The sequence below is a fragment of the Prionailurus bengalensis genome, chromosome X (assembly GCF_016509475.1).
Source record: "Prionailurus bengalensis isolate Pbe53 chromosome X, Fcat_Pben_1.1_paternal_pri, whole genome shotgun sequence".
Taxonomy (NCBI): Eukaryota; Metazoa; Chordata; class Mammalia; order Carnivora; family Felidae; genus Prionailurus; species Prionailurus bengalensis.
The window spans coordinates 100182051-100326229 of NC_057361.1; positions in this window are offsets into that span (position 1 = coordinate 100182051).

Here is a 144179-nt window from a genome sequence, read left to right on the forward strand (position 1 = left end):
TGAAATCGAGTCAGATGCTCAACCAACTGAGCCACCCAGGCGCCTCCATCAATTTCTTTTATGTTTAGTATTTCTGTGTTCTACCTATGAAAATGTGTTCACCAAAGGTAATGAAGACATTTACCTGTGCATATTTCTAAAAGCTTTACAGTTTTAGCTTTCATGCTTAGATCTATTATACATCAATTAAATTTTTGTGTATATTGGGATGTAGAAGTCAATGTTTATTTTCTTTCAATGTTAATAATTTCTAAAAAATGTTTATGCAGTTATAATTAAAATACAGTGTTAACATTAGTTTCAGGTGTACAATATGATTCAACACTTCTCTACATTATTCAGTGCTCATCTCTGTAAAATGCACCCTTGATCTCCACCTATGATCCATCTTTTTTTTTCTTTGTTTGTTTTGTTTAGTAGTTTTTTTTCTAAGAGAAGTTTTAGATTTACAGCAAAATTGAGCAGGAAGTACTACCTGTTCACCTGACCACTGCCTCCTCCACTACTATAACACTCCAAATTCTGTGTCCAGTGTCAGGTAGAGAGCAAGCTTCTTTCTCCCCCACAATTTAATAGATTTTATTTTTCTCAAGCAGGTTTAGATTCATAGCAAAATTGGGTGGAAAGAACCCCTGCCCCCTCATATCACCAACTCCTCCATTATCAGAAACAGACTACACCAGGGTGGCACATTTGTTACAATTGATGAACTTACATTGATAAATCATTATTACCCAAGGTACATAGTTTACATTAGGTTTCATTCTTGGTGTTGTATATTTTATGAGTTTTGACAGATTTATAATGACACAAATCCACCATTTTATTTTATTTATTTTTTAAAGTTCAGTTTATTTATTTTTTAAAGTACAGTTGGGAAGGGATAGAGACAGGGAGAGAGAGAATCCCAAGCAGGCTCTGCACTGTCAGTGCAGAGCCCAATGCGGGGCTTGAGCTCACAAACCATGAGATCACAACCTGACCTGAGATCAAGAGTCAGACGCTGAACCGACTGAACCACCCAGGTGCCCCCAAATCCACCATTTTCATATGCTGAGTGGTTTTACTTTGCCAAAAATCCTCTGTATAATCATCCTTCCCTCTTTCCTTAACTGGAAACCACTGATCTTTCAGTAGAAAGTGTTCAAAGTTTTGTCTTTTTTAGGATGTCATATATAGTTGAAATCATAGTGTATGTAGCCTTTTCAGATAAGCTTCTTTCACTTAGTAATATGCATTTAAGGTTCCTCCATGTTTTTTCATAGCATGATAACTAATTGATTTTTAGTGTCGAATAATATTCCATTGTCCGGATGCACCACATTTATTTGTTCACCTACTGAAGGACATCTTAGTTGCTTCTACATTTTGTCAATTACCGATAAAGCTGCTATAAACATCTGTATGTAATGTTTTGTGTGGACCTAATTTTTCTACTCTTTTGGGCAAACATCAAGGAATGCATTTGATGGATCATATGGTAAGAGTATGTTTAGTTTTGTAGGACTGCAAAGTATGTTACTATGTGGGCATTCCATTTTGCATTGCTATCAATAGTGAATGAGAATTAATGTTGCTCTTCATCTTTGCCAACATTTGGTGTTGTCAACGTTCCAGACATTGGCCATTCTAATAGGTGTGTAGTGGAATCTCAGTGTTTTAATCTGTAATTCCCTGATGGCATATCATGTTGAGCATCTGTTCGTGTGCTTGTTTGCCAACTGTATATTTTCTTTGGTGGAATGTCTGCACAGTGTTTGGCTAGTTTTTTTTTTTTTAACGTTTATTTATTTTTGAGACAGAGAGAGACAGAGCATGAATGGGGGAGGGTCAGAGAGAGGGAGACACAGAATCTGAAACAGGCTCCGGGCTCTGAGCTGTCAGCACAGAGCCTGATGAGGGGCTTGAACTCACGGACCTCGAGATCATGACCCGAGCCGAAGTCGGCCGCTTAACCGACCAAGCCACCCAGGCGCCCCTGGCTAGTTTTTTAATCAGATTGTTTTCTCATTGTTGAGTTTTAGGAGTTTCTGGAATATTCTGGATAACAGTTCATTGTCAGATATGTATTTTGCAAATATTTTCTCCTAGTCTATGGCTTGTTTCCTCATTCACTTGACATTGACTTTCACAGAGCAGAAGTTTTTAATGTTGCTGAAGTCTAGCTTCTCCCTTCTTTCTTTCATGGATTGTGCCTTCGGTGTTATTCAATATCTATCACCACAGTCAAAGTCGTCTAGATTTCTCCTATGATGTACACATTTTATAATTTTTTATTTTGCATTTAGTTCTGTGATGCAGTTTGAATTAAATTTTGTGAACGGTGTAATGTTTGTGTCTAGATTCTTTTTGTGGGGATGTTGGCTATGAATGTCCAGTTGTTCCAGTACTATTGGATGAAGGGTTCATATTAAAAACACAATTGTCCTGTAATTCTTAGATGTTGAAAAGCCTTTCTTTTCCCTAATTGAATTGTTTTGGTGCCTTTTTGAAAATCAATTTACCATATATTGTATGGGTCTGTTTCTGGACTTTTTATTCTATCTATTGATTTGTCTATTGTTCCGATAACCACATGACTTAAGAATTGTATCTTTAAATACAGTAAGTCCTTACTGTTTTTTAATTACATTTTTTTAAGTTTTTAAAATTTATTTTGAAAGAGACAGAGACAGAATGAGCAAGGGTGGGACAGAGAGAGAGAGAGAGAGAGAGAGAGAGAGAATGAATATCTCAAGCAGGCTCCATGCTGCCAGCTCAAACCCATGAATTGTGAGATTATGACCTGAGCTAAAACCAGGAGTTGCATAACTGACTGAGCCACCCAGGTGCCCCTAAATAGAGTAGATGATGTAAGTCTTCTGCCTGTGGTCTGTAGAATTGATATTTTGAAGTTTTACAGTCCATGAACATAATAGATCTCTCAATCTCCTTATGTTTTCTTTAATTTTTGCCATCAATATATTTTAATTTTCAGTATAGAGACTTTACACAACTTTTCTCAAATTTGTTCTTCAATATTATTATGCTGATGTTATTTATAAACAATATAAGTTTTCTTTCCCAATTTGCTTTCTCCTAGAATAAAATACAATTGATTGTTCTTTACTGACCTATTAAATTAATAATTTAATTGATAATATTTTAACTCCCATCTCATTGCATTCATTAGGACCTCTAGGGCAATGATGAAATAGAAATGAGAGTGAAATCTTTATCTGATTTTTAGTTTAGGGACCAAATGGCCATTATTTCACCATTACATATGATTTTCTTTTGGATGCTATTTATCGAATCATATCACATATTTACTTCTGTTCCTAATTTGCCAAGAGGTTTTTATCAAAATTATGTGCTGGATATTATCAAATGCTTTCTTTACATTTCCTAAAATGGTTGATTGTTATTTTTTTAACCTTTCTTCTGTTAATGTGGTAAGTAAAGTTCTAAAATCAATCTTAAAAAAGATCTTCTATACTTGGAATAAACTTGCCATGGTCCATTTTACACGATATAGGATTCAGTTTGTAACTTTTTGTTTAAAGTTTTGCACTTATGTTCTTGAATGATATTGGCATATAATCATGTTTCATAATTTTTGGTTTTGGTCAGGTATTGGTGCTGAAAGTATGGTGATTTCATTAGGTAATTGAGCTTTTCTCTCTTTTTATTGTTATTATTTTTTAACTTCTTAGTTTATTAATCCTCTGATGAAAAATCTGCACAGTCTCTGCAGAAAAAGTCACTACAGAATCTTTACTCTTCCTTTTGTCCAATCTCCAGCTTACTTTTTATTGGCACCAACATGGGCTTTCACAGTCCCCCTGACTTTCTTTATTCTGCTCTTGTGTTCCTTTCTCTGTTTTCTTGAGCTCTTTTTCTTTTCATACAGGCCGTGTCTTGGAAAGTCTATGTTTGGGTTCATTTTTCTTTGCATCATCCATGGAATCATAAATCATGGCAAAACCAGTTGTCTTCCCACCACCAAAATGGGTTCTGATTCAAATACAAAGATGATATCTGGTGTGGTCTTCTACATTTTGGTTAGTTTTTCCCTGAATATTCTGTTTTAGGTACTGTTGCCTTTCTGAGGTGAAGAACATCAATGACCATCTGTTTCTGGTGATGTAGTCGGTTGGTCTTGAACTTTCTGATCTGGATAGTTAGTGTGTTATTCGTGATGGTGGCCAACTTTCAAGCAGTGAGGGAGGAATAGAGCTCCCTCTTTTTATTTTTATTTTTTTTTATTTTTTTTTATGAAATTTATTGACAAATTGGTTTCCATACAACACCCAGTGCTCATCCCAAAAGGTGCCCTCCTCAATACCCATCACCCACCCTCTCCTCCCTCCCACCCCCCATCAACCCTCAGTTTGTTCTCAGTTTTTAACAGTCTCTTATGCTTTGGCTCTCTCCCATTCTAACCTCTTTTTTTTTTTTTTCCTTCCCCTCCCCCATGGGTTCCTGTTAAGTTTCTCAGGATCCATATAAGAGTGAAACCATATGGTATCTGTCTTTCTCTGTATGGCTTATTTCACTTAGCATCACACTCTCCAGTTCCATCCACGTTGCTACAAAAGGCCATATTTCATTTTTTCTCATTGCCACGTAATATTCCATTGTGTATATAAACCACAATTTCTTTATCCATTCATCAGTTGATGGACATTTAGGCTCTTTCCATAATTTGGCTATTGTTGAGAGTGCTGCTATGAACATTGGGGTACAAGTGGCCCTATGCATCAGTACTCCTGTATCCCTTGGATAAATTCCTAGCAGTGCTATTGCTGGGTCATAGGGTAGGTCTATTTTTAATTTTCTGAGGAACCTCCACACTGCTTTCCAGAGCGGCTGCACCAATTTGCATTCCCACCAACAGTGCAAGAGGGTTCCCGTTTCTCCACATCCTCTCCAGCATCTATAGTCTCCTGATTTGTTCATTTTGGCCACTCTGACTGGCGTGAGGTGATACCTGAGTGTGGTTTTGATTTGTATTTCCCTGATGAGGAGCGACGCTGAACATCTTTTCATGTGCCTGTTGGCCATCCGGATGTCTTCTTTAGAGAAGTGTCTATTCATGTTTTCTGCCCATTTCTTCACTGGGTTATTTGTTTTTCAGGTGTGGAGTTTGGTGAGCTCTTTATAGATTTTGGATACTAGCCCTTTGTCCGATATGTCATTTGCGAATATCTTTTCCCATTCCATTGGTTGCCTTTTAGTTTTGTTGGTTGTTTCCTTTGCTGTGCAGAAGCTTTTTATCTTCATAAAGTCCCAGTAATTCACTTTTTCTTTTAATTCCCTTGCCTTTGGGGATGTGTCGAGTAAGAGATTGCTACGGCTGAGGTCAGAGAGGTCTTTTCCTGCTTTCTCCTCTAAGGTTTTGATGGTTTCCTGTCTCACATTCAGGTCCTTTATCCATTTTGAGTTTATTTTTGTGAATGGTGTGAGAAAGTGGTCTAGTTTCAACCTTCTGCATGTTGCTGTCCAGTTCTCCCAGCACCATTTGTTAAAGAGGCTGTCTTTTTTCCATTGGATGTTCTTTCCTGCTTTGTCAAAGATGAGTTGGCCATACGTTTGTGGGTCTAGTTCTGGGGTTTCTATTCTATTCCATTGGTCTATGTGTCTGTTTTTGTGCCAATACCATGCTGTCTTGATGATGACAGCTTTGTAGTAGAGGCTAAAGTCTGGGATTGTGATGCCTCCTGCTTTGGTCTTCTTCTTCAAAATTCCTTTGGCTATTCGGGGCCTTTTGTGGTTCCATATGAATTTTAGGATTGCTTGTTCTAGTTTCGAGAAGAATGCTGGTGCAATTTTGATTGGGATTGCATTGAATGTGTAGATAGCTTTGGGTAGTATTGACATTTTGACAATATTTATTTTTCCAATCCATGAGCAGGGAATGTCTTTCCATTTCTTTAAATCTTCTTCAATTTCCTTCAGAAGCTTTCTATAGTTTTCAGCATACAGATCCTTTACATCTTTGGTTAGATTTATTCCTAGGTATTTTATGCTTCTTGGTGCAATTGTGAATGGGATCAGTTTCTTTATTTGTCTTTCTGTTGCTTCATTGTTAGTGTATAAGAATGCAACTGATTTCTGTACATTGATTTTGTATCCTGCAACTTTGCTGAATTCCTGTATCAGTTCTAGCAGACTTTTGGTGGAGTCTATCGGATTTTCCATGTATAATATCATGTCATCTGCAAAAAGCGAAAGCTTGACTTCATCTTTGCCAATTTGGATGCCTTTGATTTCCTTTTGTTGTCTGATTGCTGATGCTAGAACTTCCAGCACTATGTTAAACAGCAGCGGTGAGAGTGGGCATCCTTGTCGTGTTCCTGATCTCAGGGAAAAAGCTCTCAGTTTTTCCCCGTTGAGGATGATGTTAGCTGTGGGCTTTTCATAAATGGCTTTTATGATCTTTAAGTATGTTCCTTCTATCCCAACTTTCTCAAGGGTTTTTATTAAGAAAGGGTGCTGGATTTTGTCAAAGGCCTTTTCTGCATCGATTGACAGGATCATATGGTTCTTCTCTTTTTTTTTGTTAATGTGATGTATCACGTTGATTGATTTGCGAATGTTGAACCAGCCCTGCATCCCAGGAATGAATCCCACTTGATCATGGTGAATAATTCTTTTTATATGCCGTTGAATTCGATTTGCTAGTATCTTATTGAGAATTTTTGCATCCATATTCATCAGGGATATTGGCCTGTAGTTCTCTTTTTTTACTGGGTCTCTGTCTGGTTTAGGAATCAAAGTAATACTGGCTTCATAGAATGAGTCTGGAAGTTTTCCTTCCCTTTCTATTTCTTGGAATAGCTTGAGAAGGATAGGTATTATCTCTGCTTTAAACGTCTGGTAGAACTCCCCTGGGAAGCCATCTGGTCCTGGACTCTTATTTGTTGGGAGATTTTTGATAACCGATTCAATTTCTTCACTGGTTATGGGTCTGTTCAAGCTTTCTATTTCCTCCTGATTGAGTTTTGGAAGAGTGTGGGTGTTCAGGAATTTGTCCATTTCTTCCAGGTTGTCCAATTTGTTGGCATATAATTTTTCATAGTATTCCCTGATAATTGTTTGTATCTCTGAGGGATTGGTTGTAATAATTCCATTTTCATTCATGATTTTATCTATTTGGGTCATCTCCCTTTTCTTTTTGAGAAGCCTGGCTAGAGGTTTGTCAATTTTGTTTATTTTTTCAAAAAACCAACTCTTGGTTTCGTTGATCTGCTCTACAGTTTTTTTAGATTCTATATTGTTTATTTCTGCTCTGATCTTTATTATTTCTCTTCTTCTGCTGGGTTTAGGCTGCCTTTGCTGTTCTGCTTCTAGTTCCTTTAGGTGTGCTGTTAGATTTTGTATTTGGGATTTTTCTTGTTTCTTGAGATAGGCCTGGATTGCAATGTATTTTCCTCTCAGGACTGCCTTTGCTGCATCCCAAAGCGTTTGGATTGTTGTATTTTCATTTTCGTTTGTTTCCATATATTTTTTAATTTCTTCTCTAATTGCCTGGTTGACCCACTCATTCGTTAGTAGGGTGTTCTTTAACCTCCATGCTTTTGGAGGTTTTCCAGACTTTTTTCTGTGGTTGATTTCAAGCTTCATAGCATTGTGGTCTGAAAGTAAGCATGGTATAATTTCAATTCTTGTAAACTTATGAAGGGCTGTTTTGTGACCCAGTATATGATCTATCTTGGAGAATGTTCCATGTGCACTCGAGAAGAAAGTATATTCTGTTGCTTTGGGATGCAGAGTTCTAAATATATCTGTCAAGTCCATCTGATCCAATGTCTCATTCAGGGCCCTTGTTTCTTTATTGACCGTGTGTCTAGATGATCTATCCATTTCTGTAAGTGGGGTGTTAAAGTCCCCTGCAATTACCACATTCTTATCAATAAGGTTGCTTATGTTTATGAGTAATTGTTTTGTATATTTGGGGGCTCCGGTATTCGGTGCATAGACATTTATAATTGTTAGCTCTTCCTGATGGATAGACCCTGTAACTATTATATAATGTCCTTCTTCATCTCTTGTTACAGCCTTTAATTTAAAGTCTAGTTTGTCTGATATAAGTATGGCTACTCCAGCTTTCTTTTGGCTTCCAGTCGCATGATAAATAGTTCTCCATCCCCTCACTCTCAATCTAAAGGTGTCCTCAGGTCTAAAATGAGTCTCTTGTAGACAGCAAATAGATGGGTCTTGTTTTTTTATCCATTCTGATACCCTATGTCTTTTGGTTGGAGCATTTAATCCATTTACATTCAGTGTTATTATAGAAAGATACGGGTTTAGAGTCATTGTGATGTCTGTATGTTTTATGCTTGTAGTGATGTCTCTGGGACTTTGTCTCACAGGGTCCCCCTTAGGATCTCTTGTAGGGCTGGTTTAGTGGTGACAAATTCCTTCAGTTTTTGTTTGTTTGGGAAGACCTTTATCTCTCCTTCTATTCTAAATGACAGACTTGCTGGATAAAGGATTCTCGGCTGCATATTTTTTCTGTCTAGCACCCTGAAAATCTCGTGCCAATTCTTTCTGGCCTGCCAAGTTTCAAAAGAGAGATCAGTCACGAGTCTTATAGGTCTCCCTTTATATGTGAGGGCACGTTTACCCCTTGCTGCTTTCAGAATTTTCTCTTTATCCTTGTATTTTGCCAGTTTCACTATGATATGTCGTGCAGAAGATCGATTCAAGTTACGTCTGAAGGGAGTTCTCTGTGCCTCTTGGATTTCAATGCCTTTTTCCTTCCCCAGTTCAGGGAAGTTCTCAGCTATGATTTCTTCAAGTACCCCTTCAGCACCTTTCCCTCTCTCTTCCTCCTCTGGGATACCAATTATGCGTATATTATTTCTTTTTAGTGTATCACTTAGTTCTCTAATTTTCCCCTCATACTCCTGGATTTTTTTATCTCTCTTTTTCTCAGCTTCCTCTTTTTCCATAACTTTATCTTCTAGTTCACCTATTCTCTCCTCTGCCTCTTCAAACCCAGCCGTGGTGGTTTCCATTTTGTTATGCATTTCGTTTAAAGCATTTTTCAGCTCCTCGTGACTGTTCCTTAGTCCCTTGATCTCTGTAGCAAGAGATTCTCTGCTGTCCTCTATACTGTTTTCAAGCCCAGCGATTAATTTTATGACTATTATTCTAAATTCACTTTCTGTTATATTATTTAAATCCTTTTTGATCAGCTCATTAGCTGTTGTTATTTCCTGGAGATTCTTCTGAGGGGAATTCTTCCGCTTGGTCATTTTGGATAGTCCCTGGCATGGTGAGGACCTGCAGGGCACTTCCCCTGTGCTGTGGTGTATACCTGGAGTTGGTGGGCGGGGCCGCAGTCAGACCCTGATGTCTGTCCCCAGCCCACCGCTGGGGCCACAGTCAGACTGGTGTGTGCCTTCTCTTCCCCTCTCCTAGGGGCGGGATTCACTGTGGGGTGGTGTGGCTCGTCTGGGCTACTTGCACCCTGCCAGGCTTGTGATGCTGGGGATCTGGCGTATTAGCTGGGGTGGGTAGGCAAGGTGCACGGGGGCAGGAGGGGCAGGCTTAGATCGTTTCTCCTTAGGTGATCCACTTCAGGAGGGGCCCTGTGGCAGCGGGAGGGAGTCAGATCCACTGCCGGAGGTTTGGCTCCGCCGAAGCGCAGAGTTGGGTGTTTGCTCGGAGCGAGCAAGTTCCCTGGCAGGAACTGGTTCTCTTTGGGATTTTGGCTGGGGGATGGGCCGGGGAGATGGCGCTGGCAAGCGCCTTTGTTCCCCACCAAACTGAGCTCTGTCGTCAGGGGGCTCAGCAGCTCTCCCTCCCTTTGTCCTCCAGCCTTCCCGCTTTCCGAGCAGAGCTGTTAACTTATGACCTCCCAGACGCTAAGTCGCGCTTGTTGTGGGAACACAGTCCGTCAGGCCCCTCCGCTTTTGCAAGCCCGACTCGGGGGCTCTGCTTGGCCGGTGAGCTGCCCCTCCGCCCCGGCTCCCTCCCGCCAGTCCGTGGAGTGCGCACCGCCTCGCCGCCCTTCCTACCCTCTTCCGTGGGCCTCTCGTCTGCGTTTGGCTCCGGCAACTCCGTTCTGCTAATCCTCTGGCGGTTTTCTGGGTTATTTAGGCAGGTGTAGATGGAATCTAAGTGATCAGCAGGACGTGCGGTGAGCCCAGCGTCCTCCTAAGCCGCCATCTTCGAGCTCCCTCTTTTTAAATGTAAACTGTGTAAGAGTTAAAGATTGCTGATATGATATATTTATGAATCCTTAAATGTTTGGTAAAATTCTCCAGGAAAGGTTCCGGAGCCTGGAGGTTTCTTGGTGGGGACATAATTACAAATTCAATTCCTTTAATAGATTTTTTAAATCTTTTTTATTTTGAGAAAGAGAGTGTGAGGGGGGGGATGAGAGGCAGAGGGAGAGAGAGAGAATCTTAAGGAGGCTGAATGCCCAGGGTGGGGTGGGGGTCTGGATTCCATGACCATGAGATCATGACCTCATCCAAAGTCAAGAGTCAGATGTTTAATCGACTGCGCCACCCAGGCACCCTTCCTTTTATAGTTTAAAGTTAGGTAAAAATCTGTCTATTTTGCAGGTTAGGAACAATTTTTCCTCCATACTTCTAGATTATTTGGCGTGTGTAATAATTAAATTGATGTAAGACAGGTTTAATGGGAGAAATACAAATTTAGTTTTGTATATATGGGAGCTTCATAAAAATATGATGTCTCATGACAATCAGTTACAGCCTTATATGCCATCCTGAGTTAAGCAATGGGAAAGGGGCTCTTTGCTCCAAAGAGTAGGAGGGCAATTCACAGGAGCATAAAAAGAGCGTATGTTTAGTGATTAGATGTTTGTCTTGACATACAGATAGACATTCATATCAAAGTTATCTCTGGTAATAGCTCTCTTTCTGGGGGGCAAAGACCATATCTAAATTCTTTTAGGTCGTTAAGGGAGAGGTAAAAGTTTTTGAGTGTACGTGGTCTTGATTGCTCTCAGCCCCAAATAATCCACATGCTAAAGTGGCATATTTCAGATTCATGTATTTTGCTTCCCTTCAATTTTAACTAAATTTTCTTTTTGTTTAATATTTTCATGACTTTTTTTAAAACTTCTTGAGAGAAATGACTAGATCAGATCACCTTTTTTTAAAGCTCCAAATAGTAGATATTTTAGGCTTGTGACCAATACAGTCTTTTTCACAATTACTCATCTCTTCTATTGTATTTCAAAGGCACCCATAGGCAATACTTAAGTGAGATTGACTGTATTTTCCTAAGAATGTTAACAAAAACAGGTGACTGGCCTGTGGGCCATTGTTTGTTAGCTCTTTACCTCCATCATTGATTTTTCAGCCTTTTTTCCCTAAGTTATGCATTTAAGATTATGAATTTTTCTCTAAACCTCAACTTTTAATATAGCTTATTTTCATTATTATGTAGTTCAAAATATTAAAGATTTCACTGAGATTTCTTTTTTGCCCCATGGTTATTTTGAACTGTATAGCTTAGTTTCAATACATGTAAGGGTTTTTAAAGTTACATTTTGTTGTTTTCTAGATTAATTCCACTGTGGGCAGAGAGCATGTTCTATGTAATTTAAAGCTTAATGGTCATTTTTGGTATAATTTTGTAAAATTCCACATAACTCTTTAGTTCATTGTGCTGTTTATATGTACTAATTAGGTGTAATTTGTTAACAATTTTATTTATAATGTCTCTATTTTATTTGTTTTCTTATTTATCAGTAAGCGAGATAATTGTGTTCAAAATTTCCCACTATGGATGTGAATTTGTCCATTTTCATTCTGTGTGTGTGTGTGTGGTTTTATATTTTTCCCCCAATTTTATTGATATATAATAGAATACAGCATTTGTATGAGCTTACAGTGTACAGCATAATGACTTGTCTTACATATATTGTGAAATCCACAAGTTTAGTTCACATCCATTATCTCATGTAGATACACAAAAAGAAAAGGAAAAGAAATATTTTTTGTGACCTGGAACTTTTCATGTTTACTCTTTTAATGTACCATTCAGCAGTGTTAACTATAGCCATACTGTTATATATTACGTCCCTATTATTTATTTCTCTTCTAACAGGAAATCTGTGCCTTTTGACCACCTTTTTTTCCATTTTCAATACTGTGAAATTTTCCTTCCATATTTTGAAGCTATGCTAATGGTTCCTATGAGTTTAGAACTGTGTTATCTTCTTAATGGATTGACTCCTTTATTGTAATGAAGCATCCCTCTCTATCTTTGGCGTTAGTTCTTTTCTTTAAGTTTACTCCCCTGAGTTTTACATAGTATTATAGTAGACTAGCTGTGTCAGCTTCCTTTTGTTTTAAGTGTGCATGGCATATCTTTTTCATCTTTCTACTTTCAACTTTCTGTTTTCTTCTATTTAAGATGTGTTTCCTTTAAGAAGCATATATATTTGTATTTAGTTTGACAATTGTTTAGCTGGAATATCTTGTTTGTTTAGATTCTCTATAATCAGTACATATATTTTCATTTAAATCTATATTCCTCAACCCATCCAATGTCTTCCATCCATTTTAAGTTCTTGTCTTCTTTCTTATCTTGCCTTCTTTTGGATTTACTATCCATTTTGTATTTTTTATTTTTTCCATTTTCTTTTGCATGCTCACTATATACTTTTTAATTATTTTGTTAATGGCTACCCTAGATATTACAGCATCTATCCATGGTTTCTTCTGACCTTCAAATACAATAACTCCATTTATTATTTTCCAACTTGTGTGCTGTTTGAATTGTGTGTTTTAAATTCAGAAATATGTATATTTTTAATTTTAATGTTTATTTATTTTTGAGAGACAGAGCATGAGCATGAGCACGGGAGGGGCAGAGAGAGAGGGAGTCATAGAATCTGAAGCAGGCTCCAGGCTCTGAGCTGTCAACACAGAGCCCCATGTGGGGCTTGAACTCACAAACTGTGAGATCATGGCCTGAGCCAAAATCGGATGCTTAACTGACTGAGCCACCCAGGTGCTCCTAAATTCAGAAATATTTTAAACTCAATCAGATATTATTATCATTGTTGTTGTTTACAGTCAATAGTCCTCTGGATTTACCCCAAAATTTCTGCTTTCCCATCTCCTCCTTTCTTCCTTTATTTCTGTGTTTGTATCTGGGATTATTTTCCTTCTTCCTGAAGAGCATCCTTTTAGTATTTCCCTCAGTGTAAGTCTGGGTGGTGAAAAACCAATTTTGGTTTGGGTTTATAATTATTTTCTTTTGGCATTTTGAGATTACTGTTTGCTTTTCTCTAGATTTTGTTGTCTTTGTTGAGGTAAGCAGCAAATATGATTATTAACATGCTGGACATCATCTATTCTTCTTCTTTTTTTATTTCTTGAGATAAAACTTTTTAAACCATTTTAATATATACAATTTCATAGTTTTTAGTATTCTGATTTCCTCTAAGGCTTTTTTCATCAGTTTTACTATGAGTGGTTTTAATTATTATATTTCCTGTTTCAAATTCATAGGGCATTTTGAATCATTTATTTGATGTCTTTCTCTAGTTTCAGAATGTGTTCAGTCATATCTCCTCTATTCTTTATTTTCTCTTCCCCTCTTGAGACTTACTTTATTTTTTTCCCACTCTTTTGTCTCTTCATGGTTCTTTTTGCCTATTTTTTAATGACCTATTTTATAGTTTACTGAATTTCTTTTCATATATATTGTCATTTACTATTAAATTCATCATATGAATTTGTAATTATGGTTGCTGTATTTTTAGTTTTAGAAATTTTATTTTTTATGCTTTCTAGTTTTCTCCACACATTCTTGGCATTTTTCTTTTATTTCATTGAATATATTCACCATGCTTATTAAAAAGATCTGTGTCTGATATCTCCATTAATTTTATTTTCTGATATTTCTTTTTATTTTCTCTATCATTTTTTAATATTTTTTCCTCATCTGTGTACTGTTCTTTGATTTAGTGATGGATATTGTACATAAAAAACTGTAGAAGGAGTGCCTGGGTGGCTCAGTTGGTTAAGCGTCCGACTTCAGCTCGCTCAGGTTATGATCTCATGGCTTGTAGGTTGGAGCCCTGTGTCAGGCTCTATGCTGACAGTTCAGAGCCTGGAGCCTGCTTCAGATTCTGTGTCTCCCTTGCTCTCTGCCCCTCCCCCACTCACACTCTGTCTGTCTGTCTCTCTCTCTCTTAGAAATAAATAAACATTTAAAAAATTAATTAAAAATAGACATTAAAAAACTATAGAAAGCATTTGAGCCCTGAAATGACAGTATCTTCCTTAGGCACCCCTCCTCCCACCCCACTCTTTTTAGCTAACAGATGGCTATCGGAACTCACAGTCCTGGATCATCTTAATCCAATTTCAGTGACTAGTAGGCATACATTCTGAGTGATTTGGTCTATTTATAAATTCATCCCTTATTCCTAGGATTTAAACCTTTGTGGCCCCAACGTAAAGCTTTTATCAGCATGCACTCCCTCCTCCACAGTAGTCTCTGGACTTTAGTTTTTGTCCCACAACCTCTTCAGATTTTCAAGTGTATTATTTAGTTTTCAGCTTCTAAGCTGTGTGTTCCAGAATGAAAGGTCCAGGTCACCTGTCTTGTTTTTCTTCTCCTTTTATATCTTTATTCTACAAGTTTTAACCACCTTGTTAATTCTCCAACTTAGAGATAACTGTTCAAATATTTATGCCAGGTTTCCTGGTTGTTTTGGGGGAAAGATTGTCCTTAATACCTAGTTTACCTTTATATGAAGTAGAAATCTGCTATTTGTTTTTAAAATGTCTTCTTGGCCAAATTAAAAAAAAAAAAACTTAGAAACTTTTATCAGATCTTCAGAGTCTTTTTGTGGAAATTTTGCTTATGCATGAAATTCAGTTTTAATAGCCACTCATTAAGATGATACAAAAGAAATATAGGCTCCTGTCCTTCTGACTAAGGAGCTTTATTTTCAGTTACTAAGTCCTACTTTCCATGGCTTGAAGTAGTTAGTGATTTGTAGTATATTCCTTTTGTTGTTGTTGTTGTTGTTGTTGTTGTTGTTGTTGTTATTACATGGGGCTCAAACTTAGAACCCTGAGATCAAGAATCACATGCTCTACTGACTGAGCCAGCCAGGCACTTCTGTAGAATATTGTTTTTATGCTAGGCTTTGATTGGGTGGATAACCTCCACATAGCAGTTGAGAATTCACATAGAAGTTAAGGGCTGGAGCTAGGGTTTGGTAGATGGAGATCACTAGAGGGAGGGAGAAGGGTATTGCTTGTATGGAACCACATAAGCTAGGGTTTAGTCACCACTGAACCTATTTAATTCATACCATGGTGACTGAATAGTTTATCCCTTAATCCTTCTTTCCCTTGATTTGTTGTTAATACTAATCAGGCTGTGCTGGAAGCTTGGGAATTCATTGGTGCACATTGTAAAACATGTGTTAATTTGATTGCCTGTGATTTCTGTAGCAGACCCAGGAGTGCAGCAAACATACAGGTGATTGTATAAAGTCTGCATAGTCCCCCAGTTGGGTGTTTTACAATCAGCTCTACCTCAAGAGTATCTCAGTTAATCTAGCTGTTTTCTTCTAATACTCAGTTGGAGAATCCTGCGTACTCACTACCCCTTGTGTTAGTACCTGAGTGAGACGACTGTGAGTATAACCCTAAAGCATAAGCCACACTGGTAAAGATTAAGAAGGGCTCACATTGTACCTGCCTATTCAGCATGCTGATTTCACCTGCCTGAAGTGACTGCTTTTTGGAGCTCAGTATTTTTTCTTGTGAATTTGCCAGAGATGCATGAGGCATCTTGGTCAACTCCTCAGGGTCTAGAGCCTGTATCTTTGAGGCTCTCTGTGGCTCTGTATCTCTGGTGGGTGTGAGGAAAGGAGGCAAGGTAGTATAGTGACCATGAACTTAATTTCATAAACTCAGTTGTACAAGATATATTTTATGTGTTTCCTGTAAGTCAAATTTAATCTATTCTGAGCATCCAGTTTATCAGGCTGGTTGGAAATTCAGTCTAAATTATTATTGGTCTTTTTCCTATCACTTTACCCTCCTACGTTGTGTTATGGTCCTGAGAGTCTAGCGCCAAACAGGACATGCAGTAAGGACGTTGATCTTTTGTTTGTACTGATGTACTCCTCATACATACACTGACCTACTCCTCATCCAAGCCTGCATCATCTCTTGAAGGTAAGGTCCACTGTGGCTTCCATGGATTTTTGCTGAGTTTTAGAGCCTCTAGGATTTAGCATCTTTGTAGACCTCTGGGCACATATTTTCCTCTGAGGTCTTTTTTTTTTTTTTAATCATTTTTAAGGTTTATGTTTGAGAGAGAGAGAGTGCAAGCAGCAGAGAGGTCGAGAAAAGGGGAGACACAGAACCAGAAGCAGGCTCCAGGCTCTGAACTGTCAGCACAGAGCCTGACATGGGGCTTGAACTCACTAGCCATGTGATCACGACCTGTGGGGAAGTTGGATGCTTAACCGACTGAGCTACCCAGGCGCCCCTCCTCTGAGGTCTTGATGCCATGACAGGGTGCTTTGAGGGAGAGAGCATCCAAACATGGTTCCCACTTCAGTCTCTTAGAATTTTTTGTTCATTTGTGGAAGCAAAGGTGAACGTGTAACGAAAGTACTCTGAAGTTACCTTGAAACTGTAAACATCTCTTTCTTCCACTGGATGAAAGGGGGCTGTGGGAAGCTGTCAACTCTAAGACACAGAGGTACGGAGACTGGACTTTATAATCATTAGTTGATTTCCTGATTACCTATTGGGTGTCAGATCCTGTGCAATGAATAAAATTTACTTTGTGTTCTCAGGGAGGTGATGTTCCTAGTGGGGGAATAAAGAATATAGTCAAAAAAGGGGTTCTTATTACTAATGACCTCAACTTCCCAGGCAACCATCTTAACTCTTCGCTCTCAAATTGCCTTTTTAAAGTTCCACTGGTAATTATGAGTCAGTCATTCTTTGGGGGTGTTTGGCCTATAACGGTGGGGATGGCTGAATGTGTCTATTTTTGTACTAGGTGCTCTTGGGCTGTGGCCTCAAAGGATGGAACTGTGTGGCTCAGGCAGTTTTCTGAAATCTGTGGCTTTACAAGACTTCCTGCTATAGATAAGGACACTGACTTCTCTTATCTGCTTGTCCCTAGGTGCCTCTTTCTGGCGAGATAGTGAATTTACCTGCAGAGTTGGATTGCTTTTATCCCTGAACTATATACTGCAGACACTTGAGATTAGTGCCAGGAGAGGAGAAAGGGTAATTGTTTCTGGGGAAAAGAATTGTGTAGGTAGTAGTTGTTTAAAAAAAACCTGGGGGCTAGAGTGGTAGTTAGTCAAATATGGCTGCCAGACAGCAGAGAAAGAGCCTTTTAGCATCTTTTTCAATGAGCTCTGTACTGACATGCTTTGTACTCTGACAGTTATTCTAGAGAAGAGTGCTTAAAATGTTACAGCCTTTAAAAAAAATTCCTCACCTGTTTTAGTTGTATATCACGTTTTTGTTGAGTCTTCTGGAATGCTAGGGATATCAGGGTTTTATTAATTCAGTGATACTGCATTGTAAATCAGAAAGTTGGCGTTCTTGGCCCATACCGTTTTAATTTTCTAAGCATCTGAGCAAACTACAACTATTACCTCAGAGATATCTGAATGCTCTTCTTGTTAAGTATACATTTATCCTAAAAAACTTGGTTCTGGAGAGAGCCTTTTATGTGCAATTTTGACTTTATATTTTATAAACCCGTATTGATTTTTTTTCCATCTCCATAGAAGTGGGATTCCTTTCTAGAGCTTTAGGCCCTTTAAGAAATGTGAGTACATCTAAATGGAACTTCTAGAAAGAGCCCTTAAAATTGCCCTAATAATTTAGGGGTATCAGGGTTACAAGCATTCCTTTTCAATTAGGCAGAAGGGAATTAATTAATTGTGAGGAAAAAGCGTGTTAAGCCACATTCTCCCAGCAGGAATGGTTTTTTAAATATCTGTATTCCTGTCACTTGGGATGTACAGTTGACCTTTGAACAATATGAGTTTAAACTGTGTGGGTCCACTTAGATGTGGATTTTTTTTACAGTATTGTAAATGTATATTCTTTATGATTTTAATATTTTTTTCTCTGGCTTACTTTAAGAGTACAGTATATCATTCCTATAACCTACATATATGTATTAACTGTTTGTTGTTAGTAAGACTTCTGTTCAACAATAGGCTGTTAGTAGTTATGCTTTTGAGGAGTCAGAAGTTTTATATGGAATTTTGACCACTTAGGGGCTAGAGCTGCTAAGGCCCCTGTTTTTCAAAGGTCCAACAGTATTTATGTGAGAAATAAGCGCAACAGGCATATTTGGGGAGTAGATATAGTAGGTCCTCTGGTCTCTGAGATTTTTCTCACTGGATGGTCCATCTCCTTAGCTTCTTTGGAGACCCCACATGCTTTCTGTATCCTCACAAAACTTGTTTTTAGTAAGGAATCCAAAGTAGGAATTCATAGTAGAGTGTGAATAACTTAACGACTTAACCTGCCCCTCTCCTAAGTCATTTGCATGTGAAAAAGCTGAAAAAGCCCAAAAGAAAGCCTCTCACAGGAGATTTTCAGTTATCAGTTCTTCAGTGGAAAGGGTATTTATTAACAAGTAATATCTTTCTGTCCCTCCTTCTCCCCCCACCCAATATTCAATCGGGGTTCCCCTAGTCTCTTTTAATCTGATGTCTGATATCCACACTGAGTGGCAGTTGAACTGTGGCTGACCAAGTCTCTAACTTGCTCTGTGACACTGTGTGTTGGGGGCAGTGGGGTGGGGGGAGGCTGGTGGTGTGGTGGAGACTGGCCTTGCAAAACAGAGGAGTAGTGATGAGAGAGGAAGTAAGTTTAGCAAATCACATGGACATCCACTTTGGACCTTTTGGAAACACAGGCCTAGTTTCTACTTCTTATAACAAGAATCTTCTGACTCTTTTGATTAAGTAATGTAAAGTATGTAATTTAGTACATTTGGAGACAGGCCAGTGTGGGCCTCTGTATAATTCTTTTTTTTTTTTAAGTTTATTTATTTTTTTTTTTTGAGGGAAAGAAAGAGCGTGAATACGAGTGGGGGAGGGTCAGGGAGAGAGAGAATCCTGAGCAGGGTCCATGCTGTGCACAGAGACTGACGCAGGGCTCAGACCCACAAACTGCAAAATCATGACCTGAGCTCAAATTAAGAGTATGATGCTTAACCAATTGAGCCACCCAGGTGCCCCTCATTCTGACTTCTTGACTGTATATTCGTGGGATGAATCCTTTACCTTCTGTAGCCTTCAATTCCTCAAATGTAAAATGAGACTCCTGCTTTCCACTGTCCAAAGATGCCACAAAGAACAAATGAAGTAATAGATATAAAAGCATGTTGCAAACCCAAAAGCTATAAAGAGCTATTAAAGCTATATAAAGCTCAGGATAATAGTTTAAGAACATTTAGCTGATATCTTTAACTCCCTTCTCCCTGTTCTTCCCTGATATTACATTGCCTTTCACTTCTTTGTTTGGGAAAGGACACACTAATGTAAAACTGGCGGTATAGTGTGGTTAGACAGAAATAATTGAGTGCCCCTGGGCAGTGACAAAGGGCCCATTGTTTAGGGTGGCCCTGTACTTGCCTTAATGGACTGCTCATCACCTTGAAATTCTTAATTTTTGAATAAAGTGTTCCCACACTTACATTTTGCACTCAGTCTTCTAGATTTTGTAGCTAGCCTTGCTCCAGGGTTGTTATCTGTTCCTTTGTGGAGTTGGAACCAGAAGTTCCTTTATAACCCACTGGGAGGAGGAGTATATGGAAGTTAGCTGAGAGTCTGGCTGGGAAGTTGGCCAGAGTGGGTCTAATGTCGGTAGTTAAGTAGCTACCTAGACGAGCACTGTGGGGTGGCCGGTCTGGATTGAGGACCAAATGTTAAGCCAAACGTTGTGCTAACAAGTGCTATGGTGGAGCCTAACCAGGAGTGAGGACCATTGGGCCTTGACTATACTAAAAGAAAACAGCTTAGAATTCACCAGCAAATGCTAACAGAGTGAACCGTCACCAGGTGGGCAGGCCCATTGCCACACAGACCCAAGGAATGAGGAAGTCAGAGGAGAGTTATAAGTAACTGTGAGTGATTGTGAGTTTCCCTCTCATTTTCTCCTGCTATAAGCTTATGTAATGGTTACATGGGAAAAGTGGAAGTCAGTGAATTGAGTTCATAAAGCAGTTGTCCATCTCCCTCTCTGCATACTCAAACCTGCATCATGGTTTGTTCTTTCTTTGCCACTGAGTGATGTACTGGAAGCTTCTATAGTTCTGGGATAATTAAAAATCCCCTGGTCACATTTGGCCACAAGAATAGTCTCATTTCAGTAATTAAAATGCCGAGTCCTATGTACTAGACAATATTGTGAACTTCATTTTGAAGTTAAAACTCATTCCATCTCTGAGCATGGTCAGTTTCAAACTTATCTGTAGTAGACAAGGAACATATTTTCACCTTCACATCTCCTCATTGTGCTCCTCCTTCTCCCAATTTCTGAGCCACATTTTTGAACTCTTTGGGAAGTGGTGGGTGGAAGGATGATACATAAGGAATGAGAAAAGACTTATCTGAAAGGTTTGACTTTAATGTACCTATTCGGCAGGTGTTTAAACCTTACTCCTGATTTGTTTTTCTCTTACTATATTCTGTTTTGAGTTATTTGGTGATCTCTACTTCTAGATTCCTTAACAAAGTTAATGTTTGACTTCTGGATTCCTATTAAAGAAGTCCCTCCCACTCAACCAACTCCTAATTCTGATTTAAAAAACAAAAACAAAAACAAAAAACCCAAACCAAATAAAACAAAACAAAAAACCCCTTCATTCACTTGTGCTGAGGTCCCATTGCCCTTTTGTAATGGAGTATTTAAGGAAGCTCACTTCTGATCTATGGTAGGTTGAATAATAGTTTCCCAAAGATTTTAGTGTCCCAGTCTTCTGGAACCTGTGAATATGGTACCTTACTTGATAAAAGAGACTTTGCAGATGTGATTAGGGATTTTGAGATGAGGAGATTATCCTGGGTTATCAGGGAGTTCTCTGTATCATTACAAGGGTTCTTATAATAGGGAGGCTAGAGGTCAAAGGGCAGAGAAGGCAATGTAACAGTGGAAGTAGAGATTCAGGTGCTGTGGCCATAGCCAAGGAATGTTCACCCTCTCTAGAAGTACGAATAGACAAGAATGGATTCTCCCTTTAAGCCTTCCAAAGGAACCAGTTTTGCAAACACCTTTTTTAGCCCTGTAAAACTAATTTTAGACTTCTGACTTTGGTTTAGGGCCCTCAGTTTATGGTAATTGTTACAGGAGCAACAGGAAAGAGCTTCATGTCTAAAAGCAATACAATGCAAAGTTAATGTGGACAGATTGTTAGACTATAGGCTAGTGTTAGTGTGCCATCTTCTCTTCACTCTATTCTTAGAGCAGCTAGCCAGCTGCAACCTGTTGCCCTTTAGATTTCCAAGTAGACACTAGCTTCTTGTGACCCCTAATTTGCAGGGGATGCAAAGTAAGCTCTCTGAATGTTCTTCTTGAGGACCCTCTCACTTGAGTTGAGCTAAGAGGAAAACACCAACTCCCTTCTCTTATGGGGAGAAGGAAGAGAAATGTTACTAGAAATCAACGATCTTTCTGAAAGAGATCATTACTTTCCATTTTCCAGTCCATCATCAGCATCAACTCAGTAATGCCAGAGGTGGATATTCTTTGAAATTTTTGCATTGGTTATTCACGAGCCTCAGTTTGGAATATAAGCATACTAGCAAATAGTTTTTTTTTATACTTAATCTTCTGAGGTGTCAGATTAAACCGATCATAAAGCCCAGGTGCCATCTTGGGGATGAGCAGTAGGATGGAGAGCACATTTTAAAGACTGAATTAAGAGTTTAAATTATTAGATTAGACTAAAATGAATAAACTAGATAATTTTTTCTCTTCTATCGAATGATCAACTTTGTGAGAGTTTATGCACACTATCAGATCAATTATGGAATAAATTAATAAGCTGCATTTTCTTTATGCATCTGCATGCAGTGTGACTTGTTTTATCCTACTCTGTGTCTGATTTTTGAGTACCTAATGGTTGGCAATGTTGGCAGTGCTTCCTCAATGTGAGGACTATTGTGGAGTCTATTTAAATTTATGCAATCAGGGGCGCCTGGGTGGCTCAGTCGGTTAAGCGTCCGACTTCAGCTCAGGTCATGATCTCACGGTCCGTGAGTTCGAGCCCCGCATCAGGCTTTGTGCTGACAGCTCAGAGCCTGGAGCCTGTTTCAGATTCTGTGTCTCCCTCTCTCTCTGACCCTCCCCTGTTCATGCTGTCTCTCCCTGTCTCAAAAATAAATAAACGTTAAAAAAATTTTTTTTTAATTTATGCAATCAGTTTCTATAGCAATCACTATGGTAAAGACTTTTACTGAGTGCTAAAAATATGGAACTCTATAGGTAGTACCTGACCTGTGGTGTAGGAAAGAAGACCCATCTATATGTCTAATATTTTTAGTATCTAGGTGGCAATAGTGGGATAAAACACCTTCAAAGAGTATATGTGTAAAGGAAAATGAAGAATTATATCCCCATACTATAGAGAGCCCCATTTTGTAGGACTCTTGGTAATAATCTTCATACCCTGCTTAAGCTCTCTGTCCATACATGCTGTGCCTGCTCACTCTATGTAATATCTCAAGTGAGAAAAAAAGTATAAAAATAAAAACCCAGAAACATCTGTTGGATCTGAAAAAGCATGGTGCTGATTTACATCCAGAACCATCATCAGCTGAGAAATGAATGAACAGGATGGCATGTTTAATGCATAGTGTACAGAATCTTAGGTGTAAGTGTCTCATCTTTGAACAGAATGGCTATTATACCTATTTCTCAGATAGTAATTAATCAAATAAATCTTACACTTAGATCGCAAGTGATTTTAGGAAGCTGACATTATGATTTTGATTCTGGCAGAGTGATTTTTATAAAGTAAGTGACTGCATGGGTTTTATTAGCAATACATGTGATATCCAAAAGGGATAGACTGGGAGTTAAGACACATAGGTTCTAAACCCACCTTTGTTGTGTGTTAGTTATTTGATCTTGAACAATTCACAATGTACCTGGGCCTATTCATTTTCATCCATGAAATGTAGATGATAATCTCTGCCCAGCTCATCTCATTGGGTAATTGTGAGCCTCAAATGAGGAAATACACATGAAAGAGCTTCATGTAATATAAAGTGCTTTTCACATAAGAAGTGTTACTGTGTTAGCTTTAGAATGACTCATGTGTGTGTGTTTATTGAATTCTCTTTACCTCTCATTTTCCCCTCTGAGGAATTCCCATTACTGTCTTAAGGATGGTCTATTTTTAGTGTGCCATCTTGTGTGTGGTCTACTATTTTAGTTTCTCAAGACATTTCCCTTTGTATCTAATGGATTTCCTTTATAGGAATGGATGGTAAGAGTCTGTTCTGCCACCTGAAAGTGTTTCAAAATTTGTCTCTTCTTATGTTGGAACTACTGTATTTACTGATATATATAATTTTTTTTGCATGTTCTTTTTCTCTCTTCCTAGTCTCAATAATTAAATACAAGTTTGTTCTTCTCTATTATTTTATTGTTGGAAGAATGTTAATTGCTAGTATCAATTAAATTCTAAACTTTGAAATGTGCATCAGAACAATTTAAGGGACATAAACTATGTTGATTATAGTAAACCAAGGTGTATTAGTCAGGATAAGCTAGGTTATGCTGCAGGAACAAAGGACTCTGAAATCTTAGTGGTTTCAAACATGAAAGCTTTATTTCCTGGATTCCCATGCTACACATCCATTTCAGGCCTTTGGGGTTTCTGCTCTGTGTTGCCATCACCCTCACTCTGTGACTTTGGGTGATGGAGGTGCAAATATAGGGAACAACGAAGAGACTTCTGAAGGTTCTTACAATGACAGTTGTCTGGTTCAAAATTGGCATGTATCACATCCATTCACAACTCTTTGCACAGAAGTGGTCATTTGGAATCACCGGGAGCCACAAGGAAGGCAGGATGTACAACTACATGCCTGGAAGAGGGAAAAACTAAACATTTTGACAAGTTTAACTAAATTGCTCATGCTTTTTTGAGGCCTCTGTTTTACAACAGAGGAATCATTTATCAGTTTTGCTGTGGATAGTCTTTCTGGTGCCTGGATGATTGTTAATTCACCTCTGAGATCTCATTTATAGAGTTAAATTCCAAGGTAAAGTCAATATAAGCATTCTTTCTGAAGTCTTCCTCTCGTGCCAGTGATGCCCCTTGTCATTATTTGATGGCAGGATGTGGTCATCTCCAACCTCCTATGTTTTCTCCTCTAAATGGTATTAGTCAAAAATGGCACACGACTTAACAGTTGTAAGAAAACAGGATTCTAGTTTGTTCAGAAAATGTAGTGTATATGATCTCTTCGATCCAGGGAAGGATTTTTATTTTCTAACCGATGCTCCTCTTTGATAAACATGAAAATGTCATGTCTTTACTGTTGTTTTAAATTTCCAAGTAAATTAGTGTGACTAAAAACAAATCAAAGAAATTACCAGTTTAGAATTTCTGTTTTTAAAACTACCCACGTACCTCTTTTCCCAGAAGATTTTATGCTCCATGGGATGATTCCTCCTGCTTGCCATCTCTGTAGCATTCTGTCATCACCCCAGTTGAAAATGATTCCTCCTCTAATTATATCATTTGCATTTATATCCATTGTTACAGTGGGGATTGGGGAACTTTTCAGGCTGTGTGTCAGAGCCTACAATGGCCTTGAAGGATGAAAAGGCTTTGGGTGGGGCGCCTGGGTGGCTCATTTGGTTATCTTTAACCTTCTTTAAGCCAACTTAATTGACCACAAAACTTTTTCATGAAACATCAATTAATATTACATACAACACTTTTTCAGAAATGTTGCCCTTGGGGCACCTGGGTGGCTCAGTCCATTAAGCTTCCTACTTCCCAAGGGAACCTGCTTGGGATTCTCTCTCTCCCTTTCTCTCTGTCCCTCCCCTGCTCGCTCTCTCTCTCTCTCTCTCTCTCTCTCTCTCTCTCTGTCTCTGTCTCAAAATAAATAAACATTAAAAAAATAAAAGGCTTTGGGTGGTCAAATTCAGATGGGAAGTGGTTTTTTACTGAATAACACATTATATTATGATTCCTATTACCATTCTGTTTCTGTTTTTAATTTCCTTTATATTCTTTCACAGTACTGTGAACATAGTAGATGCTAGTTCAAACTGGCTTGTTCTGTGAATAAAGAAGTTGACCTACCCTAAACTCCTGTGTGGAAGCTCAGATATTGATAGGCAGGCAACTATAAAATGTATAAATTCCAGCAGAAGCAAGTTTTCAAATATTAAAGCTTTTTCTAACCTTCTCAAGGAATTCTACAAGATTGTAATAGTCTGGATATTGAAAGAGACTTTGGGCAAAGAAGCTAAAACTCACCAGTTGGGTGATTCAGCGACAGAGATTTATAATCTGGGACTGCAGACCCTCCCACTGCTCCCCACAAACACTCAGTTCTTTGTCTCTGGTGTGAGAGATTTGTATTATTCTAATTTAGCCTTTCTGCTTTTGGCCATTATTATCTGGTTTGAAATCCCCACCATTGATCTCAGTTTGCATGTAAAGATCAGGACATTGGTTCTGCAAGACCAGTGTTAAAAATCAGAAATATTTCCTGAGTACATATATCCCTTTTAACTTACCATATATATTTTTTTTACATGTTGTCTTAGATGTCACAAAATGCCTGCTCTGGAATCCTCCAAAGGGAAGCAAGAAGGAGGAATGGGGGCTTCGTAAGAATACTTAGGAAATTCCACCTATCTATGAATTTAGCTCTCCTGACGCCCTTCACCAATTTGGTCTTGGCTCTGATTTTTCCCTTTATTCTGTCTTTGCCATGACCTTTCCTTTCCCTTAGTCCACCTGACTTTTTGCTGTTAGCATAGCTTCTTTCCAGACTGTGGAGCCCTGCTGGTTTGCCTAAGGAATAGCCTTCTTCACCTACTTCACAGTTTGTGATATTTACCGAAAAATATAAAGCCTATCACTATCCCTTTTTGTCTACACCTGCAAGATTTCACTTTGTGTAATTGCCCCAAGTGAATTCCACGTGGCTAGTTGACATGGAACATTTTTGTGTTTTGCTTTTAAGAAATTTATTCTTACCATTATTATTATTTTTTGTTATTCATTTGCAACAATGAGTGCTTTTACAAATCTAATAAATGCTCCAATTAATCTCTTGTAAAGAAAAAGAAATCACACATCTGGTGGTGAAGTGCTTCTAGTTAGCACAGACTTTCCTGCTGTTCCTTTTTCTGCAAAGTGGTCCTGTTATTGCTGTGGGAAATTTCACCGGCTTGTCTTTGGGAAATGCAAAAGGACAATAGCCCTCCTATTCTCCTCAAAGGGCAGTGCCTTCTTGGGGACATGGCCACTTTTCCTTTCTACTTCAGACATAGTCAGCAGCTCTGTGCTGTATAGAATGAGACATATGTATAATTTAAAAACCATTTCCTGCATCGTAATATCGGACTTTACCAGGAAAGCATATTCAAAGCTGATATTCCTGCAGGCCAAATGAACCCAGACCTTTTCTTTCTGCCTCTTCACTCCCTTTGTCAGTTCTCCTGGAGGATCAGGATTTAAAAAATTACATTAGTGTTTAATTTTTTGCAATATGTATTTCCATTCCCTGAATGCAAGGCTCCTCAACCACAGCAGGTCATTACCTGATGATTTTATTTCCCTGGTCGCCCTTTGACATTTAATGATTTCTAGCTTTGCCTTGTATATAAAAACATGAAACTCAGGAAATAGGTGGAAAAAGGCAAGGCCCATCTTCTATTTATGAAGATTTTCTTCCTAGTGTGTTTTCTAGGACTTGGGACATTGCATTCATAACAGTTGTAAGATTCTAATTAGAGTTCCTAAACTGCTCAGGAAGATCCCTACCATATTGAGAAAGTTGTAGGAACATCAGTTTGGAGAGGCTTCTCGTTCTGTAGACTCACAGGTGATCAATATTCAGGACAGACCCTTCTAGATAAATTTTATAGCAAAGATTAATAGTTTAAAGTATCAGAGTTTTGTTTCAATTTTTGTTTATAAATCGTGGTTAAAAAAATCCCAAAGTTCACCTCGTCCAGGAAGCCTTTCTTGATCACTCTAGATCCAATTATTTTCTTGTCTGAACTGTTAGCAGTTAGCTGACACATAGTTACATATTACCTTGTGACAACTATTGTCTCAAATGACTAATTAACTCTGGTGTTATGATTTAAATATTTGTAAATACAGGTATTAATGTATCTCTTAACCCCCACCGTGGGGACAGACTTTGTGTACTTTATTTTGTTTCCTGAATCACTTAATGTCATCCCTTGTAGAACCCTGGTAGATGCTTTTTGAATAAATGAATGTATTAAGTGATACTTCCATTTTGAATTGCCAGTGAACCATAAATTATTACAGACCGATAAGCATATCTTTTTTTAAGACACTTCCAGTGTTAGCTTGGGCATTCACTTCTGTGATTCATTTGAATTCTTTTCCTTGCATAGTAGTGTAACTACTTATTCTCTCTCCCCACCTGTTTGACACTTCCTACACTTTCCTTCTACCTTATTCCATAATTTTGGTTGTTTCTCGCTACTTTGGTCTTTGCCTCTTATTCTCCTTCTTGAATATTCATTCTCCTGGCAAGTTTATCTCCTGTCTGGCTTCAAATACAATCTCATTGTAGTTACTTTCCAATTCTACCTTTCCAGTCCTGTCTTATGGACATTAGTACAGTGTTGTCAAAATGGAGGGGAAGATAATCACTTGGGTATATTTCAATCACCTCAAAATTAATATTTTACTAAAGAAATTCATTATGTTTTCTATCACCCAAACAACCTTCTCTTCCTTCTTTCCTTCTCCATTTTTATTGGTTGTATGTGGTTCTGTCATCCCACAGCTCCTAGGCCTTGGAATCTTCTTTCTCATTCCTTTTTTCTTCAACTTTCATGTGTTATCTGTCCCCAAATCCTGTTGAGTCTCTCCTTGGAATGTATTTGAAGTTACTGCTTTTGTGACCTTAGCAAATGACCTGATTTTGGACTTTATCTAGGTTTAAATAATAGTTTACTTCTAGATTACTGTCTCAGCTTCCTAATTACTTTCCATAGTCCATTTGTTGTTGGGAAAGGTAATGATGGTTATTAGCAGAAATCGCCACTGTTTATTGTATAGTGTGTGATAGGCAGTATACTAATGCACTTCATGTAGATTATCTCATTTGATTCTCCTAACAACCTGATGGAGTATATATTACTATGCACATTTTAGAGATTAAAAATCCTGCGTCTCAGAGAGGTTACATATCTTGTCCACAGCCTCACACGTAATAAGATGAAAAAAATCGGCATTTTAACTTTGAAGGCCATGCACCAATAACAAATACCCTGCATATCAGTGCCAGACCAGTATACCCTTTTCACTGTTCCACTCACCTTTTCAACATGTGGAGATTCCCAATGACTACAAAAACTAAATGAGGACCTTTATCTTGTTCTAAGGCCTCCCATGACCTTGTATCCTGTTCTGAATAATAGTATTTCACCATAGATCCATTCAGTTTAGTGGAGGAAAAATTTTTAATTACAAGGGAAAGGGAATATAAGGAATTAAACAATTATAGTAAACAAATAGGGAGGGAAGTATACAGAAGAACAAAGAAGGCTTAATACATCAAATTGGGTACTTACAACACCCACCCTTCTGGCTGGGGAAGCCTCACAGTGACCAGCCCGGTTGGAGTCCCCATTCAGAGTCCTGGGGCTGAATGTCCTTCCCTCAGGTGAGACTTCCAACTAGCTATTGCCTCCAGGGCAATATATGCACTACCTGTGTGTGATCTCTGGTTAGTCATTAAGTTTGCCAATGTGCAGTCCCGAGCGAGCTGGTTTTTCTGTTTCTCTTACTGTAGCTCACAGTCTCAGGAGCCTGGGCATCTGCTTATTCCTCTTTCCTCCCTGATCCATTCCAGGGGGCCAGCCTGGTCTGGCTCAAGGAGGTGAGGCAGGAACAGAAGGGCCAGTTCTAATCCCAAGGCTAGGTACAGAATATATCCCAACTAAGCCCCCTCCATGTGTATGTGTGGTTTGGGGCAGATATATATGATAAGTCACACAAACAACGTCTATACAAAATATATCCCCACAGCCTTCCAATTTTATTTCTCATGACTCTTGATAGCTACCCCCTGCTTAATCTAGGCTGACTTGACTTGATCATTGTTTTCCACTTCTTTCCCAATATTCACTTCCTCAATGATTTCCTCTAGTTCTGGGACACTGTTTCCTTACCTTCAAATCCTGCCTGTACTTTAAGGTCCAGTTTCTACCCCACTTCTCCATGAAGCCTTCTCAAAATGGTCTAGCATGAGAAGAGATCTTGTTCGCTTTCTTAACTGCTCTGTGAATTAGTTTGTGTTCCATAAGATTTAGCATTCTGTGATGTATTCTTGTGATATTCTGTAGAATGAGATAATTCAAGGGAACATTTTTTTTATTGATGTATAGTTGACATACAATATTGTATTCATTTCAGTTGTACAACTTAATGATTCAGCATTTATATATATTATGAAATGCTCACCACAATAAGTCTAGTTACCATCTGGCACCATACATAGTTATTACAATATTATTGACTATATTTCCTATGGTGTAATTTTCATCCCTGTGACTTGTTTTATAACTGGACATTTGTACCTCTTAACCCCCTTCACCTGTTTGGCCCATTCCCCCAAGGCCCTGTCCTCTGATAACCACCAGTTTGTTCTGTGTATTTATGAGTTTGTTTTTGTTTTGTTTTGTCCATTTGTTTTGCTTTTAGGGAATTTTTCATTTAAAAATATTTTTTATTGAAATCTTTTTATTGGGTTATGGTTGAAACAGAATGTTATGTTAGTTTCAGGTGTACATCATAGTGATTCAACAAGTCTATATGTTACACTGTTCTCACCATAAATATAGCTATCACCTGTTACCATACAACACTATTACAGTACCATTGACTATGTTCCCTGTGCTGTACCTTTCATCCCTGTGACTTATTCATTCCATAACCAGAAGGTTGAATCTGTAACTCCCCTTCACCCATTTTGCCCATCCTCCCAACCTTCCTCCCCTCTGGCAACCCACAGTATGCTGTTTGTATTTTATGGGTCTGTTTCTACTTTTTGGTCATTTATTCATTTGTTTTTTTGTTTGTTTGTTTGTTTCAGTATCCACATATAGGTTTAATCATAGGATATTTGTCTTTCTCTGTCTGACTTATTTCACTCCACATAATACACCCTACCTCCATCCATTGTCACAAATGGCAATAGCTCAACCTTTTTTTGGCTGAGTAATATTCTAGTGTGTGTGTGTGTGTGTGTGTGTGTGTATCTATCACATCTTCTTTAACCAGTCATCTATCAATGGACACTTGGGTTGTTCCTTACCATTCTCTTGAGTCTAGTATTTTGTGCTCGTTTATCAATTTCTATGTCCTTATCCCTACCGAAGTGCTCGCACAACCTGCCCAGAGTCCTTTTTAGGTATTCCCAACTAGAAGTAACCTTGTATTCATCCACCTTCCATAATACCTTTTATTAAACCTCCAGTAGGTCGGTGTAAGGAATTTATCATGTAAAAGTGTATGTGATTGTTTACTTATTGGAGAGGGTTGCATTAGGGCAGTATTGCTTATGAAACAGTATCTGCTTTGTTTGTTGGAATTTTAGAAAGTTAAAAGGGTGGAGTGTGGCTGAGGGAAGAGAAAGATCTCAGTGAGTGGGGAAAGGAATATATTGGGGTGGGTAACTATTCCTACAACCTATTAAAACATAGTATGTAGGTCACCTCCAATTCTGCCAGAATATAAAGTTGGATAGGGCTCCAGTGTCTTCAGGGTTTTCCTGCCTGTGACTTGCAGTATAAGTATTGCCTGAGTGCACTTAAGAAGAACTATCTGGTCATTGAACAAATGATTTCTCAGAAATTCATACCATTTTTCAGATTCATGTACAGACTTTAAATACAAAAGTATTTAAGAGCATGACTGCATTCACATACCAGCTTTTGGTCCATTTTTTCTCATGATCAGTGAACACTATATGTATAATTGGTATCATGGGAAGATCCACAAAATACTGTGATGTTTTATAAGGATCCATTTTAAAGGACCTACAAGTTGATCTCTATCAGAAACTCTTGCAGGGCAAAGATTGTCTCCCACTTTGTTGATGTTTCACAGAACATGATGTAGGGGTGGAAAAATTTCCCTTCTTCTCTTTGAGGTTATTTGGCTCATCTGATAATCAAATTGATATAAGACAGATAACTACAAGAAAAACCAATAAATGCTTAATAACATGTATACCTTCTGTATACCTGGGAGAGATCCAGAAAAACTTAGTAACTCTCTGAAATGGTTGAATCCATCACCTTCAATATCATTTTCAACTAAGGATGGTGGGGAATGTTGGGGGGTAGATGGCCAGTGGAACCAGTTATGGGAGTCTATCAGGCAAAGCACAGCAAAAGAGGATATGGTTGTTATGGAGGTTTAAATCCTTTCCTTTTCCATTGATGAGTTTCTAGAGATTGAATTATCCCTTTCATTCTGGTACAGGGAAGTGAACATTCTTATAAATGAAGATTTTTCTTATAAATGTAAATGTACCTCAGTAAAGGGTAACTTCTATTCAGTTTTTCAGAGCTTCATCTGTGTCTGCTATTTTGTAGAAATAAACAGCTTAAAATAATATGCCACAGAGGCACAACTTCGGGTTGTAAAATTTGATCCCCTTCAATGCTACTGCACTAGTAAAACAGAACTTTGAAACTCTTGAATGAATGATGGAGGGAGGAAGTTGGATGGGGAATTTCATTTTCTCCCCTGTCCTTCGTTTGTCAAATGAGAGTATCAGACTAGGTGATGTCTCAGTTCCTTTCTGGCTATAGCATCTTAGGTTGATGTGTACTTGGACATAATTCAAATGCTTTGCTGGTCCTTGGCACTAGGGAATGTTTGTGAGAAGTCGGCTCTTCTTAGGATGGTTCTTGGCATCTATTTGAACTTGGTGTCTCCATTTCCAGAAGTATTGTTTCTAGTGAGAAGTTAAAGGTACATCATAGATTCATTTGGCCGGTAGTCAGTGACTTGTGGATTTTTCATCTTGGTGCATAAGGCCTTAACCCCTCTCCTGATGCACAGATTCTCATGATTCTAAAGGCTCACTGTCTCTCTGACGATGGGGGTCATTCAGTTAGACAGGAATATAGGAAAATGACTTCTCATGGGTGTGGCTTTGTCTTTTCTGGACACATCAATACCAATTCCACTCCTCACAAAATTGATCATATTTCAAGTGGCTATTCCTCTCTGTCTAAATTTGGTATGGAAGATACTTCTTGTTTATCTGACAATAAGGAGCAGTCTAACTAAGTTATTTCTTTCCTTTTCTTCCTTAGTTTCTAATAATAATTTGTTACAGTCCAGATTCTGTGTCTCATTATCTGTATGATCTTGGGCAAGTACTTTAGTGTTTTGAATCTCAGTTTCCTCTTCAGTAAAAGCAGTTGTACTGTTGAGAGAATTAGAAAGAGTGACATGTTAAAATGCCTGGAGAAGTATCAGGCACACAATATACATTCAGTAAAAGGAGTTATCACAGTTATTCTTGCCTTTTTATTTCTTTCTCATTTTTCATTCACCTTGCCTCTAGTTTCTGTTTTGAGAAATGATCTTTACTAATGTAGTATAGACTTACATGGCAGGTGGCGATAGTGACCTCTCAGCCTGGGCATCCAGTTTCCTCCTAGACTCTCCTCCTGTAATTTGGGATTTCAGGCTTGAAACTGGGGTACTAACTCTGGGTCCTTGATGGCAATAAATGGTGTGGGAAGCAATTAATCCCAGCCCCACTGGTGCTTTTCAGTGGCCTCAGTCCAAGGGATGTGGGCCAGGAATTGGATCTCATGTGGATTGTCCCTGCAGAGTTATTTCTGAATCTTCTAGATTTACAAATCATTTGGTACCCAGCTGTTAGGCTGCGTGATTCACGGTTATGGGTTCCTTGTTTCAAACGCTTGTCAGCAGTTTCTTCCCCATGGTTGCCTTGTGATTCAGTTGTTTTCTGTGTGGTGTGCATCTCCTCACATTCATTTGGACTCTGCCTACCCCAACTTCTGTCATGGAACAAATGAGTCAGTGTCTAATGGTGCCACATTGCCATCCAATTACTTCAAGTTTCCTTGTTGTGGGTGGGCGCCGGAGAAGATAGTGCTGCTGGCTCACAGAGGGGGCTGTCTGCCCTGTTGCTAAACTGCCCCGATAAGTGGGGGGAGAATGGCCACATTTTCCAGAATGAATATTCAGAAAGCATTCAGGATAGACAAGGCCAAGGAAAAGGGCATTCTTGTTCAGTAGGTGGCAGTGTGGTCTGGCTTGATGAAAAACCGCACATTTCCTGCATGTATTTGCAGTGCTTTATCCTGATGTCTTTGACAGCTTCAACTTGAGATTTTATTCTGAGTATTTTAGTACCTTTTGTCAAGTGCTCTTTTTCCCGGCGGAAAAAAAAAAACAGCACTTCATTTCTTTAGAAACTTCTCTTGGTAGTGGGCGGCATGTGTTTGTGGCAAATACTGTGATCCGAACCTTCTGGGCGCTCGGTGGGCTAATTGCTCTTAGTTGGACATTTTGCCAGGTAGAGTCGACTTCTGTTTCCCAGCTGTGGTGGAGAGAGTTCTTTCTTCATGGATGTGGTGGATATTTTGCTGACTTTATCAGTGGGGAGCACTTCTGTAGCCCCTAGATCTGACTGGTTTTTGTGTTGGGGAGGGAAGCTTCTGAGACCCAGCGTGTCTCTCCTGTCTCACTCGTTCAGCTCACTTGGTCTGGTCAAGCTGAGAGTGTGATTCCATGATGTACCCTGGCAAACTGAATATGGCCAAATCCTACATTGTCTGTACCTTGTTTCCCATTGCACAGTCCTTGACCAGGATGTCTTATTTCTCAATAACAGTAGAAATCTTTGAAAAGTTTTGGTTTTTAGTAGGAAGTCTACTCTCCAGCCTGAGCCTTGGCAGGAAGAAGAAAATATGTCTTTAAATTTTTTTTTCAACGTTTGTTTATTTTTGGGACAGAGAGAGACAGAGCATGAACGGGGGAGGGGCAGAGAGAGGGAGACACAGAATCGGAAACAGGCTCCAGGCTCTGAGCCATCAGCCCAGAGCCCGACGCGGGGCTCGAACTCACGGACCGCGAGATCGTGACCTGGCTGAAGTCGGACGCTTAACCGACTGCGCCACCCAGGCGCCCCAGAAACTATGTCTTTTAAAAAAATTTTAACGTTTATTTGTTAAGAAGAAAATATATCTTAACTAGGCCATAAGTAGGTCATCGTTACCTCGATTGGTAGCTTTTTGGCTGGGACTGATAAGCCTAAGGAAGGGCTTGGATATCCTGGTCTCCTAGTTTCAGGAGCTTTTCAGAATTGTAGATACTACATCTTGACACTGAGCTTGAGATCTTGGAGTCTCTGTTTCACTGGCTCTGTTCCTGGTCTTTCGTGCCCAGATGCTTGTCCAGGTGTGCACATGATCTCCAGGAAGCATGTGCAGTCATCTCCAGGATGAGATGGTAGGTGTTGAGCACAAACCCATTTCATGTCAGATAGGAGTAAGAGATTCTAGAAGAATATGCAGTTGAGTCTTGTTATTTCTGATAGTTATGTTCTAATACCTAACTTCAGTGTTCAGAACACTAAATTTGGTTAGATTAGGTTTCTGTGAGCTGATTTGTTAACCAATCAGGATATAAACTTGCATTATATGTGTTTTTTGTTTAAAGACACCTTATTTAATATATATTGCTTATTCATTAATATCAAACTCATAGCTAACAGCACTATATATAACTCAGCCTGAATGAAGCTTATCTAACACACATATTTTCTCTGTAAGGCACATCACTGCCTCTTGTACTTAGAAACATCAGATAGCACTTCAGCACTATGTTGGAAGACCATTTAAAATAGTGAAATTACCAAAAAAAAAACCCACAAAAAGTTAAAACAGTGGCACTAAAAAGACTGAAAGATCAGTTGTTGTTGTTGTTTTACAGTAGGAGAACTGAAAGTTAGAAGGAGAGTATTTACTTGTTCCATTTCAACTGGGAACGTTCATGGGCTGACTCAAATTTTTCTCTGCTATGCACATGTAGGTGTCTGTGAATTACCATGAAAGCACTATGAGTTTTGATCTGGGGGTTACAAATAGATTTTAGGGAGTATGCATTTGTGGAAATCAGGAAGTTTTGAATATTAAGGATCAACTGTCTATGTCTGACCATAGTCCCACAGCATTATGTATAATTTAACTATTAGAATTCTTAGTCTTATCCACATCTCTCCATTTTGGTAAAACACACTCTTGTGAATTGGACAGTGGTCAATTTAATCTGGTCATGCGTGTTGAGTTCCAAGCAACTGACTAGGGTGAGCAAACTTCCTCAAATAGCATTGATCTGTTGGTTTTTCATATGTATTATTTAGCAGTTTATTAGTCAGCAATTCTAGGGCCTTGTTAGTGAGGCTTAAAGATAGAGTTGGAATAGTAAAATTCAAATCACATTCAGAAACTCAATCTATATAAATATACTTTGCATATATAAAAACCCACTTTTTCAAATTTAAAGTCAAAGTTGTAGTTTAAACTCAAAAGGTAAGAATGGTGGCCTGAATCTAAATGGTCAACTTGATTACCTTTAGTAAGTCAGCAAACCTTTCTGTTCTTCTACAGAAGAAGGCAAACAAAAGGCAAACAAAAACACACCACTGTCTTATCTGTTGATCATCAATAATAGAAAATAGTTCCTCTAGGAAGATGTTTGTGACTTTTCAAGACAGCTATGCCCTGCTGGACCATATTTTTTATAAATCTCTTTCTTATTTATTGCTAGTATCTACCACCCTAGAACTTCTGCCTCTATAGCCAAATAGAATATTAGAGTACTATCTCTTCTACATGATTAGCCTTTATACTTCTTAAGGCAGCACTAAAGTCATTCATTTATCTTTCCTTCCATTAATTCACTCATCCACTTATTTAATAAATATTTATTGATAACCTATATTTTAGGCATTGTGGTACAAATTGGGGATATATGGGAGACACACAATCTCTTAGTTCATGGATGTTATATCTACCTGAATCTTTTTATTTTATTTTATTTTATTTTATTTTATTTTATTTTATTTTATTTATCTTTTAGTGTGGAACATGTTTAGCTTCTTGAACTTTTACTACACTGGGCATTGTTTGGAGTTCCCTCACAGCCTTACTTTTCTTCCCCTGGCCATGCCACCACCTTCCCTCTAGGTGTGTGGGTTCCGAATCAGGAGTGCTCTCATCAATGGTTGAGATATCTAGGTTCAAATGGTACGTTTATTTATTACTATGTTATATTGAACCAGGTATTTAACCTCTCTGGTCTTCCATTAACAAATTATGTCAAGCGGGAGTAATAATAGTATTTTCTTGGCTGTTGGGTGGATTAAACAAGATAATGCATATAAAAAGCACTTAGCTCAGTACTTGGCATATAAGAGCCTCATAAAGAATAAAACTTTATTTTATTCATATTTATTAAACAGCCTAAGATGGCATTAGCATTTTTGGCAGATACATTCCACTGTTACTGCCTCCTGAGGTTACAATCACCCTAAACCCTCAAGTCATTTTCTGTCTTCCTGGGAAATTACTCCTGTCTTCCAGAACTATGCTATGATGTCAAACCTCCATCAACCTCTTTGAGACACATTTTGACCAAGTATGTCTGTTTGACTGGCTTGTGTGTCATCTTCCTGAGAGATGGATGTAATTTCAGTGCCAGGATCGATGTCCTTGACTTGACTTTTCTTTATCTCTGGGTTTGCTATGAATATGAAAATGTGGTGTGTGGCTTCCCTTAACTTTAGAATCATTTCTATAGATGAACAGATTATAAATATAACACTTAAAGCAATAGGGTGAAAATGTTGTCCATTCTATTTGTGCCTTGCTTTATTACATTTGGTGAGTCTTTGATGCATAGGCCTTTACAAGATGATTATTCAACCAAATTAATCCCATTTCTTAATGTGGTGCATTTAATGATGGCTTGGCTGCCTTTGCCCATTCCATCATTTTGTTTTAGGACTTTACCTGGACTACTAGTCTTTTTTTTATTTTTTGGATGCACACAGAAACACACGTCTGGTTTTTCCCCTCCCTTCACTGCTGTCTAGAAATGTTGGGCAATAATTCAGAGGGTGAAGACTCGTGAGTGGGAGTGGGGAGAGGAGGAAAGATTTCAGCTATGACTTATATAGATTATACAAATAAATATAACTCTATGGACAGGCTTTATGTTAGTGTTTCTGGGCAAGGCTTAAATCTTAAGACTGGGAAGTAGGGAACTGGGAAGTTAGAAGCTGTCTGAGTGCACTTGTGTGAGCTAAAGCACTGCAGAAGACATAAATGGAGATTAGAAAGCTGACCCAGAAGTAAAGCTTATTTGATTACTTGGGATCTGTCCAGTCTTATTCCTGGTCAAGATGTGCTACTGCCCTGAACTCTGTGCTCTAAAGTGCCCTACACTGGCCCTCCTTTGGCCACTCTTTTCCATGATGAGAGGACTTAGTGCCACCTCCGTGTGCTTCCCTTGGCTTGAGGGAAACTGTGTGGAAGGGAATCGTCTAGTGTTGCTGGATAAAACGCTGCCTGGATTTCTAATAGCTGCATCTGGCAACCCTAATATAATGGGAGTGTGGATTTGTGGGCTGGGATGTCTTCATGCTTGTGAGTGAGGCCCTTCATTCTGTAGGACAGATCCTGGAGTGGGAAGAGGAGCCAGGAGGCCATGGACTTGGCTTCAATGGTCTCTATACTCCTTTATTCTGGTGCAGAACTCCAGGGAGCCTGAGAATTCTAAATTTGAACCTGCCCTGCAATGTTGTTACAAATTCTATTTTTCAAGATAGGAGGAGAGAACGTATTTTATTTAACTATTTTAAAATTGTGATTTCTATTTTTAAAATATATAGACATCTGCTATGTGGGTCTCAATTTGTGCTGTTGTCCCAGGCTCCACATATACTAGTACAGGGCCTTTAATAATGGCAACAGATTACCAAATGAGGTTTAGTCACAGATGCTTTAGACACCAAATTTTGTTTGATCCTTGTAAGAACTCTGTGAGTTTGGCAATGTAAGTGTCCCTGTTGGACAGGTAAGGAAACTGAGGTTCAGTGCATTGAGAGGAGTTCCCCAAGAACACAGAAAGAGTAAATGGCAGAACTAGATTGAAACTCAAACCTTAGTCTATCTCAATGCATATAAGAAGCTTTGGATCCAGACTGCTTGAGTCAAAATAATGCTTCTGCTACTACCTAGCTCTTGGATTTTGTGCGAGTTACTAAGCTTTCAGTTTTAGTGCCTATGTTTCTTGAGCTGTGAAATGTTGGAATGTATGTGATAGTAACAGTACCTACCTTATATGATTTCCAGAAAGATTTAAAAAGACCTCATGTGTGGGGTGCCTTGGCTCAGTTGGTTAAGCATCTGACTTTGGCTCAGGTCATGATCTCACAGTTCATGAGTTTGAGCCCCGTATTGGGCTCTGTGCTGACAGCTCAGAGCCTAGAGCCTGCTTAGGATTCTGTGTCTCCCTCTCTGGAGTGGGAAGAGGACACTCTGGAGTGTCCCACCTCCACTCACGCTCTCTCTCTCTTTCAAAAATAAATAAACACTAAAAAACATTTTTTTGAAGACCTTGTGTGTTAAGTGCTTAACAAAATGCATTAAAAATTGAATGGCTCCTTAAATGATAGCAATTAGTAGTAGCTCTAGTGAGAGTAGCAACAACAGCCTTAAATTGAGATATAAATATGGTGCAAGTATAATTTTGTCTTAGTCATCTATTGTTGTTAACAAATTATCCCAAAACTTAGGGGCTTAAAACAACACACATTTATTTTGTCACTATTTCTGTGGGTCAAGAATCCACTCAAAGCTTAACTAGATCCTTTACTCAGGCTCTGTGTGGGGGAAGATCTGCTGCCAAGATCACAGGACTGTTAGCAGGCCTCAGTTCCTTGCTGACTATTGGCTGGAGGTGTTTCTTAGTTCCTTGACTCATCGCTTCTCCGTAGGGCAGCTCCTAATATGGCTGGCAAAGATCACAACCATAGTCTTTTGTAACCTAATCATGGAGGTGACACTCCATCACCTTTGGTATATTCTGTTCATTAAAAGGTGGTTCCTCGGGGAGGAGAATTTTAAAAGGGCAGTAATACCAGGAAGCAGTGACCGTGGAGGCGTATCTTGGAAAGCTGCCTGCCTCAAATAGGTGGTATCGCGCCAAACTGTTGAGGCTCTGTGGGATGCACATGATGCCTCTTCTTGGAAAGGCAGTTTCACTCTGTGGCCAATGCAACTTAAAGTCAATACAGGTACAACATGAAGTAGAAGGCAAAATTCATGCAGCTTAAAATTAAACACAGACATGAACTTCTAAAGTTGTCTTATGTTCATGGCTGCTGCTTTGTACTGTCTACCAAATTTCTGAAAATTCGACTGGAATGATTCTCAGATCAGAGGAAAAGAGATTCATCTTGAAAAGCTTGTTGTTCAGGTGTTTTCATTTTTCCTATGTTCCCCAGGGTTCTCCTTCTGGAACAAGATGAGCTGGTCATCTCTCTTGCCTTGCCTCTCTGTGTGATTTGATGGAGGTTGGGGAAAGACAGTGCCTGACACAGAGGTCTTCAACCTTGGCTGCATATTAGAATCAGTTTGGAAAATTTTGATAACTAGTGAGGCCTGAGCCTTACTTCCAGAGATTCTTTTTTTTTTAAATGTTTATTTAGAGCACGAGCAGGGGAGGGGCAGAGAGAGAGGGAGACGCAGAATCCAAAGCAGGTTCTAGGCTCTGCGCTGTCAGCACAGAGCCTGACGGGGGGCTCGAACCCACTAACAGTGAGATCATGACCTAAGCTGAAGTTGGATGTCTAACCCACTGAGCCACCCAGGCACCCCCAGAGATTCTTCTTGTTTACAAATAATATCAGGAAAAGTGATATCATATGTTAACTATCTGCTTATTAGAACGGTAGAAGGATTGATTAGCTTGGTGCACTTGGTGCCTTTTATCACTGATAATGATGATAGTTAAGATTTCACATACTTGTTTTATGCCCAGCAGGTGTAATACTAGAAGCTTTATATGTAGTACTTTCCTTAATCCTCACAAAAATCCTCACAAAAATCCTTCTATATAGACAAGGAACTTGAAGCCATTCTAAGTAACTTGTTCAAGGTTACAAAGGTCAGTCACAGTGAAAATTGCTGGAAGTACTTATGTAATGTTCCTTGTGTGACATGCACTTGGAGAAGTATGATTTACATAATTATTTACTCATCACAACAGCTCGATGGAAGTACTATTATTATTACTGCTTGAAAGGTGTAGAAATCAAAGCACAGACTTGTCCTATGACTTGTCGGGGATCATAGCTAGAATATAATAAAACCACTGTTTAAGCACAGGCTGTCTGGTTTCAGAATCCACATTGCTAAACCACCTTGCACACTGCTTCTTGGATAACAGTTAAAATCTGAATCTAGACTCTAAACCAGCTGCTTCAAAATACTGGCAGCTAGTATTTATTGAACTATCATGATATAGACATGGAATGGAGCCATCATTTTCATTATTTTCTTTAATCTTTATGATAGCCCTGCTATTTTGTTACACAATACAAACTGGCAATAAGACCTCACAGCCCTAATTGGCATGTTCCAAATGCTACGTTCCCTCCCACCCACCACTCAAATAATCTGCTTCCAGCTATTGGGTTCCTGGCAAGTCTCTCTCTTAGTTAGTTATGAGGCCTTACACAATTAAGTTACACACAATTTCATATACAAAAGAGTTATTATTACTGAGCCCCCTTTTTTCCTGTAGGTTAGATATTGTAAGTCATTTCAACTGTGCTTCTTGTGACATGGTTCCTTGATTCTTCCCAATCCTAGTTTCTGTTGTTAGTTTAATAAATGGTTTTCATTGCAGATTTATGCTATTTACATTTTATTTTTATTTATTTTTTTGTTAAAGTGGCTTTATTTTTTAAAATTTTTTAAATGTTTTATTTATTTTTGAGACAGGGAGAGACAGAGCATGAACGAGGGAGGGTCAAAGAGAGAGGGAGACACAGAATCTGAAACAGGCTCCAGGCTCTGAGCTGTCAGCACAGAGCCCGATGCGGGGCTTGAACTCACGGACCGCGAGATCCTGACCTGAGCCGAAGCCAGATGCCTAATCAACTGAGCCACCCAGGCACCCCGCTATTTACATTTTAGACAAGAAAATTCTGCATACTTATCAAAATCTCTTGCACACTGTAGAATTCTCTTGCAATACTGCCTCTAGATGAGAATAATCATAATTAAACACAGAATCTTATGAAGAAGACTCTATTTTTTGGATCCGTTGCCTAATGCACCCTATTTATTGGCTTTGTAATGATTGATAGTTACATTTCTCTTAAGTGGTGATATTGGCAGTTTTGAGGAGCCACAGCATATTATTGACTCAATTGAATTTGTTGCTAAGAGAAAATTGTAAGACATTTTTAGTGTCGCATCTGTTTTGTGCCTATACATTTGGTTGTAGGAATACAGGTGTGCTACTTTATTTCTATTCTCTTACAACTTCTTATATTTTGATTTTGTCAACCCGTGTATTTGGTATTCTTTCAAAGTAACTGTCACTTGGAATTCTGACCAACAGGCTGTCTATATCTTCATTCAAGTTACTGATTACCATGTTGTACAGGATTAGGTAAAGGACAAGGGCCTTATATGTTATTATAGACCTCCTCCCAGGTTGACATTGAAACAGTATTCAGCATCAATCAGTTAAGGTTGTATGCCACTTTATTATCTAGACATTCTGCATTTCTTCATATTGTCCATAAGGATATCATGAAATTCTTTTTTGAGAAGGCCTTGATATAATCAAGGATTGCTCTGGAAAAACATTTCCTCTGTTCTACCACTTCATAGTGCTTTGCATGTAAGTAGCAGCTTTAAGGGTCGTTATTTCATAGACCAGTTCTATTTGTGCTTAGAAATTACATGGAAATAAAAAAATTTGATAAGTGATTTAGAGTTTAGTGATGTTATTGAATCCAACATCCATGAGTAATACCAAGATGAATTTGACATTCCAGGTCTGTACTCAGAATTAGTCCTAGTTTGAGATTGAGTCTCTGACCTCAGGCTTCCTGAGGAGGTTTCAAATTATGCCCCCCTCCTTCCCCAATTGCTCACTAAATCCAGAAATTTCTTCAATAGGAGATGACAAATTCTGTAGTTTCTCAAGGAGAAAGAGGGCTTTAAATTCACTCCCCATTGCAAAAAGAAAATGGTTTCTTACCCTAATGGAGGTATTAATGACAATGCAGTTTCTTTCATGGGAGCAAGTTTTGATGAAAGGAGGGGAGAGAATGAAGAGATTGGTTCCTTGTTGAGAGGCAAGATTAATTGTAGAGAGTGGGCAAGGATGAAAGTACAGAAGGGGGAGACTGAGACAGTAGAACTTTCCTCTACTTTGCAGTCATGCCTTGCATCAACCCTGTCCTCTACCAAATGCTTGCAGAGCATGACATTTCTGCCTGTTAGAATTATTTTTTGAAGGTGTTTTCAAAACATGTGCATTTTCACTGGTTAGAGATGTCTGTTTATCTGATTCTTTGTAAAAAAATTTAAAAATGTCTTTATTTATTTTTGAGAGAGAGAGAGAGAGAGAGAGAGAGAGATAGAGAGAGAGGGAGATACAGAATCTCAGGCAGGCTCCAGGCTCCAAGCTGTCAGCACAGAGCCTGACATAGGGCTTGAACCCATGAACAGTGAGATCGTGATCTGAGCAGAAGTCCAATGCTTAACCAACTGAGCCACCCAGGAGCCCCTGTTCATCTGATTCTGATCTGCAGTCACCTACAAAAGAGCAGGTGTTGAAGCCAGAGGGCTTCTTGGGAAGCAATGGGACTGGGAGCGGGAGGACAATGAATACTTGGGCAGGGCATAGCAGCCCGGAGGAACTACAGCGATTCAGTAATAGGAGCAACTGGGTTGCTGAAGGACACACATTATTTAATTAGCAATTTCAGGCTTTTGCCCAGAGTGCGACTCTCCATATGGCCAGAATCTGCACCTTTTCCTTCCATTTGGGCACAGATCTGGGCCTGGAACTTCCCCCTCAGGGGCAGCTCTGCCTCTCTGGTTTTTCTTTAGTTTGCATTTTTGCTTTTGCAGGCTTCTGTACAAAGCTTTATTGGCGATATGGTTTTTGTGTACTTCTCTCTGAATGCCGGACATTGATGAATTTGGCTGCACTTCTTGTGTTACATGCAGCAGTAAATAATCTGCCTGTGTGTCTTTTTTTCCTTTTTTTCTTTTCCATTTTTAATTTTGAAACGGAAGTCAGTCCTCTGGCTGAGTGGCAAAGAGAGCTCTTCTGTTCTTAAATGATTTGGCTCCCGTCTCCTTAGCCGTCTTCTTCCTTGCTTCAGCCCTTGGCTTCCTCAGTTGCCCTGCCTGTTAGGACTGAGTAAATGGATTCTAGCTGAAGGAGCTACAAATGAGCCTCAAAAAGGTGAGGTAAAATTAGTGGTGAGCTTGTTCTAGAACATAGGTCCATGGACCTGGTCAGTGGCTCTTTCTGTGGCACCATTTTGCTGGGAAAATTCATGGAAATGATTCTGATGGTGCCATGATTGTCTTCCATATCTTTTGTCTAGTGACATTGCTACCCTCAGTACTTAGCAGGTGACCAAGAGAGATAGCAGCAGAGATGGTGGCAAGGATGATTTGTTGACTGTTTGGTCATATTCCTGGGACACTTATTTTTTCTCTTATGGGGCATGCTGGATGCAAAAGAAGTCAAATTGAATTTCTACTATCTACCACTTGCTCTCATGTCTCTCTTTTTTTTTTATCTGGCATCATCATAAATGCCCTCATCCTGTACACAATTGCCTCAGGCTACCCCTGGATTGACTAAGGTCCCCCTGTTGCTCTTCTTCTACCCCAGTATTACCTCAAGGTCCAGTCATCTTCTTCCCTCCATCCTAAGTGAAATTCTACACAGGAGTTAACTTACTTAATAAGTCTACCTCTGTTAATGGAGCCACTAGGAGCTCATGGGTCAATATGTTTATATTATGTGTTTTTAACAATGGGTTACTGGCAGCTGTAGCTTAACAGAAGGCATCAGAGCCATTCATAGTGCTTGGGGGGGTGACAAAAATATATGCATTACCTAGACCTACCAAAGATTTTCTAAGTTAGTGACTTAGCAGGTTGGGACCTGAGAATCTACATGCTAATAAAATTCTTAGGTCATTCTGAAACATACAAACAAGTTGAGAATTACTTTCCTACATAGCATTTTCTGCAGGTATGTAAACATGTTTGTATGTGACAATGGTTATTGTTGGTCTAGCTAATGTTTTTTGCCTTTAGAATTCATTTCGGGGCTCTCGGGTGGCTCAATTCATTGTCTGACTCTTGATTTTGGCTCAGTCATGATCCCACTGTCATGGGATGGAGCCCTACACACTGAGTGTGGAGTCTGCTTGAGATTCTCTTTCTCTCTCACTCTGCTCCTCTCCCCTGCTTGCACATATTCTCTCTCTCTCTAACACATTTTTTAAAAAAATTGCATTTCATGAGTCATTGCTTTCCTCACCATCTTCCCCCACCCCCAATTCATACAGTAGACTGGAATCCTTATCTGAGGCTGGATTTGTCTTCCCAAGAATCTTGGGTTTCTTCTCTTGTATGCTGGATGTAAATACACAACCTGTGAGGGTTTTTTTTTCTGGAAAAAGAGTCTGATTTCCATGTCTAGCTTATAATGCATGACATACACTCTGTTCGATAAGTGTCTTTTGAATGTACAACTGTGTTTCGCATGGGAGAAAGCACTCTATTTCATCATAACAAGGGCACCCAACTCATTCCTCTATGATTTGAAAGGAGCTATGACATGAAAGAAAGGGAAATTGGTAGGTAAATGGGGGAAGTTTTCAAAAGAAGGGCTCGTTTTGTTATAGTCTTGATCTCTTGGGAGATTCATATTTCGTGGGTGTCCTGGCAAGTGAGATAGGGGAAAGAAGAAAATAGGAATAGATTATTAAGCTGTTTCTCTCTTGGACTCCTGTGTAATCTTTTCACATGGGCTGATCTTTTAAAACTTGGGTAATCTCAATTCAGTGAATAGATACATAGTAAATGAAAATATGACTCAAATAAAAAAATATGACTCAAATGCCACCTTATAGCTATGTGGCTATTTCTTGTCTGTTCTCAGAATTTGTCCCATACCTTATCTATTGAATTTCATGTTCATGGAGTGGATAGATAAACTTTCTGATTACAGAGAAGTTGGGCTCACCTAAGTGAGGAGTCTTCTCACCATATAAACTGCGGAGCTGCTCTGTGGCCTTTCTGCAGCTTGTTCAAGGCTAATCAGTGACCGAGAAGTCACACCCTTTGCCCGTTGCACATCATTTATAAGGTTGGGGTGCACTTTTTACCTTTCCACCCATTACCTATACAATAAGATGATTAATTTTGAATTATGGAGACATATCACTCTAAATTCCTGTGTTTAGTAGAACCATCAAATCTCTCTGCTGGAAAGATTTACTGGGATCTTAGATTCACTCATATCATACCGATTTTGACCAAGGGGGTGAAACTGGTGATTGTCTTGGTTGATCTAGGAAAGGAGGTGGTAATATGTGCTTAGCAAAGCTCAGCCTGAGCAGGCTGACCCATTTTCAAACTGACTGGTTCTTTGGCAAATTTACTCACTTACTTATTCACAGGTAAACATTTAAGACTTAAACATGTCACATTAAGAATCAAGTCAAAATGTTTTATTCATTTAACACACTGACTTTAAAAAGCATAAATTCCCAATTAAGTTAATTTTTACAAACATCTGAAAGCATCATCGTTAGTAATGTAGGGGTTCAGAACTAATCACCCCAAGATTTGCATGCAGATTATTTCTAGCTGCAAACAATCAAAGGCAAAAGGACTCTGAAAGAAATTTTGACCTTCCTCCTATCTGCTTAAAAGAATTTTCATGGAGGACTAGCTCTAGAAAGAGCAGTATCACCATAAATAACTACATGATGATATGAATATGAATTTGGGGTAGTAGATGGGGAGTAACTTAGCCTTAGATAAATAAGTCTGTTGGCTAAAATTCCTCTCTATGTCTCCCTGTGTCTCTGTGGCCCAACAAATATATGTTTACCAAACATTTACTCTTTTTCATCTTCCTATTAATTACTTTTACTTTCCCTTTGAAGTCCCAGACCCCTACCCTGTTTCCTTAGTTTAGGATGACATATACCTCATTCTGCCTGTCTTTAAAATCTCTGATGTTTAGGTGGATTCACTGTACATATGTAATTTATTTTTATTTTCTCCTGTTAATTTATCTCCTGTCAATTTAATTCTTAGACCTGTCAGAAGACTCTCAAATGGGAGAGAAAACATTTTCTACCCTACAAGTAACTTTATTGGTTTTTCATTAGCAAATGGAAACAGGTAAGGTAAATGGATCATACAGGCTCTTTTTCTCCCTCTTCCACCATCAATTTTGAAAATGAAGGAAATACAAGGCATTGATAATGTTTAACCTCTTCCCTTGAGCACTAGTTCTATACAGGTAAGGGACCATGCCTGTCCTCTGCCTAAGATGCAGAGTCTTCTCTCTGCTTATTACAAGTAGACAACCTCATTTGAGATTTTGGGAAGAGTAATTCTCTTTTTAATGAGACTCTAATGAGGTGATAGGTTATTTATGTAATTTTATGCTCATCACACTTCTGCATTAAAGTGCCAACCATTTTCTTCACCATCCCCATTATCATCTCAGTGAACTTGATTACTGAGAAGGAACACTCTGCCTTACTCTCACCCAATCCAAACCTCCTTGCTGTGACTGACAATTTTTGGATGAACATCAGATTCTCCAGCAACTGTGGTTTTGGGATTACAAAGAGTAAGTCAGTGTGTTGAGTCATGAACATGGAGAAATTGGTTAGCAGGAATCTAATAAGTTAGACATACAGAGAAATGGAGATGAGAGACGACCTGGTACAGAGAGGACAGAAAGGGAGACAGTAGCTGGCTGTCTTTTGACATTCTGGTTCGTATCAGGTCTAATACTTCTTGCAATAGGATTTTATGAGAATTTCCTACAGTCATAAAATAAATCTCCTATTCTTTTTTAAAAAATAAATCTACTCTTAGTGGGTTGCTGATCCTTGCAACTTACAGTCTATGGGTAGGATTAATTTGAACTTGGTGCACAAAAGTTTGTAGTACATTTCCAAAAGGCCTTCATCTCTATTAACTCCCTTGTTCCCTATAACACTCCCATGTCACAAATCGGGTAGGAGTGATAATTGCTTTGAGAGCCAGAGAAACTGAGGCCTTAGATGGGAAAGGCACTTGTTTGAAGTTAAACAGCTAAATAGAGGCAGAACCATGGCTAAAACCCTGTCTTCTGGTTCCTATGCCTAGTGCTTGGCACTTACTAGGCACCTAATGATTATGTGTTGATCGATAGACAAATCTACGTAGGAATGGGTGATTCTAGGCAGAAATGATAAAAGAGTAGCTGGTCTTATAATACACATGAATATTCTGAGGAATCCCAACACAAGCAAGCCCCTGGAGTCTCTAGCAAATCTTTCCATTTGAACTCACTCACTTAAGGAGAGGCAGTATATTGTCCCGTTGTGCCTCTTACAAGAGAGTGCAGATCAGATCTTGCCTTTGACAACACTCACCTTACCTCACCTCTCTGAAGCTGCTGCCGGGGGAGACATCAGTTATGTGGCTCAATTTGGTACTTTCTGCCTCAACATTTAAAAAACAAAATCGTCCCTGGGGCAAAACTTTGAGCGCCAACTCCATTAGAAAGAAAGTTTCTAGGCAAATGACAGAATTCTGAAAATCATGTTTTAGAACCAGATTGCTGACAGGACCTAGCTTCTCATGGAATATTTAGAGCTACAAATGGATATATCCCTTTAACTGTTGGGCAGTTGTAACCTCTTCAAACAAGACAAGATAGGGTCTGGTTTTAAAGTATTAAGTATATTTCCATGGCACTGTTTTACTTCAGTTTCTGAGTAATGCCTGATTTAATTTGTCCTTTGAAAACCAGATAATGAGATGTGTGTGTTTTAGGAGGAGTCATATGGAGATGGTTTTCATTGCTATTTCATGATACATTAATAGGTATTAGAACAGAAAATACATAATATCTTAAGAGCATACAGGTCTCCCTCATTATTTTACATGGTCTCTGAAGGTTTATGTTGCCCATTGAAATAAAAGAAAATGAAGCAGCATGGACCATAAGGTTGTTATTCTTTAGCTTTTATTTATAAACAAAGTAGAATTGGAGAGTAATGCTGAGGAAAGAAACATCCTAGAAATGTGGTCCAGTCAGAAAATCTGGATGTACTGGGGCACCTGGGTGGCTCAGTCAGTTAAGCATCTGACTCTTGATTTCAGGCTCAGGTCATGATCTCAAGGTTCATGAGTTCAAGCCCTGCATTGAGATTCTCTGTCTCCCTCTCTTTCTACCTCTCCCTGGCTTATGCTCTCTCTCTTTCTCTATGTCTCTTTCTCTCATAAATAAACATTAAAAAAAAAAAGAAAAATTGTATTATAAAGCATTGGTTCTCTAAAAGAAGGAATTGTTAAAGTTTCTGAGGAATCTTGCTGTTAAAAAAAAAGCCTTATTAAACTTTTTAAAAATCAGCTTTCCTGAACTTTATTGATCATGGGACCTTTTTCTATACAGAATACCTATTAGCATTCCAGCTCCCTTTTGAGGAATACTGGGGTAGACTCTAGCTTGCCTAAGGAGGTAGGGTAAGAGATAAGATTAGAAACATAGATTGGGAATATGCTACAGTTTCCAATACTATGCCCAAGAGGATTCAAATTCATTGTATAATTGTATAAATAATGGGATAACGATTTAGCTTTTTTCCCCTTTAGTAGTTTCCCCACTTTTCTCTATACTTTGATTCATTCTCCTTTTCAGTTCATCTTGAGTAGCAGTATTAGACTACCTTTCCTAAAACTGCTTCCATCATTTGTCTGCCCTATTTAAAAATCTAAGTAATGCTTTTCAGGACTCTAGATTTTGGTATCTTTTCATCTTCAAATAGAATTTTTTTTATAAACGACTTTGTATTTCTCTCCACAGTTACCTATGTATCATTAAAAAAATTTTTTTTAACATTTATTTTTGAGACAGACAGAGAGAGAGAGAGAGAGAATGAGCAGAGGAGGGGCAGAGAGAGAGGGAGACACAGAATCTGAAGCAGGCTCCAGGCTCTGAGCTGTCAGCACAGAGCCCTATGCAGGGCTCAAACTCACAAACCACGAGATCGTGACCTGAGCCAAAGTTGGACGCTCAACTGACTGAACCACCCAGGCACCTCATACCTATGTATCATTTTTAAAAATTCTATTATAAAGTGGTTTAAACCTTGGCTATGTTAGAATGGTCTTGGGGTTTATAAAAATCTCTGTGCCCTCACCTAACACATTGTTTCAGAATTTCTAAGGGTGGGATGCAGGGATTAGTCATGTATAAAACTTTCCTGGTGATTCCAATGTGCAGTCACCGTTGAGAACCAGTGCTCTGAAATCTGGCTTGAAGTTTAGCTCATAGTGTATACTCATTTCAGACTTGTAGAAGTCACTTATTTTTATTTTTTTAATTTACATTCAATTTAGTTAGCATATAGTGCTATAATGATTTCAGGAGTAGATTCCTTAATGCCCCTTACCCATTTAGCCCATCCCCCCTCCCACAACCCCTCCAGCAACCCTCTGTTTGTTCTCCATATTTAAGAGTCTGTTATGTTTTGTCCCCCTGTTTTTATATTATTTTTGCTTCCCTTCCCTTGTGTTTCTCTGTTCTGTGTCTTAAAGTCCTGATATGAGTGAAGTCATATGATATTTGTCTTTCTCTGGAAGTCATTTTGTTAATATCACATTGATCAATTTCCATGGACCTCACATTTACTTATTAAGAGGAGACTCTAACTCTCCTGTGGCAAAATCAAAGTTGTAAGTTTTGTGCTTGGAAATGGAAATTACTTAATTAATAAACATTCTGCCCTTTTTTTTTTTTTGAAGCAAGTCAGAAGTACAACAGGAATATCCAAGACCGAAGAACTATTGAAGTTTTTATAGGTAAACTGATTACAAATACCTTTGTCAGTCAATTTGATTGATTACAGCATACACATATTGAAGTAGGCTTCAAGCAGCAAGTTTGTCTGAAGCCTTGCTGTTAAATCTCTTGTGAAGCAATTTGAGATTGAACCCCCAGAGAATTGTGAACTGCTCTTTGAAGGCAGAAAGTTCTAGTAAATATACCATCACTGCATACCACTGAAGAAATCAGATGAGCATTCAGTCTTGGCGTTTAATAATATGGGCATACCTCCGAGATTTTGTAGGATTGGTTCCATACCACGGCAATAAGGTGAATTTCCCAAGAAAGTGAGTCAAGTGAACTTTTTGGTTTCCTAGTGCATATAAAAGGTAGTTTTATATTATATTGTTGTCTATTATGTGTGCAGTAGCATTATATGTAAAAAAAAAAGTACATACCTCAACTAAAAAAGGCCTAATTGCTAAAAATTAACCACCATCTGAGCTTTCAGTGAATTGTAATCTTTTTGCTAGTAGAGGGTCTTTCCTTGATGTTGATGGATGCTGACTGCTGGAGGTATTGATTGCTAAAGGTTGGGGTGGCTGTGGCAATTAAAAAAATAAGACAACAAAGATTGTGATTTTTAAATATCTTAATGTATAATCAGGGTTGAGAATTATTATAAATTTTATCTCCCAAATAACTTTTGATTCCTTCTTTTTCTTTTAGACCCATGATCTTTAAATATTGTTGGAGATGCTAATGTTTCCTGCTACCCCTTTTTGTTCTTTGGCTGGTGTGTAATAATCAAAGTAACAGGACAGATTAAGAGAAAAACAAAATTAGTTTTGTATGTATGTGGGCCTCAAAGATATTAAACCCACTGACAGGCTGTTGAGGCACATATGAAGTCCTGAGGTTTAAGGGGTAGGAGATAGGAGGTTAGGTTTCAAGGGTTGAAGGAGGGGAGGGAGAGAGGAGGAAGACAACATAGGAGAAGATGGGAAGATCAAATGTTTGGTAAACCAAGTTTTGCCATTTCTTTTGGAAAAGTCCTTCTGATGAAATAAAAAGAAAAAATTAGTTTTTGGTAACAGCACTCTCTAACTTTTTTTAGGCTGTTAAAGGGAAGGGAGAAAGCTCTGCTTGAGTCTTGGATTGTCTTTATCTTGAAATAACTCACATGCCAAAGTAGCATATTCTGGGGCTGCTTGCCCTGAACCCCATCAATGTTTTCCGATTGCATATAGAATATAGGTCATACTCCTTAACATGGCTTACAAAGTCCTGCAGAGTTTCATTATATTCATTCATTCTTTCACAAGAATCTGTTGATGTTGGTCATTGCACAATAATGGGAATGTCCTTCATGCCGCTTAACTTTCCACTTCACCATGGTTAAAATGATAAAATTTATGTTATGTATATTTTACCACAATAATACACAAAAATTTATTGAGTTCTTACTAAGTGTCAGGCATCTCCCAGTATCATCAAATGTCTTACTTTTTTCTCAACACACCAGGCTTTTTCATATTCATTGTCTGAAATATCCTTCTCTTCCCTGATTCACAAACTCCCTATTGCCGTTAAAGATACAGTAAATGTTTCTTCCTACATAAAGCCTTCTGAAATTGCTAGTTCCAATGGAACTGCTCACATGAAGTCTTTAAATGAGAATGCCTCTATTTCGTCCCTCTAAACTATTTTCCTCAGAAAGAGAACTGTTTCTTCTATCTTTATTTTTTTGTTTCTGTCTGATTCCCACCTTGTGGTGGGTAGGGTAGGGCAACACGACCAGGTGTTGGGGTTGAAGTGTGAATTTTGAGGGGCCAATGCTGGAGAAGGCACCTGGGAACAGCTAGTATCAGAGGAATGGGCAAAACCAAAGTTTTTAGGGGAAAGCCAGTGCTTAAATGTCAGGGCCATAACACAAAGGCCAAGTGGCAGGGAGTTCAGAATTGGTTGAAGATGTGATCCAAAGTCTTCTTCCCACTGACCTGCTACAAGCAGCTTAATTCCTTATTATTAGAGGTCTTTTGTTGTGCTCAAGGTGCAATTTGTACCGGAAATAAACCCTTGTGAAAAATACCTATACCCACAGGGTATGTGTCACATTCACTCTCTTATGACAATCATTTGGCACAAATGACTTAGGTTTTTTGGTTATGACTTTGGAAAGTGATAAGTAGGAGCCTGAGTGATGTTTCAGTAAGGACAGGGAAGGGTTTTCCATGTTCCAGTAGCAGATCTGGGTGACTGTGGATGCAGGAAAACTGTGAGCTCCTGAGACAATTGCTGACGGAGACCATGAAGATACACATTACCTTTGTCCAGGTTCTGTTCAGAGCTGACTGTATCCAAAGGAAGCATGGTCCTATCTCTAATCCCTTGGAATTTGGTAGCTATATGAATAAAATGTAGACATTTTAAAGGAAATGAAAGCCATAGAAAGGTTTGTGAATATGAATGTTTTCTATTGGCAGCAAAAAGTAGAAGAGAAAAAGGACCATAAAGATTGGTTCAGCATATTCCTTTTTTTTAGGGTTTATTTTTGAGAGGTGGGGGGAGGGGCAGGGAGCAAGGGACACACAAAATCCAAAGTAGGCTGTAGGCTCCGGGCTGCGAGCTGTCAGCACAGAGCCTGATGCAGGGCTCGAAATCACGAGCAGTGAGATTATGACCTGAGCCAAAGTCGGACACTTAACTGACTGAGCCACCCAGGCACCCCTGGTTCAGTGTATTTCTAATGGTAGTACAGTTAGGTAGGGAGGGGAGACACATACTCCTCCCCCAACCTGACCTTCTCTTGAGTGTTTAGAGAGCCTAATTCTTCACTTGCTTGTTTGCTTGTGCACAGTAGGCTTATTGCATTTTTTGTCCTGAATTCAAATTACTGTTATCACTTCTAGTAATTGCAGGTGTCTGCAGGAACAAGAGATTCTTCTGTGGCTTGCTGTAATTTTAGATGCTCCTTTGTTCCTGCTCTATGGCCATTCTTAAGTTAGACTGTTTAGAATTAAGCTCAATGAATGTGCTATCTGCTCTGAATGACCCAAGACGTGTGTTGGAAGTAAACCTGTATTTTTACTCTTGCTATATTTTGTGTATGCGCCTCTGTGGACCGGGGACAGCTTGTGCAAATGTTTCTCTGTAGATTTAAATAGTCTAGTAACAGCCAAATCTGTAAGTCCTGTCTGCAGTACTCAGTAGGAAATTCAGATGCATGTCAAATCACTTGGAAAACTGTAAACCACTTTATAAATCGGAAGGATGCTAACAAATACCTGAATACACTGGATAGCCACTGAAAATTCTTCATTAGCAGGCTGAGCTAAGTGCAGACACAAAAGAGCAAATTTCTTATTAGCTGTACTCACAGGAGGACACCATTGGTATAATCAATCCAAGAGCAGCAGATAATTTAGACATCCTTGATACTTGAATCAGGGATTTACAGATTTACTTTTGTGATTTACTGAAACCGATAGAATTACCGGTTGTCTTTCTCTGAGTACAGGTACATGGAATATGCAGAGATGATAGTTTAGGAATTAAATATGCCTCTGACTTATCTACGGAGTGGGTTCTCATCAAAATACAGAGTTTGAGGCCTGAGATTACTCCATGTGACACCTCAGTCCATATTGCCTCATAATGTCCCCCATTTATTTCCAGGACATGTGGTTTATTGCTCTAACTAGATTATGTGATGTGAAAACAAATCTTTTTTATGAAATGAAACTGTCATTTACTGAGACAAGTTCTATGTGATGATTATTTTCCTAGTCTCTTTCACAAACATTATTTCACTGACTTCTCAGGACATTTGTGCGAAATGGAATTTTTATCACTGTTTTTATAGATGAAATGCCAAGAGTTTAAGCAAACCTGTGCAAGGTCACACCACAGGCCAGTGATGAGTTGGGGCTTGAAAACCAGGTATTTCCTTTCCACGTCAGTGCTTTTTCGTCTTTTGTGCCCCTTTGTCCTTTTTATCTGGCTCTATGATTTCTCTTAGTGTTTGAGGGAATATATCCACTCCTTGTGTTTCAGTTGATGGAAAAGTGACCCAGAATCTCTTTGCTAGTGAGCAGTGTTAGAAAGTAGCCATAATTACTTAACTGGAAAAAAGTGGACCCTAAACCCCATTTGAGCCTTGTCTAATATAGAAACCTTGAAATTCTCATAATGCTTTCTGTGTTTTCTGTTGTATCCTCAAAGAGATTTGGGGAAGCACAGTTTGAATCTCTCACTTCATCTGTGAATTTGAAAATGTGCATGGAAAATGGTATGATTGTCTGGGTAACACAGAGGTAGCTCTTTCTCCATGGGCATTAAACCGTCTTATCAAGTTTTCACCAGTCATTCATTTTCTGAAAATGAATTTGCCATGTTTCTTTCCCTCCCTTTTTACAAGATGGAATGGGAACTCATTTATGTTAACTTTTCAGCTTTAAAATCCACTTTTAATCTTTCACTGGAGTACTACTCTCTTGGCCAGGAGAAAAAGATCTCATTAAAAACAAAAATGATATACAGTGTCTATTAATCAATTGGATGGAACTACTTTATGCCCTGAATGCAGAATGTTGAAATGTATCTCTTAAGGATCGATACTGTTTCTAAGTAACTAAAGCTAAATCAATACCGTCTCCACACTTCACTTTTGGTAACAGATCATTAGATTCTAGTGTTTCAGAACCTGTAACTACAAATACAGACTGGCCAGAAATAGTTTTCAAAGTAAATTTTTACCATTTGTTTTTTTTTTTGGAGGTTGATTTACTTATGTTTTCATGAAACCCTTTTATAATATTACTGTTAACATAAGGCAAATTCTCTTAAAGGACTTTTAATATATAATGTTTTGACATCTCAAAGAGCTTAATTTGAACTGTGTATGTCCAAAACCACATAATAACAGGGTTCAGTTATATTATGTTTTATTGATTTCTGCTTACTCATTTTAGTTTCAATGTACACCAGACTTAGGGAATTAATGAGTTCTCTGTTGAACATTTAAGAACATATTTTAAGCCATAGCGTTATTGCTTTTCAGGGTTGGAGAAAACCCTCAAGGTATATAGTTTAATTTCTTATGTGAGGCTTGGATCAGTCTCCTGTACAATAGCCCCAGCAAGCGAATTCAAATTTAGGTTGGATTAAATCAAGCATAAAATGTGGAGGGAATGAGGTTGATTCATTCAGATACCTGGCAGGAAACGGATGATATCCTTTGAAGACAAATTTGAGCAGTTTAATTAAGGGGTATTTACCAAGGCATAGGGACAGATATAGATAAGAACAAGAAATAGTGGGTTACGTCAAGGTTAGCAATAGTAGGGAACTGCAGGACAGAAAAATATGTAATTGGCTGCCACCTCCCACCCCTCAATAAAAAGATTAACTTGAGAAAAACAAGCACAAATTTTGTAATATGTTGTTAACCTTAAAAGTAAAACAGCTAGTTATTTTCTCAGGAAAATGGATTTATTCTGGAATAACAGAAGGATCGCAATTTTGACTTGCAAGCTATGGCAAACCATAGCTAAGTTTAGAGATCAAAGGAGAGGAATGTTACTTTATGGACAAAAGGAGGAAGCCAAGAGGGGTGCTTTCAAGGAAAATTCATTGGAGGAAAGTGAGAGTTCAGGGTGGTGGCACTTTATGATTGGCTGTATTGTGGTATTTTCTTATTGGCTAATCTTGTTGCTGGGCAAGGAGAAATTCTTCTTTGCTCCTTCTGGAATAGTAAAGTAGGTTTATTTCTGGTGGGACTCCAAGGTAAGTCTTGGTCACATAGTAGCACGTGAGAACTCTCCCTTCTTGCCTCCTGTCTCCATTTTAAATGAGGTTTCCTTTATTCAGCTTTACAGTATATACCTCTTGTGTACATGGGAAAGACCCAGGAAAACTGAGTAACTTAAAGACAAAAGAAGATGTTGGCAGTTTGAAGGGGTGAAAGGCATGTCATGGGAGTTTATCAGGATAAGCCCAGTAAACAACGGTAAGATTGTTATGCACATTTAAGTCCTTGACTTTTCTTTGGGTAAGAGATTCTAGAGTTTGAGAATCATCTCCCTCTTCCTGCTACATAGAAGTAGACACTTACAAATTGAGATTTTACCTATAAATGTAAATGTCACTTATACCAAAAGGTAAGTCCTATTCAGTTTTCAGAGCTTTTCCTATGTCTGCCGTTTCTTAAAAATAATCAGCCTAAAATAACCTTTATGCTAAGGAGGTGCATTTTGAGGTGGTACATTCTGTTCCCCTTCAGAACCAATAACTTTCCTAGACCTGAAGGAGCAAAGGGTAGAGAGCTGTTCCTGGAACATCACAAAGTTAGCTTAGACAGAGGATCTAATGATGGGGACAGTGGCCTTGATTAGAGAAACACAACGACAGCCAGCCTGTGACCCAACAGGGGTGAGTACTAGGGGAATAACATACCCTTCTCTCCCTCAAGTTACTCCTCCTTTATCTTTCCAGTGATTTCCACAAGCTGAAACCAACTAGAAGCCATAGGGCACAGAAGTGCAGTTAATATAGTATATGGAGATCAACCTTGTAGGTTACACAGCAGGTAGGGGATAGATTAGAAAAGGTAAAGGGAGGATATTCACCATGGAGATGACATCTCCTTTCTCCTGTGACTCCATCTAGAGTGCAGTAATTAGTTCTGAATAAACAGGGCTGTTGGTTCAGAAAATGTGTTCAAAGAAAGAAAGCCAATACAGTGAGAGGAATCAAAAGTATTCCATGTAAAAATATTTATAAGAAGTAGGAGTGTTGGGGCGCCTGGGTGGCACAGTCGGTTAAGCGTCCGACTTCAGCCAGGTCACGATCTCGCGGTCCGTGAGTTCGAGCCCCGCGTCGGGCTCTGGGCTGATGGCTCAGAGCCTGGAGCCTGTTTCCGATTCTGTGTCTCCCTCTCTCTCTGCCTCTCCCCCGTTCATGCTCTGTCTCTCTCTGTCCCAAAAATAAATAAATGTTGAAAAAAAATATATATTAAAAAAAAAAGAAGTAGGAGTGTTACTTCTAGAAAAGAAAAGATTTGAGGGTCCATAAAACACTATAGTTAAGAGTACAGACTCGAATCAGCTCTAAATTTATTAACTGCATGACCTTGAGCAAGCCACTTAACTCTGTTCACCTTAAAAGTGAAATAGCTAGTTACTTTTACCTGTAAAATGGATTTATATCATGACAGCAGAGGGATTGCAATTCAGGAAGAGTAAGCTATCACAGAAGCCATGGGCCAGTCCAAAGAACAAAGGAGAGGAGAGGACCCATCTTAACTGGGGGAAGGGGGGAGGTGGGAGGGGCTTTGTTTGTTTGTTTATAATAGTGCCATTGCAGTAATCTGGGAGTTCCAAGTACAATGCATTTTCGTTGGCTAAGTTGTGGCAGTCTCTCCTGGAGAGAGACTTTTCTCTCTGGACTTTTCAGGGTGAGGAGAGTATCTTACTTCCTTCTGCTGGAATAGTAAGGTAGCCTCCTTCCTGTTGAGAATTCAAGGACATCTTTCCCTGTTGGGTCAGCAAAGGGCTACAGGGAGTGGTAGGGCAGGAGAGCTCTCCCTTTTGTCCTCCGGATTCCATTTTCAATGAGGTTTCCTTGGTTCACTTTTACAAGTTCTTTTTGCTTCAATTCCCTAATTTGTAAAATTGGGCATAATAATCAGCATCTACCTCACAGGCTTGCTATGGGAATTAATTTAATATTCAAAGCAATTAAAACAGTTCTTGGTACATAGTAAATGTCATATAATTTATATGAGCGAGGAGGGGCATAGTAGAGAAGTTTGAGTGGGTCTGTGTGTCCTGAAGCAGTTAAATCCAGCTCAGTGGTTGAAAACTCTCATAGATTTTCTTTTTTTTTTTTAATTTTTTTTTCAATGTTTATTTATTTTTGGGACAGAGAGAGACTGAGCATGAACGGGGGAGGGTCAGAGAGAGAGGGAGACACAGAATCGGAAGCAGGCTCCAGGCTCTGAGCCATCAGCCCAGAGCCTGACGCAGGGCTCGAACTCACGGACCGCGAGATCGTGACCTGGCTGAAGTCGGACGCTTAACCAACTGCGCCACCCAGGCGTCCCTCATAGATTTTCTTTAAGTGTAAAGATAATTTGTCTTATAGACATAATAAAAAATGATCTTATGTGATAGTGCATTCCCTCTCCCTATATTCTAATATTCCCTATAGAGTTGTTCACATTTAGACTAAATGACAATTCATGTCATACAGAGATTCAAACATAAACTATGAGGTTGGATTAGAAGATTTACAGAATCAGGGCACCTGGGTGGCTCAATTCCATTAAGCATCAACTCTTGATTTCTGCTTAGGTCATGATCTCACAGTTCATGAGATAGAGCCCCATGTTGGTCTCTGTGCTGGCAGCACGGAGCCTGCTTGGGATTCTCTCTCTCTCTCTCTCTCTCTCTCTCTCTCTCTGCCTCTCTCTCTGTCTCAAAAAAAAAAAAAAACAACTTAAAAAAAATTTACAGAATCCATTCCAATCCTGGCATATCTTTGATTCTTCTTCAAAATTATTTGAATTGCCACTGAAAATATAACCTTGTTAGTTAAACTTCTGTTTCAAGGAATGTCTTGTAGGCTACTGATTGCCTAGATGTCATTCTTGACCTTTAAGTGGTACGTGAAAAAACACATTCTGAAGGCTTTTTGTGATTACATTATGTTCCCCACCCTCCATCATCTTGCAACTATCTCTCTCCAATTTCATTTTCTTCAATGAAAAAAAGGGAGCATTCGTCATTGTTTTTGTTTATCCTTGTAGGTTCTATAGGTGTAAAATTTGGAGGAGGGATTTAGGCTCAGTCTCTTAGTAGATGTGTGATTTTTGGACAGATTACTTCTTAGAATCTGACTTTTCTTCCCAGTAAATCATGGATAATAATACCCTTTACTTCACAGGTTTCTTGAAAAGATTAAATGAAATATCATTAGCAATGTTACTGGAATATTGTAAACGTTGAGTCAATATCAGCACTTGTTAATGTATTTTATCATATATTAATGATATATTATGTAATATGTTGTTATTATAAACTAGTGCCTGAGGTGCCAGGTTATTTTGGTTGCAACAGGTTTTCACACTCCTCCTGACAGGTGGAGCCTACAGTCTCCAGTTAATTCTGGAGGATTTCTGCTGGGGAAAAGGAAAAGAGATAATCCCTCTTTCAGTGAGAGACTGAAAGAGAGAGACTGAAAGAGCATTCTCTGAGGCCATCCCTATCCCAAAGCAAGTCATGAGGCACTGTATGCAGCAGAAATGCAGTCCTGGGCAGTTTCTCCAGCTATATGGAGGGAGACTTGTTAAGGAAGGGATTCTGGCCCACTGGCAGCCAGCCCTGAAGCTTACATGTGGATTTTCATAGGAATAGAGTGCCAGCTGCAAAAGGCCTGGGTATTCCTTGATCTGTGGCACAAGAGCTCCTAATAAACTAGAGAGAACTACCTTCTCAGGCTTTGTTTATATAATGAAAGGAGTTTTCAAACTTCCCTTAGCTGTGAATAATTTCAATTAGCATCTTTGAGGGAGCCAGTTGATTAACCATTGTATGAAGTGCTAAAAGCTTCAAGTTTGACACAGGAGGAAAAACCGGTACTCTTGTCTGGCATTCTGTTCTGGCCCCTGGCCAGAGACGTTGAGTCTCATCTTCCCTTGTCTCTGATACACCCACCCCTATATGCAAATAGATTTGTTTTATGGGTGGCACCTTAATGTTAAGATGACAAGGAATGGGAAATTAAGGGTATGATGACAGATTCATCCCAGGTTGTCTTTTCTAGTTTTAACACTGAAAGGCCTGGGAACCCCCTCAGTTCTGGTCAAACCAGGATTGACTATTGACTCTCTAGCTGAACCTATCCGGAAACAACATTCAAGATAGTCTCCATTGAAAAACCTTGGCAGCCTGAAGGGCTGGGTCTCCATATCAGTAGATCCCCTAGTCCACAGTGAAACAAAGTTCTTGAGACTCAGGGAATAAGCTGGAACACACCAATTAGAGGATAAACATTATTCATAATGGTGATGAGGAAGAACAAGCAGAAGAGGAGCAAGAGGAAGAGGAATCACAGCTGGTATTTATTTAATGTTTTCCATTTGCCAGGGTCCATGTTGTTATTTTGTAGATAACACCTGTTTCAATTCAGTGTTATTATCCTCATTTTATGGATGACAAAACAGGTTCAGTGAGCCTCTGTGACTTGCGAGGTCAAGTTTAGCCGGGATTCAGATCCATGTCTAACTCGGACGTGCACACACTTCACCACTATATGATAATGCCTGATTTATTGAGAACTTCCAGTATTCCAGGCACTGTGCTATGACTCTGTGATAGGCAAAGCACATATGATTTTTACTCTTGTGGAACTTCAATCTATGTTAGAAGGACCGCAATGAAAATTAGATTCTTTTGTTTGGAAATCATTATCGTTGTATGGATACCACTGCTATCTTAGTAATGTGAGCCAGAATTCCAGGGTGACTGATTGAATGAGTGAGAGAGAGATGTGTTATTTTTTGATGTTCATGGCTAAGCAATTACAGGAAGTGAGTAGACCAGCTATTGAGTGACTAGTCCTAGAAGGATGAGGCCCATGTTTTAGGAAGCTAAATTAAGGATGCCAAGATGAACAGCTGTCGACGAAATAGGAAAGTGAAGGTGATTGTTCTCTATCAATTTCCTATTATATATCAAACAAAAAGGAAATGATTGAAAAACATTTATTCATGGTGTTTCTCTGGAGCCAAAAGATATCTGTTAACATGGATCTCCTGCCAGTTGCAAGTTTTTTCCCCCCTTTCATCCGTGACTGTCCTAGTTAGGGCCTACTCAGATTTAGAGCAGTTATGGAGGGGTTTGTGCTTCTGCAAACCTGAGCCTTACAGGATCATGAGACATAACACATGAGGTGACCCTGATAATTAGTGTATCCCACTAAGTCCCATCGTTATCTGTTTCTGACTCTACAGGATAAATAGCAAAGTTAAAATATATACTGTCTACTTTTGGGATTTGCTTGGTCCATACCCAGTTTAGGAGTTGGAAACTATGGCCAAAAGTCCAAATCCAGTCTGCTGCCTATTTTTGTACAGTCTGTGAGCTAAGAATAGTTTTTACCTTTTTAAATGATGGAAAAGCAATAAAGGCATAATATTTTGTGATGTGAAAATTATATAAAATAGAGATTGCAGTGTCCATAAATACAGTCTTCATGGGACACAACCATGGTTATTCCTTTATGTGTCCGTAAATACAGTTTTCGTGGAACACAACCTTATTCCTTTATATATATGACTTATGGCTGATTTCCTGATGCAGTGTCAGAGCTGCCTAGTTTACAGAGACCGAGTGACTCACAAAGGCTAAACATTTACTATTTGATCTTTTAAGAAGGAAACATGTGGACCCCTGCCCTAGAGAAGGAGCTAATCCAGTGTATAGAGCACTCGCATGAGAAAGCTCACCATTATTGGGAAAAGTAACTCATCCGTGCTGTATTTGATCCGGTTATTGCAAGTCATAGAGAGTTTATAAAAGTTAGGAACAACTTTAAATTACATGTCTATTCATAGTTTTTGTAGATGTTGTTTAAAACTTTGTCATGACTATGATTAATAGCTGTCGATCACTAGTAATTAGAAGCTACACACATTTATGTTAAGATTCATCTTCAGCTGACATTTGCCCATACAGTATCTATAATACATATAGACAATGTACATATTTTATCAAACTCTCTTCATTTGACTTGGCATTCAGGCTTCACTATGATTGATGTTAAACCCGGAGAAGCCACTGAGTCAAATGAAAAGCAAAGACAGGATTTACGTTTTGCTCTCTGTTTCTCAGTAACACTTCTGGCTCAAAACTGTGGCCCTAATTTTCCCTCCAGAGCAAAGAGAAGGAAGATCTTCTCCCCTGCTCTCTTCTCCCTGGCCTTTTCTCTCCCCAGCAATACCATTACCTGCTTGGCAGGAAATGATGAGCTCAAAGATATTCAGTTAAGATGTGCCTGTCAGAGTTGTTTTAATAAATCAACACTGGAAATTAAACTATTAATTTTTCAAAACATTAAACAGCAAAGGAGCACAAGAAGAAAGATGAGAGGAATAGGAAATTAGCACCTAAGAAATATTTACCCTTTATGGTAGCCCCTTGTGTAACATTGCGGATTGAGATTTTACCATTTGTTATGGGATAATATAGCAAAGGAAGGAGGTTGTTATACATCGTTTTCAGAGCTGACTTGAAGGCTGGCTGGGTGAACAAGTGAGCAGAGTTTTAGGGACTGAATGGGCCAGTTCAAAGGCCCCTGTGATGAAATACGGAAGAGACTCAGATATCGTCATCATACTGGATGAGGAAGCACAGTGACTAGGGGTATGCGCTCTGGGATCAAATTGACTTGGTTTTGAATTCTGGGGCTGCCATTTACTGGCTGAGTGATCTTAATAAGGTTATTTATTCCTATTGAACTTTGCTTTCCTCATTTGTAAAATGGTGATAATAAAACTTCCTTCATGGGGTTGTTGGGCAGATTGAATGAGATGTGTTAAAATGTGCGTGTCACTGGACCTGGTAAAAGTACTCTACATGTTTATCATTCTTATTATTAGTGTGGGTCCCGAGTGAAATACCTCCTGGAAAACATTGCACAGTTAGTAAATACTTTGTTATATAGTGAATTTCTACCTACTCATGTAGAGGAAGATATAGAAAGGAATGATGAGTGGAATTTAGGAGGCTGGTCGGACTTGGTCTTTGATCTGATTGGTAACAGTAATAACAATAGCAACAAAAAGTTAATATTCAGTAGGCCTTTGCTCAGTGTTTAATCATTACAGCAACCCCAAGTAGGTCATATCATTGTTCCTAAATATTGGTCTTAAATATGGGTGAACTGGGGTTTACAAATGTTTGGCTACTTGCATAAGGTAGCTAGCTTATACTAGCCAGTGGCTGAGGTGGCATTTAAACTCATGCAACTTGACTCCAGAGACTATACTTAGCCATGAGATCATACTGCCTTCCTGGTTCTGTAGTTAACGAGCTCTATGACCAAGTATCTACATGGTGTTCAGACAGTTGGTCAGGTTATACAGTCCATGGCTCAAGGCATGTTCTTCCCATATTGGCTATATGCAGTGAATACCATGTGTAGTCATATATAAGTGCTCCTAGGAAGTTCTTTAACCTATCTGGGTTTTGTTTTCTATGTTCCTCATGAAGATTTGAGATTTGAACTGTGTGGTCACTGGGCTCTTCTAGGTGAAGGTCTAGTGTAAATGTGTAAATAATTAAAAAATAATTACTATTTGCCTTTGGATAATTTTTTAAATATTTATTTTTGAGAGAGAGAGAGAGAGAGAGAGAGAGAGAACATGTGCCCACGCTAGCATTCGAAAAGGGGAGGGTCAGAGAGGGAGGGGGGGACAGAGAACTCCAAGCAGGCTCCTGGCTATCAGCACAGAGTCCGACGCAGGGCTTGAACTCACAAACCGTGAGATCGTGACCTGAGCTGGAATCGAATCAGACGCTGAAACGACTGAGCCACCCAGGCATCCCCGGCTGTGGGGAATTTTAAATATGTATTTGATTTTGTGCTTATTGGATTAACTGAATTTATAGAATAAACCAAATAAGACATGGCTTTTGAAGACCTGGAGCTGGAGGGTTAAGGGCCTAGTCTTGCCATTGTGTTCCCCTGCTCACTTTCTCCTTGCCATGAAGAATCGGTTCAGAACTGCAGCTCATGCGTTTAATAGAAGGAACAAAAAGTTCCTTTCTCAACTATCCCTGGAAGTCGGGACATGGTTAAGTGGGTTGATTTGAAGGCTTTCTTTGCTATGGTGTAACCTGCGTGAAAATTAAGTATAACCAGCTTCATAGACTCAAAAAGAGATACTCAAGTGAATTAGGTGTTGTCTACCAAAACCCATTTTAATGAAGCAATTAAGCAATTATTTTATGTGCTACCTATCAATAAATTAAAGGCATAGTTTGCCGATGTGAATCTACATACACACACACACACACACACACACACACACACACATATATGATCAATATATTAGGACTCACAAGTATTCCTTCCTAGATACTTTGGTTGCTTTCAGTTAAATGATGTTTTCTGTAGCCAAACTTTACTATAAAATTGATTAGCATGTTCTTTTACTCAATCATATTCAACCCCTAAATAAACTTCTTACTTAAATTTTTTTTTCAACGTTTATTTATTTTTGGGACAGAGAGAGACAGAGCATGAACTGGGGAGGGGCAGAGAGAGAGAGGGAGACACAGAATCGGAAACAGGCTCCAGGCTCTGAGCCATCAGCCCAGAGCCTGACGCGGGGCTCGAACTCACAGACCGCGAGATTGTGACCTGGCTGAAGTTGGACGCTTAACCAACTGCGCCACCCAGGCGCCCCTAAGTTTATTTTTGAGAGAAAGACAGAGAGGGAGTGGTTTAGGGGCACAGAGGGAGAGAGAGAGAATCCCAAGCGGGCTCTGCAGTGTCAGCACAGAGCCTGATGCCGGGCTTGAACTCAAAAACCACAAGTTCATGACTTGAGCTGAAACCAAGAGTCAGACATTTAACTGACGGAGCCACCCAGGTGCCCCAATAAACTTCCTCAATAAATAGTTTTACATAGGGGCGCCTGGGTGGCTCAGTCGGTTAAGCATCCGACTTTGGCTCAGGTGGTGATCTCTTGGTTTGTGGGTTTGAGCCCTGTGTCAGGCCCTGTGCTGACAGCTCAGACCCTGGAGCCTGCTTGGGATTCTGTGTCTCCCTCTCTCTCTCTCTCTGCCCCTCCTCCGCTCTCACTCTCTCTCTCAAAAATAAAACATTAAAATTTTTGTAAAAATGTAGATAGTTTTACATCACCATTAAAGGCATTCTTTTAAGATAAATTAAGAAAAATAAATACAGTGTTCTTAGTCTTCCCATCCTTCTGCCCTATAAGGCTTCTTTATAATGCCTCTTAGCTTTAACATTGCTCTCCATCCCCAAGAAGTTTTCATGGCTCTGGCACCTCTGGAACCTTCACCAAGTGTCCCAGCCCTTGTGGCTTTTCTTCTTGTGTAGATCATCAGTTCAGCTGCCTGGTGAGAATAAGTCTCTGCTTACAACTAATCAAAGGTCAGTAATTCTTTTGCCATTTCTAATGCTCCTTATGCTTTAAGATGCCCTCATGTTCCCTTCTGTGGTCATACTGGTTTACTCATTATTCCTTGGCCCCATTCTGCCCCTTCCTGATTCAGAGCTTTTGCTTATTCTCATTTCCTTTGCCCGAAATTCCCCTTCCCTCCACTCATTTCTCCCTTTCACTGTCCCTATTCAAAACCCACTGCAAATCGCACTTCCTCTAATAAGTCCTCCTCAGAACTCATGTTTCCATCTTTCATCCCTCATAGCATTTTGCTTCCACTTTAGTTACAGCTACAGCAACTGCATTGGCTGAACTCGAAAATCAGGACACATGCTTTGCCGGGTATAAGTATACTTATAGGAACAATGTGATAGATTATTTGAAATCATGATGGTTCTAGAAATTTCAGAGTGCATGTTTGCCTTAATTGTAGCATTCATTACATCTGCCTTGTGTTGGCATTAATTATGTATTTGTTTATTTCCTTCCTGATGTTGTTGAGTGAGAATTTGTGTCACATGCATCCCTGTATCACCCCACACCTGTCAGATTCCTTTGTCTAGGCTAAGCATGCATTTTTTTTAGACAGTCATCAACTATTTATTAAGCTCAAATGAAGTGTCAGGCACTGCTAGGTGCCCAGGATGAGATGATGGGCTTCCCAACCATGAAATACAATAAAGCCTTGGCTTGTGAGTAATCTGTTCTGACTGTTCCACAAGACGAGCAAACATTTCTAATAAATTTTAACTTGATAAACGAGCCATGTCTTGCAATATGAGTAGTACGTGACACCAAACCTCACATGATCACAACTGAGCCAACGGTTCTTGAAATTCACTTTGATATACAAGTGCTTTAGATTACCAGCATGTTTCCAGGATGAATTATGCCCACAAACTCAGGTTTTACTTAAATCATTACAATACCATGAGATGAGATGAGTGTGTCGTTAGGGTAGGCCTGGAACACATAAGAGGGGCTCCTAACTCAGACTTGGAAAGCTAGGGAGGACCAGAAGGAAGTGATTTATAAGCAGAGAGGTTAAAGAGGAGAAATATTTTGGCAAGGAATGATGGGGCTTAGGGACTCAAGGTAGAGAGAGGTGGAAGGGTCCAAAGGTGAGAGAGAGAATGCCCTGTTGTAGAAATTCACTGGGTTTCAGTCCCATTGGGAGTAGAGTGTAACGGGGGTAATGGGAAGATAAGAAGCTGAAAAGGGTAGCAGGTCACTGGGTCAGGTCCTAGGGATACAGGCATGAGTGAGATAGGCCCAGTCTCCTAGAATGTGTATTAAAGAGGAGAAGACAGAGAAATAATAAAGTACGATACAGTATGAGTGCTTTGACTGGAGAGGTTGCGTGTACTGTAAGAACACACATTATGGCACCTCACCCTTCTGAACACAAGCAAGGTTTACCATAAGATGTGAGATTTAAGTTGACATCAACATCACTGAGTGCTGAATGGATAACATTTCTAGCATTTAGCCATTTTGCCTTTTCTCCTATTCTGAATCTTGCCATGAGACAGAAGGTGTGAAGGAGTAAGAGAAGGACAGCATATCCTCTCTGTGTCCTTGTGACCAGCTTTCCTCTCTGTATCTACGCACAATGGCTGAAATAGAGAGATTGATTACATGAAATATCATCTTTTTTTCACCCTTCCAGTCCGAAAGCAGTTTCTCAGTCACTTTATTACTTGGTTTGAAGCTTCTTCCCCTTCTTCTGATCAATATTTTAGCTGAGTCTTATGGAAAATGAAATTTACATTCAGTTGTTTCCTTAGCAACCATCACACACAATCAAATACATCTGCTTTCAGAATCAGCTCCTCTTTTGAAATACCTTGTAGTTACCCAATCTTCCTTTATTAGCAAAATGGCTTTCTAAATGGGCTACAGTCTCTTTCAAAACAAAGCATTTTAAGAACCTATTTAAATAGAAATTTATGTGGGTTTTAAAATATAGATAGGAAGTCGCTTCACCAAAACTTGCATGCATTTATTTGATCAATCAGCCAGTAAATCAGTGAATATGAAGACCTAGAGGTCCTATGCTTGTTGCTGTGGATTATAAAGATGTAAAAGACATGGTCTGTTGCTCTCGGAAATCTTAGAATGTAATAGGACAAACATCTACAGCAATAACTGTGATACAAGGTTTACAGGTGATGCACATTCAGTGTAAGGGCACACACATATTAGTGTTTGTTTTAACTGCATTTGCTAAAATGATCTTTAACCTCTATTGGAGAGAATCTGAGAAATATCAAATGTCACTTCCAGAAGCTCCAATCCCAGAAGTGAATCCTAAAAATCTAAAAAGCCTTTGGGTCTGGGAGTTCTCACATTGTCACAGGAATCTGGGGAAAAAAATCTGAAATTGCCCTGAGAAACTGTCAGAAACTGTGTGCTATAATAAGGGAATGCAAAGTTCACAGAAGGATTGCTGGACTTTAATTTTTCAATAAACCTGATGTTCTTGACATAGAAGAACATGGAACGCTGAAACGATGTAAAATATTCACAGATTACTGTCCTTAAAATAACATTTCTTCAAAAAATGGAAGAAGGGTGACACTGTGCCCAATTCCACGTTATAGAGTTTTAAAACTACTGTTAGAATCCATGTTCATGGGCTCTTTAGTTTTTTGTAATCCTGGTCAGAATTCTGCTATGTTGGACCGTCCAAATTCTAAAATGCAGGTGAGCTTAGCTCAGGTTATTAGAATAGTAATAGGCAACTGTCTGCTTTGCTAGTACAGGCAACAATGTATATGGCATTTTCCTTAGCACACACTCATTTCTGCTACTATTAGGCTAAAGATGTTTTGTTTTGTTTTGTTTTGTTTTGTTTTGTTTTGTTTTGTTTTGAGGGAGAGAGAGCATGAGCTGGGGAAAGGGGCAGAGGGGGAGAGAGAAAATCTTAAGCAGGCTCCATGCTCATCACGGAGCCCAAAGTGGGGCTCAATACCACAACCATGAGATCATGACTTGAGCCGAAATCAAGAGTTGGATGCTCAACAGACTGAGCCACCCAGGCTCCCCCCAAGATCAAATGTCTTACCTTGGTTTAGAGAGCTCTGTGTGGTCTGGCACTCACTTGGCTTTCCAACCTCACTTTACAAAACAATAAACTCTGTCTTGTATTTTAAGCACCATCAAGACCAAACTACTTGTACTGCCTCAAACACATCATGTTGTTTCAGGTTTCTGAGCCTTAACCTACCTTGCTCTTCATGTTTGGAATGTTCTTCTGCCACAACCTTGTCTGATTTGTCCATTCCTTATACATGATGTAGCTCAATTATCAATTCCTCTAGGTAGCCTTTCTTTACCCTTCATTTCCACAAATTGAGTTACATAGTCTCCCTTTCTATTCCCCTAACACCTTGTAGTCATGTCTGGCAGTTCTCTCTCAGAAATTTAAACTTGGCTCAAATCCCCAGTTTTACAGCTTTGTTCAGTTTAGCGCCATACTCATGATCTTCATAAATTCTCAACCCTACTTCCTGTTGTTGCCATTGTCTTTGTTTTTGGGTGCACAGAGATTCCTGGGTTTTGCTCAGTGCTGAACCAGGAAACCAAACTCTTCTCATTTGATGTTTTCTACAAAGAGCTATTCACACCAAGTCATTGGTGAATTTTTAAGGTTTACTAAATATTTGGAGAAGCGTGGAGCAGAATGATGTGTTTAACTGTACAACAGTGTTTCATATTGCTAGCTACCCTCTTCATACTCACCTACCTTCCAAAACCTTCCCCTTTAACCTGTGATCCTCCCTCCTGTGATCCGATGATAATACGGGTTATCAGCTCTGTCCAACTTTCCCACCCCCATGAATATTTCTTTTGTGGAGAGTGGTCCCTTCAGGCCTGTCTGCTTTTCTCAACTCCTCTCAAATTTAGGGCAATATTTTTTCTTAATTTCTTTACATCTTGATCATATAGCTTTTATTTTTATATTTAAATGGTTTGCTTTCTTGTTTCTCTCTTGCAGTGTAAGGAGGCAAGAGACTACATATGTTGTATTCATTACTATATCTCTAGGGTTTAGCACAGTGCTTGAAACATAATAGATCCTCAATAATGTATGCTGAAGTGTCTTTTGAACACATCTTACAAAGCTGTCAGTGCTCATACTAACATGTTCAAGGCTTATGGGTGTGGTCTCTAGGTAGGTTATTTTTTTCAGTTCTATAATCAAAGTCAGTACCGTATAGTTGTGTTAACTGGTATATTGTAAGGTGACACTATATCCTGTGTTCTGTGCTAAGAATACGTTAAAAGAACTAGTAAAAGCTACTTAGTGAAAATTGGCCCTTTTGTGCATATTAACTTGCACTTTGCAACATTCCCTATGAAATAGATGATATTATTGTTTCCATTTTCCAAACCAGGAAATTGGGGCACATTGAAGTTAAGTAACTTGTCCAATGTCACACATCTAAGTAGAATAAGTGAGATTTTTGTCTGGGCAGTCTATTCTAAGAGCCTCTTCTTTGAGTCACTTATATAATGTTGCCTTGAAAGCATAAGGATTAAGTTGTCAGGTACAGATTGTAATGGCTTGTTCACATTAGAGAAGATAATCTCAAAGGCTAGAATAATCAGAGAAATCTGCATGAGAGGTGGTACACATTGTAAGATACAAGGATATCTGTTTTTTATTCAACCCTATTTGGCCAGACTTGTTGGGTTGGTGGTCAGCAAAAGCCAAAGCTTTTGGCCCTGGATGAGTCACCTCACCTTTCTTTCACCTTATGAATGTTTTCAAATGGCTGGAATATCCTTGGAATTGGCTTACTGGTACTTGTTTATCTGGTTTGTTTGAGTTTCACAAGAATGAGAAATGCCTTGGTATTTACAACTGGATAACAAAATTCTACCGGTTGTCTGCTATCACTTTGGTAAATAGAATTATCCTGGTTCAGATTTTACTTCCTACAAGTTTCAAAGCCATTTGTCCTCAGAGGTATTTGCAATGTCTATAAAAATTCCCATATTCAAAAAGTCCCCTTTCTCGTAAGTATGGAGCTAAAGCACTTTAAACATGACAAATATTTTGTAATTATCCTTTCAATATGCTATAATGAAACGTACAGGTAATATAATGTTCCTTTACTTAGGAATATGAATATATTCCTAGATGTAATATAAAGGATAAAGGAGAGGAAATAATTTTTAACAAAATATGTTTGAAGATAGAGATGTTCAGGTATTACTACTGTAGGAGTTCTAATAAACATTTCCACCCCCATGGAGAACCACTGTGAGCATACCATCTATAAACACAGCATTTAGAGTGGCATGTTGTAACTGAAGTACGGTGAGCTTCATTGCCATTGGTGACATAATTATCTTAAATGTTCAACAATTCTTATTATGTTATGAACAAAACAAAGTATAATCTAATGTTTCTATAGTAGTCATTTTCAATATTAAACAATTCTTATTATGTTAGGAACAAAACAAAGTATAATTTGGTGTTTACATAGTAGTCACTTTCCTGGAAAATTCAGTGTATTTTAAAATCATGCAGAAGCAGTTGATATAAAATGAATCTCTGCTCTCAGTTCAGGTAATTATAAAAATGTTTTTCATTTGAATAAATATCTCTCGGGACACTCAAACACAGTGAGAAACACAGTCACGTCAAGTCTTGGTTGTGTGGTTGTGTTGAGGAAATGGAGCAACCCTTGCCCTCTTCTAGTATCCCCTCCTCCTTAACAAAGCAGGCTTTAAGGTAGAAGAATTATTATAGTGAAAACCTGATAAATATAATAATTAGAGTGTCAACCACTTGTGAAGATACAATAATAATTCTAAATTTGTATTCAAGTAATGACATAAACTGACAGAAACACAAGGGGAATTTGGCAAATCCACGATCATAGTGAAAGGTTTTACATGCCTCTCTTGATAAGTAGTAGAATAAGAAGATAAATGTCTCAGGGTCTGTTTGAGATGCTATAAGAAAACACCATAAACTTGGTGGTGTATAAAAAACAAACACTTCTTACGGTTCTGAAAGCAAAGGTCAGGACACGGGGATATTTGGTGTTTGGTGAGGGCCCACATCCTCACAGATCACCATCTTCTTGTTTACCTCACATGGTAGAAGGGGACCAGGGATTTCTTTGGGGTCCTTTTTATAAGACCACTAATAACATTCATGAAGACTTCATCCTCATGACCTAGGCACCTCCCAAAGCCACCACCTTATAATAGTATCACATTGGGCATTAGATTTCAGCATATGAGCTGCTCTTCAATCCATAGCAATTAATAATCAGAAAGGATAAATATTGAACTGTACTATTAATAATTTGACCTAATAAGACATATATACAGTGGTTTACTGGAGAGCCTATACTGACTTGTGAGATTCGTATGTGTGCGTGTCTTTCTAATTCCTCATTCAGTTAACTGTTAATAGTGTGAAATTGGCCACAGTAGGATTATTTACTCAGTGGAAATTGGCCAACAATATACATCAAGGTGTCTGTTTTTTGAGAGCCAGTTAAAGAGTGACCAATATACCATTGCATGTATAGAGTACTGTATCTAAAACCTGCAGACTACTCATTCTATTCAATTACATATGGATAGCTTTCTCAAATCAATCAAACCCCGGGCCACAAGGCAAGTCTGAGTAAATTTCAGTGAATTCAAATTATATGAGCTATGTTGTTCGACCTTAGTGGAATCAAACTAGACATCAATATCAAAGTGATAATCAGTAATTCATAATTTATTTGCAAAAGTAGCAGTATACTTCTGTATGATCCATAAGTCAATGGAAAAATTCATAAGAATTAGAAAATATTTTGAATATAATTACAATGAAAATACATATCAACACTTATGCAATATAGCTTTGGTTTGAGGGATATTTATAAGCCATAAATACAAGAACATAGGCTGAAAAGCAATAAGATAAACATTCATTTCATGGAGGTACAAGAAGAGCAATAACTAAACTCAAGCAATATAGAAGAAAGAGAATAAGGATAAGAACAGAAATGAAGTAGAAATCAAACACAGTAGGGAAATTCAAGAATGCCAACTTTTGTTTATTTGAAAAGACTAATAAGATGTATAAACTTCTACCAACATTTGGTCCAAGAAAAAAATCAGAGAAAGCATCAATAACCAGTATTAGTTATGAAAAGGGGAACATCCCAATAGATTATTTTTTTTATTTTTATGTATCTAGTTTTTTAAAAGTTTATTTATTTATTTAAAGAGAGAGAACATGAGAGGGGGGAGGGCAGAGAGAGACGGAGTGAGAGAATCCCAAGCAGGCTCCGTGCTGTCAGCACAGAGCCCAACTCAGGGCTTGATATCACGAACCAAGATATCATGACCTGAACTGAGATCAAGAGTCAAACACTTAACCAACTGAGCCACCAGGCGCTCCTATCTAGTTATTTTTTTTTTAAAGATTTTTTATTTTCAAGTAATCTCTGCACCCAGTGTGGGGCTTGAACCCATAACCCCCCACAACCCCAAGGTCAATAATCGCATGCTCCACCAACTGAGCCAGCCAGATGCCCCCACAATAGATTTTTAAATGTAAAAAAGACATACACAACTTTATGCCAGTAAATTTAAAAATGTAGGTGTTTTGGATAAATTCTTAGGAAAATACAACTTGCCAGTGCTGACAGAAGAAACAGAAAATTATAGATTGTCTTATACCTATAAACACGGTTGTATTATTGTGTACTTATTATTTTGTGTTCTGATTTTTTTCATATAACACCTATAAGATTATATATAACAACAAATTCCTCACATTTGTCACTTTTAAAGCCTATTAAAGAACCTGTTTGTTACCATTATCAGTAATAAAGGGCATTTGGACCCTTTCCTAATTTTTATAGTTGTGCAGAGCACTGCCGTGAGAATCATAATACAAATCAGTTTTTCCCTTCGGTTATTTCCTTGGGGGTCTATTCTTTACGATGGAATTAGTAGGAGAAAAATTATGTATGGTTGCTTTATTCTTTTCATATATAGGCAAATTACCCTCCTGCAAAACGGAATCAATTTACAGAGCCAACAGCAAAGTATAAGCACGACCGTTTCCCCAAATTCCCGTTAACAGCTGACTTTATAAACTATGTGTGTTTATGTTAGTGTAGTAGACGAGCAGTAGAACTTTCAAGTCGTTTTAATTTGTATTCATTTAATTGCTATTGAGACCTTATCTTTTTTCACATGATGATATCCTATTTCAATTTCTTTCTATATAAACTGCCTGTTCATCTTCTTTGTTAACTTTTCAAGTAGAATCTATGTAGTAGCTTGATATATGCGCATTGATTTTTTATTCAAGTTGGATAGTGAGCCTTTATCAGTTACATTTTCTCATGAATTTTTTCCATTATGATGCTTTCTTTTGATATTCATTTTATTACATTTTATAGCTTAACAGCCTTTTTATTTTTAAGGCATTTGAGTACATTTATCTTGTATTTAATGGTGTATTCTATTTCTTTAAATATCAGAAATAGATCTCCCTTCCACAGCTGGACTCAAAAGCCATTTCCTAGTGAGCTACCTGGTTTACCATACCCAATCTCTCTAAATCCTCGCAGTTGGAACCACTTAACCTCTGCTTGTACACTAAGCCTGAACTGGATAAATCTGTTTTCTACTAACTTAGTTTCTGTTTTATTCCCATAATTGTGCTTGTACCTTGCACAGCAGTTCTGTGACAGGGACTCTGCTTTTATAATCTACCTGGTGTTCTGATTCTTCTAAGACTGGGGCTTTGCATTTCCCTCTTCCGTCTTTCAGGAATTTGGCATCTGTTTCTAAATCGCAGACCAGTAACTGGGACTACTGAACATGCGGCCACAACTCAGGACATCAACTGCCTAGCCAAATAATGCCTATCTCCATTCCACTCACATTTCTCTCTCTCTCTCTCTTTTTTTAATGTTTATTTATTTTGAGAGAGAGACAGCATGAGAGTACAAGAGGGGAGAGGGCAAAGAGAGGGAGAGAGAGAATCCTGAGCAAGCTCCATGCTGTCACCATAGAGCCCGTCGTGGGGCTCGATCCCAGGAAACATGAGATTATGACCTGAGGTGAAATCAAGAGCCAGATGCTTAACCGACTGAGCCACCAAGAAGCCCCCACATTTCTGATCTTGACCTGTGTACCAGATCAGTAGTATCTTATCCTTGCCCTAGCCTTTCCTAATGCTGACTCTTGACCTAGACTGCCATCTTGAATCCCCAGATTCATTGACCTGCCGAACCATGGGGCATTTCCTCCCCATTGCATTAAGCTTTATGTCATGTCCCAATGTAGTGAGTGCCTTTTATTCTCAGACACTAGTTTTGTTTGACCCCTTCTGACAATGAATTTCAATTTTTAAAATATAATTTAACAAAATTTGCTGTCATTAAAGCTTGACTGGTATCTAGAATTTGTTCCAAGTGTGTATTGTAAGGTATGGGTCTAAGTTATTTATTGTACTATATACATAACCAGATGAGCCCAACATTTATTAAGGATTCTATTTTCCATTACCACATTACTTACATTTTTTACATTAATTTTAGTTCTTATAATACTAATTTGGATCTGTTTCTGGATGCTCTATTCCATTGATTAGTATCCCTCATTTAGTTGAAATATCACCTAATTCTGACAACTGTTACAGTGTGTATTTGTAAGTTTGTGTATGCTCATTTTTATTTAATCTTCCTAATGATAAGAAAGGTATATTTCTCCATTTATTTAAATCTTCTGGTTTTTACTCGTTTAGGGTCTCAATTTTCTTTTGTGTCACAAAATTAATGCACAGACATTTAATGTTTCCAGTAACTGTTATGAATGGTATCTCATTTCTTTGAGTTATTCATTGTATTTTCTGTATTATTAGTGTATAGGGAAGCATTTAATTTCTTTTTTGGATTTACTTCACTCCACAACTCTGCTGAACTCATTTATTACCTCTGGTAATTTTTTGGTTGACTTCTTTGGATTTTCTGAGTATGTATTCATGTCATAAGTAAAAAATGATTTTTGGTGTCTTCATTTCCTAAATATACCTTCAATTCCTTCTCCCCCCCACCCCCCACCTCTCAGATAACTGTGGTCAATATTCCATTAAAAGAAAGTGGCAATCTGGAAAAGAAAAAGGACTAGCATTTGTGGAGTTCTCTTTTTTTCCTGCATTTGATTTTACCGAGATTAATTTCAGTCATACTTCTCTATTAACTTTGTGATTCTATATTTTAAGTGTGCCCTTTTCATTTCAGGGATGAAAACATTTAACTTTGTCAATCAAGAAAATATGTTGAATGTTACCAGTATTTCTTGGCAGCTTTTGAAACAATAATTTTAAGATATTTTCCCATTAACGTATTATACTAGCCTGTATTCATGGAATAAATGATAACGATCATAGTTGATACCTTTAAAATTATGTTCTAGTGTTCCATTTCTTAAGATACTAAGATTTTTATTCAGGCTATATACAGACATACACAAGCACACGTATGCTTGAATAATACAGTACATATTAATATGTTTTACATATGTATATACAAACACGTTTTTTCACAAGTGCGATCAGACTAGAATTCCTGCATTTGATATTTTCCTTCTTAATTTTTGGAATAAAACCATATTCACCTTATACAATGACCTGTGTAGGACACCTTTTTCTATGTTTACAAATCGTTTGATGGGAAAGAATCTGTACTCTAAGAAGGTTTGGAAGAATTTGTACGTAATCCATCAGTTCCAGATGACTTAAGAACTTTGTGTTCAAAAAATTATTTTTCTGTTGTTGGAGTATACACATTGCCTATTTCTTGTGGTACTGGCTTTTATTGTGTTTGCATAGTAATTCATTGTTTTTTCTTTTTTAAATTAATACCAAATTTATTTGAAAATACTCCAGAGCATTTAATTTTCCTTTTCATACCGATTCAAAAGTGTGTTTTAATCTATTTTTTTGAGCACTTGCTGTGTGCAAAGCACTGATATTGACACTAAGCACAAAGCAGTAAAAATGGTACATGAAAAGTGTATCCTAATTTATGGAGCTTGTAGTCTAGTTGATGTGACAGACCTAAAAGCTACAGTAAGCGAATAAATATTGTCATAACTGCTATGACAGAAGTAAATAAAACAGATGCCATAAAAAGTGCTTAGTCATGGGAGTTGAGCGGTCTACTTTATTTTTTTTAAGTTTATTTATCTTTTGAGAGAGAGAGAGCACAAGAGCGCTCAAGGGAGGGGCAGAGAGAGAGGAAGACAGAATTCCAAGCAGGCTCTGCACTGTCAGCGTAGAGCCTGACATGGAGTTTGAACTCATGAACTGTGAGATCATGACGTGAGCTGAAATCAGGAGTTGGACGCTTAACAGACTGAGCCACCCAGGTGCCCGGGTGGTCTACTTTAGATTGAGTTGTTGGGACACCTGAGTGGCTCAGACGGTTAAGCAACCAACTTCGGCTCAGGTCATGATCTCATGCTTTGTGAGTTTGAGCCCCAAGTCAGGCTCGGTGCTGACAGCTCAGAGCCTGGAGCCTGCATCGGATTCTGTGTCTCCCCGTCTCTCTGCTCCTTCCCCACTTGTGCTCTGTCTCTCTCTGTGTCTCAAAAATAAATACACATTATAAAAAAATTAAAAAGATTGAGTTGTCAGGTAAGTCCTCTCACATTCAGAAGAAAGAGCTGGTGGGCTAAGGGGCTGGTGGAAAAGCATTCTCAGCAGGAGGGAAATAAGAGCAAAGTCCCTGCGTTGAGATAGAGCCTGGTGTCCCTATGGTTTGCATTTTTCCGCTTTTTAGTTAACTAGTATAATATTTTATTTTCCAGTTGTAGTATTTTCCCCTTAAACACAATCACTTATTAACCCTGATATACTTTTCTTTCTGTCTCTTGTTTCTTATTTCATCTGACTTTTCTTGTTTTCCTTTTGCTATTTTTTTCCCCCATTTTGGGGGCATGTAACTCTTGTCTTTTTATTCCTAAGCAATTGGGTTTTTTTTAGTGAGCAGCAGGAATCATGTAACTCAGTGGTTCTCTCTATTTGTCTCAATTGCTCGGAATTCCTGAAGTAAATCTGTGACCATCATTTAGTGAACCAAGAGACATTATAGCGTGCATTTTTGTACTATCCTCACCTCTAGTTCAGTCTGAATTGGGCTACTTGTGTGTTTTCTTTGCATTGAATTTTCCTCACTTTTTTTTTTGACAGTGGGTTTTGATCCTCACAATTTATTATATTGTTATTTCAAATGATTACACATATTTTATAGGTGATTACAAAATTTAATTATTACCTTATGCATTAGATGTATTTGTAGCTGTAGCTCCTACTGTTGGCAATGGAATATAAAAATGCAAATAGTTACAAGGTTTTTAAGTGATGCTTTTTTTAAATTAAAAAAAGGTATAAATTACATATGGTACGTTTCTTCCTATTTAGCACAGTTTTGACAGTTTTGACAAGTGCATACCCACCAAATAAAAATATAAAGCAGTTCCACTACCCTCCTCCCCTCCCCCGCCCCTCAATCCTGTACCTCTTTGTATTTAACCCTACCTCCCAGCCTCTGGCTGATCTGTTTTCCTCACCTATTGTTTTCCCTTTTGCAGAATGTCATATGAATGGATGTGTAGCCTTTTTCACTGGCTTCTCTTGGTTACCATAATGATTTGACATTCATCCATCTTGTTACATATTTGTGGTTCATTCGCTTTAATTGCTAAGTAAACTCTGATATTGCATTCTACCATGCCTCACTATTTATGCACTAGTTGGTAGGTCAATTGGTTTTTTCCCCCAGATTTTGATGATTAAGAGTAAGTCCTCTATGAATACTCACTTGCATGTTTTTGTGAAAGCATGATTCATTTCATTTACTTAAATACCTAGGAGCATAGTATCTGGGTAATATGATAAGAACATTTTTTATAAGAAACTGCCAAACTGTTTTCCATAGTGGCCGAACCATTTCCCTTTTCCATCTAGGTAGTGATTTAACTGGTTACATTCTCTTTTTCATGTGTCAAACATATTTTTCTCCATAACTTTATTGTTTTTGGCCAAAGGGCATTCAAAGTATTTCAGAGCAAAGAAAAGATATGGTTTAATGTTTCAAATTAGCTATAATTTTCAAAACAAAATCTAAAAGCATGTCACAGGTAGGATTTTCATCTTAATGTCATAAAATGCCAAATCCATTAATTGATTTTGTTTTATTCTAACAGCTTTGTTTTGGGCTCATCGTGCTTCTAAGTGATGAGGTCTAAGCTACTTCTATTCTGTTTAGAGATTTGTCCTTTAGGAAGTGATGGTACATTGAAAATGAATTAAAAATGGGATATTTAAGAGCGGAATAGCATATTGAAAGCATTTTATTTCAATTTTCTCTACGTTTCAATGTACATTTACTTATTTATTTAGCAAATTTTTATTCAGTGCCTCCTGTGTGCATGTAACAGTGCTGTGTGTCTTGGGAAATACAAGGATAGATGACATATAATCCCTGATACCAAGCAAACTCCTGTGTGGTCACTCTGTCTATCTCTTTCCCAGACCCATCTTTTCCATTTGACGTATAGAAGCTTGTAGCATGCATGGAGCCCCTGAAGTCTTTAAAATGTAGCAAACCCAGATTCAAACCCTGGCTCTTCTACTTGCTAGATGTTTGACCTTGTGAGCAATTTGCTTAAAGTCTGCAAGCATCACTTTCTTCATCTAGAAAATGGCTAATAATAATTTGTTTACATCTTGCTATGAGGATTACAATTTAAATGCAATAATGTATGTAAAGTGGTGGGTGCCTGACACAGTAAGTACTCAAAATTGGTACCTTTACAAAATCATTTTTATGACATTTATAATTTATAATCAAGTAGTGAAGATATAACATGTACATAAATATTCTACTATTATGTTGGTTTGCACGCTTCCCTGGGTGAAATCTGCAACCGGCCCCTGCATGTGAACTGCAGGGAGAGACCAAAGGAAGAGGCAGGCCATTCCAGATTGGTAGGTGGCAGGTTTAATAAGCAAGGAAACATACAAAATAGACTTGTCTTGGGCTGCTGAGAGACAAGTAGATCTCTGTATCTACCCACCAGAATCTCAAAAGTTTGTATAGAGGCCATAGTGGGTTTCTGTCACCTATTCAGTCCAGGTGGCCTCAACAACACCTTACTCTCCCAAGGCTAGATCCTTGAAAATGGCCCCCACTGTGCGAACAGTGGGCAGAGTGTACTTTCCAAGGATATAGGAAGGGTTGAGGAGCCACCATTACCTGGTGCAGCTCTAGGCTCATTCCGCGGTAACGTCCTCTCTGTGACCTTCCCCAACACTGTAGCACCATTGGAGTTTAGTTGCCTTGTATAACCATGAAATGGTTCCTTTGTTGCAAAATACAATCTGTATTAAATGTAATTATTTATTTATTAAACAAGTTCCAGTCATTTTACCATTGTTAGGGTTTCCTTATTGTATTATTTTTTTAAGTTTATTTATTTAGTTTGAGAGAGAGAGACAGAGAGAGAGCGTGGGCAAGAAAGGGGCAGAGAGAGAGGGAGAGAGAGAATCCCAAGCAGGCTAAAATGACTGAGCCACCCAGGCGCCCTATGGTTTCCTTATTTTAGATGCAGTGTGGGATGTGCACGTGGACATGCATGTGTGCACACACACACATACGCTAATGCCAATTCAGGGGCAAAACGTCAAAGTCTACTCAATATTTTTAAAAATTAGTAAGTTATGTATACAGTAAAATCTTGGATTGTGAGTGTTCTGCAAGACTAGCAAACGTTTCTCATAAATTTTAACTTGATAAACAAGCGATATCTTGCAATACAAGTAGTACGTGATGCCGGAGATCACATGATCACAGCTGAGCCAATGGTTCCTCTCTGTCTCTCTCTCTCTCTCTCTCTCTCTCTGTGGGATTGTGGGTGATCATCTCCCATGCTCAGATGCTCCATCTCAGGCCGTGGTGTTTGGCAGAAATTAGTGATTTTTCAGAACATTGGAAGGTGCCCACAACCGGCACTAGTGTATTTTTTGTCACTTCAAAGCACCTCTGGACAGTCCTTTGCTTCTCCATACAAGAAGAAGCATCGGAATGCTTTGCTTCATTCTAGGTCAGGCTGCCGGCAGATATAGCCCTTTCCTCTGCTGCCTTGTTGCCAGTTACATTAAATACAGTATATGACAGGAGTTTATTAATACTGTACTGTAGTCAACATCCATGCGAGCATATACAATGGCCCCCATGCAGAACAAGACTGATGTGAGGCAATGTAGATTGAGCCAATAGATAGCAGTGATTCTGTTAGTGATGGTGAAAGTCATCCTACACAATAACCCTTCTCTCTCTTGTCTCTCTCACACCAGCCACGAAGGTTTTCAAAGGTAAGTGCAGGCTAATTTGTTTATTTTTCTTTATATTTTGTATTATATTATATTATTGTAATCATTTTTATATGAGTATTTTTGGGTTGTGGGACGAATCATGTGATTTTCCATTATTTCTTACAGGGAAATTCAGTTTGATATATAAGTGCTTTGGATTACAAGCCTGTTTCCGCAACGACTTATGCTCGGAAAACAAGGTTTTACTGTGTTTGTATTTTGGCAACTGAGAAGCAGGTTCTAGCTGACTCACTGATGGAGAGGCAGAAGATTTTGCTATTTTCCTGTTTACAAATTTTAAATGGAAAATTCCCTATTGAAATAGTTGAAGAAAGGCCATGTATGCACAGTGTCGCTAGCAGAGAAGTGTGAGTTCTCAAAATCTTCATGTTTTTTTCTTTTTTGGCTTTCTGCCTTGCAACCCATTAGAGGATGGAGTACTTTTGGAGAGTTTGGCAAGTTTGGATGGACTTTCATTTCAAACAGGTCTGATCCAAGACCAGTTTCATTTTTGGATATGCTTTAGTGCCTGAGCCCAAGGAACAAGTTGTTGTCTTGGTTGGAGGTATTGGTGGCCTGGTGTGAGGCAATGTAGATGTGTGGGACCAAGTAGTAGGGTGGATGTGAATAAAGAGTTATTTCTTGCCAGGGATAATTCCTCAGCATTTTATGTCTTCTCATTCCAGGACTTCAGGGTTTCTATTCTTTCTTTCTTTTTTTCCCCCAATTTTTAAAATATTTATTTATTTTTGAGAGAGAGAGAGAGAGAGAGAGAGAGAGAGCACAAGAGCGAGCACAAGTGGGGGAGGGCCAGAGAGAGAGGGAGACACATAATCTGAAGCAGGTTCCAGGTCTGAGCTGTCAGTACAGAGCCCGACACAGTGCTCGAACTCACGAAGCACGAGATCATGACCTGAGCCGAAGTTAGAGGCTTAACTGATTGAGCTGAGCCACCCAGGTGCCCCTTAAGTAATACCTTATTTACATTCTTCTTTTCATGAGTTAAGACATTATATAGGGGATCAAAGTCCTTGTTGATCGGTAGTCCGATCAACTGAAAGAGTCAGTTTACTCTTTCTTCTCATAATGAATTATTAAGTGTGTGTGTGTGTGTGTGTGTGTGTGTGTGTGTGGGTGCCAATGTATACCTGTGTGCATGATCTCATAATTATTCTTAGCTATTATCTTATTCATGGATATTTAGCTTATTTCCAAATTGTCACTAGTGGAAAAGGGCTACAGTGAACACTTTTGTATATGGTCCTGTATGTACAGGTGCAGGCATTTTTGTCGGGGAGGCAGGGGGAGGGGGAATTGGAGAGGATTGAATTTACTATACCTTTGGGTACAAGCAAATATATTATCAAATTACCCTCCAAAACTCTTTGTGGCATTTTCTACACATCTTAACCAAACCTTAATAAAAGTAAACTTAATTTTTGCAAATAAAAGGTGATAATCGGTAGCTTATATTTCTGATCTGTATTCCGTGATAAATAATGAGTTGACTACTTCTTCGTATCTTTATCCATCATTTGTATTTCTGTTTCTGTAAAGTGCCTATTCTGATCATTTGCCTGCTTTTCTTCTGGGTTGTATTATATATTATGGATTTTTAAGAGTCTTTTGATTATTCTTGGTTGGTTTTATGTTTTGCAGATATTTTCTCCCAGCAGTTACTTGCTTTTAACTTTGGCTTGGTAATTTTTTCCATGCCACTTTTATATTTTGGTGTAATCAAATTTATCACCTTTCTAAACTTATTGGGTTTATTTTGTTTACTGCTTAAAAATTTTTAAATGTTTATTTATTCTTTTTATTTCAATATTCATAGTTACAGACACTGTTTTAAAGACTAAATAAAACTCTTTAGTATCTTACATATTAGTATATTTAAGAGAAGATTGACTAAAATTTGATCTGCATATTTTATTTTTTTGACTAATGTGGTTTTATTTATTTATTTATTTATTTACTTATTTATTTATTTTATTTATTGTCAAATTGGTTTCCATACAACACCCAGTGCTCATCCCAACAGGTGCCCTCCTCAATGCCCATCACCCACTTTCCCCTCTCCCCCACCACCCCATCAACTCTCAGTTTGTTTTCAGTATTTAATAATCTCTTATGGTTTGCCTCCTTCCCTCTCTGTAACTGTTTTTTTCCCCCATGGTCTTCTGTTAAGTTGCTCAGGATCCACATGTGAGTGAAAACATATGGTATCTGTCTTTCTCTGCCTAACTTACTTCACCTAGCATAATACTTTCCAATTCCATCCATGTTGCTACAAATGGCCAGATTTTATTCTTTGTCATTGCCAAGTAGTATTCCATTGTATATATAAACCACATCTTCTTTATCCATTCTTCACTTGATGGACATTTAGGCCCTTTCCATAATTTGGCTATGGTTGAAAGTACTGCTATAAACATTGGGGTACAAGTGCCCCTATGCATCGGCACTCCTATATCCCTGGGGTAAATTCTTAGCAGTGCTATTGCTGGGCCATAGGGTAGATCTATTTTTAATTTTTTGAGGAACTTCCACACTGTTTTCCAGAGTGGCTGCACCAGTTTGCATTCCCACCAACAGTGCAAGAGGATTCCCGTTTCTCCACATCCTCTCCAGCATCTATAGTCCCCTGATTTGTTCATTTTAGCCACTCTGACTGGCATGAGGTGGTATCTCAGTTTGGTTTTGATTTGTATTTCCCTGATGGGGGGCGATGTTGAGCATCTTTTCATGTGCCTGTTGGCCATCTGGATGCCTTCTTTAGAAAAGTGTCTATTCATGTCTTCTGCCCATTTCTTCACTGGATTATTTGATTTTCAGGTGTGGAGTTGGGTGAGTTCTTTATAGATTTTGGATACTAGCCCTTTATCCAATATGTCATTTGCAAATATCTTTTCCCATTCCATCAGTTGCCTTTTAGTTTTGTTGATTGTTTCCTTTGCAGTGCAGAAAATTTTTATCTTGATGAGCTCCCAATAGTTCATTTTTGCTTTTAATTCCCTTACCTTTGGAGATGTGTCGAGTAAGAAATTGCTGTGGCTGAGGTCAGAGAGTTTTTGTCCTGATTTCTCCTCTAGGATTTTGATGGTTTCCTGTCTCACATTCAGGTCCTTCATCCATTTTGAGTTTATTTTTGTGAATGGTGTAAGAAAGTGGTCTAGTTTCATTCCTCTGCATGTTGCTGTCCAGTTCTCCCAACGCCATTTGTTAAAGCAACTGTCTTTTTTCCATTGGATACTCTTCCTGCTTTGTCAAAGATTAGTTGGCCATACATTTGTGGGCCCAATTCTGGAGTCTCTATTCTATTCCACTGGTCTGTGTGTCTGTTTTTGTGCCAATACCATACTGTTATGATGATTACAACTTTGTAGTAGAGGCTAAAGGCTGGGATTGTGATGCCTCCCAATTTGGTTTTCTTTTTCAATATTACTTTTGCTATTCGGGGTCTTTAGTGATTCCATACAAATTTTAGGATTGCTTGTTATAGCTTCGAGAAGAATGCTGGTACAATTTAATTGGGATTGCACTGAATGTGTAGATAGCTTTGGGTAGTATTGACATTTTAACAGTATTTATTCTTCCAATCCATGAGCATGGAATGTTTTTCCATTTCTTTGTACCTTCTTCAATTTCCTTCATAAGTTTTATTCATAAGTTTTCAGCATACAGATCTTTTACATCTTTGGTTAGGTTTATTCCTAGGTATTTTATGATTCTTGGTGCAATTGTGAATGGGATCAGTTTCTTTATTTGTCTTTCTGTTGCTTCACTATTGGCGTATAAAAAATGCAACTGATTTCTGTACATTCATTCTGTATCCTGTGACTTTGCTGAATTCAGGTACCAGTTCTAGCAGACTTTTGGTGGAGTCTGTCGGGTTTTCCATGTATAATATCATGTCATCTGCAAAAAGTGAAAGTTTGACTTCATTTTGCCAATTTTGATGTCTTTTATTTCCTTTTGTTGTCTGATTACTGATGCTAGAAATTCCAACACTATGTTAAACAACAGCGGTGAAAGTGGACATCCCTGTCATGTTCCTGATCTCAGGGGGAATGCTCTCAGTTTTTCCCCATTGAGGATGATACTGGCTGTGGGCTTCTCATAAATGGCTTTTATGATGTTTAAGTATGTTCCTTCTATCCTGACTTTCTCAAGGGTTTTTATGAAGAAAGGATGCTATATTTTTTCAAATGTTTTTTCAGCATCTATTGACAGGATCATATGGTTCTTATCTTTTTTTTTGTTAATGTCATGTATCACGTTGATTGATTTGCGAGTATTGAACCAGCCCTGCAGCCCAGGAATGAATCCCATTTGATCATGGTGAATAATTCTTTTTATATGCTGTTGAATTCGATTTGCTAGTATCTTATAGAGAATTTTTGCATCCATATTCATCAGGGATATTGGCCTGTAGTTCTCTTTTTTTGCTGGGTCTCTGGTTTGTGAATCAAAGTAATACTGGCTTCATAGAATGAGTCTGGAAATTTTCCTTCCCTTTCTATTTTTTGGAACATCTTGAGAAGGATAGGTATTATCTCTGCTTTAAATGTCTGGTAGAATTCCCCAGGGAAGCCATCTGGTCCTGGGCTCTTATTTGTTGGGAGATTTTGGATAACTGATTCAATTTCTTCACTGGTTATGGGTCTGTTCAAATTTTCTATTTCTTCCCGTTTGAGTTTTGGAAGTGTGTGGGTATTTAGGAATTTGTCCATTTCTTCCAGGTTTTCCATTTTGTTGGCATATAATTTTTCATAGTATTCCCTGATAATTGCTTGTATTTCTGAGGGATTGGTTGTAATAATTCCATTTTAATTCGTGATTTTATCTATTTGGGTCTTCTCGCTTTTCTTTTTGAGAAGCCTGGCTAGAGGTTTATCAATTTTGTTTATTTTTTCAAAACCAAACTCTTGGTTTCATTGATCTGCTCTACAGTGTTTTTAGATTCTATATCATTTATTTCTGCTCTGATCTTTATTATTTCTCTTCTTCCGCTGGGTTTGGGATATCTTTGCAGTTCTGCTTCTAGTTCTTTTAGGTGTGCTGTTAGATTTTGTATTTGAGATTTTTCTTGTTTCTTGAGATAGGCCTGGATTGCAATCTGTTTTTCCTCTCAGGACTGCCTTCACTGCATCCCGAAGCATTTGGATTGTTGTATTTTCATTTTCATTTGTTTCCATATATTTTTAAATTTCTTCTCTAATTGCCTGGTTGACCCATTCATTCTTTAGTAGGGTGTTCTTTAACCTCCATGCTTTTGGAGGTTTTCCAGACTTTTTCCTGTGGTTGATTTCAAGCTTCATAGCATTGTGGTCTAAACATGTGCATGGTATAATCTCAATTCTTGTATACTTATGAAGGGCTGTTTTGTCACCCAGTATGTGATCTATCTTAGAGAATGTTCCATGTGTACTTGAGAAGAAAGTATATTCTGTTGCTTTGGGATGCAGAGTTCTAAATATATCTGTCAAGTCCATCTGATCCAATGTATCATTCAGGGCCCTTGTTTATTGATTCTGTGTCTAGATGATCTATCCATTATTTTAAGTGGAGTATTAAAGTCCCCTGCAATGACCACATTCTTATCAATAAGGTTGCTTATGTTTGTGATTAATTGTTTTATATATTTGGGGGCTTCTGAATTCGATGCATAGACATTTATAATTGTTAGCTCTTCCTGATGGATAGACCCTGTAATTATTATATAATGCCCTTCTTCATCTCTTGTTATAGCCTTTAATTTCAAGTCTAGTTTGTCTGATATAAGTATGGCTACTCCAGCTTTGTTTTGACTTCTAGTAGCCTGATAGATAGTTCTCCATCCCCTCACTATCAATCTGAAGGTGTCCTCAGGTCTACAATGAGTCTCTTGTAGACAGCAAATAGATGCATCTTGGTTTTTTTTTTTTTTTATCCATTCTGATACTCTATGTCTTTTGATTGGAACATTTAATCCATTTACATTCAGTGTTACTATTGAAAGATCTGGGTTTAGAATCATTGTGATGTATGTAGGTTTCATGCTTGTAGTGGTGTCTCTGGTACTTGTGGTCCTTGCAACATTTCACTCACAGAGTCCCCCTTAGGATCTCTGGTAGGGCTGGTTTAGTGGTGATGAATTCCTTCAGTTTTTGTTTGTTTGGGAAAACCTTTATCTCTCCTTCTATTCTGAATGACAGCCTTCCTGGATAAAGGATTCCTAGGTGCATATTTTTCCTGTTCATCACATTGAAGATTTCCTGCCATTCTTTTCTGGCCTGCCAAGTTTCAGTACTTAAGTCTGCTACTGCCCTTATGTGTCTACCTCTGTATGTTAAGGCCCATTTGTCCCTAGCTGCTTTCAGAATTCTCTCTGTATCCTTGTATTTTGCCAGTTTCACTATGATATTTCGTGCAGAAGATCGATTCAAGTTTTGTCTGAGAGAAGTTCTCTGTGCCTCTTGGATTTCAAAGCCTGTTTCCTTCCCCAGATCTGGGAAGTTCTCAGCTATGGTTTGTTCAAGTACACCTTCAGCCCCTTTCTCTCTCTCTCTCTTCTTCTTCTGGCATTCCTATGATACAGATATTGTTCCATTTGATTGCATCACTTAGTTCTCTAATTCTCCCCGTGTGTTCCTGGATTTTTTTTATTTCTCTTTTTCTCAGATTCCTCTTTTTCCATAATTTTATCTTCTTTTTAAAAAATGTTTTTAATGTTTTTATTTATTTTTGAGACAGAGGGAGAAAGAGCATGAGCAGGGGAGGGGCAGAGGGAGACGCAGAATCTGAAGCAGGCTCCAGGCTCTGAGCTGTCAGCACAGAGCCTGACACAGGGCTTGAACTTATGGACTGTGAGATCATGACCTGAGCCGAAGTCGGACGCTTAACTGACTGAGCCACCCAGGCACCCCTATAATTTTATCTTCTAATTCACCTATTCTCCCCTCTGCCTCTTTGATCCTTGCTGTGGCCGCCTCCATTTTATTTTGCACCTCATTTATAGCATTTTTTAATTCATCATGACTATTTTTAGCCCCTTGATCTCTGTAGCAATAGATTCTCTGCTGTCCTCCATGCCTTTTTCAAGCCCAGCAATTAATTTTATGAGTATTATTCTAAATTTTTGTTCAGTTATATTGTTTAAATTGGTTTTGATCAATTCATTAGCTATCGGTACTCCTGGAATTTCTTTTGAGGAGAATTCTTCCATTTGTCATTTTGGCTAGTTTTCTGTCCCTTATGCATTTTAAAAGCTTGTGTGCTCTGCACCTGCGAGCACTGCTATATTAAAGGAGGGTCATACACTGCCCAGGGCCTGGCCCTTCAGGAGGTGTTTTTTCAGAGATTGTTACTTGCTCTCTGTTGTTGTGACTTTGGTTATTTTATTACCCTACTTGTAGTGATATTTTGGACCCTCCACCAGGTTTACTTTGATTTGTTTCTTGGAGTGGCTACTCCTAGGGTTAATCCAGGCAGTACTGCATCGCTGGTCAGGGGGAGCTGTCCACAGGGTCTGTCCTGCTCCTGTAAATATGCAGTTACCCAGTGCGAAGGGGAGTGGTTTGGTGTAGTCTAGACCCACCTCCACTATGGGCCCTGGGAGTGATCCCTGAGGCCCCGCCTTGGTGGTAGTGGGGTGGGGGAGGAAACGGCGATCCCCCAGTCTCTTTTCCAGGGAGCTGGACCCGGTGGACTCTGTTTGAATCATCCTCACTGTGCCGCAGGCACAGACGGGGTGGTCCTTCTGCTCTGTCAACTCCCCTGACCCTGCACTTGGCTAGGATTCAAAGTCCCACTCTGTGCTCTCTGGCGCTGGGGAAGCACCTCTCAGTGTGGCCTGATATGTGGTCCCCTCTGGCTTTGTCTGTGCTGCCAGACTTCAGGGAGGACATTCTTATCTTACTGAGGACTGAGCCGCTGCCCTTGTCACCGAGCCCTGGTGGTGGCAGACGCAGGCAGACACAGGCAGGCTTTGTCTTTTCACAGACACAGGCAGGCTTTGTCTTTTCCCACAGAACTCCAGGGAGAGAGCCGCCTTCTCCTACTGTAGACTGTGCCCTCGGCCCAGCCACTGAGCCCAGGGGTGGTGGACGCAGGCAAGTTCTGTACTGTCACACAGCCCTTCAGGGAGGAAACCACTTTCTCCAACTGCAGACTGAGCCTCTGACCTACCACCGCACCCAGGGCTGGCTCCCCTCCTCCCCAGGTGCACAAACAGGGAGCCGGCCCTAGGCTGAAGACAGCCCCCCAGTTAGAGATCGGATCCCTCTCAGTCTCAGTCCAAGGTCTTTCTCTCGTCTGATACAGTCCTACACTTCCCTAGCTGCTCTTTCTCTTCCCTTTGTCTTTCTGCAGAAGGGGGTCCATCCCCTCCGTGCCCATATGGCCTTTTTTTTATCTCCCCCAGTTCATAATCACCCACCTATCTTTTCTCCATCTTTCCCATTTTCTTCCTTCCTGGTAGATTCAGCCTCTTTTCCTCCCAGGCTCTGGTGTTCAAAGTCCTTTGGCTTCTGCACTTCTTTGTTTGAGAGATGCGGGAAGTATGGATCCCCCTACTTCTTCACCATGTTGGCCCCCCTCTCTAATGTTTGTTTATTCTTGAGAGAGAGAGAGAGTCATAGAGAGCATGACTGGGGGAGGGGCAGAGAGAGGAGACACAGGATCCCAAGCAGGTTCCAGGCTCCAAGCTGTCAGCACAGATGCCGACTCGGGGCTCCAACCCACGAACCATGAGATCATGACCTGAGCCGAAGTCGGATGCTTAACTGACTGAGCCACCCATGCACCCTTGTATTTACTGTTTTAAAATGACATTTTAAACCTTTGTCTCAAGCTCATAAAAATTTCTTTTCTTGGGGTGCCTGGGTGGCTCAGTTGGTTAAGCATCTGACTCTTGATTTTGGCTCTGGTCATGATGTTACTTTCATGAGACTGAGCCTCTTGTCAGGCTCCAAGCTGAGGGTGGATCCTACCTGGGATTGTCTCCCTCTCTCTCTCTGCACCTCCCATGCTAGAGCTCTCTCTGTCTCTTTCTCAAAATAAATAAAGATTTAAGAAAATTTTTCTTTTCTAATATTTTAATAGTTTTTTCTTTTTTTTATTTTATTTAAAAAAATTTTTTTTAACGTTTATTTATTTTTGAGACAGAGAGAAACAGAGCATGAACGGGGGAGGGTCAGAGAGAGAGAGGGAGACACAGAATCTGAAACAGGCTCCAGGCTCTGAGCTGTCAGCACAGAGCCCGACGCGGGGCTTGAACTCACGAACTGCGAGATCATGACCTGAGCCGAAGTCGGACGCTTAACCGACTGAGCCACCCAGGCGCCCCTAATAGTTTTTTTCATTACTCATTTCTTTTTAACTTTTAAGACTTTAGTATATTTGGAATATGTGTGTGTATATATGCATATGGATGCCCATGTATATATCTGAGGTTAGTGAGGTTAATTTTTTTCTTAAGTTTATGTTATGTTAGGTTTGAGAATACTCAATATTTTCTTTTTTTTCTCTTCTTATTTCCTAACATCTTTCATAATTGGATACTCAATCCTTATACCTGTGTTTGGCTTCTGGTTCATATTTTTAGTCACCGTTTTAACTTGGACAGTTTCCAGACTCATTGCAAGGATTTCTACATATGTAGAATAGTTCTTCCTTTGAAATACCTGGATGAATTAGGAAGTTATCCAAAGTCATAACAAACAGAAGGTCAATACTGTGATGTCAGGTCTATCTCAAGAATAAGGAATATAGCATTTATTAACACTTACTGCATGGAAGATAGTGTACGAGGTATTTGACCATTGTTTTAGTAATCTCAACATGTCTAGGAGGTCACTCTTACCCCCATTTTATACACAAGGAGACTGAGGCTCAGAGTGGTTGGATAAGTTGTTTAAGGTCACATGAATAGTGTGTATCATTCAGCATTTTCCTTGAAACAGAACCAATAGGGGATATGGATATCAATTAATTATCTTTTAAGGAATTGTCTCATTAATTTATAGGGGATGGCAAGTCTGAAATATGTAGAACAGGCTGGCAGGGTTGACATGCAGGCAGGAGTTGATACTGCAGTCTTGAGGACAGAATTTCTTCCTCCCTGGGAAACCTGAGTTTTTACTCTTAAGGCCTTCACGTGATTGGATAAAACCCATCTACATTATCAGTGATAATCTGCGTACTTAACAACTGATTGTAGATGTTAATCACATCTACAAAAGAGCCTCACACAACACCTAGATTACTAAACTAGGTGAGTACCATAGCCCAAACCAGGTTGATTCCCAATTATCCATCACTAGAGGTAAGTAGTAGAAATGGAATGTGAATTCTTTCAGAGACTGGCCAGCCCATAAAGCCTCCATTTATAAACACTGGGATCCTGTCTTATTTCCCGAGATTTTTCTATGCAATATATATATATACACACATATATATATACACATATACATATGTATATGTATATATGTATGTATATATGTATGTATATATGTATATATACATATATATTTATATATGTATATATGTGTATTTATACATATACATAATTATATATTATATATAATTATATATATATAATTACTGAATCCATAAAATCAGCTCCCTATATAACTGAATTTTTGACTTCCTGAATCCTAGTCTTTCTTCGACTCAGCTTATTTGCTTTGGGATCTCCACTATTCAACTGACTGCCTGTTTGGCCTATTGCTTTATCAAATACCCAGAATCGTGGGATTTCTTTACTTTTCTCTGCCCTAACTATCCTTCCTTATGGAAATAGCAGGTTTTGGATCTCTTTATGTCTATCCATCACATGTAGTAAACCCTGATGGTGTTCCCTAGTTCATATGCTTAGATTTTCTTCTCCCTCAATTCCAGTGCCCAGACTTTCTTAGAGTCTCCTGTTGTTTTCTAACTCAAACCCCAGTTCAGGGCCTTAAGGTGGAAATCAGTGATCATAGTCGAGTATAGTAGGCCCCCCCCTTGGTCTTGAGGGATATATTCCACGACCCTTAATTTATCCTTTAAACTGCAGATAGTGCTGAAGCCATGTGTACTGTTTTTTTTCTATACGTACATACCTATTATAAAGTTTAATTTATAAATTAGACACAGTAAGGATTATCAACAATAATAAAATAGAACAATTACGACAATATACTGTAATTATGTGAATGTGTCCAGTCTCTTTCAAAATATTTAAAAAAAATTTTTAACGTTTATTTTTGAAGGAGAAAGAGACAGGCTATGAGTGGGGGAGGGGCAGAGAGAGAGGGAGACACAAAATCCAAAGCAGGACCCAGGCTCCGAGTTGTCAGCACAGAGTCCTACAAGGGCTTGGACTCATGAGCCATGAGATCATGACCTGAGCTGAAGTAGGATGCTTCATGGGCCGAGCCACCCAGGCATGCCTCTTTCAAAATATTTTATTGTAGTGTACACACCCTTCTTTTTATGATGATGTGGGATGATAAAATGCCTGTGTGATGAGATGAAGTGTGGTGAGTGACATAGGCATTGTGACTCAGGCATTATGACATTATGTTAGGCTACAATTGTCCTTCTGACTGTCAGAAGGAGGGTAACTGAAACCAGGGAAAACAAAACTGAAGGTAAGGGGCGGGGCCCTGCTGAATTAACAAGCAGGAGATTGGTCCGAATCTGTACTGACCTGAGTGAGGGCTTTTCCTGGACTTTGGCTTGTTGCTGCTGCTGTGTTTAATAAATATCTGACACAAAGTTATCTTGTGATCATGATCTTTCTACTAAAATGTGAGTACAGAGGGGGAAGCAGTTTAATTTAAAGGTCTGGTGGTTGGATTCCAATTAACTGATATTTTATGGTATTTGTTTATGATAATGTAACCATCACCCTGGCACCATCTTATTTAATATCTGTTAAAAACGTCACTGAGAAGTGAGTTTAAAAAGATGACAAGGAAGCCCATTACTGGTCATTAGCTCTTATGAATTAGTTTGAATATGTAGAAGCTTGGTGGTAAATGAACGTTCCTACTTAAATAGAGTGCAATTTATTTCCTATAGTATCACTTTTTCTCCATATTATTTGGACCTGGTATATTGACGTCAGGGAATATTCTGTGCTAAGAAATCAGTGAGGAGCTATGCACTCGTAAGCCTTGCTTTAGCTGTGCAGACTTATTGTTGCCATTGAACGTGATGTGATACTGCTGGATTTGTGGTTACTCATATTTCACAATTGATAAAGGCATTCATCCTTAAAAAGGACAGAGAAAAGTAAATCCCTCCCAAAGGGCACGTTTGGAGTGCTTAGTTGTGAAAAGGGCTAGTTTCAGATAACACCTCATATAAGTTGTGCCTAGCATTTTATCACTGTTCTCAAGGGGACATTTCCTAGAAGCATTCCTGGAATTAGTTTTGCCCATAGGATCATTCCCTGGGTCTGAGTTATTTCATCCCTTACATTGCTTTGAAATATTCACAAGTTGTAAGAATGTGATTATAATTCAATCATTCAACAAGTATGCCTCCTTTGTGCCTATATAGCAACTACTATGTGCCATGCACTGTTCTAGGTTAAAAACCAGCAAAGGAAATGGTAAGAATCTTTATCCCTGCTTCGGGTAGCCCAGACAGGTTCAAGTTTACTTTTGCCTTCTTACTAACATTGTTGGGTTACCTTCTATCTACCTGACTTACTGAGCTCTGAATTTCTTCCTACTTTGTTCTTGAAGACCAGTGTAGTGGACTCAGAATCCATGATTTCAGTCCTTACTCTGACAGTTTTCCCAAAGAGTGTCAACAGTTTTCCCAAAGAATGTCCATTATTTCCTTTTAGCCCATTCCCTGCCCCCCCCTCTACGGTTTACACAGTCACACTTTCACAGAATCCTTTAGGTAGGGGAGTGGGCAATGGTAATATCCTGGACTCAGGAAACACATAAAGATTGGCTATGTCAATTTATTGGGTGTATGACCTTGGGCAAGTTCATCTTTCTGAGCATTAGTTTACTCATCAGTAGAATGAGGAAGATATCAATCACATTAGAGGGGAGATGTGAAGAATTTTAATGTTATTTTGCAAGTAAGTTGCCTAGGATATAATGCTCTACAAAAGTTGTCTGTTCTTACGATGTTAAGGAATATCCCTTAGAAGAAAATAATGATTTTAAGGCTTGTTGTGTTCAAACAGCACGGGGTACTACACAAGCCAATTAGTGCCGCCAGCCTTCCTTTTGATCCTTTCTCCTACTTAGCACCAATTTCTGGATTTTTCTAAACGTCATATCTCTTTATCTTAGTGATGACTCATGTGGAGTTAGTTTGGGTTTCTTTTACCCTATTATGGCTACACTGATGTAAACAAATAGGTAGCATCCCAAGAGAAGCTTAGTGTCCCAGGAAGTCTATGGTGATACCTGGTTTTTAGAATATGAGGAATGTCGATGAGATGAAAGAATGGGAAGTAGGGATGGGGGTAGTTTGTCTTATTCAAGTTTTATAGGAGCCTTTAGCTTAGTTTCTGCTTAAGTGGAAAACTAAGTTTGCTTGATTATGCAAATTCTAGTTGACTACACATTTCTATTTAAAGTCATGGGTTGGAATCAAAGAGAACAAGAAAAGAAACTAAGAGAATTGAATTCTTATTGTCAGTGATTAGTTTATATGATTTTGGGTTCGACATTCAGAAATAATTGGGGATATTTGGTGTAGAGAACAGGAAGATTCAGTTGGGAAATGACACCTGGATTTCATCATGTAACTTTTACTAAGTAGTCTTAAGTTATAAGATCTAGGACCAATTGATAGAAGCTGCAGCAAATACAGATTTTGCTTTAATATGAGAATGTGGTATTAAAAGAAAGAAATGTCCCTCTCAAGGAGTTTCCCATAACTGACATTTTTAAGTATCTGGAAGGAATTTTTTTTTAAGTAAGCTCTATGCCCAGTGTGGTACTTGAACTCAGGACCTTGAGATTAAGAGTTGCACACTCAGGAGTCAGCCAGGTGCCCCTGGAAGGATTTCTGTAGAGTGAATTCAAATATCTGATGGAGAATTAGTAACAAGACCCTTAAGGAACGGGTCAATTGTGAAATTCCATCTTTAGTTATTTCACTTATATGGACCATCATGACTCCATCTAAAATCAGAAGCATGAATTATATGATTGTGTGGCTGCTTTTTACCTTTAATAGTCTATAGTTCGTTGTATAAGCAATGTGTGGAAGAAGTAAAAACTAGATTTCTTTTGTATCGCTCTCTCCTGAGACTTGCTTTTGTGGGTCATGGAACAAGTCAGCAAACAAATATGGTAGAAGAGGTCCAGTAGACTCTGCCTGCGTCTCCTGAACCTACCAACCTTTCAGCTCTTTAAGCCTCTGATAAAAATTATTTTTAACATTTTTTTTCCTGTGGTAATTCATGAGTTTTGTCTCTTATATGGGGAATTCAATATTTTATGTCTGTAATTCATGAGTTTTATCTGTTATATGAGGAATTCAATATTTTATGTCTACAATGGTAATTTGTACATACTAGCATCATAGAGAAATGAAAAGGAATGTATTTCTTCAATTTCCTGTATTTTCCCTTGAAGGAAATTATTATTAAGTTTATTCTTTATAGCAATGTATTTAGCTCCATGGGAGTTTTATGAAAAGGGAGAATAAGCTGTCACAATGTACAAGACCTACTGATGAACATTGGCCTTTTTGCCATGATCTGGCATGTGGAAGGGAATGTTTTGGAGTAAAGAAACGAAAGGAGGGAGTTTAGTTATAACTTGCACTATCTCTATGGGTCATCCTCAGGGATTGTGTTACAGATGAACACAAACTGCTCATTTTGAGGGAGCCAGTACAAAATAAAAATGTGGGGCCTCTTGTTTAAAATACAAGAAATTAGTGCCATTAAAAAGTACTAAAATACAAAGCTTTTCCCTTTCTTTGTTCCTTGGTGTTCATCTGAGTCTGTGTTTCTTTCTCTCTATCTCATTATGGTGTTTTTATTTACTATTAATACCATCTAAGTAAAGATCAATTAAAATTTTAAGTTATTAGCATTGATTTTACCACTTATCCTTGTATTTTCAATTCCATTTTCAATTTTTTTTTAGTGTTTATTTTTGAGAGAGACAGCGCACATGAGCGAGCAAGCACGAGTGGGGGGAGGGGCAGAGAGAAGAAGACAGAATCTGAAGCAGGCTCCGGGCTCTGAGATCAGGCTCAACCAACTGAACCACCCAGGTGCCCCTCGATGCTAGTTTTAAATGAATATAGAAGTATTTATGCAGAACCATCAAAATTACACAGTTGGTATTTTATAGCTGGTGCATGCATATGTATTTCACTCTTATCAGAACAGTGAACACTTGCACAGAACTAACTCAACCACTTTTTATTTTATTTCTTGATGTATGCATATTCTATCAAGACTGTCAACCATTAACTTCCCGATGAGTAAGGAGTGAAAAGAAACTATGGTTTGCCCTATCTTTTCCTTTCTTTTTATATGATCATTTTCTTCTTTTTTTAATGTTTATTCATTTTTGAGAGACAGATAAAACACCAGTGGGAGAGGGGCAGAGAGAGAGGGAAACACAGAATCTGAAGCAGGCTCCAGGCTCTGAGCTGTCAGCACAGAGCTGGATGCAGGGCTTGAACTCAAGAACCACGAGATCATGACCTGAGCCAAAAGTCAGATGGCTAACCATCTGAGCCACCCAGGTGCCCCTCTATATGATCATTTTCTTTTTTTTTTTTTTTAATTTTTTTTTCAACATTTATTTATTTTTGGGACAGAGAGAGACAGAGCATGAACGGGGGAGGGGCAGAGAGAGAGGGAGACACAGAATCGGAAACAGGCTCCAGGCTCTGAGCCATCAGCTCAGAGCCTGACGTGGGGCTCGAACTCATGGGCCGCGAGATCGTGACCTGGCTGAAGTCGGACGCTTAACCGACTGCGCCACCCAGGCGCCCCTATATGATCATTTTCAACATCAATATTTGGCTAACATCTGAAAGTAATACAAAAAAGAAAGACTGTGGTAGGATTTCTTGGTTGTTTATGTTTCTTACAATGACATTATCTCTGTTCTACATTTAAAGCAGAAAGGACAGGTGCCTGGCTGGCTCAGTGGAGATAGAATGGGACTCTGGACCTCAGGGTTGTGAGTTCAGACCCCATGTTGGGTGTAGAGATTACTTAAAAATCAAATCTTTGAAAATGAAAAAAGTAGAAACTATTGTCTTGACTTGGAACAAGAGAATTTCTTTTCTCCTGTTTTTGTAGTTTATTGAAATAGAATCATTTAGTATGGACTCTTGGGGCTTCTTTTACTTAATGTTTCTGACAATCACCTGTATATTTGTTTTTATTTGTTGTTTGTTCATTCTTTTAGCTATTTAGCATTCCATTATGTGAATACACTGTGATTTATCCATTCTGTTCTTGATGGGCATTTGTATACTTTCCAGATTCTGGAGATGGGAGAGAATGACTATGCCAGCATTTGTTAGGAAGTTACTAAGGAAATTCAAATATGAAGTTCTAAGGTCATGAAAGCATATTGTTATACAGGATCAACAAAGGGAACAGAAGTCTTATTCATGCATTACTTCCAGTGTCACAGAATTTGTATGGAGAAGCTGGAATTGGCAGTTCAGCAAAAAGCTGGAAGCACGTGTGATGATTGTTGAACATCAACCACACCTAACACAGAGAGTGAATACTGTTGTTCTTTGCCCCTTCTATTTCAACAGAGTGGATATGAGGATGCAAATGAAAGAGAAGGAAGAGGTATTGTTTTTCCTCAGCATTGTAGGCAGGGACCATTCGAGAACATGGGACAAGTGTCCAACAGGTTTAGTTCTTGATATTTGGTGCTTTCTCAGAAAACGGAGTCTTCAATTTTGTTGTGATTTCCAGAAGCACATTTTTGGGGGTATACTTTTTAATAATAATTCCAGATATTCTGATAAGGATGTCCAGATATGACACATAGCTAGAAATAAGAGATTTTCCACCTTGACTAAATAATACTTTTTACATTTCTTTTTCTTCATAATGTATAGTGCTACAGCCTGACTTCCTTCTGCCAACATAGATTCACCCAGAAGACAGACCAATTGGCAGGAGAAAGTATACATTTGGTTTTCTCACCTACCATTTGATCTTTGTGCCGTTAAACAAGAGATGAGAGTTTTGCACTGACCGTTGCAAACTAACTGCAACCTTCCCTTTGTCTATATTGCCTTCTCTCCTTTGTGTACCTGGTGAGCCAGTACTCAGTGTTATCTCATGTGTAAAGCTTTTCCTGACCATTCCAGACAAATTAATCACTCTCTTTTATTCCTCAGCATTTAAAAAACCCAAATCTATTATGAAATTCATCATGTTGTATTAGGGTTATGGAATTCAGATCCTAGCCTTGAATTGTGTTCACCAAAGCATTCAGAGAAGTTTTGGCCCACTAGAGATCTATTGCATATGTGATTAAGAACTTCTGGGAAACGGTTTATCACAGAAGTAAAAAGAAGGAAGGTGATATAGAGTGAATTCGTCCACCCTTCGAACTTAGGCGGTAATTTCTGGGCTTAGTACATTTTTATTCAGATCTTCTTTTTATTATATGCATGAAATAAGTGTGACTAAAATTCTGAAGAACTGTTCTTTTTTTCCCCTAAGGTAATGAAATGAGCTCTTGATAATTTAAAACATGAACAGCACTGGTTGCAGCAGTGCTTTTAACTTATCTGTGACATGGAGGTGGTGTAGGCATTACTGCCACACCTTGGCACCGACCTTAGTGACGATGACTGGTATCTTTGCCAGGCATCAGTCATGTGACTGACACTTTTGCCTTTGGCGACAATCAGGCGTTGTGTTGGGTAGCTGAAGCAGGACAGAAGAAAATGTTAGATGCTACATGGTAGTTGAGAATACCGGATTAGAGAGTCATCTGAGATACCCACTATAGGTCTGGGACTCTGAGTGGAACTTTAAGGAAAAGAGAGTACTGTCTGGAGTTCTGCAGAGGAAATGCCATTGGAGCCAGAGAAATGCATGAGATAGTAAAGATCAGTTTTAGCTGCTTGGTTTTTGTAACCCATATATCTCCCTTACTGGGCTGGGAGTTGTTCATGATCGGGACAATGTGAATAGATTATATTATTTGCTCGTGGTTCTTCCTTTCTTTACCCTGGTTGTGACTCAGGATGGGCACAATATATTTCCCTATCACTCAGATTTCAGGTCTTGATGATATGATTTTGGTCAAGAGAATTTGAGTAGATAGAACAGCCTACTATGTGTGGGCCAAGGCTTAAAGAGGCATCATGTGTTTCTACAAATCTCTCTATTGCTCCTTCAGACTAAATCCAGGGATGAAAATTGGAGTGGATCTGGACTTAACGTGAAGTGTAGAATCCAGTCTAGAATGTAGCCCAGCTGACATCAGCCAGATGCAGCTAACCTACCAGCTCATGAATGGAAAAAATAAACATTTGATATAAGCCTCTGAGATTCTTAACGTGTTTTTGATGTGGCATTATTTCAGCAGAAAGCATTTTATGTTGACAACTCCTGCCTCAGTGCCTAGCATGTGGATACTTCAGAAATAGTTGCTGAATGACTGAAGCAAGGTTTTTATCAAGGTTGTGATGAAGTTTTGTGGTGATGGTGGGGTAGTCTGGAGCCGATGGCCAAGAAAGAATTCTTGAAGACATCTTTGGTGCAAGAAGGTAATTTTATTAAAGCATGGGGACAGGACCCGTGGGCACGAAGAGCTGTACTGGGTTTGTGAGGGGTAACTGATTATATACACTCAAGTTGGGAGGGAGGCAGGGATAGAATAAGTCTCTAAGGTGCTTTGAAAGCAAGGTTTCTAGGACCTTGAGGGCCTAGCTGTTGCTACGGAAATGCCATTTATTATCCTTTAGTAAAACCTCAGTCATGGGACCCTTCAGATGTATATCAGGGGCCATAAGCTTGGAGGATGATTGCTAGCATATGTCTCAGGGGAGTTGAGATGAAGTTTCCAAAGGAATTTTTACATGTTAAAGTAGACTTTACAGGAGCCTGGGGGGTCAGGATAATGTTAAACTAAGATTCTCTTTTGCTGCTAGCCAAGTGTCATCCTCAAGGCGGTGGAGCATCTAGAACGGGGGGTCACTCTGCATGTTTCAAGGACTTGCCAATGGGCTGCAGGCAGTAAGGGAATTTAATTTTTTATTTTCCTTAGTTTCCCACATTACCATGGCAAGCACTTAAACTCCTTTCCTTTGTCCTTGGGTAGCCAGAAGTGTCCAAGGAGTATCACACATATTCCACCTTGTTGGGGGGGGGGGGTTGCTGTTGGTCTGTATTTTGCCCTTTGCTTGCCCCATGCTCCCTCCTTAGTTAGACTGGTGGTATTGCTTGGTACCTATTTCAGTGGTCTTTCAGTTGTTAGAGCAAGGTACTTAGGGGAGGCCAAGTCAACATTTACGGATTTATTTTCTTTATTTCAAAACTGAGGCAGATGTCTCAATAATATATATATATATATATACCTTTCCACCCATAGAGGGCAAGCTGGAGGAACAAAATAGTGACATAGCTCCGCTCCTACAAGAAAAACTGCATATGTCTTGCTACTGTGGATTAGAAGTCCTATCTGGTGCATAGGAAGATCAACTCTGAATGAATCGAACAGTCCTCGCCGTCATCTCCTTCTAGTGTGTGTTCCCTGACTAGCTCCTACAACACCACGGGTTTGTAATTTGGATACCAGAAGGGTTTTGCAGAAGATGGCAGTGGTATGGTTTGGGATTGGTAACAAGCCAAGAGAGGCAACAGAAGTGAAGAGGTTGTTTCAAGGGAGTGGAAACTGTAAAGAAAAAATGGTCAGGACGGAGGGGGAAGGAATTACATGTGAGAGTATGTGTGCCCTTTGAGGAGGAGGCTCTATGCAGAAGTTCTGGGAGTGGAAAGATGGAGTTTTACAATAACAGACTGATGCAGGGAAGCAGATAGTCTTGTGGCTGAGGAGGAGGAGACCCTACAGGATATGTGGTATCAAACTAGCATGAGTGTCTTGGTTCAGCTGCCAATAAGCAACTTGGGGCATTTTCCTGTAATTTTGGTAACCCTCGGAGCTCTTTATTTTTAGGGAAAAATTCTACATGATCTTTTTTGTTTATCCTGAGCAATAGTCCTTGAAAATAAAATCACTCTCAGCATCTATCTTTCAGTGCTGCTGTAATCCTAGGGAGCAGTCCTGTTTTCCAAAGTGTAAGGAGGATTTGGAACTCATGCAAACATAGAGTGATTTTCTTGCTGGGGTACAGCTTGGAATTATGTCTGATTAGCCTTTTGATTGCTTTAAAAATACATACAGCCTTTCATTTTCCTCTTGTGTCTTGAGACTAAGGGACTAGGAAAGAAAAATTTTGCCTTGAGTAATAGAAGCTAAGATCTTGATTGTAGGATTCCTAAAATGAAGTAATCATTTGCCTGTTAGATTGCTTGACGAAGTGCTCAAAAATATGTCCTTTCAATATTAATTTTCCCCCCATCTTTGCTTAATCACAGGGTTTGGAACATGATTATTTTTGTATGAAAAACAATTTTATTGGGTTTAGTGATTGATCATAAGCAAAATGTTTATTATTAATGAGATTTTGATTCTTTGCATTTCTGACCAATAATTCTTGAAACATAAGAAAGGAGTCAGATGTTCCTTTCCTTGAGCTTAGTTCTTCCTTGAATCTGCAATTAGCGATGCTTTGTTGTAAATACCTTTGGATCAAAAGGTGTGGAATCTTATTGTTCAGTGATAAATACCTTCCAGTTGACAGCTAATGTTTGAATATCCTGGCACAGTAGGTATTTTGAATGATATTTAAGAGATAGGCAAATACCCAGGACTTTTTTCAAGTAAGTTCTGTTGTTTCAGTTTGAAATAGTTACCAGGGCCCTTTGGTGAAGAATTTTATTGATACTCTGATTTAGCAACTTTGTAAAGGTTTGAGAAACCAGGGTTGGTTAGTTGGTTTACTTTCCTCCTCCCCTACCCCTGCACCCCCCATCCCCTCATCCCCCCATCTTTTCTCTCTTCCTTTGCTTTTTTCCCTTCTGGTGGTTCTGTATATCAATCTTTGAATCTTCACATTTGTTGTTGGCAAACTTCTTCCCAGTTAATCCCCTAAACCTTACCACACCACTTGCCTTCTCATTGGTTACTTTATTTATTAATTTTTATTTTATTAATTTATTTTTCCATTGCTTATTTTAATCTTGATGTTGATTCTGAAGAGAATCCGTTTTAAAAAGATAAGCCTGTTTTTAATCAAATGAATATGTTCATATCCATCTTATAAAACAGAATAAAGACATCCAATACAATTGTGTCTGCCATATTAAAATAGACCCAACCTGTGAAAAGGCAGGTTTCTAAATTTAATAAGTATTTGCTTTGCAAAAAAATTTAATCACTTTAGAAAGTAATTCCTACTAGCATTCATAGAATCAAAGAATCATGAAGTTTGAAAGATTCCTTAAAGCCACTATGCTACCTCCAGTTAGTGAATTGCCTTACTAAATCCCTGCTTAGTGTTTTTTTTTAATGTTTATTTATTTTTGAGAGAGAGAGAGAGAGAGAGAGAGAGAGAGAGAGAGAGAACAAGTGGGGGAGGGGCAGAGAGAGAGGTTGACACAGAATCCAAAGCAGGCTCCAGGCTCTGAGCTGTCAGCACAAAGCCTGATGTGAGGCTCGAACCCACACTTAAATGACTGAGCCACCCAGGGCAACCCCCCCACCCCGGTAATTGTTAATATGCCTATTTTTGGATGCCTCTAGTGACAGGGGACTCACTACCCAGAGGCAGCCCCTTCAATTTTAGTATTAGGCCATATTATTATTTTCAGTGACCACACAGGTACTTCATATCTGTTCTCTCACAGCTCCTACCTATTGCTTCCAATATTATTTACTGCTTTTGCTTGTCCTTCATAGTAAAAGGTTATTTAGCTTAAGAAGGTGTCATTTCAAGAAATTTGCAGGTAACAAATTCAAAATGCAGAGAAGAAATGTGATTTGCCTGAGAAGTGGCAAGAAATTAGTGAATTTATGATCCCCAGGCTCCTTTCCCTTTTCATGATTTGAGTTACAAAATTCCATTTACATTTAAGTTCTAGGGAAAAATATGCAATGTAAACTACAGCAGAGTGTGTATGCAGCCTAGAGAATATGGATCTGAGGTCTGAGTGAGAAGAAGAAAACAATAACACTTCCAAAATTTTTATCGTTTTTCTTCAATATGTTTCCACACCATGTTTGCTGTCTTGCTCTGTTATAATTCTGTCTCTGTAGAGGAGTAACGTTAGTCTGCTGTAAGGAGTCAAAATGAAGATTTAGATGCCGAAATATCTGGCTGCTTTTGGGGTACTGTTGGTTGGGCATATTGATGGCCCATTATGGGAGAATAAAAAGGACACAGTTCTCTTACTCCTTGACCATCCCTTTCCCATACAGTCTACTTGGAGTCCTAGGACACTTAGTTCTTTTATTTTAAAATTGTAGGTGGATAGTTGAGTGTGTTCCATCTGGCTTTCAGTCTTGGAAAGATATCCACAGTGAATTGACAACAAAGCAATTCTAGCTAAGAGCATGGGGCAGATGTCTCCTATTTGAGTCTGTGATGATGACATTAGCTTTGACCTTGAGTCTGTCTCATTATTAAAGGAATACCCACACTCACCACATCTTGTTTTGGGTATGTGATATTATTAATGCTGCTAGCTTTAGGGAGAATGCCAGTTTCGACATCTTCTGATTTTTATTTTGTGTGACAACTGTACTTGAATTTTTCTTTACTACCCAACAATTTCCTTACACATCCAGGATAACCAAAATGAGCTGTTTGGTTAGCCTGTGCATGTATTAATTTTTGCATGTGAAAAGAACTCGGTGCCACTACATTTTAGGAACAAAGAATTTAATAATCTAATGTTGTAATCATGTGCTTGTTTTAACAGTTAGAAATATTTATTTTTCACTGAATTTTTAGCTCCCCTGTCATCTAAATAAAATTGCTTCTTGATGTATTTATTTATGTTCTTGAATGAATTTCAGTGGCAATATGGTCATAATGGGGAAAAATGTTGGAAAATTCGGTATCATGAGAGGGAATTTGGGGTCAATTAGATTGATACTTTGAGTGTATAACTGAAAACGTTCCTCTTTGCTTTATTCATGTTTCTGTATATATGTAAGGTTGTGTATATTGTAGGGAAACTCATTTTGTAATGGGAAAAGTGGTCCCCACAAAGAAGTAGTCTCCTAGACCTTCATGATGTCTTCATATTCATTGCCTGTCTTACAGGCTTCTGGAGGATGCTAGCCTGGCTGATACTGTAGGCTTTTAAGGAACTGCTTTGTGAGACAGGAAGAGAGCCAAAACTCCATCTTCTGTGTCACAAACCATATCTTTGTTCAGGCTCCTTAGGCTGTGACTGTGAACCTCAGTGTTCTAAGAGAAGTTTGGTTATTTACTTTGATTTCCTAGTGTGGAACAAAAAGTATCTCTTTGAATTAAGGACGTATAGAGAATGTTGACTCATTCTTTACTTACCTCTTTGGCTTCACAGGTCAACAGGTCCAATGGCTAAGCCTTTGAGTTTAGCAAATTTGCTAACTGGCAGACATGCTGGGGATATGAATTTTTTTCATATTCACGGCAATTGGGAAATTTTATCATATGTGTAACATACATACTAATATTATCTCTGTGTGCTTTTGTGCACACACACAGAGAATTCTGTGCCCAATGTTTTCTTTGTCTTTGGGGCACCTCACTCTGACTCAGCTTTGCTTATCTGCCTTGGGTGTCAGTTACAGATCTGTTCTTAAATTTTCTCTTCTTTCTTATATTCTTGTGTGTGTGTGTGTGTGTGTGTGTGTGTCTCTGTGTGTGTGTATACAGTATGTATATGTACTGAAATAATAACCATTCACCCTTTTTGTTTTAAAATGTTTATGTTTGAAAGAGAGAGACAGAGTGTGAGCAGGGGAGGGGCAGAGAGAGGGAGACACAGAATCCGAAGCAGGCTCCACGCTCCTAGCTGTCAGCGCAGAGCTGGACCCAGAGCCTGATGCAGGGCTTGAACACAGGAACCTCGACATCATGATCTGAGCTGAAGTCAGACACTTAACCAACTGAGCCACCCAGGTGCCCCACTATTCACCCTTTATATCACCGGAAGACAGAAAGTTAGAATCTATATGTTTTTGTTTTAGATTTCACCCAAAAGTTGAGTGGGGAAGAGAAGAGAGAAAAGAGTCATTTATAAAAATATTCTCTAGTATTTGTAGATTTTAAGATTCTTAATGTCCTCGTTAGAGAGTAATATGGCTTCCCACAGTATGGAGCCTTTCAGAACCTAGTCTTCCAACAGTAGCTATATTTAAATTGTATTTCCACATAGCAAGCATTTCACCTTTGCAGCATTGTTTCTTCCCTTTATTATTCCACATATGACATTATTTCCAAGTCAAATCCCATCCTTATCCATGAATCGTCTATCTCAGCATAAAGGAAACCTGCCTGCTGTGGGTCATACAGACAGCTGTTCCTATTTGCCTCTCAATGTATCCTGGGCTCACCGAGATGGAGATGAGCCTTAGAGAGCCACCCCCTAGAGCCAGAGGTTGATATGGACAAGAAGCCAGCCTTAGGAGCGAGCGAATTAACCTCTGTCAGTCCTTACATACCCCCTACACTCACCCATGGTCAATAAAAATCAACTCGTTCCTAACTCATTTTGAATTTTCAAATGTTGATGTGATTAATTTAAATAGGGAGACAGCTTGGCAGCATGTTCCTCTGGTGATGGGAGGCTGACTCATGTCAGGTCAAGAGCAAAAAATAGGGAGTACTAATATCCACAGAGTTTTTTATAGAATGTGTTCCCATGCAGATGGTAGGTGGAGCTTTGAGATAGCAAAAAGGCCACAATCGTGTCTCAGCATTTTTCTCTTGCTTGATAGTGCAGATACCTATTTGTGAGTGGTATCTAGTAAATCTTCACTTACTACAGTCAGATCTTAATTATTTTTTTAATGTTTAATTTTTTAAATCTTTATTTTTAAAAAAATGTTTATTTTTATTTTTCTGGGAGAGAGAGAGAGAGAGAGCACGCGCACAAGTGAGGGGCAGAGAGAGAGGGAGAGTACAGAGCCGGAAGTGGGGCTCAAGCTTACCTGATGCAGGGCTTGAACTCACAAACCGTGAGATCAGACCCAAGTTGAAGTCGGATGCTTAACCACCTGAGCCCCCCAGGTGCCCCTAGATGTTAATTTTTAATGTAGTTCAATACTCTCATTTTAGAACTTTCCTTTTCTTGAGTTCTTGTGGTTGTTTCCCTGTAACCTAACCACACCTATTCCCCTTTTCCCCCTTTGCATATCCAGGTCAGTATATAAAGGGCAAGGAGGTCACAACATTCCCAAGTCAAATCAAACATTCCCAAATCAAATCTGGACTGAGGTCTGGAAAATTGGGAATTGTCTTGGTAATCTTTAGGCTTTGGGCTTAGTTGCACTATTGGCTAAGAAATGGGAGGTGTATTCAAGGATTTCCCAGAAGAAATCATGGAGGAGAAGGGAGCTCTGTGCCCATTGTCTTCCTTGTCTTTGGGGCATCTCACTGTAACTTAGCTTGCCCTCTCTTGCTTGGGTGCCAGCTTCAGACCTCATATATTTTCTCCTATTTATTATATTTTCAGATGTATTTTTTTCCCATTTGGATTTTTGAAGAAGTCAGAGAACTTAGGTCAAATAATCCAGAGTAATCGACCAAAAAGATACTGAAAGTACCAGAGTGAGGCTGTCCTTTAGTCCTAAGTACTCTGGTATTAGGAAAAAGTATGATATTATACTTAGGAAGTATGTCAAACACGGTCTTCCTTTCTAAGGCCTCTTTTTTTTTAACTTTTAGAAAATTTTTTGTTTATTTTTTTTGAGAGAGTGCAAACTGGGGATGAGCAGAGAGAGGGGGACAGAGAATCCAAAGCAGGCCCTGAGCTGACAGCAGCAAGCCTGATATGGTGTTCGAACTCATGAATCGCAAGATCATGACCCGAGCCTAAGTAGGACCATCAACCGACTGAGCCACCCAGGTGCCTCTCCTTTCTAAGGCCTATTAACCTCCTGAGATTTAGTTCTATCAGTTATTCCCTATATAAATGATTTCAATCCCTATTACCAACTTGCCTTATCTTGTAAACATACTTAATTAGCTTAAGTAAAAAATAAACTCTTTCCTGGGTTCTGCATTTACATACAGACAGTATTCTCCTTTTCCATAAGATATAATGCCTAGAAGCTATAACTCTGAAAACTCGGCATTTTCATACAGACTGTATTCTGCTTTTCCATTCAGTATAATGCCTACAAGCTGAGATTCTGAAAATCGGATCTTAGTTTGGATTCCAACCATTCTAATTATAAACTCTGTGACCTTGGGCAAGTTACTTACATAAACAGACAAAAACCTCTGGCTTCAGTTCCCCTGTATGTAAAGCAGGGATTATACCTACCTCATGGTGTTATAAAGACTAAATGAGTGAATAGATGTAAAGCACACAGAACAGTCTGTGGCATTCAAAAGCTTAAAGTATTTATTGTCATTCCTTCCTGCATCAACTTTCCTACAGTTTATTTTTGTCTTTAGAAATTATCACTTCCCCAGATATTATATTATTGGTCGATATTATATATTGGTCGATTGATTTGACTTTTTTTTTGCTACCTTTCTTCTGCTAAATTATAACTTGTAAGAGGACGGATTTTTATGTGTTCTCTTCATTGCTGTCTACCCTCTGTGCTTAGCACATAGTAGGTTCTCTAATATTTGTTTAATGAACACATTGTAATCTGAGTTTGTCTCCTACCAATCTATTCAAATTGCTCTGGCAGAGGTCAGTAGTAATTGCAAACCTGTGAACCATCTTTCACACCTTCCTCTCTCTTGTTCATGATATCTAATGAATGATGACATCAGGTTAATTGTTCTGCCAAGTATCTCTCAAATCCATCTGTGTCCTCCCACATCCACTGCCACTACCTTTCCTCGTCCTAGCCATCAGCTCTTTCCTGATTGTTTTAATGGACCTGTAATTAATTTTCCTTGATCCTTTTTTGCCTTTTTTCAACCCATTCCTTTTTTCATTCCATTCCATATACTAACCAAAAGCTTCAAAAAATATATATCACTAATATCATGCTCTTTCTAAGAATCCTTTACTAACTTCCGTTTGTCCTACCGAGTAAAATGCAAAATTATTTGATGGTCTACACGAAACTGAAAATCTGACCCCTTAATTACTTCAAAAGTTAAACAGTATTACTACTCAATTCAACAGTTCTGTTGTTGAAATTCGACCTCTCTGCTTTGGAGCCAAAATATAATGCAAAGACAGAGTTTGGGATAAAGAGGAACAAGAGCTTTTTTGCTCTGCTGGGCAAAGGAGGTGACAGCACACTGTGGCCTTCAAACACTGCAAACCCAGAAAAAGGGACTGGGGAACTTTATAGGGAAATATAGGATCTAGCTCTTTTTGTTTTCACATTTTTTTAAGTTTATTTTTTGAGAGAGAGAGAGGGAGACAGAGAGAGAGACAGAGAGGGGGACAGAGGATCTGAAGTAGGCTCCATGCTAACAACAGCAAGCCCCATGTGAGGCTCAAACTCATGAGCTGTGAGATCATGACCTGAGCCGAAGTTGGATGCTTAGCTGACTGAGCCACCCAGGTACCCCTCTAGTTGGTTTTGAACAGGAATTGTATATGTGCTGCCAGCCTTCTTAGTTGTTTGCACAGTGGTGCAGGGTACCTGAAATAATTGGCTAAGAAGGGCAGAGGGGAAGTTTGGGGAAGAGAAGAAAAGCTTACTTTAATATCTAGCTTTGCTGAAGCATTAGTGCAGCCATTTTAATTTTTGTTCAACTTGATGCTTTTAAGCAGTTTCATTTCTATTCCTAGGTGTACACCCAAGAGATTGAAAATATACATCCACACATAAACATGTACACAAATGTTCTTAGAAGCATTATTCACAATGGCCTAAAAGTGGAAGCAGATGAAATGTCCATCACCTGAGGAATGGGTAAACTCATGTGATATACATTCAAAGAAGTATTTTAGTGTATTAATATTGTGTCAAAAGGAATGAAGTGTTTGCATGCTACAGTATGAAGGAACCCTGAAAACATGCTGTGTGAAGGGTGCCACACGCAAAGGGCCTCTTCATTTACTGTTCCATTTATATGAAAAGTCTCAAATATGCAAATTCTTTGAGACAGAAAGTATATTCTTGGTTTCCTAAGGCTGGGAGGAGAAGGGGGATGAAGAACAACTGTGAATGGGTATAGGTTTGTTTTGGGGTTAAATTGTTCTGGAATTAGATAGTGGGGATGGTTGTACAACTTTGTGAATATGTTCAAAAGAAATGGTCAGTTGTATATTTTAGAAAAGTAGTTTTGATAGTATTTTTATTTTATCTCAATGAAACAAAATTAGTACTTGCCTTTCCCCAATCTTACCTCTTAACACTCTCTCTCACTTGCTATAGTCTAGCTACAATGGTGTTCCCTTACCTCCTCAAGTATACCATGTTCTCTCTTATCCCAAGGCCTTGGCGTATACTCTTCTGTGTTATAAAATTCCTTTCCTATCTTCCTTACCTAAGTCGCTTTTGTTCATGATTCAAGATGGAGGTGAGACACTACTGCTTCATCCTTTCAGGAAGCCATCCTCGATGCCCTGTTGATTATGCCTGTTCCTTTTTCAAGTATATTCCCCACAGCATCCTGCATTTCTCCATGAAAACTACTTGATTATACCTGTCTTTCAGATTGGCTCCATAGACTACTAGCTCCGTGAGTTCAGAGATCATACCTATATGTTTTTTGTTCTTCTCTCCCACCCTCCTGCCCCCTTCCTTCTCCAAAACTAACAAATACTGAGCAGGCACTGCTGTGCGGCCCTGTGCCAACTGCTAGGAATACAACGATGAGCAAATGGGATGAGCACTGGGTGTTGTGTGGAAACCAATTTGACAATAAATTATATTTAATTTAAAAAAAAAGAAAAGAAACAATGCCTATCCCTTCATGAAGCTTACTTAATTTTTAGTTGACCCTCACAACTGGTTAAATAAAAAAAACAATATATTAACAAAATCATAGTAAAACCTTGCTTTGCATGTATGATTTATTCTGGAAACATGCTTGTTTCCAAACATGCTTGTAATCCAAAGCACTTGTATATCAAAGTGAATTTCCAGAACCATTGACTCAGCTGTGATCATGGGACATTCGGTATCACATACTACTCTTATTGCAAGACATCACTCGTTTATCAAGTTAAAATTTATTAGAAATGTTTGCTTGTCTTGCGGAATATTTGCAGAATAAGTTACTCGCAATCCAAGGTTTTACTGTACCTTCATTTCGTTGATTCTGAAATCTTCTTTTTTTCATATTTTCCGTCTTCTAGGTAATTGAGATGTGTCTGAGAATCCCTATAACAAGGAAGCATTTTTTATTTATACATACAATACGTACTGCAATTAGATGGGTTGCATATATGCAAATATCTTCTCCCACTTACGACTTTATTTTCTCTCTAGCTCTGCTCTGTGGCTGTCTCACTCCACACTAAGCCCCTGTTCCCAAGTCACCTGTGATATCTGCTTTCCCAAGGCATGGTTTTACCAAGCAAGTCTCTTGTTTTTATCTTTGGCACAAAGCTTGCAATTTTAGTAACTTGTTTTTTTCCCCCAATGTTTTTTAACTTAATTAATTAATTAATTAATTAATTAATTAATTAATTATTTTCTTGTCCTCCAATTAGAGATGTCTTAGACTAGATGAAATAGGATAGTTACCAAATATGTTAAATGCCGGAAAGGAAATAAATTTGGAGGAGGACAAATTGTAGTCTCAACATTTAGATTCATGGTTGGTAACTGATATAAATATACGTTGAACTCATTTTCTTTTATCTCTTCCTTTGTAATCCCTTCCCTCCCAGCCCCCCAGTACTTGCTGTCATGTTTGTTTAAGGACACCTAGGCCCACCCAGTTGCCAAAGCCAGATACCTGTGTTACATGCTTGATTTTTGTCAGTCCCAAATCTCTGAGTATAGAGCTGATCCCCCAGTTATTTTGAAATCAATGTTCTGCGATCTTCCACATCCCTCACGCTCTGCCATCCTTGCTTTCACTGCCTTTTCATATTAGGCATTCCTTGTTCATTGCCTTAAATACCGCAGTAGCTTTCTAATTCTATTATTTCTTCAGCCCAATCTCTGTAGTGCCAACCAAGTGATCTCCATACATTTCCAATCTGCGATCACCAAAGACCCATAACACTTTGTGTATATTTTTGTTCGTAGCTGTTGCCACCTTGTATTATCTATCGTAAGCCCCAGCAGGGGTGGAATCCCATCTCTTTTGGTTCTCCATGGTATCCCGACAAACTTGCATAGTGCCAGACACAGTGGATACTTTATAAGTGCTTGTTGAATAATTGACTATTACGACTTCCCCCTTTTACGTTAGCTATCTGAGCTTCAAGCTGGAGGTTTAAATATGGGAAGTTTAGGTGATTTTTTTATTAAAACTGAGTATTCCCAAGTGTGGCCTTTGTTGCCTTTATTCTATTTGCAGCCTGTGTACTTCTTTATAGTATATCAATTTCTTGGCATTTCTTTTTTGTTTTTTTATTGAGGCAGTGGTGTAGGGCAGCAGTGGTAAATAAAAAAACATCCAGTAAAGTGCCCACGAGTGCGCCTCACCTTACAGTATAATAACATGTCCTTTAGTTTGAATATGCAGTTCCTCCCTTTCATGGGAATCAGTAGTGAAGCATTGTGGCCATAAGAGAAAGCCTAAATTGTCATCTTAATATGAGCATTCAATGATACAACTCTCATAAGTAGAAGGAATTTTTTATGCCTATTAAAATATACCTGTTATATTAGAATCACCTTTCAAAATGCAGCTAGTGTGTGAAACTTGAAGTGGTCAAACCAAAATGAATTTGAAAGGGAAGGTTGAGTGCTTCCCTGGATTGCATACCAATAGTCTCTCTTTGTCCCCAGAGCTCACCATAAATGATTAAAAATCATCCTTCAGGGTCTCAGCTTGACTCTCCTCCTTGTAATAGGAGGTTTTTGAGTGAAAGAACAGCTGCCCATCTGCTAAGAAAATGAAAGGAAATAAATCAGACTGATCTGTTTTATGCTGGTGATCCATGTTATCTGATAGGGCTTTTAAAAAAATTTTTTTTACCTTTGTATTAACTAAAGGAAGACAAAATTTATTTCTTAGTCATACAGGCAAAAAAAAAATCTTAGTTTCTGAAAATGAATCCACTTCATTGAGGCCTTTGAATAACTTTTAACCTGGCTTATTTTTTTCTGATTGGTTATTTATTTATTTATTTATGACACATATAGTTCATATACAACTTGACAAGTTTGGAGAAAGTATGCATCCATGAAGCTATCACCACAATTGTATGCCATAAACTCTCCATCACATCCAAAAATGTCCTCTTGCCCTCTTATTTATTATTATGATTTTTTTGTATAACAGTTCTTAATATAAGATCTATCCCCTTAGCAAAATTTTAGGTATACAATACAATATTATCAACTCTTGGCATGATGTTATGTGTGGACTTTGTTTGTTTGTTTGTTTATTTAGAGAGAGGGTGCATGCGCATATGTGTGTTGTCAGCACAGAGCCTGACCTGAGTCTCCATCTCAGGAGCTGTGAGATCCTGACCTGAACTGAAACCAAGAGTCAGATACTTAACTGACTGAGCCACCCAGGTGCCCAGCACGTTGCTGTTCAGTAGGTCTCTAGGACTTGTCATCTTGTATATCTGAAACTTATACCCTGGCTTATTTTAAAAATTATTTTTTATTTTGTTTTTATTATACAAGCAATGCATGTTCATTTTAGACAACTGAGGCAATCGGAAAGAGGTAAAAATCATGGTAAGTTTATCAGACAGTGAAAACCAATGTTAACATTTTGGTGTGTATAGATGGTGTGTGTGTGTGTGTGTGTGTGTGTGTGTGTGTGTGTGTGTGTGTATCTCTAACAAAAAGTGGAGGGACGCCTGGGTGACTCTTGATTTTGGCTCAGATCATGATCCCCAGGGTCGTGGAGTTGAGCCCTGCATGCAGCTTCACGCTGAGCATGGAGCCTGCTTCAGATTCTCTTTCTCTCTCTTCCCCTCTTCCCTGTTCACATGCTCTCTCTCATTCTCGAATTAAAAAAAATAAAAAAGTAAAAGCATTTTAAAAAGTGGATACTATATTATTAATTTTGATTATAACCTGCTTTATTCACTCCATGTTATATCATAAATATCTTTCCTTGTCAACAAGTATGTACAACTTTTAATGGCTATACAATATTAATTGTATATAAATTAAACTATATTGTGGGTCTTTTAGGTTGTTTCCAACTTTCTAGTATTGTTTTAAAACATCTATGCACATTTATACTTGGAATTCACATACAAGTTTATCCTAAAAAATAAAATTTTTTTATTTTTTATAAAATAAAATAAATGTAAGATTATATTACAATAAGGAACACTGGGAAATAGGTATAGCTTAAAGCTCTAATGGTTTATTTCTTGCTCACTCTATAACTACATTACAAGTTGACAGGAGAGTTCTGATTGTTAGGTAGAGACCCAAAATTACTGAGGTGCCGTAATTTTCTGACACTGCCCTTTTAAGATGTGCTCTTATGAACACCTTGACAGGGAATGAGGATATAGGAAATTGCTTACTGGCTTTAAAATGCTTTTGCCTAGAAGCGAAACATAGATGCTCACATTTCACTGGGCAGAAATAGCCATCTGGCCACATTTAACCTTGTAGAGGTAGGGAAATTTAGAGTTCCCATTTCCCCAAAAGTAGAGAACCAGATACTTTCTTGATAACAGCTAATTGCTGATTTAAATGCTGAAATAGTTATTCGAGCACACTCGTTTAGTACATGTTTGTGTTACCTATTTTAAAATTACTCTCCAGGAGGATTATACCATTTTATGTTTAAACCATTAGTGATGAAGGAAATCTCCCTACACTTTACCTCTTTAATCTTGTAATATAAGTTCAAAATATCTTTGACAGTTCCGTTAGCAAAAATGGCATCTATAGTTTTTTTTATTTGTTTTAATTTAATGTTTGCTTATTTTTGAGAGAAAAAGAAACAGAGCATGAGCAGGGGAGGGGCAGAGAGAGAGGGAGACACAGAATCCGAAGCAGGCTCCAGGCTCTGAGCTGTCAGCACAGAGCCCGATGTGGGACTTGAACCCGTGAACTGCGAGATGATGATCCGCGCCGAAGTCAGATGCTCAACTGACTGAGCCACCCAGGTGCCCCTATAGTTTTTTTCTATATTTTTAAAAATATTTATTTATCTTTGAGAGAGAGAGAGAGAGCATGAACCATGGAAGGGCAGAGAAAGAGACAGACACAGAATCTGAAGCAGGCTCCAGGCTCTGAGCTGTCAACACAGCCTGATGTGGGGCTTGAACTAACCGCGAGATCATGACCTGAGCCAGAGTTGGACGCTTAACCAACTGAGCGGCCCAGACCCCTATATTTTTCTTTAATTGACATTTTTTGATTGCTAAAAGGATGACCATTTTGATATATTTATATAACCTGGTTCATCTTGATGTCTTGAAGGAAGGTGCTAAAAACATGACTGAACATGATGCAGAAATGTTACTATATCTGGAGTGAATGCAATAGTGGAATGCACCTTAAAAAATGCAGTAAAGTTGCTATGGGTTTGGTGTTTTTTTGCAGTATTTTCTTGTCCTTCAAATTCATGAAGCGACTGAGTTCATGAATACAACTAAATGTGGAATGAACATAGCTTTCTTAATGAAGACACAGTAGAGTATTTGAAAATTATGTTTATGGGCTTAGTCAAGAAGTAGGAGATTCTGTTTGTACCCAGATTTTAGGAGTACATTAGTTCTATAATTGTTTTATGCAAAATCATCATTTCCTTTACAATATTTGGAACTCGTTGTTATTTTGTGTATTATTCATTCATCTCATGTCAGGCACTTGCATTGGAAAGTGCTTCTTTGCTAAGTACTTTTTAAATTTCTAATTTCTAAGTAATTTGTAATATTTTCAAAGGAAAGTGTAAGCAAAGAATAATATATCTGTCTATGTGTTTGTCGGTGATGAGCCATGCCGAAAGCTCCAAACATGGATGGAGGATAGACATTTTTACTTTCCAAAATGGTTTTATAAAATATGCTTGGGACCATGGAGACCGTGGAGATTAAATGCCTGCCACTAATGATTTAGCTTCTCTTGAGATGTTATACTGAAATGCCCCTAGCCTTGGAGCTTAAGAGTCCATACTGAGGAGCCCATGGGGACTTTACCACCTTGGTCTGGTTTTGGTAGAGCCCAAGATTAGAACAGACTAAAAAGTGTTTTCATGGCCTGAAGTATAAGATATTTCAATTTTATGTTAATACTTCGTTGCACTTTATACAGCCAGTATATACCAAGATTCAGAGGATTTATTGTGAGTTTTTCTTTGTGAATGTGTTTAGCACTTAACCAATACTGGTGAGAATTGGAGATTGTGCATGAAGAGAAAGGATTAAGTTTATTATTTTCTGAAGCACTGATCTAGCATGAATCATTTTGCAATAACTTTGGGAATATGATACCAAACTGAATTTAAATGAAGGAGAAATCATCAGAAGAATCACTGTGTGTTTGAGATAGTATAAATCAGTATATGGGGTTTCATTCCAAAAAGGTGGGACTTTCAACTAACTGTAGGGGGGAATGTATCAGAATAGACATCTTAGGTGAAATTTGGATGTCTGTTTCCGTGTGTTCTTTAATGAGAGATCACATTAAATACTGAGGGCAAGTAAATTTTGCCGCCCCAATATTTGCCTTTTTGGAATATTGATTATTTCAAGTTGGTTATTTTTAAGAAACTGCGAACATAGGAGAAGCTCTGAAAATGAAGTAAAATTTACCCTTTGTAAGAAACATTTCTGTGTATAAGCTCTAAGGGTGCTTCCCTTGCTGTTCCAGGAAGAGAGAGATTAGTCTAAATCTCTAGAGACTCTTATTGGAGAATGCAACAATTTATATCCGCATAACAACCTTTTTTAACTTTGCTCTTTTTGGTCACTTCCCATAAATGATGCCCTATTCCCAACATTTTCTTTGTCATTAGCTGAAGCTGTTATTTAAGGTAATGGCTTTGGCCATTTGGGGGAATTACTCAGCTTTCCTGTATTTCTCTCCCATGCATACTGGAGGTATACAGGTTATTAAACTGTTGTTTGATTTTCTCCTTTTAATCTGTTTTATGTCCATTTTGAGTCTTAAGTCAGCCAGAAGAATCTTGAAAGGTAGAAGTTAATCTTTTTCCACAACAATACCCACCTGCCTGAAGACACTGGGCTGGGCTCAATAACCGTTTTTTTTTTTTTTTAATGTTTGTTTATTTTAGAGAGAGACACAGACTGTGAGCGGGGGAAGGGCAGACAGACAGGGAGGCACAGCATCTGAAGCAGGCTCCAAGGCTCTGAGCTGTCAGCACAGAGCCCATCATGGGGCTCGAACTCCTGAACCATGAGATCATGACCTGAGCCAAAGTTGGACGCTTAACCAACTGAGCCATCCAGGTACCCCACTAAATAACCTTTTGTAGTCCCTACTGACAATAGGATTTCAAGATTCTGTGCACTCTTCCATTTTCTGAATACAAACTAACTTTAGTTCAGTATTCTCATTTTGGCTTTTGTGCTCCCCAACTTGTATAGGTTGACCTTAGTTCGGTTTATTTTTTACTTAAATTCAAGTTAGTTAACATACAGTGTAGTATTAGTTTCAGGAGTAGAACCCAGTGATTCATCTCTTACATATAACACCCAGGGCTCATCCCAACAAGTGCCCTCCTTAATCCCCATCACCCCTTTAGCCCATCCCCCCAACCACCACCCATCTAGCAACCCTCAGTTTGTTCTCTGTATTTAAGAGTCTCTTATGGTTTGCTTCCCTCTCTATTTTTATCTTATTTTTCCTTCCCTTCCCCCATGTTCATCTGTTTTGTTTCTTAGACTCCACATATGAGTGAAATCCTGTGATGCTTGTCTTTTTCTGACTTATTTCGCTTAGCATAATACACACTCTAGTTCCATCCATGTTGTTGCAAATGACAAGATTTCATTCTTTTTGGTCACTGAGAAATATTCTATTGTACTATATGTACCACATCTTTATCAGTGCATCAGTCGATGGATATTTGTGCTCTTTCCATTCTTTAGCTATTGTTGATAGTGCTGCTATCAACATGAGAGTGCATGTGCCCCTTCGAATCAGCATTTTTGTATCCTTTGGATAAATACTTAGTAGTGCAATTGCTGTGTTCTAGGGTAGTTCTATTTTTAATTTTATGAGGAACCACCATACTGTTTTCCAGAGTGGCTGCACCAGTTTGCATCCCCACCAACAGTGCAAAAGGGTCCCCCTTTCTCTGCATTCTTGCCAACATCTGTTGTCTTCTGTGTTTTAGATTTTAGCCATTGTGACAGGTGTGAGGTGGTATCTCGTTGTGGTTTTGATTTGTATTTCTTTGATGATGAGTGATGTTGAGCATCTTTTCATGTGTCGGTTGGCCATCTGGATGTCTTCTTTGGAGAAGTGTCTATTCATGTCTTTTGCTTATGTATTCACTGGATTATTTGCTTTTTGGGTATTGAGTTTGGTAAGTTCTTTATAGATTTTGGATACTGACCCTTTATCTGATATGTCATTTCCAAATATCTTCTTCCATTTCATCGGTTGCCTTTTAGATTTGTTGATTGTTTCCTTTGCTGTGCAGAAGCTTTGTATCTTCATGAGGTCCATAAATATATACATATATTGCTTTTGTTTCCCTTGACTCTGGAGACATGTCTAGTACAAAGTTGCTGTGGCTGAGGCCAAATGGGTTGTTGCCTTATTTCTCCCCTAGGGTTTTGATGGTTTCCTGTCTTATATTTAGGTCTTTCATCTATTTTGAATTTATTTTTGTGTGTGGTATAAAAAATGGTCTAGGTTCATTCTTCTGCCTGTCACTGTCCAGTTTTCCCAGCACCATTTGCTGAAGAGACTGTCTTTTTTCCACTGGATATTCTTTCTTGCTTTGTCAAAGATTAGTTGGCCATATGTTTGTGGGTCCATTTCTGGGTTCTCTATTCTGTTGTATTGATCTGTGTGTCTGTTTTTGTGCCAATACCATACTGTCTTGATGATTATAGCTTTGTAATATAGCTTGAAGTTCGGAATTGTGATGCCGCCAGCTTTGGTTTTCCTTTTTGAGATTGTTTTTGCTCTTCAGGGTCTTTTCTGGTTCCATACAAATTTTAGGATTGTTTGTTTTAGCTTTGTGAAGAATGCTGGCATTATTTTGATAGGGATTGCATTGAATGTGTAGATTGCTTTGGGTACTATTGACATTTTAACAATATTTGTTCTTCTAATCCACGAACATGGAATGTTTTTCCATTTCTTTGTGTCTTCAGTTTCTTTCATAAGCTTTCTATAGTTTCAGTGTACAGATCGTTTATCTCTTTGGTTAGGTTTACTCCTAGGTATCTTTATGGTTTTTAGTGCAATTGTAAATGGGATTGATTCCTTGATTTCTCTTTCTGCTGCTTCATTATTGATGCATAGGAATGCGACCGATCTCTGTACATTGATTTTATAACCTGCAACTTTGCTGAATTCATGTATCAGTTCTAGCAGCTTTTTTGTGGAGTCTTTTGTGTTTTCCACGTAGAGTAAAATGGGCTGACCTTGGATGTTAAGGTGGAGTTATGAGTTACTCTATGTCAATCAGTTTAAGACTGTTTGGTGGGCTTTACTAAATAGTACAGCTAGACATGTTAAAATGTAAGAAATTGCTCTTGTCCTTGAGGACCATGATGTCTATTTGAGTAGAGAGGCAAAAACACACTGGAAATAGAGAACATCTCGGTAAAATGTGGTATATTATTTCTCTGTTTGCAGCAGTTTGTACAAAGCTCTTACCCTTATTGTAGAGGCTGCTTTTAGGCAGCAGGTTTGGGTAATGGAAATCTGAGGAAAGCAAAAGGGCCCACAGTGACCACTGAGCTGCATGCACACAGGCTCATTACAGGACCCACCTGGAAATAGGCATAGGCTCTAACTGACCAATTACAACCAGGCACAGTTCTGGAGATTACCAAGAAAGAGAAAATTCCCTATGTCCCCATCCTCCTTCACTCTGCCCTATGACTGTGGCTCCTCACCCCTGCCTCATCATAGACAAGCCTTTCCTCTGCTCTTCTGCCCACTGCTCCCTTGCGGTGTATTCAGTAAATGTCTATTTTTCTGCATTGGGTGAATTCTTACACCACCCCTGCTGCCAGACTCCATCCAATAGGAATGCCCCACATTTGGTGGCTTCCCCCAACCAGACCAGGAGACCCCACACTTCTGAGGTAGAGTAAATGAATTGTGGAGGAGGTAGGGCTTAAGGAAGTCCCTGTGGATCCAGAAGATTTGATAAGCTGAGATCAGAGTCAGAAGGAATCAATGGGGAACCATAGAGGTGCAAGTGATCCATCCGTGAAAGTTTTCCTTGACTAAAATTAACACCATCCTTTTTTGGGGGGAAGCAGATATAATAGAACTTTCTTCTCCTGGGTATCTCCGTTATTGTATATGAATTAGTTTGCCCAATTAAATAGTAAGAGTCATGGGAAATCCTCATAAAATTATGAACAATTACAGTGTGAGGATTGGTTTTTGTGAAATCTCTTTTTTATTTTGTGTCTCATCTCGGCTAAATTTTCTGTTTCTGGCCCCATATGGTGATAGAATAAGTCAGGCTGATAAATTGTTACCTATGATTTTTAAAATCCTTACATGTGAGTGTGAGCATGTGTGTGTGTGTGTGTTTGTGTGTGTGTGTGTGAGAGAGAGAGAGAGAGAGAAAGAAAGAAAGAAAGAAAGGAAGGAAGGAAGAAAGAAAGAAAGAAAGAAAGAAAGAAAGAAAGAAAGAAAGAAAGAGAGGGAGGGAGAGAACTTATTCAGTTATGGACAGAAACTCTACTGTTGTTCCTGGCGAAACATCTTTCCTTTGATGAGTCTATTGGATTTTTAAAGTGACAGCATTCTTCGTTATTACTGCCATTCCTCAGAAGTTTACTACTTTAGAAACCTTTTTTTCTTTTCTTTTAATTTATTTTTAAATGTTTTCTGTATTTTTCAAAAATTTTTAAATGTTTATTTATTTTTGAGAGAGAGAAGGACAGAGCATGAGTGGGGGAGGGGCAGAAAGAGAGGGAGACCCAGAATCTGAAGCAGGCTCCAGGCTCTGAGCTGTCAGCACAGGGCCCCACGCAGGGCTCGAACCCATGAACTGTGAGATCATGACCTGAAGAAAGCCTGATGCTTAGCAGACTGAGTCACCCAGGCGCCCCTAAATGTTTTATTCATTTTTGAGAGAGAGAGAGAGCGTGAGCCAGGGAGAGGCAGAGAGAGGGGGGGACAGGATCCAAAGCAGTTTCTGTGGTGACAGCAGTGAGCCTGACGTGGGGCTCGAACTTATGAACTGTGAGATCACGACCTGAGCTGAAGTGGGATGCTCAATTGAATGAGCCACCAGGGGCCCCAGGATTCACATATACTTACTGTGCAGCAGTGTCCTACTGTGTATAATAGCTTGCCCAGGTCGCTAAAAATGCAGCTGATCCATAAGACCATTTTGGGGATGCTAGCAAGTCTGTGGCAAGATTTACATATTCCATATTGGAAAGCCTAGACTGTGAGAATGGTCAGGTCCTTGTCTGTTTGGCTGTTGGTTTCCATCCATCTTGTATGTAAGCAATAGCATTTGATTCTTCTACTTGTGACACATCTCCTAAATTCATTTGGTATGAAATTGAACGCAAAAAGCAGAAATACTGAGCATGTGTTTTTGCTGAGATTTTTCTGTCACGAAATATTTCTGAGGAAGGGGTATTTTGGCATAGTTGTCAGAAAGCAGCATGAATTCAAAAACATATACTGATGTCTCATCATTTCTAAGAAAGCCCTTCATTTGCAAGGTGGCAATATTTTCAAAGTTAATTGTACCTGAGGTATTTGTGATATTCCTCAATGTAAAGCCATGCTTCCTTGGACTTGGTTTTAAAATAGTTTTTCAAGCCTCCTTGTCTGGTCCCCTTTCAGAATCTGCCCTTGGTATCAGAGTAGCTGTTATGTTGTCTTTGCTGTATTGTGGTTTCTGCGAAATGACACAGTGCTTGTGGATGTGATAGTTTGAAAAATGATTTTCTTTATAATGATAATCTCAGTTATCAAGTTGTGAAAGAAACTATTCTAAGATAAGCAGTAATCTAGGATATTGGCTTATTGAATAATAAAATAATATAATGATTAGCTCCCAAAAGAATGCTGCTTTAGGTGAAATGTATACATTGCGTTTGTAAATGTACAAGAGGTTTGACGAAAAAGTGCTAATGCATTAAATCCATCTCCACTAAGGATTGTGACCTAGGAGGAAATGGAAATTCTAGTTTTTATATTTATCTCAGCCACCTGCATGTAGATTAGTCCTCCCTCAAGTGAAGATTGTAGATGAGTTCCTTTCATATCCAGGATTTCTCTGGAACATCTTCATCCAACCTCATTTAGATTGTATGTACAAAGAATGAGTATGATTCTTAACTTTAGTCCCAGCCAGGTAGTAATAGAAGCTTACATATGTTTCGGAAGAGTTGTTTATAATCTAATACAGATTTATCAGATTCTTCACTGTAAACCATTTTGGCATCGTCTGAATGGTTGTGAAGTTCTGTGCTTTTTTCTACACTCTAGGCCTCCCACCCACACATACATGGATTTTATGCAGAATTATTTTCTGAAGGAAAAGTAGACTTCTGAAATAGTAACTGACGGAGGTAGTGTAAACTTCTTGATTAAAAAGAACTATCTACAGATGATGACACGTCTCTATATGCACGGATTTTCAAAGATCAGTATATACAATAAAAACAACTAGGACCAGGGTGCCTCGGTGGCTCAGTCAAAGCATCCAGCTCTTGATTTTTTGCTCAGGTCATGATCTCACGGTTCATGAGACCAAGTCCCGAGTAGAACTCTGTGCTGACAGTGTGGAGCCTGCTTGGGATTCTCTCTCTTTCCCTTTCTCTCTGCCCCTCCCCTGCTTGTGCTGTCACTCTCTCTCAAAGTAAATAAATGAAACATAAAAAACCCATAAAACAACTAAGACCAAAACAAATTTCAGCATTTTTGATATAAGTTACAGTCATTTTAATTATTAAACAGGGTCCTTAATGCACAAGAAAAGCAGATCACAGTTTACTTCTTGGTTTTTGTGTGATGTAGAATAAACCACTTCTCCAAAATTATTTCTCTACTGACTATTAATAGTTCTCAAAATTCTCACAATGTCAATATTGTATGTCCTTAGTCTCTAAACATTTGCTGAATGGGTGAGGCATTCACTCATTGATAACATCCATTTTCACATTAGTAAGCAAGTGTTAAGCAACGTTAATTTTTGTCAAACAGGGAGTAATTCCTAGAGTAAATATGGTCCAGGAGAAGGCTATTTTGGGATAAAAGAAAGGTATGGGGAATGGGTTGTTCTTTTAGGGTAGATAGGCTCCTTGTTGGGATGACAAGAGAGGTGGGGTGTGGGGTGCTAGTGTGATCCTGGCTGTGAGATTAAAAGATGACTAAAGGCAAGGTGATCACTGTCAAAAGTCTTTTCCTCCTACACAATCCTCCATTTGTGTCCTTCCTGAGGAAGCATGGCAATCTCTGTGTATTGGATTTTGCCCATCTCTTTATGTACGAGCTAGGTTCTAGTTCAAAGATTGTTATAAAAATGTACATCACTTATTAATATACACTGTATGACTCTTTCGAAGAAAATTCCTTAGAATGTGAGAAATTTAGAACTGCATTACAGAGCATCCAGGACTGTGGTTTTCAAATTGCATTCCCTGGAACCTCATTATTCTGACGAATGTCTTGAGCCCAATGTAGTGGCTATGAAAAGGAATAACAGAGCTCTAGATCGCTTGCCCATGATTCGGGTAATGCAGATATACTTCAATCTATTTTCTCTATTATGTTTTCGAATAATGTATTATTATTGCAAACAGGTATTCCATTGATTTTTTAAAAATTGCTTACAAACCATGGATCAGTTATGATTCCTTTATTTTATAGATGTATTGTTTGAGGTAGAGACAAATCGCTCTACTTCAGAATCCTTGGGAAAGACCGGTCTGACTTAATTGAAATTTTAAAATAATAATTAACTTTTAAACATAGCAGTTGTTAAAGATTGATATAAATTGGTGCTAATAAACAGAATGAGGTAATTTAATGAAAAAATTAAAATTCATACCAACTACATCGTGTGATAAACTACCATAAACAAAAGATCCTATTAGTATGCATAAATTAATTACAGAGACCCAGTTGAAAGCATATAGACAATACTCTTATATTATTGAGGTTTGATTTATGAAAGCTACTGATTTTCGACTTGAATCACCCTTTTAAATGAGATCTTGAAAACTTACAAAGGAAAGCATCATTTGCATTTAGGATTTTTGACATAACTGAATTACCAAAATTTTTCTAATGTTGGCCACATTCATACTTTTCTGTGCGTCATGAATGCCCAACATATTGATGTTCCTGTGATTTTTCTATTGGCTCTTCCCCTCTTAGGCTACAATTACCCTCCTTTTTGCTTCTCTGAATCTTACCTATTCTTAAAGATTCCACATATTTCCTTTCCTTCAGGAAGTCTCCTCTAACTACCCTTTACCTCACTAGTCTTGCCTTATCCTTAGCAATGAAAACACTTCCTTTCTGTGCCTGTCATTTGAAAAGTAGTATACCCAGACTTGTCTTCCTATTTTTTGACTTGGTATGTGTTTATCCTCATCACCCCTCAGTGCTGCAACAATGGCATATAGTTGTTGAAGTAAAGGCCATCCTAAATCTCTTTTGACTCCATCTCCCCCATCAGATAACTTGTTTTATAGTAAATGATCAGTAAATATGTTTTGGTTGACTGTCAACATCAGTTACTGAAACAGTGTTAGAGAACTCAGTAATATTTAGGCATATAGTCCTCATAAAAATGGCTAAGGAATTGTACATTCTGAGTTCTCAAAATACTATGAAGTTTTTATGTTTTTAAATTTATAAAAATTTTACAATTTGGTAGACAATGAGATTAAATAGGGGTTGATACAAGAACACATAATTACTTTTCTAATGCTGAGGTCCTGTCCAAAATGCCTCTCATCTTTTTGTGATTTCGCTATGTTTCTGTTTTTTGAGTCATAAAATGGCAAGTTTTACAATTTAGCATAAGGAAAATATCATCCCAAAGGAATCAATTTCTGTTTTATATTTATGGCCATCTTTGGAAATAATCTGAAACTAATTTGTACATAATCTGAAACTAATTTGAACTCTATATTATTGAAATAATCCAATAAGTCCTGTTTTTTCTAAGTAGAAATCAGTATTTTTACCAAGTTTTCATTGTAAGCCAATAGAAACTATTTGGGACTCAGTCCTGGAAATGATGTGAATATATTTATAGGATTTACAACTGAGAGTTGGAAGTTCATCAGAATTCCCTAGTGCTTTCAAATCGAATATCAGTACCCTCCTAATCTATTGTGAACTGTCTTACGTATTCAAAAAGGTAACTCTGTATTAAGATGTGGTGTAGTGGGTAGTGAAAAAGGATTCTTCCTTTGTGCTTATATAGACATGGTAGTGAATTGTGATTGGATTGCTTAAATTGGAAGTTCCAATAGGGAAGCAGTTTTATATCTTTCTTTGAACCTCAATTTTCTTTGTTCGAATTTTAGAAATGTGTAGGACTTGAAATCATCATTAAGTAATAGTTTGGAGTGAAGAGCATCTATCCATACTTAATCAACCCACTTTGAGGCTAGTATCTTGGCAGGGTTCGAGATGAGCCCTGTGTTGTTTGAGTTGGTCAGCCCTTCCTTTAATCTACATTGGCTAAAATTAAAAAGGAACCTTTAATGCTTGAGGCAAGACCATTCCTTTCCTGTCTTCTATATAGAAGGTATATTTTTGGTGGAGTCATTAGGGAGCCTAGGTACCTTCTGACTGCTTAGAGTAAGTCTGTTCTTCTGGGGAACCTGATACCCTCTTGAGCAGGATTCAAATGTGTGGCCCTAAACACTGCATATTTCTGGTAAGAAGCCTGCTTTTCTTCTACTTTAAGGCTTACACTCCTCTCTTATCTGGTGTCTGTACCACCACTCCCCCACTATCTGCACTGAGAACTCAGAGACTGATCGTTTAGTATTTTAGTCATCCCACGATGTCCAGGTTATCCCTTGTCCCCATATCTCTAATCTGCATATCCTTCCACATACTCATTTTTAAAAACACTTTTTAAAACTTTATTTATTTTTGAGAGAGAGACAGAGCGTGAGGGGGGAGGGGCAGAGAGGGAGACACAGAATCTAAAGCAGGCTCCAGGCTCTGAGCTATCAGCACAGAGCCCGATGCGGGGCTCAAACCCATGAACCGTGAGATCATGACCTGAGCCAAAGTTGGATGCTTAACCGACTAAGCCACCCAGGCACCCCATTGATCCTGTATTCTATCCCAACCCCAATTGATGTTGTATGAGTCCTCTAGATTTTGTGGTTAGTCATCAGCAAAATCTGCTTTCTCTTCAATTCCTTCTCTGAAAGCCCTATTCTTTTTTTGCTTTTATTGAAAGCTGGATCTCTTTTGAGAATACTGTTTTTGTTCCATTCCTCTCATGTCATGGCTGTTTACTTTCCTGTGTCCTTCATATGAATAGCCCTAGAAGTGGGGTAGATGTCCTACTTTCTCCTAAGTGCTCAATTACATTCCTTCTGTTTCCCATCTCAAAACTGCCCAGCAGGGAATATTAAGTCATTTGACCTTATCTTCTTGATACTTTTATTAATTAACCTACTGATCACTTTTTCCCATTCCTTTAAGGTTTTTAGCTCCTGGCTCACTATCACGCCCTCCAGTGCTACTCCTGTTGTTTTTTCTGATGATTTCATTATTAGTAAGATGGTCCTTCGAATACCATTGGCTTTTATATCTTTGACCTCTACTTCTCTAAACATCTGTCCCTGTACCTACCTCACACACTTCCATGGTCATACTCTACACCTTGTTAGTAATAGTTATAGCAACCCATTAATAATCCCAGTTTTAACCATCCCACTTTCTGACTCCCAACTTTTCTCTTTCTAGCTCATGTTCTAGAACTAACTGCACCCTAACTGCAGCAATATTTTGACCCTACCAGGGCTTATAATTCATTGATACTACCACCATTTTACTGTCCATTTCCTCATCCTCCCTCCTTTCTTACCCAACTTAAATGTCATGGGTAATCATAATTTATTCCTGGAACATAATCTCAGTTCTCGCATCACTACTCTTTCATTTTGTTATACTTACTTGGCAAAACCACAGCCCTAAATAAATCCAACTCTTGCCCAACTCCATATCAACACCTATCCAGCTGAAAATGGCTGGAGGAAAAAACATAACCATTTCAACTGGTCTCATTTTAAATTCATGATTATTCATCTCAAGTTACCCTAAAGTCTTAATTTCCCTAATCTAACATTCAACTGATGATCTTGTTTTCTAAAGTAGAAACAATGAACTGTGAACTGTTATCGATGCATCTATCCATTTATGCGCACCTAACCCAACTTCTTTCTTGTTACTATGGAAAAACTGTTCTTCTATCTGGACTGTGCACTAAATACTAACTTTCTTACTCTGGAATATTGCTCTTAGTTCCCTCTTTCTCTTGCATCATTTTTCTCCACTCAATTGGATATTTCTCATAAGCAGAAAGATGGTATTATTTTTTCCAGTCTTAAAAACATTCTCAGGGAACTAAGAAAAGGAAGAATGCCAGCTAATAAATGTAGAAGGAATGACTCCTATTGTAACTCCTGTTGTAATAATTTAATGAGATAAAGGTCACTAGTGACTAATAAAAACAATGGTGAAAGGATATTTGGAAAGAAGTTTTATGGTGTCCACATTTTACCCCAAAGATAACTTAAAATTTACACCATAATAAACTTAAATTTTTAGAGAAAAATGTACCTTTTTATTTTTTTATTTAAAAAAAATTTTTTTTAACATTTATTCATTTTTGAAACAGAGATAGAGCATGAATGGGGGAAGGTCAGAGAGAGAGGGAGACACAGAATCTGAAACAGGCTCCAGGCTCTGAGCTGTCAGCACGGAGTCCGACGCGGGGCTCAAACTCATGGATTGTGAGATCATGACCTGAGCCGAAGTTGGACGCCCAACCGACTGAGCCACCCAGGTGCCCCAAAATGTACCTTTTTAAAGGAGCGATTTGGTGATCACCACCTAATAAAATGATCAAGCTTCCTATCACTAATAGTGGAATAACTAGGGATTTTGTGACTTAATGCTTTGATGTAGCCAAAGTGAATTACAGAAAATCACCTCTGAAATATTCTTGCCGCAAAATGTTCCATCTTTATCCAATCAAGCCTCTAGGTCTTAATGTTGCAGAAATGAAGGTACAAATGAGATAATAGCACAAGGAAGCAGTTAGACAAATCTAGAATGTGGATTATTCTAATGTACAGGTGGTCTATAATCTTGAAAAAGTCAGTGTTACAAAAAATGGTGGAAGAAATAGATTAAAAAGGACAAGACACATAAAAGTCAGATGTAGTATTTGAAAGTTTGTTGTTTTGAAGCTATACAAAATAAAAGATATAAAATCTATTTGGGGGCAGTTGGATAACTGAGTTTCTTCCTCCATTACTTAATGAACCCTGAGGGAATTTTCTTATCTTGATTTTTATTGACCTTCTTTGAAATGTGAAATGCATAGTATGTAGTTTTGTGTCATAGTTACTAATATGGTTGTCTGTGCCCCCTGATCCTTGGGGGATACATTTGAAGATCCCCAGTGGATGCCTGAAACCACTGATAGTACCAAACTCTATATATACTGGTTTTTTTCCTATACATATATAATGATGATAAAGTTTAATTTACAAAGTAGGCATAGTAAGAGATGAAGAAAATTGGTAAAAATACACCAATTATTACTATGTACTATAATAAAACTTGTATGTGTTCCCTCTCAAAATATGTTATTGTACCTTGTTCACCCTTCTTGTGATGATGTGAGATGACCAAATGTCTACTTGATGAGATGAAGTGAGGTGAATGACATAGGCATTGTGATGTATTACTACATTACTGTTGACCTTGGGAACATAATTCGGAAGAATCATTTGCTTCTGGAATGTTGCTTATCTTTTTTTGTTCCTTAGTTTCCCTATATTTAGAATATGGGGAATAAAATGAGATCATGAATGGAAAATGATTTACAAAATAAGGCATTATAATATTATCATGGATGTATTTGTAGTATCCTGCAATATGGCAAATAACAGGTTGTTCAGGAAATGGAAGGTGTAATATCTCTCCTTTCTTAACTTTGCCCCACCTCATCCTGCCTCTGTCGTATTCTTGAAAGATTAGGTAAGAAATCCTTTCCTTTCCTTGTGGGTTTAAGTCAGCCAGTTGAAGATTGCACGTAACATACAAGGAGAGCGCTGCATGTTTTGTGAACCTAACAACATTCCTGTTCCCTTTGAGATTTCCTTAAAAGGAGCGTCCTTTGGCCTCTCGATTTTTAATAGGTCCCAAGCTTCTCATTTTCCTTGTATGCAGTTAATTGGGTCATAAGTTGTGTACACTTATTGACAATTAGTGATCTGTTCCTTGCAATACTAGGTTGCTTGGCATTTGCAAGTGATTGCATTAATTGAGCCAACTCATTATCTGTGGATGGGGAAAAGATTTCTTCTATGTGCTTGCTTTTTTGTTCATAATTTTAGTCTGATGGAATAATTTTCAATATATACCAGGTCTACTCTGTTAGCATTCTATAGTTGAGTGAGCTCTCTCCAATAAAGGCAATCTGAAACTATAGTAGAGCTATTGGAATTTTACCTGTTTAATCCAATTTTTCTCAGAAAATGCTCAGTTTTTAAATTTTATTTAAAATTTATTCATTTTATATTTTGACACACGATACATTGATTTCATATATACGATGTAGTGATTCAACAAGTCTATCTGTTATGCTAGACCTCCCACAAATGTAGCCCCCACCTGTTACCATAAAATTCTATTATAATACCATTGACTGTATTCCCTATGCAGTACCTTTTATCCCCATGATTTAGTAATTCCATAACTGGAAGACTGTATCTATTCCCCTTCATCCATTTTTCCCACCATCTTACATCTCCATGTGCACATGTACAACCATCAGTTTTGTATTTATGGGTTCAATTCTGGTTTTTGTTTTGTCTTTTGATTCCCCATATAAGCTTAATCATATGGTATTTGTCTTTCTCTTTCTGACTTACTTCACTTGGAATTATACACTCTAGGTCCATACATGTTGTCATAAATGGCAAGATCACAGTCTTTGGTATGTGTAAGTAATATTGCCTTTATCCAATCATCTATGGATGGACACTGGGTTTGTTTCCATATGTTGGCTTCTATAAATAATGCTGCAATAAACATAGGGGTGCGTATATCTTTTCAAATTAGTGTTTCTGTTTTCTTTGGTGAAAAATCCAATAGTGGAATTACTCCATAATCTGGTATTTCTGTTCTTAATTTTTTGAGGTACCTCCACGCTGTTTTCCACAGAGGCTGCACCAGTTTACATTCCCACCTAAGTGGAGGAGGGTTCCTTTGAAGAGAATGCTCAGTTAGTTTGGCTTTGTTGCTCAGCTGGACACCGCAGCTCTCGTTTGTACTAGTCTTCTTTGGAAACGTGGGTCACTGTTGCCAGGGTCTACTCAGTAGAAAGATAAGGCTTTCTCTGTCTGAACTCTCACCCTTCCCTGTGAAATCACTCACAGAACATGTTTTAGTGTTGGTACACCCGGGTGTCTTTATTGTCTGTAAAAGTACAATACATTCTCACAAAATGCTGAGTATCGGATGAGCAATGCTTAATAAGTTGGAATGAATGAACTATGTTTATTTCATAATGTCATACCTTTGTTTTTATATTTTTGATTTCCTCCTTTTGTAAAGAATTTTCTCTTTTAGGTTGATCTAACCGAATTCTAGTTTTCTACAATGTTTACTTTTTCTTTGTGAATGTACTTTTACATGGCATGAATCCATGTTTGCCTGTTTCTAGAATTCATGTATTTACAATAAACATTATTCCTTTTGGACTCACTTCCAGGATCGTTTTCCTTTTACCTGGATTATCTTCTCTAAAGTTTTCTTTAGTAAATATGTGTTGATCATGAACCCTGTCAAGTTTGTCTGAAAATCCGTAAAATGTCTGTATGAAGGTGGTTTTCTGGATATACAGGTCTAGGCTACCACTTACTTCACCTCAGCACTTTTAAGATACTATTGCACTATTTTCTATCTTTTATTATTATTGTTATATTGTCTACTGTCCATTTTGTTTTAAAGTTTGTTGTGTGTATATTCTGTCTTTTCTCGCTTGCTGATTTTAAAGTATTTTTTAATTGTCTTAGTTCTTTGGAAGTTTTACTTTGATAAATCATGGTGTACATTTACATTTTTTCATCTTGAAATTTTGCTTCTTTTATCTGAGAATTCTTTTGTGTAACAGTTCTTGAGTATTCAAACCTATTGTCTCTGAACATTGCTTCTCCCTGATTCTCTTTATTTTTTCCTTAATACAGTAGATAAATATTGATGCCTCTTGTTTATCTTCAATGTTTTTAAAACTTTCATATTTTCTACATTTTATTTCTGCTACCTTCTGTCAAATTTATTTTTTAGTTTAATAGTTTTATCTTCAGCTATACCTTTTTTGTTTTTATACTATTGATAAATTCCTTTTAAAAGTTTTAATTATTGTTATTTGCAGATATTCTCTTTGGTTCTTTCTGATTAAGTCTCTTGTTTTTCCTAATACTTTTTCTTAAGTTTATTTATTTTGAGAGAGAGAGAGAGAGAGAGAGAGAGAGAAAGAGAGAGAGAGAAGGGAAGAGGGATGAAAATGGGGGAGGGACAGAGAGAGAGAGAGAGAGAGAGAGAGAGAGAGAGAGAGAATGAATCCCAAGCAGGCTCCACACTGTCAGCTGAGAGTCCCATGTGGTGATTGATCTTATGAACTGTGAGATCACTTGAGCCAAAACCAAGAGTTGGACACAACTGTGTGAGCCACCCAGGTGCCCCTTTCCTAATACTTTTGATACCTACTTAAAAAGTTAAATCTGCTTATTATGTATTATGTACCTGATAAGCCCATTTGTGAACTCTGTGTGATTTTGCATTGTTTGTGTATGTATCTGCATACTGGCTTTTGATCCTAGTGTCTTGCTTTCTTGTGTTTTTGTAATTTTTAGTTGTGAGTCTATGTTATGTTGTGTTTATGGGAATTTGCAGACACCTATGTTTAAAGAACTTTCCTCCAGAGAGGAGTTTCTTTTGCTTTTATCAAATACTTAAGCTTTCTGTTAGCCTAGTACAATTTATAAGAAGTTTTCAATTTGGGGATTTTTCAGGCAAGAAGCAGTAGAAATTCAGAGTGTATCTCCATATGAGGTCGTTGTTGTTGGATTCTCAGGGGAAATGCTTTTTACCTCTGTCCTGAATCAAGACTGAGATAGGAAGGTGGGCTTTTGTGGGCTTGGCTTTTTCTCTAGTTCAACTGTTTTGCAAAAGATGCAATTCTTTGCAGGGTTTGCTTTGTTCTGGAATCTCTTACCAGATTGCCTTTGAGCACTTAATTGTCTTCCCTGATCTTTGCCCTGTATAGCCCTCAAAACTGGGTAGGGATCAACAGAAGTCATCATAGGCCTTCACAATGGCTGGGACTTCAGTGTTCTGTAATTTACCTCTTTAGTAAGGCCTGTGAGGATTCCTTTACATTCTTTTGGTTCATGGACACATATATATTTGTAACCAGCACTTTTAGTTTTTTGGGGGAAGAAGGTTTTTAAGGATATATAATAGTAATTTTATAAATTAACATACTAAGGTAATATTGTCAGATGTATAAGTATTTACTCCATGATGATATGAAATGAGACTAAATGTCTTCTTCCCTCATGGAGTTTTCCAATCTAAGTGGGAAGGAATTAGAAATAGAGACTTTTAAAGAAGCCACATAATAGAATATTGAATTTGGCTTTAACTGCTAAGAAGAATTTCGTTATGGGTTGAAAAAGTCAAATGACTTCTTGGAAGAAATAGTTTTTAAAGAATGTAAAAACTCAGAAAAGAGGTTGCTTCCATCTTGTAGAGTATTTGATATCTTAAACGGATTGTCACTCTCTGGTTCTCATGTGCTACCTTGCTATAAACAGGTAAAAACCCAAGTGTCGGGGCGCCTGGGTGGCACAGTCGGTTAAGCGTCCGACTTCAGCCAGGTCACGATCTCGCGGTCCGTGAGTTCGAGCCCCGTGTCGGGCTCTGGGCTGATGGCTCAGAGCCTGGAGCCTGTTTCCGATTCTGTGTCTCCCTCTCTCTCTGCCCCTCCCCCGTTCATGCTCTGTCTCTCTCTGTCCCAAAAATAAATAAAAAACGTTGAAAAAAAAATTTTAATAAAAACAAAACAAAACAAAACAAAACAAAACAAAACAAAACAAAAACCCAAGTGTCACATATGCCTTACAAAACATCAGGAAACAGTATCTTTGTGTTTTTCCTAGAGGGCAGAGAGAGCATAGAGTTGTGTCAACTTTTGTTTACTTTGTATTAATTTTTGTGTATTTTACTAGTATAGCTAAAAGCCTTACATGACATTATTTTAGAAATGACTAATTATCTTTTTTTATATGTTTGAAGCGATTAGATTATACATGTGTGTTTATGTGTGCACCTGATTAAATCCAGAGCCAGATATGAAAAATAATTTAGAAAATCCATATTGTTTTATGTGTCTACCTCTATTAGTAGAGGGGAGTGGATACATTATCAAAAAAGACAAATTGTTTATCCTTAATAAGGAGAAAGAGGTCTCTATAGATATATTAAAATCTAGCCAGTCTTGCTTTACCAGATATTTCAAGAAAACTTCTTGATATATGTTTACTTGAATTTCCTGCAATGACTAAACTGTCTTTAAGGAAATAGAGGTAGCATTAATTTAAAAATATCAGTTCAAAGATCTCTGGTAGTTTTAAATTACAAAATTAAAAAAAAATAGACAAAAAGAAGTAACAGTCTGTAATGTATTACATACATGCATAATCATTGAGACCGTTTTGATTTACATGCTTATGGTTGTTTTAAAATTTTTTTATAGAAATTCACGTAGTTATATTACATATTTTTAATGCTAGAAATCATTTCCCATGTTTCCCATGTATTTGAATTTTTTTATTATATCTTATTATCATCCTTATTACTTACTATTAAGAAGTTTTATAGCTTTGTAAGCTTTGTAAACTCAGATGTGTCCATCATTTCCACTGTGATTTGTAGCTTTTAAGTCATAGAAGAATGAGGAATAGGAATTATATTACATTAATATACATTATTAATATATATTAATATATTATTAATTAATAATTAATTAACCTACTGAGCCACCCAGGAGCCCCTGTAGCTTTTTTTAACCAGTCCTCAGTTTCTGATATTTAGGTGGTTTCTCTCTCTCTCTTTTTTTTAACTGTTATAAATAATACTGTAAGAAATCTCCATATAGCATGATATTTGAACAAATCAAATTTAATTTCTTTAGAAAAACCTCTGTAACACAATAGAGGTGCTCTATCAGGTAGTATTCACTTAATCTTTTGATACCTATTGCCAAATTGCCTTCAAGAAATATTGCATTCTTTTTATACTTCACACTAGGCTCTATGATTGTCCATATACTCATATATTCAAGGACACTAAGAATTTTAATAATATGCAAAAAATGCTTCAGTCATATGCTAAATAAAAAATTGTAAGTCATTCTTAAAATGTTTCTTTTGTATGATGTCTATTGTGATGAGATATTTGCAAATCTTTCTTGGGATTTTATATTTGTGTTTTAAAAATCCCTATTTCAGTCCTGATGAAGAGCTTATTTTATTTTCCTTTAGTTCCTTTACTTAGGTCTCAAATGGGGATTCTAATGCTAAGTGAAGAGACTAAAAAAGATTAGTTGAAGTTATGGAGCTGAATAATCCATAAGGCAGGTACCTAAATTTATGTGTTTGTTCAATACATATTTATTTAGTAGTTTCTGTTGGCAGGCACTTTTCTGAGTGTTGAGGATGACATATTTCCTGCCACCCCCATGCCAAAGTTAATGAAATAATAAAAGATCTCTTAATGATAAGTGCTAAGAAGGGAAATAAGACAAGTTAGAAGATAAAGAGTGATAAAATATCTATTTTAGTTAGGATAGTCCAAGAAGGTCCTTATGAGGAAATAATGTTTGAGCACAGATTCGAATGAATTAAAGGAATAAGGCATTTGACTATCTTGGGAAAGAGGATGCCATATAGAGAAAGCCAGTACAAAAGTCCACTGTGTTTTAAAGATTATTAAAATCAGTTTCTTTTAGTTGTTCGTAAAGGTGTGGTACTATTCCTTTCAAATTCATCTATAGCTTTTCTTTCCAATAAGTTTAGTTTTAAGACTAAGGGAATAATTGATAGAGATGACAATCAGCTAACTGTTCCTTATGAAACTTCCATGATAATTCACATTTTAACAAAATACAGAGGGAAATGAGTGTTTGAAGTTAAATTTTGTGTAATGGTGATAGTTTCACTTACTTATTTTTGAGTACCTCGTAATTACCAGGAAATGGTTCCTGTAAAAGTGCTGAGTAATCAAGAGCAGTTTATTGCTTTATAAACTCCCAAGTGATGGAAATTATTTCTGTTAATAAAAAAAAGAAAAAAAGGAGGATGTATAATGGGCTATAAAAAGAGGCTAATAAGAGCTAGTGCACAATTACGAGTTATTCTTGAGAATTGATGGTAATAGTTTCATTTCTAAGAAAATGGGTGACAAGTGGGGCTTATGGCAGAGCAATAATAGAAGCACATTGATTTCAGGGAAGATTTTACAGAAAGTAGCATCACTTGAATGAGTTAGCACATTGTGCTATAGTGTTAATTTCATGTTGGATGGCACGTGTCAGTGAACTTCCATATATCGTTTATTCTTGGGTTAGAATTTTGGGGTGTTAACTGGTAGCCCTTTGTCCATTTGATTCCATTTACAAGGAGGTCCATGCTCAATATTTGTATTACTCTATTATTCTGTATTTTCTAGTCCTCGTGTTGTTCACCTGTTCTATTTGTTAACTGTGCTTTGAAGTGTTTTAGCTTTCTGGAAGTTTTGTCTTCATGAATTCTAAAACTACTGTAAGTGTCAGGAACACATATACTTAGGTCAACTATAATCATATTTTGTTGTACCTTATACGGTATAATACAAGGTTATTTCCTTGTAAAAAGAGGTAATACCCATGCTTAACAAATCAAAGTATGAAAATCACATGATAAACTCAGAAATATTTCTTGGAGTTCACTGATAATTGATACATATTGGTAAGTGTATTAAGGAGTCACTATTGCAAAATGAGGGACACTACAGATTTTAAGTCAGCTATTTTGGTTCAAATCTAGTTACTATTATTTGATAGCTTTATACCTTACGTAGGTGGAGTCAATTAGGATTTAGTTTTGGCAAAGGAAACCAACTTCAAAAATAGTTTAGGTAAAAATGGAATTAATTATTTTATTTGTGTGAGAAATCCAATGGTAGTATTGACTTCAGGCATAGTTTGATATAGAAGTTCAAATGAAGAAGTCTAGATTTCAGCTGTCATCGTACTTCCATTCTTCCATTTCCCCATCCCCAGTGACTGTTCCACTTTTGGATGACTTCATTCTCCAGATGATATTCTCCTTGTGGTTGCTGGTTCTCACCCTCTATGCTTATAACCTCAGAGTTCATAGATTCATTGAAAAGGACTTGTGATTGACGAAATATTCATAAAGTGTCCTGGAATTGACTCTCATTGGGTCAATTGTCTTCCCCCCCACCCCACACCGATCTCTGAGACTAGATGGATGGAATATGCCAATTAGCCAAGATTGGGTTATTTGCTTGTGCCTGGAACTCAGGGTGGAGTGGTATCAGTCTACCAGAAATGTACAGTCAGAGAGTGAAGAATAGTAGTCCAACATAGAGCAATAGAAGTGCTATTGTCAAAAGACAAGTCCAGATCAGGTAGAAACAGCAGATGTCAACTATAATAGACTTCTTAACACAAAAGTTGTAGCAGGTTCTCAAATGTTCTATAAATCAGTGTATCTTTGGGAGGCTCAGTTTTTAGAAAATCTCTTATAAAGTATCTGTTATAATATATTACCATCATGCTTCCTGGGAAATGTTGGAAAGATTAAATGGTATGGTATCTAAAATGTGAAGCCCAGTACTTTATGTGGAGGCCACTTTCAGGCAAACAGGCTTAAACAATGGAATGTAGAAAAGGCTCATCAGGCAACCCACCTCGAAATAGACATGGGCCCTAACCGACAAATGGGCTACTTACCATGAGGTACAGTTACCCCAAAGGGAGAATTCCATAAGTCCCCTTACCTCCTTATCATTCCCCTTTAAAAACAACTCCCTCCCACCACCTCCTTGCAGACAACCAACCTCTCCTTTGTTTTCCTGCCTGCTGCTGTCTTGTGGTGTGTTCAGTAAACTTCTATCTCCTTTGTTCTGCCTCAGGTGAATACTTTCACCTCCCATGCTACTAGCTTCTACTGGATGGTTGCCCTACATCTGGGTGCCCCTATCCCATCTAGAGATACCCCATTTAGACCTGACACTTTACATAGTATTCTTGGTATTATATGATTTTTACATTTGCTTAGATTTGGAAGAATGGCTATAAGCAAACTATCAAGCCCTGATTGCTAATCATATTTACATTTAAAGTCTTACATAAAAATAATGAAATTTTATGGTTGATTCTTCCTTAGTTCATTGAAACCTCCTCGAACAGACCAACTTCCTTTAGGCATGGATGTGGCTTACAATTTTTAATTCAGTGATTCTTTATAGAAGTCCTTATGTTTCAGTAGCACACATGTGTATCCTTTCTCCAAAGTTTTTCATTTATTTCATTTATTTTGTTTTTTACAAATATGTATTAAGGAAAAGAAAATTGCTTATAGACTACTACCAAGGGATTCAGCACATGTTTCTGATCCTATATTTCATCTCTGTGATCTTGCAGTAAATGTTCAAATAACTAGTCACAGAAATAGGCCTGTGCTGATATCCCTGTTTTAGTGGTCATTCCTAAACATTTTACCTCAAAGCATCTCCTTGGAATAAAAAGTGGCCATCATTATGTGTGTAATCCAAACTCAGCTTTGCTTTACCCTTTGGGTTGATGTAAATATAGAATATATGTTGTTGTCAATGCACTACATTTATGTGTACATCATGTTTTTTTTTCCTTCTGTACTTCCTGATTGAAAATTCAATTCTTGATCTGTTTTCAATAAGGTATGACCTTATCATTGTTACTCCAGGTATGCTGATGAGTTGTTTCAATGTATTTTCATACTCTCTTACAAAGTATTCCTTTATAATCAAGAAAATCTATTTTTGAGATGTAATGCTGGAGTTAAAATATAGTTTATCATCATGCAAGGAATTGAAGAATAATGTGCGCAAAGAAGAATTGAACTCTTGTATGTGGATTCATTTGTTCTATTCTATAACCAGATAAACTAAGTATAGACTTTGAATGGCCTAGATTCTTCTATGTATCCTTTTGGTGTCATAGGAGTGATAATGAATGAGTTCTGCAAGGAAAGGCAAAGAACAAGTTTAATGCACATGCTAATGGGACTGTGGTTTGTAGTTGGTTCAACTAAAAAGTATGCTACTTTCCTTCACAGCAGTTATCACATTCCAGTATTTTCCATATTTTAATTAATTTTTAAGTGTCTGTCATCCTCACTAGATTGCCAGTTTCAGATCACATAGTTTTGTCTGTGACATTTACAGCTAGTTCCCCCACCCCTGAAGTAATGGCTGACACATAAGAGGTTCTCGATGAACATTTTCTGAATGAATTCTAATTGACCTTTATGTCTCAGTACTCAAGTTAGGGGGAATTTATCCATTGAGAAATGTACAACAGAGGTAGATTGGGCTAAATCTTAGGATATTACTCTATGCCAGTAATAAAAATATACTTGTTATCTTCAGTGTGATTGTAAGATTGTAGGTGAAGGCACCATATTGAAATTGTGTTTCTATCAACCTGATATAGATGCTTGACTCATATTTATGCTATAGAGCTATTACCACTCACCCCTATCTCCTTGAAATGTCACCTTTTAAAGATATTGGGAATATATTTTCCATGTTCTTTATTTCAAAACCATACAGTTAACCTTTACAAGAGATATGTAGTATGTGATGGCATCATCATTTTGTGACCCAACAAAAACTATGCTTATATATTGTAGTATTTTAATGTTTATAAAATTTCCTAGTTATAACTGTAATATGATAAATATCAATAAATATAGCTCATATAGGCAAGATTTTTGGAATTTTTAAAGCATAAGGGTCTTCTGGGGTGCCTGGGTGGTTCAGTTGGTTAGGCAACTGACTTCGGCTCAGGTCATGATCTCACAGTTTGTGAGCTCGAGCCCTGCATTGGACTCTGTGCTGACAGCTCAGAGACTGGAGCCTACTTCAGATTCTGTTCTCCCCCTCTCTCTACCCCTCCCCTGCTCATGCTCTGTATCTCTCTGTCTCTCAATAATAATAAATAAATGTCACAAAAAATTTTTTTTAAAACATAAGGGTCTTCTGAGCTAGAAATTTTGAGAACTTTTGCTGTATAATATATAATATCTCTAATTACCTTTTCCCCATACCCCTCCCCTCCTTAGACCCTACCCTCCAGTTTTAGTGGAATAATGCAAATTTTCTGTAACTGCCTTAACTTATATTGTTTCTATTGCCTGTGTAAATACTTTTTATTTTTTTTGGAATGCCCTTTTCTTGAAGATCATCAAATGCTTGAAAGGTCAGCTCAAACATTGTCTCCTCTGCAAAGCTCTGCAAGAAAGCCCTGACAGATAGAGGTTTCCTGTCCATTATGAAGAAAGCTGGATTCATTACCCTTCCTGATTTCAAACTATATTACAAAGCTACAGTAATCAAAACAGTGTGGTGGCAAAAGAATGTACACATAGTGCAAAGGAAGAGAATTGAGAGCACAAAAAATAAGCCATACGTATAAAGTCAAATAATAATTGACAAGAGAGTCTAGGATACTCACTGGGAAAAGGATAATTTCTTTAATAAATGGTATTGGGAAAATGGCCTATTCACTTGCAAAAGAATTAAATTAGACCCTGTCTTACACTAACAAAAATTAACTTGAAACGTATTAAAGACTTTTACATATAAGTCATAGGAAATGTATATAAGACTTTTAAATATAAGTCATATAAGACCTGAAACCATAAAACTCCTAGATAAAAACATGGGGACAAAGTTCTTGAATTTGGTCTTGGCAGTGATTTTTTACATATGATGCTAAAAAATAAGGAACAAAATAAAAAATGAACTGGGATAATATCAAACTAAAAAGCTTCAGTACAGCAAAAGATATAATAAACAGGATGAAAAGTAAAAAATATAGAATGTATAAATATATTTGTAAAGCACATCTCCATTAAATGCTTAATATACATAGTAGGTAAAGAACTCATAGAATTCAACAGCAATAAATTAAACACCCCAGAAATAATCCCATTAAATAAAGGACACAGAAATTGAATAGCAGTTATTTCCACAGATGACACTGAAATGTCCAATAGGCAAATAAAATAAAGAGCCTCATTCATCATTAGGTAAATGCAAGTCAAAACCACAGTGAGATATCACCATGTACCTTTTAGAATAGCTAATGTCAAAAAGGCAAGCAATAACAAGTGTTGGCAAGAATATGGAGAAAAGGGAACCCTCTTCCACTATAATTGGGAATATAAATTGGTATAGCCACTGTGGGAAAGAGTATAGAAGTTCCTCCACAAATTAAAATTAAAAGTATCATATGATCCTGTAATCCCACTTCTGGTTATATATTTAAATATATGAAGTCATTATCTTGAAGAGAAAATTGCACTGTATTCATTGTAGCATTATTCACATTAGCCAAGACATGGAATCCCTGCATGTGTCCTTCGAATTAAGGAATAGCTAAGAAACACATGAGATGTGAGAATACACACACTCCCCCCCACACACATACAATGAAATATCAGTCATACACAGGAAATCATCCTATGCTCTACAACATATGTGGACCTTGATGGCTGAATGCTAAGGGAAATAAGTCTGAGAGAGAGGAAGAGAAATAATATATGGTCTCCCTTCTATGTAAAATCTGAAAAAGCCAAAACCATAGAAACAAAGAGTGGAAGGGTATATGCCATGACATGCAGAGTGGTGGTCTAGATATGTGTGTGGAGAGACTTTGATGAAAGTATGCAAACTTCCAATTATAGTATGAATAAGTTCTGGGGATCTAATATACAGCAGGATGACCATAGTTAACAATATATATTATGTACTTGAAAGTTGCGGAGAGTAGATCACAAATGTTCTGACCACAAAAAGACTATATTATTCCATATATATGCTTTGTGGAAAAATGAAGAACAAGTCAAACTTAAAATAGAATGATGTTTGTCAAAGATGGTGAGGTGGGGGAAATGGGAGAGGTTGGCAATGAGAAAGAATGAAACCTGGCTATTTGCAGCAATGTGGATGAAACTGGAGGGTATTGCGTTAAGTGAAATAAGTCAGTCAGACTGACTGTCTTTACAGATACAGTATGTTTTCACTCATATGTGGATCTTGATAATCTTAACAGAAGACCATGGGGGAGAGGAAGGGAAAAATGTTACAAACAGAAAGGGAGGGAGGCAAACCATAAGAGACAGTTAAATACAGAGAACAAACTGAGGGTTGATGGGGGGGTGGGGGAGAGGGGAAAGTGGGTGATGGGCATTGAGGAGGGTACTTGTTGGGATGAGCACTGGGTGTTGTATGGAAACCAATTTGACAATAAATTATATTTTTAAAAAGTATAAAAAGTCCTCGTTATGAATTAAAGAAGTTTTGAAGATCTTATTTATGGCATATCATAGTTGATAATACTGTATTGTATAACTGATATATGTTAAGAGAGGTATTAAGCATTCTCAAGCAAAAAAAGAAAAGAAAAGAGAAAAGGTGACTTTGTGAATTGAAACATGGGTTAATCAACTTGATGGGCATTCTTTCACAGTGTATGCATATATCAAATCATCACATTGTACACTTTATGTATATTACAATTTTGTTTGTCAGTTATTACCTCACTGGAGGTGCAAAAAAATATCTTTTAAACTATTTTCTTTTTTTTTAAGTTTATTTTGGGAGAGAGAGTGCATGCAAGTGGGGGACGAGCAGAGAGAGAATCCCAAGCAGGCCCCGCACTGTCAGTGTGGAGCCCCATGTGGGGCTTGAACACATGAACCGTGAGATTGTGACCTGAGCCAACATCAGACGCTTAACCCACTGAGCCACCCAGGTGCCCCCCCAAAATCATTTAATATAAAATACATATAGTTGTTCACAGGTGGCCATCATTGCTGAAATTGAAAGATAGCTGGACTTTGAATTAAAAACAGTGTGTTCAGTCCTAGCTCCACAATTTACTACTTTGGGATCCTAGGTGAATTGCCTGAATTTTATGATCTTCTGCATTTTCTTTCTTTTTTTTTTAAACTTTAAAAACTGTTTATTTAAAAAAAATTTTAATGTTTATTTTTGATGGAGAGAGAGAGCATGAGTGGGGGAGGAGCAGAGAGAAAGGGAGACACAGAATCTGAAGCAGGCTCCAGGCTCCAAGCTGTCAGCACAGAGTCTGACAAGGGGCTTGAACTCACAGACTGCGAGATCATGACCTGAGCTGAAGTCAGAAGCTTAACCAACTGAGCCACCCAGGCACCCCTGATCTTCTGCATTTTCAACTGTAAAATGGGATAGCTAAGACAGTTTCTGGGAAAGTATATGAAAGCACCTGGTATCTAATGCAAAATGATTTTAAAAATAAGTTTAACTAAAACCAAAACAGGAGGCATCACAATGCCAGACTTGAAGCTATACTACAAAGCTGTAAACATCAAGACAGTATGGTACTGGCATAAGAACAGACACTCAGATCAATGGAACAGAATAGAGAACCCAGAAATGGACCCACAAACGTATGGGCAACTAATCTTTGACAAAGCAGGAAAGAATATCCGGAATAAAGACAGTCTCTTCAGCAAGTGGTGCTAGGAAAACTGGACAGTGACATGCAGAAGAATGAACCTGGACCACTTTCTTACACCATACACAAAAATAAACTCAAAATGGATGAAAGACCTCAATGTAAGACAGGAAGCCATCAAAATCCTCGAGGAGAAAGCAGGCAAAAACCTCTTTGATCTTGGTCGCAGCAACTTCTTACTCAACACATTTCCAGAGGCAAGGGAAAGAAAAGCAAAAATGAACTATTGGGAACTCATCCAAATAAAAAAGCTTCTGCACAGCGAAGGAAACAATCAGCAAAACTAAAAGGCAACCGACGGAATGGGAGAAGATATTTGCAAATGACATATCAGATAAAGGGTTAGTATCCAAAATCTATAAAGAACTTATCCAACTCAACACCCAAAAACAAATAATCCAGTGAAGAAATGGGCAAAAGACATGAATAGACACTTCTCCAAAGAAGATATCCAGGTGGCCAACCGACACATGAAAAAATGCTCCACATCACTCATCATCAGGGAAATACAAATCAAAACCACAATGAGATACCACCTTACACCTGACAGAATGGCTAACATTAACAACTCAGGCAACGACAGATGTTGGCGAGGATGCGGAGAAAGAGGATCTCTTTTGCATTGTTGGTGGGAATGCAAGCTGGTGCAGCCACTCTGGAAAACAGTATGGAGGATCCTCAAAAAACTAAAAATAGACCTACCCTACGAGCCAGCAATTGCACTACTAGGCATTTATCCACAGGATATAGGTGTGCTGTTTCGAAGGGACACATGCACCCCCATGTTTATAGCAGCACTATCGACAATAGCCAAAGTATGGAAAGAGCCCAAATGTCCATCGATGGATGAATGGATAAGAAGATGTGGTATATGTACACACACACACAATGGAGTATCACTCGGCAATCAAAAAGAATGAAATCTTGCCATTTGCAACTACATGGATGGAACTGGAGGGTATTATGCTAAGGGAAATTAGTCAGAGAAAGACAAAAATGATATGACTTCACTCATATGAGTACTTTAAGAGACAAAACAGGTGAACATAAGGGAATGGAAACAAAAATAATATAAAAACAGGGAGGGGGACGAAACAGAAGAGGCTCATAAATATGGAGAACAAACTGAGGGTTACTGGAGGGGTTGTGGCAGGGGAGATGGGCTAAGTGGGTAAGGGGCACTAAAGAATCTACTCCTGAAATCATTGTTGCACTATATGCTAACTAATTTGGATGCAAATTTTAAAAAATAAAAAATAAAATAAAAAAAATAAGTTTAACCACAGAGAGATCGTTCTGGTCAACTGAAATGCCATGCAGAAGCCTAATGAGTAAGAAGGTGGTGATGATTTGGTTAATGTGGAAGTAGGGAGGCAGAAGTTCTGCACACTTACCCCCTCCGCCAGTTTGAGGGCCTTTGTTGGTTTTCAGAGAACGTGTATATACAACTCAGATGAATACAGCTTGTGTGGCTTTTGGCAAGTCAGTTTTCCTATGTGTATCTCAGTTTTGTCGTGTAGACTGGGGATGAGTATGATAATGATGAATACTTGTTTAGTTCTGTTG